The sequence below is a fragment of the Rosa rugosa genome, chromosome 2, assembly GCF_958449725.1.
Source record: "Rosa rugosa chromosome 2, drRosRugo1.1, whole genome shotgun sequence".
In the NCBI taxonomy this organism is placed as follows: Eukaryota; Viridiplantae; Streptophyta; class Magnoliopsida; order Rosales; family Rosaceae; genus Rosa; species Rosa rugosa.
Genome location: NC_084821.1, coordinates 1785668 through 1927682, shown reverse-complemented (window position 1 = coordinate 1927682; position 142015 = coordinate 1785668). Strand labels below are relative to the sequence as shown.

The window sequence follows — 142015 nt, the reverse complement described above, 5'->3', positions numbered from 1 at the left end:
CAGACGGCCGCTCCTTCTTCCTTGCTTGGCTTGGTTTCTCCTAGCCGGAGTAGGAAAATGTGTAAAATTGACTTTTTAGTGCATTTCCATTTTTCTCCATCATTTCTAGGTAATTATGGACCTAACACTCATTTCTTCTTCATCTACTCCAATGTACCTAAAAATAGAAATTCAGTTAAAAATCGATTCGGTTAAGGAATTAACTAAGCAAAATATGAGGAATTAACTACTAAAATATAACATTAAAATGCTCCTATCAAATTCCCCCACACTAAGCTTTAGCTAGTCCCTTAGCAAAATCAAAACAAAGACACAACTTAGACTCGATGAAAACTTAACGAAAGAAAAGACAAAGACGTTACGACATACATACCCTTCAACATTTAGCCTCATAAATCTCCTACTTTCATAGCACCAAGATTAGCACTCAACCAAGAATCAATATTTAGATATTCGAGAGTTAATTCAAACATATAATCCACATATACATAAGTAGGATTTGGTTGTAACAATGGTGATGGGATGGAGCTCAGCATGCTTCAAACAAGTATGATTCATATTCTCACAAGGTATATCCACTCTTTCTTCACTCAGATCAAGGCAATGCTTAAAAGCTTATAATCACTCAATTATATGTGAGAGAAAATATTTTGAGGCAATCAAATAGCTCACATATATAAGAAACGAAAAGCACTTTGTGAAATAAATTTTTTTTTTTTTTTTTCAAAAGATCTCATGGAAGATATCAACTACTTGCACGAATGGACCCAAGCCATAGGTTCAACTCTTATAACTCATCTCCACAGATCAAAGGCTGTCTCATCTTAAGGATCAAAAAGGTCTTATAAAGGGTTGTAATGGGGCCAAGGCTCAAGGTTTTAAGAAACAAAGGGTAAGGAATCACAAAAAGATCCTAAAGACCTAACAGAGCATTTACAGTTCACCTTATGTCTCCATATTAAGGGTCAGATTTCATTTTGTTGGGCCCAACCATCATTTTCAACTGCTTGCATCATTGTGAAAAAGAACAAAGGCCTCATATTATGATTTTGGGCCTTCAACATACACAAACAAAGGATCATGTCCAACACTTTTTTTTTTTTTCTTTTTTTTTTCTTTTCTTTTTGGACAAATCCACCCCCACACTTATTTCTCATCATCCCTTCACATAATACATCACAAAATTAAGCTCTACTAGGCCCTAAGGACATGGGTAGAGTCAAAACTATACTAAGGTTCACATGGTGAAGATTATGTGGGTGATGAAAGAAAGGCTTATACATGTAGGCTCAAAGGGGTTTATATAAGGGGTGTACAACTTGTGCACACAATTAGGAACACATGGCATTTTGGCATTGGTGATAATTCCTAAGGCGCTTTTATCCTTTCCAGAATCAGGGACATGTATTGATAAAAGTTTCAACAAGCACAAGAGTGAATTCTAGCATCCTCTAGTCCATTAAACTTAATCTATGGCAAGTAATCAATCAAATGAAAGAATAATGAGATCATCAAAACATCGCCAAGAAAATAAGAATATATTTTTCATTTATCACTCCAAGAAAAAGGGACATGGGCTCAAATATCTCACATGGGCTTTTGTGAATCAAAACTCATCTTAACATGCTCATATTCTGTACCAAGGTCACGAAATCCATATCCACTACTCATGCACATGTTTTTCATATATCTCAATTAACCAAAGAATACCATTTAAAATCATCTTGATATTGTGATCCTCTCTTAGCCATAATTTCAGAGATATAAGCTCATCCTGAACAGTTGAAAGGGCATCCTATGACTCAAACAAAAAAGACTCTAAAACCAACATTTTTTTTTTAAATAATAAAAAAAATAAAAATAAAAAATTTGAAAATAAAATAAAAGTGTAAACCCACCCCACACTTAGAATCTATATTGTCCTCAATGTAGGCAAAAAAAAATATGGTATATAGACCCTAAAAATGGGGGGTTACAAAAATAAGAGAAGGGTAAAATAAACAAACAAACAAAGACACAAGTACAATTCAACCTAAGCAAGTGAAGGGATAGAAATGTCAAACTCTCGTTGATGGCTCCTTCACAGCTTCGGTTGAAATGGGTTGTCTCCCATGCAGCGCTTAATATTTATAGTCCTTCAGCCTGGACTCTTATCTTCTCGTTCTTCACCACTGTCACCCCAAACTTCTTGGGTTTCTCTTGTGGGCTTGGCGCCATCTTCTTCATTATGGGCCACTTGGGCCTTCTTGTGGGCTTGGCGCCATCTTCTTCATTATGGGCCTTTTTGTGGGCTTTGGCATTTCTTCTTCTTTATGGGCCACTTGGGCCTTCTTGTGGGCTTGGCACCATCTTCTAACAGGATCCGGTGGACACACGCGGTTAGGCTTCTCATGTGGGCTTGATACCATCTTCTTCTTTATGGGCCACTTGGGCCTTCTTGTGGGCTTGGCACCATCTTCTAACAGGATCCGGTGGACACACGTGGTTGGGCTTCTCTTTTGGGCTTGGCGCCATTTTCTTCATTATGGGCCACTTGGGCCTTCTTGTGGGCTTGGCACCATCTTCTAACAAGATCCGGTGGACACACGTGGTTGGGCTTCTCTTGTGGGCTTGGCACCATCTAGGGTTTTTCTTGTGGGCTTGGCATCGTCTAGCTTGGTAGCTTCTCTGTTCAGCAATTCGGCCCCTGGGCCTCACCAAAGCTGTTTCAACAATCCGGCCCATCCACCAGAACTGTTTCAACAATCCGGCCCCTCGGATCCACCACAGCTGTGACTTTTCTTTTCCGTGATTTACGGCAGCTTTCGGCTATTGCTTGTCTGTCACAGCTCCTCGAGATCCGTTTGGTTCCCCCACGCGCTCCCCACGCGCCAATAATCCTTGCTTTTCCGTGTTTTAGGGCAACTTTAATTTGACGCGTAGTTTCAGATCTTCAGTCCTTCTCTCTCAGTCCTTCCCTCTCAGTCCTTCAGTCCTTCTCTCTCAGATCTTCAGATCTTCCCTCTCAGATCTTCAGTTCTTCCCTCAAATCTTCAGTTCTCGCCTTCTCTCAAATCTTCAGTTCTTCCCTCTCAGATCTTCAGTAATGGAACCACAAACCCAGCAACCAATCGAGGATGGAGGAAGCAACAAAGCAGCCGGGAGTAGTGCTAACATGCATTGCAGGCAGAGTAGTACCAGGTGGCTTCCTACTACAGATCAGATAAGAATCCTCAAGGAGATTTACGATGACAAGGGAGTTAAGTCTCCAACTGTAGTGTAGGTTCAGAGGATCACTCTCCAGTTGAAATGGTACGGACAGATCGAGAACAAGAACGTCTTTTATTGGTTCCAGAACCAAAGGGCTCGGGAGAAGCTGAAGAAGAAGAAGCTCACTTCGGATGTTCAAGTGCCCAAGCAAAGATCAGGGCTTGTTGGTGGATCCATTAATCTTAATTTTGGGTCAACTAGTTCTGCTGGTGTTGGTGCATCCAGCATGGAACAACGAGGAGAAGATCACCAGGAGATTAAAACCCTTCCATTGTTTCCCATGCACGGTGAGGACATCTTTGGCAACATGAAGATTACTTCCGAGGGAGGTAGCGGCTATGACGACTACTCCGGTGGCGGCTACAACGGTGGCTCTCGCATTTCCCTTGAGCTCAGCCTCAACTCAGGAGCTGCTGATTCAGCTTAGTGCAGTGTAGTTTAAATTTTTTTTTTTTTTTTTTTTGTAAATAGCTGAATTCAATAAGACTGAATGAATGTAGTTTTTTTTTTTTTTTCAATATATATGACTCAAAATGAAAGACAAAAATATAAATCCCTTCCCCCACACTTAAATATTGCATTGTCCCCTCAATGTAATCAATTAAAAGCATGCAATGAAACAAGTAAGCATAGATAGAAGGCATTTACGAAAACAAATCCTAAAATAAAAATAAAAGAGAAAAATTGAAAAATAAAAAGAAATAGGGAAAAAGAAAACGAATCTTATTATATTCTGAATTGGGTTGCCTCCCAAGCAGCGCTTGTATTTTTCGTCTTTCAGCCAGACGGTACCTACATTAAATAAAGTTAGTGACTATAATTAACAAAGAAATACAAAATATAAACAAGTAACTATGAATTACAAACTACAAGTATAATTAACAAGTATATATATTGTACAAAAGACACAAGTTAAGTACACAAGTGAGTATAAAACGTGAAAAGTATTTTTACAAGTATAAAGTGTGAAACAAAATAATTTACACGTATAGAGTATTCACAAGTATTTCTTTTGTTATAAACATTATTGATATCGAATCAAATTCCAAGCAGTAAATCAAGTGAACGTGCGGCCCAAGTATAGTCGCCTAGACACAAAGTCCCTCTTACATCCTTTGGGCAACCTTACTGAAATGGCCAGGTAGGGGAGGGCGAACACGAGAGGAAAAATCCATTTTGGCATGAGCTACTCCCACATAGTGGTTTAGGCCCATTTGCAAGCACTTCTGGATTTAAAAACCCGTCATGAACGTTGTCCCCTTCCTAGACACCATCCCACATAGGCTATACTTACTAAGATGAAAAAGGTCCTAAATGTGAAGATAGTTCAACGAATGTTAATAAAGGCCGCCCTCAACCTTAAAGGACCTGAACTAGGTACCATTAAGGGGTTTAGGCCAATATTAATAAATGCGACTTCACCTATTCCTCTCAATTTACAACCTACAATTAAATTTCGTGTTCAATAATATAAATAATGTCCTAGTTAATTTAAACTAAGTTTCAAACAATTTTTAAAAAACAAATATATACAATAAATGACACAATTTAACAAGTGATTTTTCAATCCCCGGCAACGGCGCCAAAAATTGACAGCGCTCAAAGTAAGCACGCAATTTAACCCTGTAAAATGTCATCGTTAGTATATAGTAAATAGGGATCGTTCAAGCCGGGGATTGAGGGTACACCTGTAATTGCATAAACAAATAAAGAATTATGTATAAATATAAAGTATTATTTACAAAGATAAAACAAAGAACAGGAATATAAAAGTAAATACAAATAAATATTGCACAAACACAAAATCTAAATAAAAACTAATTCTAACACAAAACTAACTAGAAAAACACACATGAACTGAAACTAACATCCTAAAAACTAAACAAAGTTCACAAATTCTTTTAAGGTATTTTCAGACTATATTTGAAATATTTACAAGTACGAAAAGCTAAAAACACAAATTTATATACAAGAACACATATCATGAAATCAAAGAAAGGTTTTGGGGAGTTTTGGAATGAAAATTTTAGAAAACAAAAATAGAACAAAAAGTTGAAGATGAATGGAATCATGAACAGAAACTTTTGGTAACAATTCATCCACCATAATTCAAGATCAATTTGTTACATGCATCCTTAATCCTTTACTAATGCCATGAAAAGTTATCAACCAAGAAACAAAGTTAAAAGCAAACAATGTCTCTTATTTTACTTCCCTTTACACAATTGATCAAGCAAAGCACCTAACCAATATATTTTGAAAACAGGTTTCACACAATCAAAGCAATCATGCAAACTCAAGTTTCAAATCATTAAGTTCATGTGAAAGTTTGGTTAATAATTATGCAAATCCAAGTACACAAAGCATGTCAATTCAATGCATAATCAATCTGATTTCGACTTATGTCCTAAGCCTTTACTACTTATTTGAATTAGGATTACAAAGCATAAACCTAATTACTAGCTCCAATTACAATAAACAGGTTCATCTTCCTCATCATCCTTCACCTTGAGCCATGTTCTTCATCTGTTCTCCAATCTGTTGGAGGAATGCCTCAATCCTCTCCTTGCCAGACTCGGCCGAATTAATCCCCGGCTCTCTGCGCTGCCTCGGAGGCCCTATCCTTAGTTGTCTCCTTGCTCTCCCATGCCTTGTCGATCTTTTGTAACTCCTGCCTTCTCTTGGGCCTTGTGTGTAGTTGCTTGGGTTGCACCCTTTGTTTTCTCTTTGGCTATTTGAGCTGCCTGGTAGGTCTTGTCCTTTGCTGCTTGAGCCTTCTCCCCTAGTGACTTGGTTCGCCTTTTCCTAATGGAATCAGGAAAAACATCACATGTAAAGTTGGTAAAAGTTCCAATTTTTTCAATTGGGCAAATTGGTTGGTAAAAGACTAGTTCAAAAAACATTTTGGATATCCCTCAAATATTAGTAAGGTTAAATTACACAAATTTTGAAAGAAATTTTAATGGTTTATTCGGAAAAATTTAGTACCATTGGTGTTTCTATGTGAGAATATGGAACAGGAACTAAGTATGAGGCAAGGTAGAGAGAGAGAGACACAAGCATGTATAGTGGTTCACCTTGCCCTTGAGGCAAGGCTACGTCCACTTAGAGATTCCACTAGTAGTGAGGCCAAGTAGCCTTTGTAGTGATACAAGTATAGGGATCATGGATCCATCCCTTTCCAAGAAAGGGAGGACTTCCCTTTATAGCTAAATGAAGTCCCATTCTATTCTATATTTCCGATGTGGGACATAATACACATATTTACTTCTCTTGAAGCCTCTTGAAGATCAAGGGAGGGTGACCTCCCTACGAGGTACCGGCCGACCTCCACCATAGTGAGGTAACTCGGGTGTCGGACTACCGGATGCATGTTGTAGGCGGGACTGACCATGTCGCGAGGCCCACCTATGAGGTCGTTGCTTATGCTTGGCGGTATGTGGTATAAGTGATATCAACAAGTCCCCCAAGTCCCCAAGTAAGAGGCGCTTCTTGGTTGGGGAGTTTAAATATGATGTCGCCAAGTATGAGTGATGACCTCGTTGAATGCCATACCCATACTAGTCCCCGAACTCCGTAAGCAAGAAGGGACTCTTTGGGTCTTGTAAAGTTTTCCATGGTAGGTGGGTGGTACGAGGGCCCATCATTGAGCTAGTACCTGCAAATAAGATAAGAGGGTACAAAGAGCATATTGATTGCGCTAGGGCAATCTAAGGGACATTGGAGTCAAATGCATCGAGGTGCATGAATGTTTATATGAGATGCATGTTACATATTGTGAGTATGCACGCATTATGTAGTGTTGACATACGACATATAAGTCTACAATGTATGTGGTTGTGAAAGTATAACGAAGTGCATATGATGCATAGATGTGTGATGAACGCGATGCCGCGTACATAATGATATGTATATGTTGTATTCATATAATGCACATGTTAGGATCGGGAGTGTGGTTACTCGCCGAGTCCCCCAAGTTATGTAGTTAGTAAAATCTAAGTTTGGACTTGAGTTCGCTCGTGTTGAGCGGGTGATAGGTTGTGTGAGTGTTGTCCTATAGTCTTATTAATGGGATGTAAAAGGAATTTAATTGTTGCGATCAACAATAGGCAAAAAATTTCAATATTTCCATTAATAGACCATAGCACGAAAAGTATGAGCGTGAAGCTCAATGATAGTCCCGGTCGGGTACTACCTCCACTTGTGATAAGTGGTATGAATAAGTCCCCCAAGTGTAGAGAACGTTGAGGAGGTGAGATGACTCAAAAGCAAGGGACTGGACCTTGGCTTACCCCCTGGTGGTACCTCGCTCGGGGCGAGGACTTTAATGCAATGGACTGGACCTTGGCTTAATGTAAGGGAGCTACCCTTTAGTGATCCCGGTGGGATACCTCGCTCGAGTAGAGGATTTATGAGGGCTTAAGCCTCCTTGACCCGGAGGGGTCGAATGAGGGTTTGAGCTTCGTGTACCCGGTGGAGTAGATAGGCTTAGAGCCATAGCAACCTGTGGGGTGAATGAGGGCTTGAGCCTCGTGTACCCGGTGGGGTAGAATGAGAGCCTGTGGGTCTCCTTAACCCAATGGGGTTGAATGAGGGTTTGTAGGCCTCCTTTATCCGGTGGCGTGGCCCCGGGTAGAATGAGGGCTTGTACCTCGTGACCCAGTGGAGTCATGTGAGGGCATGAGCCTCCTAACCCCGTTGGGGTACCTCGCTCAGGACGAGGATTTATGAGATGCATGTTGCATTTATTTAGTGTCACATGTATATATGTAGCAATTTTAATTGGTTGGCAATTAAATTAGTGCATGATATAAGTATGTAGGCATAATAGATATGCTACTAAAATTACCACATTTTGTAGGCCTGCTTAGATAAGTGATTAACGAAGCATGCAAAGCATGGCATTGGCTCCACTTGAAAGAAAGTAAGATAACGACTTATCTGGAGCTGATAGGACGACGTTTTAATAATGTGAAAAGAATTGAGGTATCCGATCGCGAGACTTTATTTGAAGTGCACCAATCAACCATCGAGGCATCCGTTCCATTGTGAGGAAGTTCCCAATAGGGATAATCGAACCTCAAGACAAAGTAAACGATTAGCATATAAGTTTGTTAATAAGTAACATCAATAGTTTACTTTGTAGCTTATGAGGCAGGTGAGGCAATGCACTTATAAGATGTGTTTGTATGGATAAAGTGCCTTGAAAACTAGAAGTGTATGAGGCAATTTGATTATATAGTACCAATGAATAAACATAGAGTACTCATAGATGCTAGTAACCGTGCATGGCAATTTGATGGACTACATGTATGTAGCTGAGACTTCATTGAATCATGTAATTATGCACAAATGTATGTTTGAACATTTCTCAAAGAATTGGGAGCATATGATGCCTCTGATCATATAATTTTCGAATGAAATTTGAGAGGCATGAGTGGTGGGTTCATGTACTAGCATGTTAATTGGCAATGGAAGACCATTTGGATTGTAATTAAAATGTGTGAGGCCAAGAATGAAAATTAGGCTAATATGTGATCTCGTTCTAATGAAGAGCGACAACTAAGAAGCTGAGGATACAATTGTGACTGAAAATCATGCTCAATAAAAATGAAAATGGAGTATACAATTGTGATCATGGCATGGCAAGGCGCATAATGCGTACTGATCACATAAATTGCATGGCAATAGAGATCATGCAATAGTAGTCGATCATGGGTAGACATGGCATGTAATTATCAACAAATTTAATATGGAATTGAAGAAGTAAAATGTAGATATAGCAAATGTGCTATATTGATGTGCACTAGATGTGCTCTGCCAATAGCTTGTATCATATTTAATTGTATAATGGTAAGATGTACACTTGACATCTATGAACTGTGCTAGAGTCTAAGTTGGACAAGTATGCCTGTTGAACACAATAGCAATTATGAGCCAAGGTATACTCTTGCAACACGTATAGGCATAGGAATATATAGCTCATAGTTTTATGATATATGTTGTAGCTTTGAAAATAACGAAATTGATCACAGTGATGACCACCAATAAAGAATACATGTCTATGTATAATTGTGCATGCTAGTATGCGTTGTGTAGTACATATGCTTCATGCTTGGTGCGCTGTCAAATGCATCATGTATTTGAGTTTGTTAGTGGCCTAGCGAATCATGTTTATACACCTGAGGCAGATGATGCTATAAGTGACCAAGTGGTGTAGTGAGTTCAATAGGCTTTCTTGTGCACTTTGTTATGCATCGGCATAATAGAAGCCACCGAGATGGGCAAATCATGGTTGGCATTTCAATTGAATTAGGCATATGTATAGACAACTTATCTGTGAATGTAGGATGGGTGTCTAATTGCAGCAATGTTGTCGGGTGCCCATAGTAAATTGCACCAGTTGAGGCAGAGATAATTGCCTCAAATATATCTCGTCGATGACCAAAACACAAAGCAGCAATGACAGAGATGGAAAGAAGCTGGAGGAGGACATCAGATTACTAGTGATTCTACTGCTGTTACTGATCTGGAAGTTGAGCTTCACCAAAATTGGAGATATTTGCTCTTTTGGCTTTGGTGCAGCTACTGGAGTTAAACCAGCTGGGTGTCCACACCAGATGTGCCATGGGTGCCCAGAGCACCACCTATTATTTTTTTATTATTTCACCCTAGAGATCACGTTCTCCCACCCTCTCGCTCAAGCTGTTGAGTGATGAAGAAGTGTCGGTGAGAGGCACCGAGATGTCGGAAGAAGCTGAGCCGATGGAAGGGAGAAACTCCCGGTGATCAAAAAGGTGCCAGCGGTACCCAGTGAGCCTGTAGGTGTCCGTGGACTCGAAACTGGGTTATGTAGAGGTCTGTTGGGATAAGGTGCTCGCAAGTGAGCCAAAGAGGATTGCCAGAGATGCTTTTCTCAGGGACTCGGCCGGAAGGTCTGTATGTAACTCATCCGGGAAGATCGGTGGGTACCGGAAGGTTGACCCGGCTACAAAAACTTAGACAGGACCAGCGGGTGCCGGAAAGTCATTGTGGATTTAGACCCGGAAGAAGGCTGCGTACATATGCTGGTTCCCGGACGCAGACAAATTGCTCAATGTCAGACTGATCCCCGTGTCCAACTAGACTTGTCTCACATGCCGGGTGAAATCGCGTCAACGGGTCTGGCCCGAACTCAATCACCGGGGTAGATGCTTCGTCATAGATGGGAGGTGGTGAACTCGAGTGTCTGGACTAAGAGGCAGGCATTGAGCGAGTCATTTGACTGAAATCGATCCGAACGGGATGGTTGATGGGTCCCTTTGTGTGGTGGCATTGTGAGGCGACAACAGGTTGCCTAGTAGTGGTTGTAGTGTGCCGGAAAGATCACCAGTGTACCCAAAGAAGATTTTGAGAGTTTTGGGTGCTTGACTCCCTATGATTACATGTACGGGAGCGAGATGATGTTGAGCTAGTGGGCCTGGGTGTGACCGAGTTGTGTTCCCGGAGGATTTTACTCAACGGGCCTGGGTTGATTGCTGATGGTGCTTGGCAAGGGTGCGAGTGCATGCATGATCTTGATGGCTTGGCTTGTATGATTAAGGGTACGGGGTTCTGTGCGTACCCGCTGATTCTTGAGTCCTGCATACCCGTTGACTCGTGAGACTCCCGGAGAATAGTGGAGCATGGGAGTGGATGGTGCGGGGTGTGCACGTACGTACCCGCTGACTCGTAGTACCCGGCCGTTGACTCATAGTACTCGCTGGCTCCTCGAAGGCTTGGGTGAGGTTGAGGGTGAGGGGTGTCCTTCATGTACCCATGTACCCGGTGGCTCGTGGTACCCGTACATGACTCTTGCTCAAGGTCGGAGGTTCATACCCATACTTAGGGGCCCTCCTTCTAGCGCCAATGTTTCTGTGTGAGAATACGGAACGAGAACTAAGTATGAGGCAAGGTAGAGAGAGAGAGAGACACAAGCATGTATAGTGGTTCACCTTGCCCTTGAGGCAAAGCTACGTTTCCACTAGTAGTGAGGCCAAGTAGCCTTTATAGTGATACAAGTATAGGGATCATAGATTCATCCCTTTCCAGGAAGGGAATGACTTCCCTTTATAGCTAAAGGAAGTCTCATTCTATTCTATATTTTCGATGTGGGACATAATATACATATTTACTTTTCTTGAAGCCTCTTGAAGATCATGGGAGGGTGACCTCCCTACGAGGTACCGGCCGACCTCCACCATAGCGAGGTAGCTCGGGTGTCGGACTACCGGATGCATGTCGTAGGCGGGACTAATAATCATGTCGCAGGGCCCACCTATGAGGTCGTTGCTTATGCTTGACGGTATGTGGTATAAGTGATATCAACAATTGGCTAAGCCACAAAACTGTTGATGCATTCTAGATGGACCTCAGTTTAGCCCCTGGCTTCACCAGCTCTGTTTGTGCCTTTGTGGGATGCCATTTTTGCTTCCGAGTGATAGATCGATCTGTAAGTTCTGAACTTCTGAGTGATAGCTTTAACTTCTGTGTGTGTTTTTCTTCTTGTTTGCTTTGAGCCTTTGTTATGATGGGACGGAAATCATACACGCTTAAAGACAAGAAACACCATCAAATAATAAAACGAAATAAAGAGAAGCACTATACGTAATCCCCCCTCACTTTCTTGTGCTAGCTTGCTGCTCAATATATAGCTTCTTCTGCATGTTCAAGTAATTGTGGAGACAAGATAAAGTACGCAATACACTTTTTTTTTTTTTTTTTTTTTTTTTTTTTTTTTTTTTTTTTTTTTTTTTTAAGAAGGGGTTTGGAACCCAGCCTAACTGGGAGGCTCAGCCCCACGCCCGGATTAAATTATTGAAAAAGAGAAAAATTACAAAAGGGAAAGGGGGACTAGACCAAAACCTTTCCCATAAAAAGAAAACAAAAGAGAAAAATCCAACCAAATCAACGATAATGGAGGACTCCTAAGGCATCATTACGAAGCTTAGAAAAAATCTCCATTGGAGGCGTAGGGAGCCAGCAAATCTTATTTGCCGTATTCACAAACCAGATCTTGTTTGCATTGCTGAGCCAAAGGTAAAGTACGCAATACACACAACGAACAAGACATTGTATTAGTTTATTCTGGCGTATAGACCACGAGAATCTCGTCGCATCTTCACAATATGGTAATTCTAAAGCCTATATAGGAGGAAACTGTTTCTCCCTTTTCCTTCCTTCCTTCCTTTCCTTTCCTTTATCCAAAAGCATAGGCTACGTTACACAAGCACTGCCGCATGCATCGTCAGGGCTTAGCACAACTCAACAATTTGGGGTCAAAACTAATCACAATTAACTATTAAATCAAATTTTCATCCAATTAAATTGTGAAGCTAAAGAAAAGCAAAGACCCTTTCTAGTCTTGTGCAGTCAAGTCTTCGCCACAGAGTACGTACCAAATTGCATATTAATAACAAATGAAGAGTCTGGTCAATAATTAGTAGCAAACCCTGAAGGCCTGAATAAAAAAGTCAATTAGAAGCTAGATAGGCTGCTTCATGAAGCAGCCTTTACTGTTTCTCCTTCAGTCCTTCTCTATATATAACAAAGGCCCGGCCGGCTAGTAATTCCTACGTACGTACTTCATCATCATTATCTCTTTCTTCTTCTTAAAACGAATAATTGCTTCCAAACCTTCTCGATCATCAAACTACTTTCTCTCGGAAGGAAAAATGGCGCTAGAGTCGATTTCACTGATGGATAGCTTAATGAAGGTGGGGATGTTTGTGGTTGTTCAAGCTTTGGTTTATGTAATCCTTTCCAGTTCATCCAATCTCTTCTCTGAGAACAAACTCAGGTCGTTCAAACAACAGCTTTAAACTTGCTCGTTCTGCTAGCATCAACCGAATTCTCGCCGCCATCTCTGACTTACCCACTGGATCTACTACTACCGATCAGGACTCACCATTGTGATCCACAACCGCGAAGGGTTTGATCGAGTACCATATATATATATATATATATATATATATATATATATATCATCTCCCTCATTCTGCTGTATATGATTAATGTAATGATGTGCCTCATTCTTTCATTGTTTAAATCTCTAAGTTGTATTTAAGTATAGGGTCCTTGACCAAAAGCACCAAAATGAGCCAAAATTATCTCACTTACCCTACTAACAGATTTTTATTCCCACTAACTCAATTTAAAATGAAATGCCAATTTTAGCCCAATCTAATTAATAAACTACAGCACTGCCACTCTCTCATCTCTCTCTCCTCCCAGCACGACACTAGCCTACTGTGGCTCTCTCTCTCCTCCCAGCACGACGTCGGCCTGCCGTGCCTCTCTCTCTCTCTCTCTCTCTCTCTCTCTATCTCCTCCCAGCACGACGCCGGTACTACTGCGCCTCTCTCTCTCTCAAATCACATTCGACTTCCGCCGGCGAGTGGCGACATCGACCTCTGACCTCCTGGCGATAACGCAGCTGGCGACATCAATCTCTCCATAGCGCCAACACCATCAAGGACCTTTGATCTCGTATGGACGCTGACGTCACTCTCGCTCTTAAGAAGGCCAAAGTCTGGATCGCTCCAACGCCGCGAACCGGATCCTGCTGGGTTGCAGACCGGGATCGTCGTCTAACCGGACCAGGATCTCCATCGTCAACGACCTCCTCATTTCCACCGGTAAGATTTCATTAATGTCCTCAAAATTCCGGCAATGGCAGATTCTTCATTTCAAATTTGCATTCTTGACTGAGATTGATTCGATGATTGCAGGGCAGAGTGAAACATTTCTGTAGAAGGCTAAAATACTCCACTATGATTACTTTGCTTAGGACTCATGAATCAAATTGTCGACTGATTTTGTTCAAATTGATTGCAGAGCCCTTCGAGAGCTCTGGCTGATTTTGTTCAGATTTGAACAATTTGTCGACTGATTTTTTTTTTTTTCCTTTTTTTGTAAACTGTGGGCATAACTTCAAGAAAGAAAGGGAAAAAAAAAGTTGTATTGGGGGGCAATAGACGTTTTGAATTGATGTAATCTCCTCGTTTTTTTCCTTTAATCTAAGTTTTATTTGTCTAATTTTAAGAAGATTAATTCTCATTCCGGTGACCGAAAGTTCTATTGGAGGGCAATAGACGTCTATTGGGGCAATAAACCTTTTCGGCGACCTATGAAATCTCTAACGACCTCTTTGGGGATCTTCGGCGAGGTTTTCAAAAAAATCCGGTGGGCGGCGGCCAGTGATCGGAATCTTGCTAAAGTTTGCCGGAATCCGGCGGCCGGTGACTTGCTCTGGCGAAGTCTCCTATGGTTTCTCTCTCTTCCATTCTCTCTCTCTCTCTCTCTCTCTCTCTCTCTCTCTAAGTAATAAAGGGATGAGGGTAAAATGATATTATAAATAAATAAATAAAATAAAAACCTTAATGGGGTATTAGGGTAATATTAAAAAACCTCCTTAGAGTGTTTTAAGGAGGTTTTGGGTAAGAGAGAATTAAAAAAACTTAATGGGGTAAGTAGAAAAAAATCCCTAGAAATGGGGTAAATGGACAAAAATCCTTAAATATATTCAGTGTAATATTGATAGTAATAAAGGGAAATGAAAGAAAATGTCACTTTAGAGAGTGAAATGATAAAAAGGTCACCTAGTTTCCCACTTGATAAAAAGGTCCATTGTAAATTGTTAGTAATATTAATTTAGTCCTTATGAATAATAAGTTGATGTTAAAAAAGGTCAGTTTTTAATTTTTTTGATTCCGATTCTACCCTTAGAGCCTAATATATGTTTTTGATTCCCATTACAGTAGAGCCCGATCGCCCAGAAATTTGAAACCCTAAATGCAACAAGATGACCATGGAGCGAAAGAGGACTAGGAACTGGGACGACCTCCACAACGAAGAAGACGATGATCGCTTCTTCGAGTCTGGGGAGAGAATCTCCTCCGCCGTGCCTATCGACCTGGAAGCCTCGTCCTCCGACAATGAGAATTTCGACGACAGTCATTTGTCCTTTGCCTTCTTCCACGCCCGAACTCGAGCCCAATCGGGAACCGGGGGAGTCGAATTCGCCATTGCCGGCAATGCCTATACAGTCGAGATCAGAAGGAGAGATCGAAGCTTTCTCAGCCGATAAAACGAAGGAAAGAAGAGTTAATCGGCACAATCTCGAAACAACGGCTGACGAGAACGTCGTCGACTATCGCTGCGCCTAGCTCTATAATGTGTTCGTCCTCAACATCTCGTCACTCCTTGTTCAGGTTTTGCTCTGAAATTCACTTTAAGCATTTTTTCAATTGAATTTTTTTTTTTGCTCGATCGTATCAATTTAAGTGTTTGGATACAGAAACAGAAGCAATCTGATAAAGAATATGGCCGGAGGTTGCATGAATTTCAGGCCGAATTAGCTTCCTCCAATGAGCTCCAGCAAAAACTCCAAAGAGAGGTTCGTTGAATTAGGCATAGATTTTTGTGCAGATAAGGTGTTTGATGAGATGCTTGTGAGAAATAGTAGTGACTGTGATTGTAGATTGAATCTGTGAGTTTCGAAAGGAACAAGAAAATGTATCTCAATAGTGACCAGAAGGTGTTTGTGTTTATGCCTGACTGAAATTTTTTGTGTAGGATTCACAAGGAGGAAATGGAGAAATGGCAGGATGAGATCAGAGAGTTGTGCGCGATTGATGCTTCGAATGAGGAGGCTAGTGCTGTGCTGCATGATGCTACATATTTGCTTCAGAATCCTCATGTTGATTCTTGAAGGTAACAACTATATTTGCTAGTCATGTGTTCATTTTACTGCATATGTAACATACTTCTGCAAATTGAGACTCCCAACGTTGATTATGTTATGTATGGCTGGTGCAATAGGTCCATGGATATAGTTTAGCTTGGTCTGATAGCTGGTTTACCTTTATTCCCAAAGGAAAGTCGTTAGGATTGTTAACAATGAACTAATTTCATTTGAGCAGAACACTTTGGTCTTTTGTTCTCAATTTATACTGATAGCAAATCTGAGCTGAATCCTTTTGCCAGATACGCCAGATGTTTCATCTGATATGTCTCAGGAGAGGTCAAGTGATTCTGCATCTACTTGTAGCCTAGTTGAACCTGGTAGTGCTTCTAAAAGAGTGGATGGTGCTAATTCAAATTCAACAAGTACATAATCTATCATGGCTGTGTACATTTATTCAAGACATATAGTGGTTTACTAGATTCTTTCATACCTAGGACCTGAACAGGTCTATAGCGTCTTTTTTGTGGTAATAAGGATCATAATATTTGGTGATAAACAACAACAATAACATTTACAAAAAAAGGTAGTAATATATTATCAGGGGTACATTTGGAGAGACATAAGCATTTCTCTGGCATTGAATTCCCAAACCAATTTAAATTTTAGGTACTGACTGCCAGACTGACAAATCATGTCTATATTTCCATCAATGAACTGTTGGGTTCTCTTATATGCAGGAGGAAGCTTTCCATGTATGCTTCTGTTACAAATATTATACCAAACCTGGATGATCAGTCAAGAATCTTGGGCTGTATCCTACTGTTGCAACATCTTACTTAGTAGTTATCACATGCATATAATATTTGTATTCAATAAATCATTCATTCGTTTATTCACTTTTCTACTGTGCAATAATTCTTAGTAAATCTAATGGGTTTTTAGTATTCCAATGAACTTGTTCTCCTTAAGCCATAAATTACAGATGTTGTGGATAGAGATACGAAAGTGGTACAAAACTTTGAATTTGATGCAGAGAAGATGACTGCCTATGAAACATGTAATAGCATTTGGAAGATGATAACTTCATTAGATATTTCACATTTCCCCCTGAGATAGCTTTGTATAGTGTCATGCAATATTGTTTTTTTTTTTTATTCGTCTGTGTTTCTGGAGAAGTAATCTGTTGACAGTTTGTAATTTAGAATTGTAACATACACGTTTAAAGCTGATTATTGAGAATCTTGTTGGTGCCATTTTAAAGCGGATTATTGGGAATCTTGTTGGTGCCATTTTGTAGTTGTTTTGGAACTATTGTTACTTATGTATATGTTATACAATTTTGATATATTGGAGGACACAAGAAATTGTGTTAGTTAGTCGACTCAGTTTAACTTCTAACTTGCACGTCAGGAATTGACAGTGACATGGCCAGTGACTTGAGATTAACAATGACTTTGCCAGTGACTTGAGGTTAATTCTGAATTGGTTGGAGATTGACAGTGACATGTTCATGACTGTAACATGACCAGTAACTTAGCCAGTGACTTGAGGTTAACAATAACTTGACCAGTGACCTCATTAACTATGGACTTGGCCTAGCCAATGACTATACTGGCTAGGGATTGACAGTGACCTGACCAATGACCTCATTAACTAGGGACTTGATGTGGCTAGTGACTTGGCTTGGAATTGATAGTGACATGGTCAGACCAAGTCAGGAATAGATAGTGACATGACTGTGACATGGCCAGTGACTTGAGGTTAACAATAACTTTGTCAGTGACTTGAGGTTAATTGTGACTTGGCCAGGGATTGACAGTGACATGTTCATTCTGTGACATGGTCGGTGACATAGCCATGGAATTGACAGTGACATAGTCATGGACGTGTATAACAATGACATGGTAAGTGACATACAACTTAGCTAGTGATATGGTCAGTTACATGTCAGTTACATAAAAAGGATTGTCAGTGACATGATCAGTTACATGGTCAGTTACATGTTACATGTTTAGTTACATGGTCAGTGACATGATCAGTTACATGTTACATGTTCAGTTACATGGTCAGTTACATGATCAGTTACATGGTTAGTTACATGATCAGTTACATAAGTAGGCTATATCACAATTTGGCTAGTGACATGGTCAGTGACTTTATCGGTGACTTGAGGTTAACATGCAATAACTTAGCCAGTGACATAGCTCGTGGCATGGCCAGTAACTTGTTCAAGAATTGACAGTGACTTGGTCAGGGATTGATAGTGACATGATCGGTGACATGTATAATAATGACATGGTAAGTGACATGCAACTTGACTAGTGACATGCAATCTGACTTGACCAGTGACATTTGTATAACATTGACTTGGCAAGTGACTTGTGATTGACAGTGACTTGGCCAAGTTGAATATTAATATTTTTTTATTATAAATTTCAACAAAACAATAAATGATAAGAACTCATCAATTTCCATTAAAAAAAATTCCAATTTCCAATGAAAAATTATGCTGAATCACAAAAGGTCCTAAATAAGCTCAAAACCATATAGACCCCAATCAAAATCAAATCAACTTGTTTCTTTTCCACCTTCCTCGGAATGCAAACGCAGAGCCCAAAAGTGATTTGGCAGGCATGAATGGGAGAGCATGATCCTTGATTATATCATTGGGGTCTATGTATATCGTGTTGTTCTTGTTTGCTACCAACTCTTTTGCCCTCCTTGCTAGATCCATTGCGCTCACAATTAAACTCCTCTACTGCTTAAACTGCAATCAAATCATCCCACATTTTTAGAAAGAAAGTGACCTAAAGCACAATAAGAAAAAAACTCATTTGCGCATCAAAACCATGTTATCTTTCGTCCAATACTCAAAGAAAAATATATCAAATGTTCTACATACTTGAGCTAAGTACATATCACCCCACATTTCCTTTGTTTTTGTAATGTCAGATTTCTAGGGCTATAAAAATCTGTAGCATCCTACATGAAGCCATGACGGAAAGAAAATTGCCATAATCAGACAATAGCAATTCAAGTACTCAACCATCTCTAATCATTACGTCAACCAAGTAACTTTTACTTTATAGGACATATCCTAATCTATTTGGCTTCATAATGTAGCAGTAAGTATATCAAAACTAATTCTTATCGACAAAAGAATTATCATAAACTAGTTGTATGATGTTCTAATGAGAAGCAAATACCCCAAAATAAATTAAAGGAATAGTGTAGCTACATCCTAGACTTCTACAAGACTACAAGTACCTAACTATAGCTCTTTCTGAATTGGGTTTATTCTTTTCTTCTTTTCCTTAAATAATGTTTCAGCATCTTGGCACCCATGAATGCAATAAGCAGATAAACTTACCAAAAAACCGGGTGAAAATGCAAGTGAAGAAGTTCAAGTTGCGAGAGATATTGTAAGCCATGGAAGCTGGAAGAGGTTTCATGATAGTATCATAGCTAAAAACTCACTGAAGGAACTGCAAATCAAGATGTTATAAGTCAAATACAAAAAAAATCATACGAATCATGGATACTAAATGCCACTAATAATAAACACAGAGGGGAATAAAGTTGTAAAAGTCAGTAATCTTAAGCATAACTGAGCAGCTGTTAGATAGTCAATTTAACTTGAAGTCACCATCTTTTGAATTACAATAACACTTCCAAAACAGTAACAGAAGAGGTTTATCAAAAAATAATACCTGGTAGTCATATCTGGCAGATTTTATATATATGAACCTCACAGCGAATGCAACTATCTGATGAACACCTCGAAAGGCTTTCAGATGTCCATTAACACGAACATACATTTCATCTCGATAGCAAAGTAGATTAGAATTGACCCATAAGAACCTCATATATAATGTCTTTGGTGTTACATAACATCTATAAAAGTGCTCATAATTTCAATAGAAATTGAAACTTGACTGTATTTCCTCCATTTCTTGTGAGTCAAAATTCTCATTGACCCTATTAAACAAAGAATACACATGGAGTTCAACTGATTTTGCAGAAAAGCAGGAAGGATATATATTCTCAAAATTGAAAACATGCTTTTAGCTTCTATCAGTAAAGTGTGCATCACATTGTGCACTAAATATCTAAACAAACTCTTCAAAAGCTCTAGTATACTCGTAAACTGTATCACATTTTGAATTTGGATAAAATTATAGACAATCAAACACAAATCTAAGCCAAAACGAATCAATTGTAATTCGGTAAACATAAACACTATGATTCAAGCATTGAATAATCTACAATTATGCATTTTCGAGGCAGCGATACCAGTAACACTGAATATAAACAGTAACAAACGATAAGATCTAGAAAAAAATTGAAGATCATGGAGGCATACAGAGAAGAGATGGATCAAAAAAGTGAGAACGCCAATCAGGATGAGGATGAAGAAGGAAAGGACATTACCGAAAGCATTCCTCAAGGTTGTACCGCTGGAGGTCTCGGAGGCCTCCATTGACGACCAGAACGAGCTTCCGAGCTCTTCACACCAAAGACGGCGGAGTAGACGCAGTAGGCGTGCTCCTTGAAGGTGCGGACGAAGGCTGGGCTGTCGACGGTCCAGAGCTTCACGGTGTCGTCCCACGAGCCGGTGAGGAACGAGTCGTGGTGCGTGGGGTTGTCTGCACCGTTTGGAGGGAATCGAATCCCTCCCGTCCCATTCAATCAAACTACGAAATGCTGAGGAGAGGTCTTGGAGGCTCCGGCGTCGGCCTTAGACTCGAAGTGGTGCTCCTGGTCGGACATGGCTGGCTCCAATCTCACAGAGAGAGATATTTTTGTAAGGGTCAAGAGTCCCAAATCTAAAGGGTTCAGACGGGCTTGGGTAACGGGAGGGGGAGAGAGAGAGAGAGAGAGCTGTCGGTGGCAGTTTTTGTAATTAAGTTTAACTCTAGTGGTAGGTTGTAAAAAGGTGACCTTAATTATTATGGGGACATTTGTGCATGTTACCTGTATTATAATAAGGTACTTCAAAATGACCTCTTTTATCATTGGCCCTAGTAATAAAGCTACATACGCAAATCATATTAGTGTTTTTAGTTCGACGAACCATCTTTTTATATTTTATAATTAAAACAAACAAACACTCATTAATTACATGACCAGTATATATTGTAACAACTTGATGACCAGATCATCATGAAAACGAAGTCCAAACAAATCTAAATTAGCTGGGTGCTTTTGGCAATAAAATATAACTAAAGCCTGAAATCAAAATTCTAAAATATAGCCCTGTAGAGAGTTAACTAATTTACAAAAAAAAAAAAAAAAAAAAAAAAAAAAAGAAGAAGAAGAAGTAAGATAAACTTTAGTATATACATGCAAATGCAGTACTTATGCTCGTGCTCATAGCCATGAAAGTACCATCAAATATAAGTATAAACCAACTTAATAGTAGTTTTCGACCAGGAATGTTTTGTTTTTAGTAGCAGTACGTTGAGTTTAATCCCAAAGTACGCTCATAGCTAGCTATTTGGGTAATTCTTCAACCAGTGATAGTCTACGAAGTGGTGTTGGCCACAATGGGAGCACCAATCGAAAGAGATGATAGTCTTCGCATGTTGTACCAAGATGCTCGGTGCTAGCTACTTTTGACCACTTTCTTGTACAAATCTTATACATGAAATGGTACGCGTTGTACCCAGAATGGTCGCCGCGGCGCATGAAATAGGCAGTACGCACTTTTAGATAAATGGACAAAATACTGTTTACTCTCGACGTTTCAGTCCCTGACATTTCAATTTCACCTAAAAAGTCCCAGAACTTTCCAATTTCACCAAATTAGTCCTTGCCGTCAATTTTCCGTTAAAAAGTCTGTTATCTTGCTGACGTGACACTATTTCAACAGTAAAATGACTATTTTACCCTTACTGACCCAAAAAATATATATATATATTTTTACTTTTACTCTCTTTTCTCTTTTTTTCTTTTTAACTCTTTTTTCTCTTTTTTTTTTAATTTGTTCTTTTTTTTTAACTCTCTTTTCTCTTTTTTTATTTATTTTTTCTCTCTCTCTTTTTTTTTAACCCTCTTTTCTCTTTTTTTTTTAATTTGTTCTCTTTTTTTTTCCTACTCTTTTTTCTTTAACTCTTTTTTCTCTTTTTTTTTTTCAAACTCTTTTCCTCTTTTTTTTATTTGTTCTCTCTCTTTTGTTTTTTTTTTTTTTTATTTCTTTCTCTTTTCTGTTTACCTCTTCTTCCTCTTCCTCCTCTCTGCTCTTTGGCCTTCTTTTCCTCCTCCCTGATCGCAGCTCCAGTTTTCGGCGAGCATCACCACTCAAATATCTTATCCTCTTCGAATCTCTATTGGCTCATCATCTCAGCAAACCAACACCAAAGAAACATTATTGACGTCGAGAGAAAGCTTCTGATATAGCTCCGACACCACGAAGGGGCCGGAATCTGAAGGGAAGAGAACCCGACCATTCCGGCTTCCAGGCGTGGCCGAAAACTGGAGCTGCGATCAGGGAGGAGGAAAATAAGGCCGAAGAGCAGAGAGGAGGAAGAGGAAGAAGAGGTAAACAGAAAAGAGAAAGAAATATATATATATATATATATATATATATATATATATATAAAAAAAAGAGAACAAATAAAAAAAAGAGGGAAAAAGTAAAAAAAAAAAAAAAGAGTAGGAAAAAAAAAAGAGAACAAATTGAAAAAAATAAAAAAAAGAGGGTTAAAAAAAAAGAGTTTAAAAAAGAAAAAGAAAAGAGGGTTAAAAAAAAGAGTAAAAAAAAAAAGAGAACAAATTAAAAAAATAGAGAAAAAAGAGTAATTTTTTTTTTTGGGTCAGTAAGGGTAAAATAGTCATTTTACTGTAGAAATAGTGTCACGTCAGCAAGATAACAGACTTTTTAACGGAAAATTGACGACAAGGACTAATTTGGTGAAATTAGAAAGTTCAGGGACTTTTTAGGTGAAATTGAAACGTTAGGGACTGAAACGTCGAGACCCTATAAGTATAGGGAGTAAACAGTATTTTGTCCTAGATAAAATCTATCCTCATCAATCGGATTCAAACCTAGAGGAACATAACCATATCTAGCAACTTCACTGGCTACTGGATAAACACTCACTTTTTTCATATAGAATTTGTCAGCTGATCCAAGATCATCATCACCTGTTAACTCCCAAACAACAAGATCATAGGCCCATCTATTGTAGGCCCACATTTGCAGACGCCCTCGGCACACACATATACATAGTTCGTCTAAAAGCTTATCAACTGCATCAAATATATTAAATTGGTAATAACGATCATCGCCAACAGTCGCATCACAATTAGGGCTACCACTACTAGCACTGCCATTGCCGATCAAAAACGGATCCAGCCTAAGAAGCCCGGTCTCGAAACGCCGCTGATATGTAAAATATGTCCAATACAACATTCCATTGTAAGCAACGCTAGTAGCAGGTCCAAAATGAATGCTTCGTGGGGATGATACAATTGACTCTCTCCATTCACCAGTCTCAAAAGAGAATACCTCAACAATGAATTTGGAAAAATGACTGCTAAGAGATTTAGATAAATCGTGAGGAAGAATTCTCACAACCTTGCACCTGTAGTCCTTTTTAATATTAACAGTACTACTGGTACCACTAGTACTATTTTCCTCCTCATAGTAGCGATCACAGATAAATCCGACTGGTACTTTCGTGAGACGTCCACTGGTGGGAGGAAGAGCAATCCATTGCCTTGTGCATGGATTGCAAATGTAGAAATCACGTTGGTCATGTGGACTTTGGCGGCAGCACAAAACTAAATCATTAGATGTTCCTACTACATATGGCTTTTTTTTCAAACCATGGAAACTCATGAGTCTTTTGAACAGCGGAGCTAGCAGATTGCATGACGACTGTGTTGTTCTAGGAGTGGGGAATTCCTCCCCTTTTCTGTCTACCAGAGAACGTGCTATTGGGGTTTGCTTATGAAATCTCTGAAGATGTAGAAAGCGGCCAATCAAATACGGATCTGAGACGAGATTGAGCCAATGCTTAGAAACACATTTGCATCGGAAAACGAATTCCTTGCTAGCTAGGAAGCCGACATAGGATTTCAGCCAAAATGGAGTCAGGGAGATCATCAATGCTGACAAGATTTGTGGATTTTGATATTTTTGATTGAGTAGGAGGAGTACTATTGGATGGTGCTACGTCTGATGATCTCTTTTCCCATCCGCCCATGATCATGGCTTAATTGGGTGGTAGTTCTGCATTGATGATAGCCAAAAAGATTGGGATACGTACGTTATTGAACCATGAAGGTGATCGAGAAGAACTGTTTGGAAATTAAAGGCAGAGTGTGTCATTGTAATTATGTAATTCATATAGAAAAGCATGTAGTGTTGAACTTAAAAGTCAAGAATGTGTGGGGAGAATTGGGGGCTTCATCGATTATATAGTCAATAACTTAAGATGAAATTCAAGGCAGAGTTTGTGATCGGAAGAGAGCTCACAACTTGAAAGCGGTATAGAATAGGAGAAACAGCAAAAATGGGCTAAATAAACGAGCAAGAACAATACCTGGAGTTGATCTCGATTCAGAGTGATGGTTGGAGGCTAGGGTTTAGAGTTGAGTTCGGTTTATATTCTCCCCAGCGGCTTCGCGAAGAGTGGATTTGTCATGGGCTTTTATTATACCTTTCAGCCGAAAACCTATCCAATTTCACCATTTAATGAATTTATTGTACGTCACTAACTTTTTTATTATGTACCTTGATATTTTCCTAGATTTTCTTATATGTGTACTTCCATACTCATGTCATGTATGGTTGGATCGGTCCATTTTGCAATTAGGGAACAATTGTATTTTTTGGTCGTGTATTCCATTTCCCCAACCTCCAATCTACTTAATTACCTCAAATAGTCATATATGATTGAAAGCTTAGCAATACAAGTCCAAAGTCCATAACAAATGTAGAACCGGCTTTCTGAGTTGGGTACCTACTTCCAAAGTCGACATCAAATATACAAAAGTAGATGGATGAGTATTACACCCGATAGTTGGATAACAAATCAAGCTAATGTAATGAAACAGATGTACACATATCATAAACTATACATAATTCATCAGTGCTGGAATCTAGAATAAGGTTAGAAGCACCATAAAAGGCCATTTGGGCAAATTATTCCCGGAGAAGATACTAGCCTGAGAGGAAATCATACAATAACAATAAAACTGAACAGACACAAAGGAGATCATCATCATATTAGGGAGATGGTCTCCGGCTTTATGTATATTTCTCCAAAAATCTGACGTTGCCGGAAGTTTGGGGAAGCTGATTAGATGAGCAGCAAGAACCTCAAAGAATTGTACAAGCAGCAATTCCATCATCATTGATCTGATCGTTGGAGATCGATTGAGTGGTGTAGTTTTATCGTGGCTTGAAATATAGTTAGGGTTTGGGACCTTATATATTCATGCATATACATTGACGCAGCTGAATATTCTATATATTTGAACATTCAACAAAATTTCCTTATTCATCAAATTTTTTTATTTTTTTTTGAAGAATTAAATTTTTCTTGTTATTCAATGGATCTGATTCTTATACTAAATTAGTAAATTATACGAATCCAACTTCCTAGTCTTAAAAAAAAAAAAGGGAAAATTACTGGTCCCCTCTTTAACTTTTGGTGCGTCGACAGTTCAGTCACTGTTATTCCAATTTTAACAGATAACTCCCCAAACATTCAAATTTCACACAATTTGATCCAAAATTACCATTTTACCCCTCACTTATTTTTTTTTTGTTTTTGTTTTATTCTTCTCTCTCTCTCTCTTTTATACATATGTATATATATGTGTGTGTGTGTGTATGTATATATATTTTTTATTCTTCTCTCTCTCTTTATATATACATGTATGTGTGTGTGTGTGTGAGTATATATGTATGTATGTATGTATGTATGTATATGTGTGTGTATATTTTTATTCTTCTCTCTCTTTTTATATATATTTATATGTATATATGTGTGTGTGTACATATACATATGCAGATATATACATACACATATGCATATACACATTAGATATATATGTATACATACATATACATATATATATATATATACATATATATCTACATATACATATATATATATATATATATATATATATATGTATGTATATGTATATGTATATGTAGATATATAAATATATGTATAATTTTATACATATGTGTGTGTATATATATAATGTATATGTGTGTGTGTGTGTGTATATATATATATATATGTATATATATATATATATATGTATATGTATGTATGTATATGTATATATGTGTGTGTGTGTGAAAAAAGGAAGTGAGGGGTAAAATGGTAATTTTGGATCAAATTGTGTGAAATTTGAATGTTTGGGGAGTTATCTGTTAAAATTGGAATAACAGGGACTGAACTGTCGATGCACCAAAAGTTAAAGGGGGGACCAGTAATTTCCCCAAAAAAAAAAAAAAATCTTGTCAAATTTTTTTTAACTCATGTCGTGCTTACGTAAAAAGAAAACTAAACTCTAAAATACAAAACAATTGTGCATAGATACATATAAATCATACACATACAATGAAGAATTCAGAGAGTTATTCTGAAACTAAACTTTTGCTCTTCCTTTTATAAAAACGAACGAGTGTAAATGTGTAATTATGCTTTCACCTAGTGTTCTATTCATCAAGCAATCAAAATGATAAAGAATGAGAACAAAGGCGGAAACCCAAATCTTCCTCGGATTCGGGCCAGCTTGCATGACCAAATGTCATTTTCAAAACCCAATTCATGATCACATAAGCTCAAGATCACATGAATCCCATGGAAGAACAGATTTGTCTCTTCCAAGAGAGGAACAATCAGACGAGCTGCATAGGATCCAATATATTTCGACTTTGATTTTTCCAAAACAAGAACCAATCATAATTAGGGACAGAGCATGCCGCCAAAGTCCCATGGACTCCACACCCCCTCCCACTCGGTTTTGAACACCACTTTTTCAACTTCTGCGACCAGAAAAAGCACTTTTCAAGTTTTAACGGCCAGATTGCCAGGGAACTGTGTTGAGCCTCATTTGGTCTTTTTTGGAACACAAAAATATTCAAAACGTTGCGTGCGGGAAATGTCACCCTTCCCAATGACTCGAAGTCTATCTCACAAGACCAAAGAAAGAAAGATCCAAAAAGCTAAGTACTGTTGAAGAGGACAACGCACACCCCATTTATTATTCAATTCGAAAATGGGCTTAGGTGTGTAAGAGGAACATAGACACTTGTAGTTGTGAGACTTGTTCGTTTTATAATCACTATGCGAGTGTTGATCAAATCCCACGAACCCAAAAAATCCATGTCCCATTTCTGACACTTTGACTCTTGGGAAGTTGAAGACTTTGTCATGCCCATATCAATCTAGGACACGCACAATCCGGGCCAGCTTTCACGGAAGTGCTTGTCTTTATTTATCTGGAGAAAAAAAGAACAAAAATTGATGCAATTATTGGAAGCTGTGGTGGATTAAAGTCGATTGTTCAAGCATTTTGACCCAAAATCTCATCTGGGCATTTCAGATTTTGCTCATTTGGGGCTGTTTGTTTCTGGGTGAAGTGTTTTGGTTCAAAATCTCATCTGGGTATTTGAGTTTTTGGTAAGATTTTCTATCTGTTGTTATTTATTTGTGTTTTTGGTTTCTGTTTTGTGGTTTGATTGAGAGTGTGATTGGGTTTGGATAAGTACTTGAATTGAGATTTGAAAGCTTAGAGCTTTTGATTTCTTTCACTGATTCTATTTTGTGAGTGTATAAGTATGCACTGTTCAGCTTCAGTTTCTTGCAATCTGCTTTAAGATGTGAAACTCAGAAGCCAATCCACTTTTGCTATATTTTAACTTTGAAACAGCTAATACTGTTTGTGATTATTGTGAAGTTCTTTAATTTTGAAATGCCGCCTTCAGGTGAATCATGTGGAGAACATTGTCAAGTTAAATGCTTTTGTAGGCTTCACAGCTGAGAAAATAAAGGCAATTACCTTTTACTTTCTCTACAAACTTTGTTAATTTCCAATAGGCATGAGAGAATGTTCTTCAACTTTCCTTCACAAGCAAATTAGGTATTTTTGTCTTATTTTGAGACCCAGTGTTACAGAAGAAACAAAGATAATCGCTAAATATAGTATGCTTGTTTCCTTTGCCAGTTTAGGGCTATTTTAAGATGGGATTTTGGGATCTAAGATCCCCTTTTAAACCCAAATTCCAAATCCCAGTTCACACTCATACAAATGCACGATGAGATAAACACTTTCACTTGTGTAAAGTGGACTTAGATGCAATTAGATGGCTTTCTTGAAGCTCTAGATTGGCATATTTACGGTATGCCTTTTGGTTGACAGATACCTTGCTTTTCTTAACATCAACTATGCACATTAGTTTTGTTAAAAGAAAAGTTGCACAGAACACTAAGTCTCTGATGGTGTGTGGCAGGGATATTGGCATTTGAGGAAAGCAAAACAAGTGGAGAAACGATTATGATATTGATCCCAATTTGAAGAGCCAAACATTGACATTTCAGGAAGAAACAATGTCTCCTGGAGGCCGTTTCTGCGAGGATGTGGCTGACACTCATATTACATTGGCCGATTCTGATGCAGCAACTTCGTTTGCTGATCTAAGGACTTCCCCCTTTAGAAAAGCTCTTCCTGGTTTAAATGGAAATGCAGGCATGCCATCAAACAAGAATGTGCATGACCTACTCGAGTGCCCCGTTTGCATGAATTTAATGTGTCCTCCAATTCACCAGGTACTTTTGATCAACGGTAAAAGCTACACTGTTAGGGAGAATTTTTCGTTTATGAACATTAATCTACGATTGACGGTAATAGGTTTTGAACTATCTGGTAGTTTAACAAACTTGCACAACCTAATATGAAGTACACCAGTAATTTTAGACATTCTACTTTCACAAAAAGTTTGCTCATTGTCTAATTTAATGTCTTAGCAAAATCGATGGGTCTGCTTGGTCTCTATTGCTACCTGGAGAGCCTCAATTGCATTTTTCCATCATATGCATTGGCAATGCTTGATCTTTAGATTGCATTACATGCACATAAGTTTTCATATGCATTGATAGACTTGAAAACGGAATACTAGATCTTATCCAAAAATAAAAAACAGAAGACTAGATTTCTTAAGAAAATCTCTTGTGAAGCCTGATTTGTGAAATACCATCAGATATCATTTTCCTATATTAAAGCTATGTGCATGAATGTAAGGACATACCATTCTATCCTTTATTTACTCCAGGTATGTTAGATGTATGTCTTACTTTCAATTGCTACTGGGAGAGCCTCTAATGCATTTTTCCATCATATGCATTGACATTGTTTGATCATCAGATTGCGGTACATGCATATAGGTGTGTTCATGTAGATAACTTGATTCTAGAGAGATCTAATTGAAGTCTATATTGTAGTGTCCAAATGGCCATACTTTATGCTCGAGCTGTAAGACTAGAGTGCAGAACTGTTGCCCCACTTGTCGTAATGAGCTTGGAAATATAAGGTGCTTGGCACTGGAGAAAGTAGCAGAGTCCCTGGATCTTCCTTGTAGATATCAAATTTATGGTTGCCCTGATATATTCCCTTACTACAGCAAGCTAAAGCATGAGAAAGTCTGTAAATATCGTCCTTACAACTGCCCTTATGCTGGAGCTGAATGTTCTGTTACTGGAGATATCCTATTCCTTATGATGCATCTTAAAAATGATCACAAGGTTGACATGCATGATGGATCTACTTTCAACCATAGATATGTTAAGTCCAATCCCCAAGAAGTTGAAAATGCTACGTGGATGTTAACCGTAAGTCTCTCTCTCTTTTGCACACACAATTTTTTATTTATGGTGTATGCAACCTTGTACAGAAGATAACTTCTTTTAGGAACTAAGCAGTACAATTCTGTTACTACTTACTAGTCAAAGTGCCTTTGTTGATCTCAGGATGAAATTTTTGTTCATATTCAAGTATTGAGAGTAAAGGCTGTTCCTTAATAGAAAGTATCAAAAATCTTACTGTGATATCTTCATTTATATTTCTACTCTTTCTTGATCCATAAAAGGACAAAATGCTGAATGCTGATATTCATGTTTGAGCCGCAATGACTTTTTTAATTGATGATAAGAAGTGAGAAGAGATGCAAAATAATGCAGTCTTATATCTTGAATTGATGATAAATCTGTTTTTGGATCGGTTGTCTATAGCTCGTTTCCATTTGCTCCTCGCAGCAAATGTTCTTGTATCTTTCAGAATGTTGACACTGGTAGCTGTGGAATAATAATTTCTACTGATATGTTGGCCTTGAATTTTCCCACACATGAATATATTATGTGCTTGTTTGGATTATTTGAATTTCAAAAAATAATTGGTCTTTTCTTAGTTGGTTCAGTTCTACCTGTATCAATCTATTTTAACCTCGTGATTTTTAAATGTAGTGCAGATCTTTAACTGTTTTGGTCGTCAGTTCTGTTTGCATTTTGAGGCATTCCACATTGGAACAGCACCTGTATACATGGCCTTCCTTAGATTCATGGGTGATGACGATGAGGCCAAGCAATTCACTTACAGTCTCGAAGTTGGTGGCGGTGGCAGAAAGCTGACTTGGCAAGGAATTCCGAGGAGTATTCGCGATAGCCACCGAAAGGTTCGTGACAGTCAAGATGGACTGATCATTCAGAGGAACTTGGCACTCTTCTTCTCAGGTGGTAGTAGGCAGGAGCTGAAGCTGAAAGTGGCGGGCCGTATATGGAAAGAACACTGAGATGTATAATTAAAACTAAAACTTGTTCAAAGATATTGTAACCTTTTGGCTGTGAAAAATAAAAAGATGGGAAGGAAATTCAGGCCTCTGTGTAAAAGGATCCATCTGTTGCTTGGTGCGATGGTTAGGTATTCCAACAGCTAATCTGTTGAAAAGTAGTTCTAACAGTTGAAAAACCCAAAGCATGTCGCCTGATTTGGTTACCAGGAACTGGCAGTTTATTCTATTAAAACCATTTATCAAACTGTCTGATGTGTTTAACTGAACCCAAGCCTGAGCTGAACCATAGAGAATAGAATTTGATAAGAACTGAGAAGGTTGGAGTTTTGTTCACCTACTCAATTAATTTAATATTTTGTTTTTGTGCTTAATTCAGTTCTGCTCAACTGTGTTGAGCACAATAGAAAATTAATTAATTAGGTGAATAAAACTGAAGAAGGCTGTTTCCATTAAGCAAATTGATAAAGGCATGAGTTGTGTTCACCACTTCACCTCACCTACTCAATTAATTTCATAATTCATACTCTGTTGTGCTTAACTGCGAAATTTTGAACCGGTGGTAGTTGAGCACAACTGAGTAGAAAATCAATTTTCATAATTCATACTCTGTTGTGCTTAACTGCGAAATTTTGAATCGGTGGTAGTTGAGCACAACTGAGTAGAAAATCAATTAAACAGGTGAACAGAACTGAAGAAGACAGTTTCCACTAAGCAAAGTTCTGAAAATCAAAAGTAATGGTTCCCTAATCCATTAGTTAAGTTCAAGTTTACCCTTGGATCAAGCAACATTAGGAAAGAACCATACTTTTAGTCAAGGATCTAATTAACAAAAAGAAGCTTTAGAAAATAGATAGTTCAATACGGCGTCGTTTCCTTAGAAGACCCTGTCATCTCCCCTCTGCTAAAACCCTAAACCCCTTTCTCTGCGTTTCTGATTGAATCCCAATGATGATAGCTCGAACTCACTCTCTCACAAAACTAAAGCCCCTCATCTCCATCTCCCTCATTTCCCAATCCCTCACACCCAAACCCCCATCTTCACATCCCACTCCAATCCCTAAACCCCAATTCCAAAACCCCTCAACAAAGTCTCAACCTTTCGTCTTCTCCAACCCCTTCTCGTCTTCCCAGCCTCTCCCTCTCAGCCGCGAAGGAAATTACGATGAAGCCGCCACCGCCCCAAACCTCATCGTCTGCCCCGGTTGTGGGGTCCACATGCAGGACTCCGACCCCAAAAACCCTGGCTTCTTCCTAAAACCCTCCAAAAAGGACCCCAGGACTTACAAATTGGGTCCCCATCTCGAGCCGGTTGCTCTGGAATGTGAATTCAACGGAGCCCTGAAGAGGGGTTTCGTGATCGAGCCCGAAAACTTGGATGATTCAGGTCCCAATTTGGGTGAATTGGGATCAGAATCGAAGCCCGAAAAGCCGGTGGTGTGTGCCAGGTGCCATTCTCTGAGGCATTATGGGAGAGTGAAGGATACAGCTGTGGAGAATCTGCTGCCGGATTTCGATTTCTATCACACGGTTGGGAGGAAGCTGGCATTGGCCTCAGGGACTAGATCGGTGGTGCTGATGGTGGTGGACGCGGCGGATTTCGATGGCTCGTTTCCGAAAAAGGTGGCTAAGTTGGTGTCAGACACCATTGATGAGCATTCCACAGCTTGGAAACAGGGGAGGTCGGGAAATGTGCCAAGAGTGGTGCTTGTTGTGACCAAGATTGATCTTCTGCCGAGCTCGTTGGGGCCCACTAGGTTGGAGCATTGGGTTAGGAGTAGGGCCCGGGAGGGCGGGGCGGATAAGATTACGAGTGTGCATTTGGTGAGTGCAGTGAGGGATTGGGGGTTGAAGAATCTGGTGGATGATGTGTCTAGCTTGGCAGGGCCGAGAGGGAATGTGTGGGCAATAGGGGCACAGAATGCAGGGAAGAGTACTTTGATCAACGCAATAGGGAGGCATGGTGGAGGGAAGATTACTCACTTGACAGAAGCGCCAGTTCCGGGAACTACATTGGGAATTGTGAGAGTGGAAGGTGTGCTTCCTGGTAAGACCAAGCTGTTTGATACACCGGGGCTTTTGCATCCTCATCAGATTACAACTAGGTTGACTAGAGAGGAGCAAAGTCTTGTTAACATTAGCAAGGAGTTGAAACCGAGGACCTACAGGATCAAGGTCAGCTATTTTTTATCTTGAACTATCTAATGGACAGTGTATTGTACTGTTGTTGAGTAATGACGTTTTTGATCTCTACTTTGTTGTTTTGATACATTGCTCGATCAACAATTATAAAAGTGAAGCACTACATGTTGATTTTTTGTATAACCCAAACAAATGGCTGTAACTTTCTGGAGGAATGGTGAAAGTGGCCTCTAAGGGCAGAAGTTGAGGCTTTTATGAGTTTATGGTCACGTTACTAACTAAGAGTTGTGGCACCCCAATCATAATATCGGTTGTGGCAAAGGTTGTTAGCAAGTGTTGCATGACATCCTATAGTATTCTCAGACCACTTTTCCACTGGATCATCTTCAAGGCGGAGATGCTTTGATTTGGTTCTGCTTTATTGGTTCTGTGTGGTTATTTGAAGAATATTGCGTGCATCAGATTTTTCATTTGGAAAATATTTGGGAAAACTGGTTTTCTTTGATTAGTATTCACTGATTCACAATCAGATACCTATATTTACAATGTTGTTACTGTTTTTGTTTTCATCTTGAACTCCAACTAGTGCATAACTACTGTGGAATGGAATTTAGATGCCTGATTGTAAGGTAAAAGAGAAATTCATCAATATGATCAAGGATTACCAAATGTAGGAAGTGCACTACTATGAGTCTGTGTTTCAGTTTCCTATCTTAGTTGTTTACTTTAGATTCTCACTTGAGTTATTACTTTAACCAAGATGTAGATTTTGCGAATTAGGCCTGTTGTATACATCTTTGTGAACTCATAGTAGCGCCTTTCCTAACATGACTAAGGTTATGTTTCAGTTTTCTATATTAGTCGTTTACTTTAGATTCTTCACTTGAGTAATTACTTTAATCAAGTATGTGGATTGGTGAATTAGGCCTATTGTATATATAGTTGTGAACTTATAGTAATGTGCCTTTCCTAACATGACTAAGGTTATGTTTCAGTTTTCTATATTAGTCATTTACTTAAGATTCTTCACTTGAGTAATTACTTTAATCAAGAATGTGGATTGGTGAATTAGGCCTGTTGTATATATAGTTGTGAACTTATAGTAATGTGCCTTTCCTAACATAACTAAGTTTGTAGCCAGGGCTGGAGCCAGCATAGGACGAGGGATTGCATTGGCCAACCCTCAAATCTCATTTTACGAATTTAATTCTAATATATCTCCTAAGAAATACTGATTTACTCCTCTTTAGAAAGAAAAAGATCCTATTTGCACGAAAGAGTTTTAAAGTCTCATATGATCTAATAATTAAGAATGGAGTTTGCAGATTTGTTGAATATGTGTTTAGTTTAGTTTTATTCAATAACAAGCTTTGAAAATTCAAGTTGAGGCTACTGAAAATTTGGAAAGTTGGCCCTCCCAGCTATGAGTTCCATGTCCCGCCCCTGGTTGTGGCACCCCAATCATATATACATATCAGGATTAAAGAGCACAATCTTTGTCATATTTTAGAAGTAAATCTAGAAAGCTTCAATTACCGAACTGTCTTGCTTGTTTAAACTAAAGCATCCCAACTTCATTTGTATCCTGTACAAATGAATAATCTCAAGTTCAGAATCATCTGAACCAGCTCAGCCATTTGATAAGAGTGCCGATGTCTATTTTTGGATGGAATCCAGTGATTGATTTTCATAGGTTCTTTTACTTATCTATCTTGTAAGTTATTGTGTGTTCTTATTTGAAAGCTGATTACTTGATGGTCTTGGAAGTTTATTTACTCTGTTAGTAAACGTTGTTCGCTCATTTTGGAATATGTTCTAATGCATAGATCATCATGGAGTCCAGGATCACTGTGTTGCAAACTTAGACAGCTTCATGTGACTTATAGAATGTGTGTCATTTATCATAAGTCCTGGTTTATATTAATTTGTACTTTGGTTGTTGCAGGATGGTTATTCAGTTCATATTGCTGGGCTTATGAGGCTGGATATAGAAGAATCATCTGTAGATTCTGTTTATGTTACAGCATGGGCATCTCCTTATCTTCCATTACACATGGGGAAAACGGAAAATGCATCCGAAATGGTAGAGAAACATTTTGGCCGTCAGTTACAGGTATGATTAGCAGTAGTTAATAAGTGATTGTTGTGCAATCCAAGATCTAGTCTGATAATCATTAATCTTGTTCATCTTCAAGATGTCACTGTTAGAGGCTTTCAACTCAAACACTAATAAGCAACTAACATATAAACTGTAGCTTCTACAAGCCCCTCTGTGTTGGAAGTAACGGCAGGCTGTTTAATGATTTGATTAACAATAACTTTTCCAAGAAACAGTATTTCTGGATTTAGATGTCATTTAATAATTTTCTCAATATCAAGAGAGTAGGCATGTGTCTTGTTAATACAAATTTTTTGATCCTCCATAACTTACTTTAATATTGTACCTAGTTATGATGCTTGTGACCCTGTCGTTTAGGTACGAGGCTAAATGAAAGATATGACTATCATATGTTCATGTAAATTTTCAGGACAATGTATCATAAAATTGTATGTATAGTTTTTGTGCCAAAATGAACTGGTTCTTGTTTCAGCCACCAATCGGAGAGAATAGAGTTAAGGAGCTTGGACAGTGGGTGAAAAAGGAGTTTCACATCAGTGGAAACAGCTGGGATTCAAGTTCGGTGGACATTGCTGCTGCAGGTCTTGGCTGGTTTGCTGTTGGACTTAAAGGAGAGGCAGTTTTGAGTGTTTGGACTTATGATGGAATCGATGTTGTTCTTCGCAATTCATTGCTTCCTAATAGATCATACAATTTTGAAGTATCTGGTTTTACAGTCTCTAAAATTGTTTCTAAGGCTGACAAAGCTTCAAATAAGTCACAGCGTCAGGGTGAGAAGAAGAAGAAGAAGAAACAAACTGACCACCAAAAGGATTCTGTCACCTGCTGATATCATATTAAGAACTGTCGCAGGCTGAACTTCCTTTTAGGACTGGAAGTGCTACTGGGGAAAGGATATGTAAAGTGTTTTAACTATTGTTGATCAGTGACGCTACACGTGAGTGAGGAATGCTAGCAAATAACATAACTTTTACATCCTATTCAAATTGGGACGATTTTCTCCAGATACAATATCAAGAACAGCTTCATTGCATTGCTACTGAAAGACGGCTTGCAAAAGGATGAAACCTATGGCTTATTGAGCTAAGTACGCCAGCCGGGTTTCTCATGCCCTCACCATGGGTTTCTATGGCTTGCATTACTGTGTATTATTTTTACCCATGTAAATTATAACTTGAAGGTGTCAAGAGTCAAGACTAGCAATTTCCAGTTGAGGTGTTCTCTTTTGGGACCTGGGATATTGCAGACCTTGTAAAATCTGGGATCGAAATTCTGAGCCTTGGTTTTCTCTTGCATTTTTTTTATTAGGGATTTGACCATTTACCCTAATTCAAGGGACTTTTTTCCCTACACCACTCACTTATTTTTTTTTTACCACTTACCCATACAAACTCTAATCCAATTAATTTTATTTTTATTTTTTTTATTTTCAGATTATTTTGCCCTCACCCCTTTGTTATAAGACTTCGCTGGAGTCCGGCTGCCGAACTTCTCTGAAAACCTCATCTAATATCTCCAAATAGGTTGTCGGAGATCTCATAGGTCACCAGAGAGGTTTATTGCAAAACAAAGTTTATCAAACCATGCCAAAAGTCCCCAAAGAGGTTGTCGGAAATGTTTATTACTCCCATCTCTCCAAAAACCCACAAACATAAACTTTTATTGCCACCAATAAACATTTATTGTGGGGCAATAAATGTTTATTAGGGGGAAGGGGAACTAATCTGCTTTAAATTAGGCAAATAAAACTTTGATTGAGGAAGAAGATGAGAAGATTATGTCAATTTAAAATCTTTTATTGGGGGGCAATAATTGTTTTATTACATGATAATAAAATATTTTTTTTGTTTTGTTCTTTCTTTCTCGGTCTTCTGCCCACAATTTACCAAAAAAAAATTGATTTGGGCCCACAATCAGCAAACCCACCGTCATCTTGCTTCTGCTGCCCACCAAACCTAGGCCTGGGCGTCCGGACCCGAAGGACCGATTACCCGACCCAAATAGCCCGATTCGGTTCGGTTTGTGAATGAAAATTTTCAGTTCGGTTCAAAGACCGACCCGATTATAAACTCTCGGTTCGATCTCAGGCTTAAGATTTTTAGGGTTCGGTCTACCCGAACCGACCAGATTTACAAGTAATATGTCATATGTCAGTATACTATTGGATGATTATATATATAGTATATTAAAAAAAAAAAAAAGTAAAAACCTCACTAAAACAGTCAGCCCTAGTCTTCTCCATTTCACGATCGAAACCATATCAGCCTCTCCTCTTTCACTCTTTCTCGAAACCCAGTTCTCTGTTTCTCGAAACCATATCAAGTTATCAACCTAAACCCATATCAGCCTCTCTCTTTCACTCTTTCTCGAAACCCAGTTCTTTGTTTCTCGAAACCATTTCAGTGATTTCACGATCGAAACCATATCAACCTAAACCCAGTTCTTGCTTATTCTGCATTTCTGTGTTCCCAAAACCAAAACCCAGTTCATTTCATCCCAAATTTAATGGCATCAACACAAAATGCATCCCAAAGTTTAAGCTCCGAATCCGATTCCGATTCCGATTCCATTCATTCCAATTCAAATTCAAAAGCAATCGTTCCAAGACCAACACCAACTCCAACCGATGCTTTGAGGGTTCAGACAATTCCCAAAACATTCAAGGCCCAGAAGAAAAAGCGAGCTGTTGGGGGAAAGAGAAAGCGAGCTGCAGATGCAGAGGAAGAGGAAGGAGAAAAGTCTGAAAAACCAGCTGGAAGATCCTGGGTGTGGGAGCACTTCAAGAAGATCGACAAGCCTGTATTCGAGGTGTAAATGTGTGAACAACAGCTGAATATCTCAATGGTGTCATTGATTTTGAGTTGATGTGTTAAATTGTTAATGGCTTAATGTGTTATACTGTTAATGTCATTGTGGTTCTGGACTGGTTTTTATATGTGCTAATATGTGTGTTATTTGCAATGCTCATCACTTGAAGTCATTGATTTGGTTAATGTCATGTGATTTGATTTTTATATGTCATTTTTGTTTGTTAAATGCAGCTTGAATTCTTGAAACTTAAAGCATTTGGAGCAGTTGCAGCAGCTGGAGTTGGTGATGAAAGCATGTGGAGCAGCTGGACCCAGCTGCAGTAGCCTCCATTAGTCTATTTGTTCAACTTCCTGATTTGATTTTTAATTTTTTAATCTTTCATTGTCAAAATTTGGTGTTCTGGACTGTTGTAGACAATAAAACAATGATGATTTGATGCTCTCGACACTGGACTTGTGGTTTGGGAATTTGCATTAGCCATTATTTCATTACTGCAGTGCAGTTTGCAGTAATGAAATTTATTTTTATGTATTTGTGACTTTGTGTAAATAATTGTGTTCATTAGCTCTTCACTTGATTGGCTTGATTAAGTTGATTCACAGTATTTGAGCTTTTGTCAATTTGTCTTTAATTTCAGTTCATGTGAATATTCTATAATTGTATTTGAATTGATAACAGATCAATGTTTCAGAGTAGAGGTGGCAAAAGGGCCAGCCCGGCCCGACCCGACCCATTTTAAGCGGGCCTAGTCGTGCTTCGTGCCGTGCTTGGGCCGGCCCATTTATTATCGTGCCGGCCCATTTACTTAAACATTAAGCCCGGTCCGGCCCATGGCCAGAGCCCATATCGTGCCGGGCCAATAAACTGGCCGTGCTCGTGCCTACCCACTATAAAGCACGATTTTAAAATCTTAATTTGAATAAATAAAAAATAATTTTATTTAATTATTTAGAAATTCAAATAAATTAAGTTCTACAATGTTTTTCTCAATCTTAGCTTTTTAAGATTAGTTTTCTAATAATTTTTTATATTCCACTACAAGAAAGAAATAAAAAAATAACTCAAAATATATTGCTTTTAGTATATTATTGTGAGATTAATCTTTATTAATATAATGAAGATTTAGTATCATATTATTATTTCCTTCATTCTATAGTTGTATTATTATGAGATTAGTCTTTATTAATAAACATATATTTAATATTTAGAAAAAAATACTTTATGTCAAAACAAGGATATAATGTTTTATTTCACTATTTTGATAACATAAAAAAAATAGCATTGGTGGAATTGTCATGAGATTTTAAATAAAAAAGTCTAATATTCAAATCTCATCATTGTGGTTTTTTAATATTTAAAAAAAAAATGAAATTTTGTGTTTGTAACTGGCCGGCCCACAATATGTCGTGCTCGGGCCCATTACGGGCTCGGGCCAGGCGGGGCCAATGGGCTAATATTCCTAGGCCCAACCCGACCCGTTATTATAACATGCTCGGGTCGTGCCGGGCCACTAACGGGCTTGGGCCGTGCCCGGCCGCTTTTAAGCGTGCCAGGCCCGTGCCGTGCTCGTGCTTAGCGGCCCGTTTGCCACCTCTATTTCAGAGTTTAACTTTTCAACTTTGTTGTAAACTTGTAATGTGCTTTGATGAGTGATTATTGTACTATAATGCTTGAAATGCCCCCATGGATGCTGCAGGTACCAAAAAATGCAGCAACACAGTTCCAGGACTATGCATGTGCATGCAAATTAGGCAATCCAGGTTCTGGAAAAAGGTTTGAGTTTTGGGACCGAAAACCCGAAAACCCGACACTTTACTTATCGGGTCGGGCTTCTCTCGGTTACCACATTTCAAATAGACCGATCCGGCCCGGACCGATTACTTCGGGCTCGGTCTCGATTCTAGCAAAATTCGGGCCCGACCCGACCCGAGCCCAGGCCTAACCAAACCCACGTCTTCTTTGTCAAACTCCTTAGCAAGGCCATAGCAAGAGACAACGCAAGTTTAGATGACAGTGTTCTCTTGCCTGGTGAAGGGCTTAACCTGAAACTGAAATTAGGCCAAGAACTCGATCCAGGACTTGACGAAGAAGAACCCGAGCAGTTTGGTAGCAACATTCAAGGAAGGGATGTAATCTTGGATTCGGCCCTTCCGGTATGAATCAATAAACTTCTTCAGATCGGTGTCGAGGTACTTGAAGACGAGGTAGAGTACCGGCTTCCCGTCCTTCTTGTTGTCCACGTGTTCGACGCAGAGGAGGAGGACCACGTAGAGCGACTGTCGCCGTAGCCTGCCGGAGAAACTCCCTCATTGATGACAACCACGCCGTTTCGACGCTGATCGGGGGTGAATTGCTCGATGATTTTCTAGGCGTCTTCGCGATCGAGCTTGGGGATGGAGGGGTCGGTGTCCAAAACTACGCCGTTCTCCTAGCGGTGGCCTCGAGGCTCTATTGCATCCAAGGTTCTAAAAAACGCTAGGCGCTAGTCGGGCGGTGACCCAGGGACTAGCGCCTAGGCGGGGACTAGGCGGTTTTTTTTTTTTTTTTTTTTTAATTTTAAATTATTTTTATGACATATAATAATATAAATAACAAGATTTAAAGTCTAAAAATTAATTATAAATATAAAAATAGTCAAAATATAGAATAAATTAGGGTTTACGACCGCCTAGGCCCCGCCTAGAACCGCCTAGTCCCCGCCTAGCCCGCCTAGTAGCCCAACGCCTAAGGGAAACGCCTAGGCCAAAATCGGAGCGGTTCCTTGCCGCCTAGCGCCTAGGCGGCCGCCTAGGCCGTTTTTTAGAACATTGATTGCATCTGGAGGAAGCAGCCGGTGGCTGCGCCGACGATGATGGAGTTCCAGGAGTCGGCGCCTGGAGAGAGAGAGAGAGAGAGAGAGAGAGAGAGAGAGAGAGAGAGAGAGAGAGAGAGAGAGAGAGAGAGTGGCATGTAATTTATTAATTAGGTTGAGGGCAGAATAGTTATTAGGCTAGTGAGAATAAAAATCTGGTAAGTGAGATAATTTTGACTCATTTTAGTGCTTTAAGTCAAGACTTTTTTTTTTTTTTTGACAAATTCTTCTTGCATTGTTCAAGTATCATATGAGGGCCCAAGGTGCGGAAAGCAAATCTCTGATTTTACAGAATTGTTTGTCTTATTCTTCCTATGATACTTAGCCAGTACGATCAATTATGTGCAAGTTGTTGTTTGCTCTGTACATATGGTACTTGCTTTGGTAGCCCAACTTTCTCTACATGACAAGAATAACTACGTGAGCACACGGTGGACACAAAGCTGTAGGTAAATATGTCAATATGTCATAAAGCCGAAGTTGAATTTGTCCCCTGCCTAAAAGGTGAAAGTCGTGACCTACTAAAGACTAAATTATATTCAATCATAAATGGCTATTTGTTTCTATCAATGAAAAATAACTCGAGTTTGATTTGTCATTGCTTTGACTTGGAACATGCATCTAAATGCCGTATAAAGCATGGCTTAAATGAAAACTAAGTTAGGCCAGCATGAGGCTTTTTTTTCTTAAATAAAGGTTCATTGCATTAGATAACTAATTAAAAAATCTGAGTCTAACATACATTTAAAGACAGAAAAATGGTTAGGTAACGACCAAGCTTCTATCTAAGTAATGTAAACTCATTACAAGTCAATTTGAGTCCGCTTTGTAAAGCAAATCCATAAACAAAGAATAACTCTGTGTCTTCTGAGGAAAAATCATATTCTAGCTCTCTTTCCGCTAGACACGCAATTGTGCATGGTACGAAAAGAAAGCTACTTCCCAGCAAACAAATAGGAGTCAATTCTTTATCCATAAGCCGCTTTCTCCAGTCCAACTCAAGATAATTACCAATTCCGTAGAATTATGATCTGAATAACGACTGACACTTTAGAGACCATAAAGCCCAACATTGCCCATGGAGGTTAAACTCTCAGGTCAGGCCAGCGTTGAGCACTAAGTTGACACCCTCCAACCTGGCCCAATTCAGAAAGGAACCCGACCTACTCCAATGGGCCCATAGGATATTAAGCCTATAAGACCTAGGCCCAAACCCAGACAAACTGACTAGCAGGAGTGATTTCTTGTCCTTACTGCCAACCGACAACCACTGCTGTCATCACCTCCGGTGGCCGGCCCCTCCGACCAAACATGAGCGCTGTGGCCCGAGATCAGCCCAACTAGCCAAGCCTGCAACAGACCCCGGAAAAACAATCCCCTGCCAAGAACGGCCAGAAACCGATATAAACCCCAAGTTGTTGCACGTCGCAAGTCTATCCTTCTTTCTCCCGACGTCACTAGCAAAACACGAAGACACCACTTCCCCTTCGATCTCCAGCCAACAGACACAATCGGCTGTGAATGGTCACGACCCGCGACGAGAATCCTTGCGGGCACTAGAACCTGCAATCGGGACTCGGCCGCCGCACTCTGCTAACCCCTAGGGTTCTCGCTATCCACCTATTTTGTGCGCCCTAAGGCTTTGTTTGGTCTTCACAAGAAAATTAGTTTCTTAGATTTTCTTAAGGGTATGGAAAAATAAATTTCTCACTACTTTTCCTATCAATGTTTGAGAACACATGGAAAATAATCAGAAGATGTATTTTACTTTTATTTCCAATGTTGATTTGTACATGAATAGAAAAGTAAGTAAACACCAATTTTGGATATAGAATCATTATTATCAAAACATAAACAATTCAAAATCTCAAAAGTTTCTTGGATAAAATTGGTAATAATACCTTTCAAAATAGTCTTTAGACTAGGCAATTAATGTGCAATTAGTGTAAGGAAAGTATAAGGAAAAATGAATCTCGTGTAGGAGGATTCACTTTCGCTCATATTTTTCCTTCATGCAGGAAAATTGTTCATTTCCTTGGATTTGATAATTAAACACAGGAAAAGATAAAGTTCATTCTCAAAAAAAAAGAAGAAAAAGATAAAGTTTTCCTTCTCAAGTTTTTCATTCGCAAATTAAATAAGGCCTAAATGTTTGACCTCTCTGCCCTCCGCAATTGAATCAATAATGAATATGAAGTCAACACAAACAGTTAACATAAAAGTATTACTCTGCATATTTTGATAAGACGAGCATATGAGAGTAATTGCCTTTCTTTTTGTTTTTTGTTGTTGATACGCTTGGATGAGTACAACAATGTGATTTCATATATTTTTAAAATTTTATTCTAAATAATTGCATGAGTCTCATCTAACCTCAAAATTTGTCTTAGATGTGCGTAGTCCAGTTCTATCGATCGCTTTTCTTTGGTAGATACTCTAGTTTCATTGTTTTAATAGATTTTGGAAGTATGTATAATGTACATAAGACAAATACTAATGTATATATCACATGATGCCGTGCATATATATCGCATGATGCTTCTTTCCTCTATATTTTTGAAAGTCAGAAGGTGAGGTTTGCATTCTTACAATATGCAACAAGGCAGAATCTCATTATAAAAATGGTAGTCATTAATTAAGACTCTAAGAGCAGTTGGACATGCAACATTTACACCATTAGTGAGTTGGGAGACAGTCTCTTAGTTACTAAACTCTTGTCATTAATTTATAATTAAACCATGACTACTTCTTCTTGGAATTTAGTTACTTAACGCCACACAAAAGTTGTTGTACCAACAAGAGGTATGGAACAAACCAACTATCCTTGTCCTCATTGCATTGATGATTCTTGATTTTTTTTTAAGACGGATGATTATTGATTTTTTTACTCCTAGTTGGAATAATAAGCTAGTAAAGGTAGCGTACAAAGTTTATGAAGAAATGATGTATATACAATCGTAAGCTATAATGATTTATTTAACATGGTGCTAGAACACATTGCTAAAAGTGAATATGTCATTTGTGTAAACGGTTATAATTTATCTAATCTAGGATCATAACTCAATTGATGATTATTGATTTTTTTTTTTTTTACTACCGGTTGGAATAATAAGCTGGTAAAGCAGTGTACAAAGTTTATGAAGAAATGAAGATTATATTGCCAACTTCTATTAGATTCTTACTTAACAAACGTAAGCTAGAAATAATTTATCTAACACAGTGAATATATATATCATCCGTGTAAACTGTTATCTCTCATTCATCTAACGTAATATCAAAACTCAATTACAAGAAGTAAGTGTATTATTTGTTCGTTCCATAAGAATGCTTACATATTTAATATTGGGGGGTAAATTTGCACACCCCATATTACAAACCACACACCCTTCTATTATTTTAATAATATTTTATCTAACATCTCTTTTCACTTCCTAAAATGCCCTTGAGTCAGATTGCCTTTTTTTTTTTTGGTCTTTTCTCTTTCTGCAATTCAGTCAGACTTTCACACCTTCACTGTCACCATTATCCAAATCAGCTACAAAATCGGTGTTAGTCTCGACACTTCCAACCTCCACACTCCCCCCTTTCCCTACCTTCTTACTTCCCTTTGCAGCACTCTTTTCTAAATCAAAACCGTTTGAATCGACATCCTCCATGCTATCATCCAAAATAACTATGCATTCAGACCCCAATTTGTCAAAATCAATGGGAGCCGAGCCACCCTCATTCTTATTCTTCTGCTTCTTTTTCTCATTGAACTCCTTGTAAACTCTCTCCTGCCCCTTCCTTGTTCTACTAGCTATAGTCAAACATCTTAACCACAAAGATTCAACCTTTCCTACCAAAAACACAAAACCATCACAAAATTAAGCACTTTGACTTCAAACTCTTACACGATCATGCAATACACAACCACAACAAATAAACCTTTTCTAGCCCCCCCCCCCAAAAAAAAAAACCAAAAAAGCTTCTCACTTCAAGATCATGCAATGCCCTTGAAGACGTCTAATCGTCTATGCTTTGCTACTGAAAATTGAATACCCAGAAGCAGAAATTAAGAGAAACAGAAATCAATTGAGTACCCATAAGCCCATAAATCAATTGAAGAGTGAAAAACGGTTTACCATCGTCACACTGTTAGTCCATCATGGCGTCACCGTCGAAGAGAGAAAAGGCGATCGCCCAGAGCCCAGCAACCGCCTAGGCGGCCAATTTTCACCCCCGCTCCTAGATAGATCGAGTAGGCCATAATCGGAAAGGCTTGGAGCCGCGTAGTGCCTACGCCGATTTTTAGAACCTTATTATGACTTGGTTTGGACAGACGAAAGGTTGGGGAACCAGAAAGTTTCAATGGAGAAGAGAGTGTCGTTATTTGGAGGAGAAAGAGAGAAAAATAAGAAGAAAGGTTTTGTCGTGGTTTGGGAGAGAGAGGGAGACTGGGGGAGAGAGAGAGAGAGAAGAAGAAGACCAAAAAAAAAAAAAAAGAAGGAATCTGACTCAAGGGCATTTTAGGAAGTGAAAAGAGATGTTAGATAAAATATTATTAAAAAATAGAAGGGTGTGTGGTTTGTAATATGGGGTGTGCAAATTTCACCCCCTTAATATTTTGTGGATATTTGTATTTCTCCATCTCTTGCTATAAACACAATGATAAAAGTCAAGAGAAAATGAAACAATGATAAAAATGGAGAGAAAATAAATAAAGTTGAAAAGTAAACTAAGAGCAAGTTCTATGACATCTCTTAGGATTCTTCTCCTCGCACTTCTTATCTCTTGCCTCTCACTTTCATATATATCAGTCAAACAGAACAAAGGCAAAGAGGAAGTTTGAGAATTTCTAATGTATTAATCTTCTCCAAAGACGGAGTACATATACAAAATATACACAATCCTAATAGGAAACTAATTACACCATGATATTCTCCCCCTTAACTACATAATATTCTCCTTAACTATACAATCCTAATTATACTACAGTTCCTACAATTATGGAGAGTGACTCACGCCAACACTCCCTCTCAAGTTGGAGCATACAGATCACGGATGCCCAACTTGTCAAGTGAGTCATAAAACGCCTTGTTAGAGACTGCCTTTGTAAGAATGTTCGCCAGCTGCTCCTCAGTAGGTACGAAGGGAAAAGAGATGATTTTTGATCCAGCTTCTCTTTGATGAAGTGTCTATCAACCTCCACATGTTTTGTGTGATCATGTTGGACAGGATTATGAGCAATTTCAACTGCAACTTTGTTATCACAGAACAAGGGCATGGCTTTCTATAGCTTGAACCCCAAATCCCTCAACAAGTGCCTTAACCACAACATCTCACAAACTCCACGAGTCATTCCTCTATATTCTGCTTCAGCACTAGAACGGGCCACCACCTTCTGCTTCTTACTCTTCCAAGTAACTAAATTCCCACCTAAAAACATAAAGTATCTGGAAGTGGACTGTCAATCAGTTATACAACCTGCCCAGTCTGCATCTGTATACCCCAAAATATCCAAATGCCTATGCTTAGAAAACACCAACCCCCTTCTAGGAGCAGACTTCAAGTACCTCAAGATTCGAACTAGAGCTTCCATATGAGCCTTACTAGGATTATGCATGAACTGACTCACAACACTAAATGCATAAGCTAAGTCTTGTCACACAGACAAATAAATTAATCTTCCAACTAACCTCTGATATCTTGCCTTATTCGTGGGTACTTGATCTGGATACTTAGCTAACCGATGGTTCTGCTCAATGGGTGTGTCAGCTGGTTGGCAATCGAGCATACCCGTCTTTGCTAATAAGTTAAGGACATACTTTCTCTGGCTCAACATAATACAATCTTTTCCTCTAGCAACTTCAATTCCCAAGAAATATTTTAAAATCCCCTGGTCTTTCATTTCAAATTCTGCTGACAATGCACTCTGCAACTTCTTAATCTCCTCAAGATCATTACCTGTCACCACCATGTCATCCATATAAATAATTAAAGCTGTAACTTTACCCTTCTGATGCTTAAGGAATAGGGTATGATCTAAATTGCTCTGCCTGTACCCAATCATCCTCATGAATGTCTTGAATCGACCAAACCAAGCTCTTAGAGATTGTTTGAGGCCATATAGGGACTTCTTTAAACGACACACCACCTTGACTCTAGTGGAAGTACCATATCCCGGAGGCAAGTCCATGTATACTTCTTCATTCAAATCACCATGCAAGAAGGCATTTTTAACATCAAATTGTTGCAGATGCTAATCAAGATTAGCTGCTAGAGTCAGAAGTACCCAGATTGTATTGATCTTTGCTATTGGTGCAAAAGTTTCATCATAGTCCACACCATACTTCTGGGTATAACCCTTCGCTACTAGCCTTGCCTTATATCTGTCCACCGAACCATCTGAATTGTGCTTCACTGTATACACCCATCGACACCCAACTGTTCTCTTTCCAGGAGGTAGTGATACTAACTCCCACATTTGATTTTTCTCAAGTGCATCCATCTCCACAGCTATTGCTTTTGCCCACTTCTCGTCCTTCATTGCATCATGTACTTTACTAGGAAGTGACACAGAAGATAATTGATTCACAAAGACTACATATGATTTAGACAACCTATGAGTAGACACATAATTAGCTACAGGATATTTGGTCTTAGCACACAACCTTGGTACATATTTCTTGGCAGGCTGGCCACGATTGGACCGTTCTGGTAAGACTCGTGTTTGAACATGTGTAGAATCAGTTAAAGGAGTAACACTATTAGACAAAGGTGGATTATGGGACAAAGGCAAACTACTACGTACCTCAGATGAAGATTGAACAGGGGAGACCACTGATGGAGAGGAAGAGACTGAATGATTAGTAGCTTCTTCTTGAAGGGTAGACGATTCGGCAATTGTCTTTTTTGTTTCGGAATTCAAAATGCTATATTCGGCAATTGAATGGTGAAGGGTAGACTATTTAGCAATTGTCTTTTCTGTTTTGGAACTCAAAATTCTCTGTTCGGCAGTTGCATGGCGAAGGGTAGACGATTCAGCAATTGCCTTTTCTGTTTCGGAACTCGCAATGCCCTGTTCGGTAATTACCTTTTCTGTTTCTACAGGAGTGTCGTTGGTTTCTGGGCCACTGAACATTTCCTCTTCACTAAACGATTGATCGTTTGAGATAAAGCGATCGATTGTTGGCCTTGTTTGGTATTGTCCTTCATAAAAAACACCCTGCTCCCCCTAACTATGAGTCGTAGAAGGTGGAAAATAGCATGTATCCTCACTGAATGTCACATCCATGGTGACATAAAATCATTGAGAAGGAGGATGATAACATTTGTATCCTTTCTGCTGAGTCCCATACCCGACAAAGACACACTTGAGAGCCCTTGCATCTAACTTGGAACGTTGGTTCTTATAAAGATGGACATAGGCTACACAACCAAAGACACGAGCAGGAATGATATTAAGAGATGGGATAGAGACATAACTAGACAATACCTCAAATGGAATACGACCTTGAAGAGAGGAAGATGGGAGACGATTAATAAGATGGGAGGCACACAACACTGCCTCTCCCCAAAGGTATTTAGGCATATTGGCACTAAGGAGAAGGGTGTGACCCATGTCTAACAAATGACAATTATTCCTCTCAGAGACTGGTATTTGTGGGCAAGTGGTTTGGTGAACAATTCCATGAGATTGGAAGTAATCACGAAATGAATGATTAACAAACCCCCCCCCCCCCCAATTATCAGACCGAAATATCTTAATACAAGCATCATATTGGGTACGGACAAGATTCTGAAAAGCTGTAAAGGCAGAGAAGACTTCATCTTTTGACTTAAATAAAACAACCCAAGTCAATCTTGTGAAATCATCAATGAATAAAATAAAATAACGCATTCTAGAAAGGGTTGAATGTTTGGAAGGGCCCCATAAATCCGAATGAATCAATTCAAATGGCATTGTACTAGAATGAAAACTGGAAGGATAGCTAGACCTATGACTCTTAGCTACAGCACAAGTCTCATAATGCAAGCTAGACTCCTTTATTCCCAAAAACAGAGAGGGCATGGACTTCTTCATAACTCTAAAGGATGGATGGCCGAAACGGTGATGCCACAACCACAACTCATTCAACCGATTAGAACTCAATGTCAAGGCAACAGGGTTTTGCAGACTTGGCGGTGCTTGTGTCTGTCATGCATACATGCAATCCAAGTGAAATAGTCTCTCCCTCAGGTCTCCCTTGCCAATTATCACCCGAGTGCACAGATCCTGAAAGATGACATACATAGGATAAAAGGTTACAGAACATTTGTTTTGTGTATTCAACTGAGACACAGATAAGAGATGATGAGACAAAGATGGTACAAAGAGAACATTATGAAGAGTAATGGAAGGTGTAACTTGGACAGACCCAATTCCTAAGACTGGAAAAGACTCACCATTGGCATTAGAGATATGTGTTATGGATGAGTATGACAACTTAACAAAGAAAGACTTATCATAGGTCATATGATCAGATGCACCTGAATCAATTATCCATGTATTACTACCAGTAAAGCCAGAAACATTTAAAGCAACACATATTTTACCTCGATTCTCCTGAGCTATTAAAACATTACCCATAGTTTGATCTTGGTCATCCACCCCATAGAAATCAGGTTCTTGCACCTGCACCAGTTGGATTGCCGCCTTACTTTTCTGACCAATGTTATTCCCTTTCCAACCAGAATTATTAGAGTTGAGTCTTAGCAACTTGGGGCATTGACTCTTGTAGTGGCCAATAGTTGCAATTCACCTAACTGTTGAATGAAACTGGTCCCCTATTATAATTCTGACTTGGTTGATACCTTTGATTGTTGATGTTTTGAAAAATCACAACATCATGAGGGGCGGAAGGAGAGCCCTCGTTTCCTCCATTGAACAGCGAACTAAGGGGCAAATCTGCCATTCTTCTTCTTCTTCAAACAGTAACACAAATCACAAACTTTGACACAGCTAAGAAAGGAGAGGCTAATGGCAAGGTGTTGCAAACTTCAGGGTTTTAGAGCAAAAGGAACAGAGGACGAATACAAAGGACAAACTCTTAAAGAGTATAAAGACAAATTTACAGTGGAAACAAACGAACAGAGTCTAGATGGATCTCTGCTCTGATACCAAGTCAAACAGAATAAAGGCAAAGAGGAATTTGGGAATTTCTGATGTATTGATCTTCTCCAAAGACGGAGTATATATACAAAGTATACACAATGCTAATAGAAAACTAATTACACCGTGATATTCTCCCCCTTAACTACATAATATTTTCCTTAACTATACAATCCTAATTATACTACAATTCCTACAATTATGGAGAGTGACTCACGCCAACAATATCCTCAATTATTAGCTCATGATTCCATATCTCTCTGACTCTTACCTCTCACTCACGATTTCTGCACCAAGGGATACTTTCGCTCACGCGCGCTCCCAATCTAACCGTGATCCACCTGCACCATGGTCCATAATAAAATTTCCGCTCATATTTTCTAAAATATTACCTCATGATTCCATATCTCTTACCTCTCATGGCTCCATGTTCTCTCTACAAATTATAGAAAAGGAGAAAATGGAAAATGGAGTACAACAATAAATGAGTACCGACAAGTATAGAAAGGCCCTCTTCACGTGTCGTTTCCTTGTGTTTTCTCTTCGGACAGAGCAGAGAAGATGGTGGGCTATATTTGGTGCCTAATTTAGTTTACAGTTGCAACACCTCTGTCCTCAAGATTTGCTACTTCTTAGAGACACAGGTTTTGGAGTTCGTCTTGTGTCAAACACATTTCTTGTTGTTGGGTGGTCTGAAATGGAGGACAAGTCGGATTCGGGTGTGAAGGCGTCGCTGTTGGGAAGCGGTGGACGTAGTCGGCGACTGAGTCGGAGAAACTCGTACACCACCCTCGTAAACGACTTCATTTCGAGGCTGCCACAGAAAGTCCGAGCTGGTGTTGACCCCGAGTCGCCGGAAGTGATCGACTGCTCACGTGCCTCCGGATTAAGCGAAGGTTGGTCGGTTTTATGAAGGGTTTATAAATCTGTGATGGATATATTGGCTTTGTTGTTTGTTTTATGAAAGGGGTTGTGCTTAGTTAATGTGGAAGAGAATGTTTGTGATTATGTGATAATGTTATGGCCTCTGTTTCCTACCCTCTTTCTTTTTTTTTTTTTTTTTTTTTTTTTTTTTTTTTTTAAAAAAAAAGGTCCAGAGACAAGTGGTTTGTGTGTATGTGGAAGAGATATGTTTGTTTGATGAAGAATTTGTGTTTGTTTGATTTTATGAGGAACCAAAGAAAAGGGGTGTGGTTAGTGTGAATGTAGAAGAGAAATGTGCTTGTTATTTTGTGACGAAAGTTTTTGGCTTTCTTGGATCAAGCGGAAGGTTTAGTTTTTGGTGTTTGTGGTTTCGTGTGTGGTATGCTTAGATGGTGATTATGTTGTTTCATAAGATTGGGAAAATGTGGAAGAATGTTTGTGATTCTGTGGTAAAGTTTTTGCCTTTGTTTTGTTTTTTGAGCAACGAACAAAAGGTGTGTTTTGTGCTTAGTGTTTGTGGATGAGAAATGCTTTGGATTTGTGAAAAAGTAGTGGCCTTTCTTTCATTTTATAAAGGTCATTTGTGGTTTAATTTGGTTTCTGATAAAGACGAGCATATGAGACTAATTGCCTTTCTTTTTATTTTTTTGTTGTTGATACACTTGGATGAGTACGACAATGTGATTTCATATATTTGCAAAAATTTATACTAAATAATTCTTGCTTAACAAATGTAAGTTATAATGATTTATCTAACATAGTGAAGATATCATCCTTGTAAATTGTTATAATTTTATCTAATGTAATATCAGAACTCAACTGCAAGAAATAAATGCATCATCCGTTCGTTACGTTAAAATATTTGCATATTTGATATTTTGTGTATATTTGTATTTCTCCATCTCTACTTCTCCAGGCATAAACACTATGGCAAAAATCAAGAGAAAATGAATGGAGAGAAAACAAATAAAGTTGGAAAGTAAACCAAGAGCAAGTTGTATATCATCTCTTAGGATCTTCCCTCACAATTCTTATCTCCTACCTCTCACTTTCACATATATCCTCAATTATTAGCTCACGATTCCATATCTCTTCCCTCTCACTTCCATGAATTTTCTCAAATATTACCTCATCATTCCATATCTCTTACCTCTCATGACTCCATGTTCTGTCTACAAATTATAGAATAGGAAAAGAAAATGGAAAATGGAGTACAACAATAAATGAGTACCGACAACTTGACAAGTATAGAAAGGTCCTCTTCACATGTCGTTTCCTTCTGTTTTCTCATCCGGACAGAGCAGAGAAGATGGTGGGCTGTATTTGGTGCCTAATTTAGTTTACAGTTGCAATACTTCCATCCTCAAGATTTGCTACTTCTTAAGAGACAGATTTTTTGAGTTCGTGGTGTGTCAAACACAATTCTTGTTGTTGGGTGGTTTGAAATGGAGAACAAGTCGGAATCGGGTCTGAAGGCGTCGCTGTTGGGAAGCGGTGGACGTAGTCGGCGACTGAGTCGGAGAAACTCGTACAGCACCCTCGTAAACGACTTCATTTCGAGGCTGCCACCGAAAGTCCGAGCTGGTGTTGACCCCGAGTCGCCGGAAGTGATTGACTGCTCACGTGCCTCGGGATTAAGCGAAGGTTGGTCGGTTTTATAAAGGTGTTTAGGAATCTGTGATGGAGACAATTGCTTTGCTGTTTGTTTTATGAAAAGGGTTGTCCTTGGTTAATGTGGAAGAGAATGTTTGTGTTTATGCGATTCAGTTTTGGCCTCTGTTTCCTGCCTTTTTTTATTTTGTTTTATTTTTTTAATTTTTTTTATGGGAGGTCCGGAGAAAAGGGTTGTGGTTTGTGTGAATGTGGAAGAGAAGTGATTGTTTGATAAAGGTTTTGTGTTTGTTGGGTTTTATGAGGAACCAAAGAAAGGGGTGTGGTTAGTGTGAATGTGGAAGAGAGATGTGCTTGTGATTTTGTGATTGAAGTTTTTGGCTTTCTTGGATCAAACGGAAGGTTTAGTTTTTGGTGTTTGTGGTTTCGTGTGGTGTGCTTAGATGGTGATTTTGTTATTTGATAAGATTGGGAAAGTGTGGAAGAAGAATGTTTGTGATTCTGTGGTAAAGTTTTTGCCTTTGTTTTGTTTTCTGAGGAACGAACAAAAGGTGTGTTTTGTGCCTAGTGTTTGTGGAAGAGAAATGCTTATGAAGGTCATTCGTGGTTTGGTTTCTGGTGGAATTGGATGATTATCTTATTTCTCTACAACCAAACATAGTAAAAAATAATCTCAGTTTCCTCTCCTTTCAGTTGAGTCAATTAACATCTCCTTGACATTTGAGTTATTTCATCCGTTGAGTCACTTCTTCAACTTGGGTGCTGTCTATGATTAGAGCCCAGAATATTCGAAGGTTTTGACAAGATGAACAAGACTATAGGGATGGCTATGTCCCTGAAACATCTGTACTTTTGGATGTAAAATGTCTTTCGGGGCCTCAAATTTGTATGTAGAAGCTTTTAGGGAAGTGGGAATTGTTTCGCCATTGTCATTTGTGATCCTGTCATTCTTTAGTGTGTTCTTTCATTTTCTGAGGAACCAAATAGAAGGTTTGGTATATGGTGTTAAATTGATTATCCTGGTCTTTTGTTTATTTCTCTTTCTTGGTTTTCTCTGCAACCAAACGGATGTGCAACTAAGTAGCTTTAGAATCGCCATTTGGGCCTCTCTGTGTTTATTTGGCTTCTATTTAATTGCAGGAGAGAAGGAATACTATGAAAAACAATTTGCAACCCTTAAATCCTTTGAGGAAGTTGACACTGTATTCGCCACTGAGGGCATTGATGAGGAAAATCTTGCAGAACAAGCACAACATGAAAGAGCAATGAAGATTTCCAACTATGCAAATATAATTCTGTTGGCACTTAAGGTAATTTGTCACTTCAATTGGCTTCAACAGCAAATATGTTTTAGAACACTCTTTGAGTTAGAAAGTAGTTAAATAGTATGTGTTCTTACATTGTTATAAGATTTTTGGAATGTGCAGATTTATGCTACTGTAAAAAGTGGGTCCATAGCCATTGCTGCTTCAACACTAGATTCTTTACTAGATCTCATGGCGGGTGGCATACTCTGGTTCACTCACCTGGCAATGAAGAACGTTAATATCTACCACTATCCTATTGGAAAATTGAGGGTGCAGCCTGTTGGCATAATCATCTTTGCTGCTGTCATGGCCACACTTGGTATGTCATTGTAGTTTTTCTTGTCCTTAGTATGATACCAAATTGGTAATAGTCTCTGCTGCTTTTCGCTCTTGTCATAATATATTGTGAACTTCTTTGCCAGATAAATTTATCTTGTTTAGCTTCTATTTTTTATTTTGCGATGGATAGGTTCTGCTTTATTTGTTGATTAATAAGAATGGTTAAGGAAACCCAACTTCTGCTTTATATAACATTTTTTTACCATGGTTGTTGTCCAAGTCAGCAAGCAATTGCAACATCAAAGATCATGAATAGTGGGATTAGTGGCCAATCTAGCTCAAACCGGAAATTTTAAAAGGAGTGGGATTAGTGGCCAATCTAGGTCAGACCGGAAATTTTATAAGGAGTTACTGTTATATTCTCCTCTTGCAGAAATATTTTAGGATATTCCTGAAGTGATTTTTAAAGACTAGAGGAGTAATGAACGTTGAACATTCATGTTATATATCTTGGTGCCAGAGAACAAGGCAAATAAAGATTCATTTCCCCTGCTCACTGATACTTTACTCTGCACATAAAAGTAGAGATTTTGAGTGAACATTCTTGCCATTTATTTCCAGTGTGCATGATGTATATCTCAAAATAACAGACTGTAGAATAGAGACACAATGATGAGGATATGCAATTAGTCTTTCAGAAAATGTCATGCTGTTGCATTTCTTTTTCTTTTCCTATTTTCATTTTCTACCATTGTCGAAGGTTAAGTTTCAAATATGATTAAGCCCGACTATGTTTCATACATGATACATCAACGACGACCAACTTTACTTTTCTATGCTTCCACTCCTTACAGGGTTTCAGGTATTGATCCAGGCCGTAGAACAATTAATTACAGCTGATCCCACTGAAAGTCTGACCTCAGATCAATTGGCGTGGTTGTATGGAATCATGTTGTTTGCTACTGTGGTAAAACTTGCACTGTGGCTCTATTGCAGAACCTCAGGAAATAAGATTGTCCGTGCCTTTGCAGAGGTTACTGCTTCTTCTTTATTGTTATCTGTTTCAACAGATTGGATTATGTTATATTTTTACAAGTTGTATGACATCTTTCAATGCCAATGACCAGGATCACTATTTTGATGTGGTAACTAATGTAGTGGGATTAGTTGCTGCTGTACTTGCTGATAAGTATTACTGGTGGATTGATCCTACTGGTGCTATTATCCTTGCTCTGTATACGATCATAAATTGGTCCAAAACTGTCATGGAAAATGCAGGTACTTTTTCTAGCTTCTCTTCGCTGCATTTTAATCTTAGGAAGACTTCCAGATTATGAATTGGAAAATCTTCATATTTTTTAGAGTGCACATACTGTTAGTGTTGTATCTTATTTAAACGGCTTCAAAAGATGTTCCTTGTATTTCTACTTCAACTAGTCTAACCGTGGTCTGAAACATGCAGTTTCGCTGGTGGGACAGTCAGCCCCTCCTGAATTCCTACAAATGTTGACATATGTTGTCATAAGGCACCCTGAAGTGAAGCGTGTTGACACAGTTCGTGCTTACACATTTGGTGTTCTTTATTTTGTGGAGGTTAGTCATAATAGAGATGATTTCAACAGTACAATATCGTGTGACATTATGGAATCAAATCCTTTCTTCTGTGTTCTATCTCAAAAAATGCAATTGTTTTGAAAATAATTGCTTTGTTGAAACAGGTTGACATTGAACTCCCAGAAGAATTACCCTTGAAAGAAGCACATGCCATTGGAGAGTCCCTCCAGATAAATCTTGAAAAGCTTCCAGAAGTTGAGAGAGCATTTGTTCATCTTGACTTTGAATGCGACCACAAACCAGAGCACAATGTACTCATCAAGCTTCCAAGCAGTCAACCCTGATTCGACAATATCTCTCAATTTCCAAGTGAGTCAGGTTCTCAGGTTACTTGTTGGAGTAGGTTTGTATTGCAGATGTATGCATTAGTCTATTTTCATTTTTGTCGGTTAACAAGGAAAGAAACTGGCACTGATCAAGTGCCCTATATATGTTGTCTTTTAGAAATTTCTGTGGCCTGGTTTTAGTGTGATAAGCGAGAGGGGATAAAGATCAGTTCATACGACATATTGTACGAAGAAGGTTTTGGGACTTGGCCCTAATAAGACAGAATCCTTTGGCAGTTATTTGACTTATTTCTTCTTAACTACATTCATCATGCCCCTATTAAGAGCCAATCTGCAAGTATTATACAAAGAAAAGAAAAAAGAAAAACTGTAAAGACCGCATTCTAAGCCTAGAACAATACATCCACCGTGCATCAAAGTACTAATCTCCAGTTCCAACAGAAAAATTTCAGGAACTATTACCATTGACACCATCAAAATTAGCTTACAAAGTTTGCAAGCCGGAAGCCCTGCTATTGCAACACCATAGTAGTGGAAATTACAGCTAGCTATACATATCTTTGCCTTAACCATTCTAAATTAATTATCAACACTGTATTGTGAAGCGTGAACAAAAATGAGACCCGGTCTCATTTGCCGAAAAAATGAACTCTTCTGTGGAGGATTAGTCGCTGGTGTTGTTGGATGACTCTGTTAAGGTTTTGGCACCAGTCGACCACTGTACATCTTCTAAAGTAGCTGCTTTGCATCAGGCCTCCTGAGAAGACCTTTGTTGTTTGGTACACCAGTCCCTAAACATACAGGACATACAAGTTCCCCCCGACCTGCCCATGAGAACAAGCAATCACTCATCAAAACACGATGAGTATTCATAATAGTGGAATTAAAAAATAAACATTCAATGTTGATATGGGAGGAAGAAGCAGAGGCTCGGGCTCCTAATTCACAGCTATCTGCTATGGTTTATGATGGCTCTTATTCTCTTTACGAAATATAGATATCTGCTTTGATCAGTATCAGCACAAGATTGCTCCTACGTCTAAGATCGAACGTATTGTATAGATAATTAGATATAAGTTCAGGCAGGTTGTATCTCGATATGTGGCTCTATTTCCAATACTGAAAAAGCTCAAGGCATCCTATAACCCTGCTACAAGTCGCCATTTTAGCATTGATAACATTTCCCCAAAGATGTCATTCACTTAGTTATCTTTGGATTGACAAAGTGATAAGTTGTGCTATTTCGCGAGTTTAGATGTATATGTCTTTACACAATGAGTCACACTGGAGTTCGATCACCTCATTTACAACGTCGTTGATTCGAAGGCTGAATGATTTTATTTACTATTTCTGCGTTTCTAATGCCACATTTCTTATTAGTTTTGCTTGATTTCTATAAAATCATGGATATTAGTTATGCACATGTTCACCTGGTCCATAACTAAGTAAGTTATGCTCAACCATCTTTGGATGTAAATCTAATGGTGAAAAAATTATTTTTAAGTTGGGTTGTTTTGTTTTTTACCGTTAGATTTACATCAAATGGTGATTAGATATAGTTTATTTGGTCAATTACTAACAAGGAGAACACCGTTGTCTTGATTATCATCAATTTTATGTTGGAAATCGGAATTAGACCCAAGACGATTCCAAATAGAAAAACTTCAGTCATTTCAATTTGTTCAAGCAGACACGATAAATTATATCAAAAAAATTCAACCAATGAACTGTATGAGATTCGGTTCTACGGTACATTCAATTTATCGATATATCAAGTAGACTGATTCAAATTCAGAAGATGGTAAACCAGTATGAAACTACTCTATTTCTTTATCGAACTAATCTACCAACTAACTTTTATCTCTGTATCGAATTAAATCTACTTAAATGTAACATAAATATTTCCTTCCGATAGTCGAGCACTTTCTAAACGATGTCGTTTGCCAAATGTCTATAAAATCATGTCCAACTCTCCTTCTAAAAACAGTGAAACCCCAAACGTTGGGTTGTGAAGTGGGAATTGCAAATGGCGGAGCACATACCTGAAGATGTGATAGCGAAAATCTTCCAGTGGTTGCCTATCAAATCCTTAATCCGCTTCACATCCATTTCGAAGCGTTGGCGCTTCATCATACTCCGCGACCCTCACTTCGCCACATCCCAGTTCCAAATCGCTTCCGGCAACAACAAAAGTGTCTGTTTCCTGAGCTACTCTGATTCTAACTTCTTCGAATCGCTGAACTTGCAAACGACGACGTCGGCTTTGAGAAATCTTCGCTGCCCATTCAAGCAACCAGACAGTATGGTTTTCATACACTCCTCATGCCGTGGTCTGATGTTTGCAACTTTTGTAGGGCAGGGAATGGTAGCGAGGTATATATGGAACCCATCAACTGGGTTCTTCAAAAAACTACCTGATCCAGGTGTTAAAAATGAGTACCAAGTCTTCTCTGGTTTTGGGTATATCTCGGCCACCGACGACTACAAGATTCTCATAGCCAACTCTAACCTTGAGGAGGGAGAGGAAGCCAAGATCCACATCTTCTCGTCGAAATCCAACTCTTGGAAAAGGATTCAAGATTCCCAATATTCCGCCTCGTCAACGACAATCATGGGCACTCTTTTAAATGAGGCACTTCATTGGCTGGAGATGTTTGATGACGTTATAGTTGCTTTTGATTTAGCAGATGAGGAGTTCCGGACAATGCCGCTGCCTGTTGTTGAGGATCACTATGCTGGTGACTATTTCAGACATCTAAGGGTTCTTGGAGGTTGCCTGTGTGTGTTTGGTCAGGCTGATACTAATGCTGGCTCTATGGATATGTGGGTCATGAGGGAATATGATGCGGGTAACTCCTGGACTAAGCTGTTTAACTTAAAGTTTTCCAATCAGCCTGAGGGGATTATTTCTGTCAAGCCAATCTGGGTTATGGAAACTAGTACATTTCTGGAGATAAATTCTAACTCTGAAACGAGGGTGAAGTTAGTAAGGAGTTATTATAATGAAGAGGAGATCGAAGAGATTCATATGGATAGACGGTCAATGATTGGATATGAAGAGAGTCTACTTTGGCTTGAGTAAATGATTACTCTCTGCATCCAAATTCAGGTTAGTTGCTCCTCATTTTCACTCTGTTTAATATATGTTGAATGTACTATTTACTTGACTTTAAATATGAGTAAAATGTTACAAGTCCTTCAACATTTCCTTGTAGTTAGAAAGGTGTACTAAGAAATGGCTTCTCTACATGCTTGATGTTATACCACAATATAGAAGAAAATTTTTACCTTTTCTTCTTCTTCTTCTTCTTCTTCTTCTTCTTTTTTTGGTAGGGATTTTAGAGTGTACACATGCAAGAGGAACTGTGAGGACCAGATGAAGTAGATCCAGTTCTGAGGATCCTGGAGGACCTTGCTCCAAGTCACCAGCTCCCCTGAGCTATTGTTTATTAGAGGCTATGTATGCATCTCTGTTAATATGTTGTTAATGTGTGAAAATGATATGCTAAGATAATGTTTCAGTTGTGTTCTGTGATCCTATCACTAAAGGGAATAATTTTTCGATATAAATTAAATTAAATGATATCAAGTTTGTTGGTTTTGAATACGAAACTCGGTTGTTGATTAAGCTAGGATGTGCTGTAAGCATTTGGATTAATTAGGCCTGATTCCCCCTTCCGCTCTTTATTATTGGTTTTAGGAAATGAGGAGGTAAACTACAATACACTCTCCGAATCAGTGTCAAAGAGATGTATAGGAAGACAAATACACATCGTTTCACCATTTCGTAGAGGTGGAAGATGAAATTTTGGAGGCAATGTCATAGGGAAACAGAGCCCGGCAAAAAATGATTGATGTTCTTACGGATGCTTATCCATCAATCTATAGAAAACAGAATTAACAATGGACTAGCATCTACGAATTGAGACCCGAAATAGTGTTATCAAATTCGAGTTCCAATCGATGCAGCATCCACAACATTAGATAACCTGTCTTTACAGGGTTCGGGCTGATAACTTGATAATAATGATCAATAATGTGCCTGCCCAACGCCCTGAACCTAGCTCGAAACTGTAAGGAAGAGCTCAAGGGTTTTGTTCATCTGAATCTCAACCAAACATTAGTCTGTACATGGTTGAGAACTTTGCTTTTATTCAGCGAAAAGTATAATGATAGCACCATAAACCTGACTGGGAAGACTATAAATAAAGACAACATTATAAGCCTAGAACAATACACACACCATGCATCACTGTACCAAAAGCATTAACGCCACTATGGGTGTGACCTCCGGGAACACCACCATGCAGACTGTTGCCTGAGCTCAGATTCAAGCTAACGTCGCCCTTAACGTGCCGTCACGCACCGCGTCATGGTGACCTTGCTGAAGCATCAGAAGCTACTGACTGATCCTCATCAGTCCTACATCATAAATCAAATGGAAAGCACTATCCCTTCCACCTATAAAAGATTAACTTCTCTCTCCTTATTAATAACGCATTAAATACTTGTCTGACGTTACTTTGTCAATACAAATACATTGACTGACTTAAGCATCAGAGTAGCAAAGACCACCAGCTGCAGTCTCCCTCCTGACCCAGTGTATTTCACTTTATAGGTGACGCTAGCGCTCTTCTCCATATTATCTGAGATTTCGGACCCACGTCCGTGTTAACAAGGTCTGGCCTCTGTCAGGGATTCTTGAGCATTAACATCCATCACTTGAGATTAGATGAGCTTCATCATGATAAGAATCTGCAAAAGTGAAGAGTTAGAAGGTTATCGAAGGACTAGCCTAAGGCCAGCCAAACACTCTCTGACACCCAAATCAGTAGAGTGTTTGAACAATGATTGGAGATTGGGGAAGAATAAATGGTGTATATGCATTTGACACAAGAATGAAGTTCACATGTTAATAGAGAAAGAGAGAGAAGAGATTATGCACTTTGGCATAGTGTTGGGAGAGAAGAGAGGGTTGAAGTTGTTCTTTTCTACTTATGAAGGATTGGTATTTATAGGAGAAGAGTGGTTGAGATGGAAAGGGAAAGCATGGGCACTTCCCTAAAATCAAGGTATCAGCCCCTAGCTACCTTCTGCTTAGTGACACTCCAAGGGATGGATTTGACAGGGTTAGTGACAGGTGTCACCACTATGCGGTCTCTTACCCTCATGTCACTGTTGGGACATGCCCATGGACCGTACTTGTCATCAGAGCATGACACCTAGCCTAGGAGGTTAGAGTTGGCCTTTGATTTCCGCTAACTATGTCTCCTTGCACTGACTTTGTCTAAGAGTGAGCTTGATAGTCGAGGCTTTAGCCTTGGAGCTGTGGCCATGATCCTCAGAGGTCGAGGCTTCTAAGCTTGAGGGTCGAACTCTTGGTCTTAGGGGTTGAGGTTCTTGATTTCTTTGGATTATGCTTTTCTAGTAGTGAGGTCATGATATGCTTTTGCCTTGCTATCCAAGATGGTAAGTCAATCACATGGAAACCATCCAAGACATAAGAGTGTTTGGACCCAAAATGAGCATTTTGGCCTGACAAGGCACGTCTTGGAGAAATTGAGCCAATATCAGTGGCTCAAGCTATATATTGTCGACAAGTTCGAAATATATATTTAGAGGCTAAATAAAGCCTACTATGAAAGCATGGAAGCATGGAAGCATGAAAAGTTAACTTTAGCACATTTTCCTACTTCGGCTAGGAGAAACCGAGCTAAACAAGGAAGGAGGGGCGGCAGACTAACCAAATGAAATCTAAATGAGCTAAAACTTTCCAGATTAATTCTAGAAAGCCCAAGGATCATTTCTTATGAAGAGTGCCAGAGCTAGTTTTGAGTGGAATGCCTTCAAACAATCAGTCCAATTTTCTACAGAAGCAAAACTGGAAAACTGGACCTGTAAGAGGTCCAGCAGCATTTCCAGCCCAACCGCATGGAATAAAGCTCTGAAAATTTGTCAGGATGATCTACACTCATAGTGGAACATTTTTTATGAAGAAGTCGAAGGCTCATTCTGAAGGCTTGTTGGAGAAATAATTGAAGGAATAAAGGGGCAGAAACTGACCTAAAACCAGCTCAATATTCACATGTTCATGTTTCCTACCCACATGAAGAAAGCTAGATGCTTTTCTTTTTTTCCTTGGATATATTTTTCTACAAAAATCTCTTTAATAGATCATCATCACTTCTATGTTTTTGCACCTTCATGCCTTGCTTTCATTTCATCATTTCTCTATCTTTTCCATATTTTACAAATCACTTTCATACTCCACTTTCATTATTTTTCTTCCACTCATCATTTCACTCTTCTTTTTCTTCCCTATATAAACACATTCTCTTCTCATTCTAAGAAACCCATTCACATTCAACAACAACATCTCTAAGATGATCTAAGTTCTCTCTAGAGCAAACCTCTCTAAGAGCAACTCCTCTCCTTCTCTTTCTCTTACCGGTGATCACACTCCTAGTCCTAGTCTTCTCAGAAGCCGACTTTCAGTGCCACCAAACCCTCTGTCAACGTGCTTCGGTCCTAGTCTCCTCGGGAGCCGACGGTAGTGCCGCGACCACAACGGTTACAGAACCAGCCAAGCAAGGGTAACGCCCTAGCAACCCAGCCAAGCTAAAGTCACGCTTTAGCAAGATCTCAATACTTCCCGGTGATTTCGCTCTGCTCAATCTGCAATATTGAGTATCGATTGTGTGAACAAGAAGAAACTACAGCAAAGTCCTTACCACAAGGCACAAAGAATCCCGCGACGAGGTTGGTGCTCTCCTCGTCTACAATCGCTTGAAAGAAGTCAGGTCAAGGGACACCCCCGACGACCGCACCCGAACGGTGCTGGCACGCCCGCGCAAGAAAAGAGACTGTTGACCAGCTGCAACAAAATTGGAGCCAAACAAAGAGGTGGAGGTCCAAGTTAAAGACTTGGAATAAATGGTTAGGCATCTCACTGGTCACGGTTATTTATGTCTAAGTATTCCTTTTCTTTTTGGACAAAAGGTTTAAGTGAGTTGAAAGATTAGAGTCCTTCGTGGACTCTTTGACATTACAACGCGTCCTATGTGGAATGGGTTGAAAAGTCAAAAGTATTTGTCGAACCAAATTATGACATCAAAAAGTAGCAACAAGGGTCTGTTTTGTAGACCTCCAAGATATTGCAGTGTTTCCCATGGTGAATATATAACTAGTTTGGGAAAGATCTTTATCTAGCATCAGCAAAACTCACTACAACATCATTTGGTCTTTGGTGGAGGGAGGTAGCACACCGACCGACAGTGCTAATGCCGACACTTTACTTTCTCTCTATAGGGATAGAATAAGCTTATATAAACGGTACCCTTTAAATATCGAAAGACAATTTTTACTCTAATCCAATGGTGTCGCGTTGACGAATAACTATATCTAGCTAACAAGTTTACCGCGAATGAGATATATGTTTTTGTGCATTATGTGAAGTACAATCATGCTCCAATTGCACTTAGATATGACATTTCAACCTCTAACACAACTTCGTCATCATCGGTAGGACGAAATGGATTCTCAAGACTACAAACAAACGACCATGAGAATGCAAACAGGCTGGGCTTTATCTTCATTAAAGAACCCAAGTATCTTTCTGATACGTGACCGTATCTAATTGAACTCCTTACTATATTTAAGTCATTTATTTTAAATTTTACTTTCCTCAATTTTAGTTTTAACAATTAGGAGGCCCAAGGAGTTGACTTTTTGTAGAATGACAATTTAAAGAACTTTTCTTCTTGAGAATTCTAGAGGACGTTAAATCGAATATGTGGATTTGTGGCACGCCCAGGAAGAAGTTCATATATGAAAGTTATGGTCAGAAAAAGAAAGTTATTATTCTAAGAACAGGCGTATCTCTTTCTCAAGATCTTTCATCTCGAATTCGGATTTGAGTTGTTTTGTGGTTTCCTCTAATTTTTCTGGAGTTCGAATTAGGTTCATGTCATCGACATATACCGTAACAATGGCAAACCCTGAATTTGTTTTCTTAATGAAAGCACATAAGCATAATTCATTGTTAATATATCCATTTCCGATCAAGTAATCACTTAGATAGTTATACCATCTGTCCGGATTGTTTTAATCTATATAGTGAGCGTCTCAATCTAATTGGAAACACGCTTCGTAGTCCAGAGATACCCTTAAAGATATTTTGTGACAACATCCATAAGGTGCATGTTTAGTTTTTCAACTAACAAAATAGTGGAATGTTCAGCTCCCTCCAATAGTCGACCCACGCGGCACTTTCAGAAAGGATGTCGTTTGCTCTTTGTATATAAGATCATGTCAAACCCTCCCCCCCTCCAAGTGAAACCCTAAACCTCGGCTTGTGAAGTGGGAATTGCAAATGGCGGAGCACATACCTGAAGATGTTATAGTAAAAATCTTCCAGAGGTTGCCCATCAAATCCTTAATCCGCTTCACCTCCCTTTCGAAGCGCTGGCGCTTCATCATACTCCGCGACCGTCAGTTCGCCACATCCCAGTACCAAATCGCTTCCGACAACAACAAAAGTGTATGTTTCCGTACCTGCTTTGATTTTGATTGTGAATTCTTCAAATCGCTGAACTTGCAAACGACGACGTCGGCTTTGACAAATCTTCGCTGCCCATTCAAGCAACCTAACTGTGTGGTTTTCTTATACTCATCATGCCGTGGTTTGGTATTTGCATCTTTTAATTCAATAGCGAGGTATATATGGAACCCATCAACTGGGTTCTTCAAAAAACTACCTGATCCAGGTGTTCAAACAGAGTTCCAAGTCTTCACTGGTTTTGGGTATATCTCAGCCACCGACGAGTACAAGATTCTCATAGCCACCTCTAAACGTGGGAAGAAGGGAGAGGGAGCCAAGATCCGCATCTTCTCGTCGAAATCCAACTCTTGGAAAAGGATTCAAGATTCCCAGTATTTCGTCTTGTCAACGACATTTGACGGGACTCTTTTAAATGAGGCACTTCATTGGCTGCGCAGATCTGATGTCGTTATAGTTGCTTTTGATTTAGCAGATGAGGAGTTCCGGACAATGCCGCTACCGGTTGTTGAGGATCACTATGCTGGTGGCTATTTCAGACATCTAGGGGACTTTGGAGGTTGCCTGTGTGTGTTTGGTCAGGCTGATACTAATGCTGGCTCTATGGATTTGTGGGTCATGAGGGAATATGATGCGGGTAACTCCTGGACTAAGCTGTTTAACTTAAAGTTTTCCGATCAGCCTGAGCAGATAAATTTTGTCAAGCCAATCTGGGTTATGGAAACTAGTACATTTATGGAGGTACGTACTAATTCTGAGAGGGATCCGAAGTGGGTAAGGAGTTATCATAAGGAAGAGAAGATCGAAGAGATTCATATGAAAGAGAACATATTCAAAGATATTCGTACGGAAAGAGAGTCAGTGATTGGATATGAAGAGAGTCTACTTTGGCTTGAGTAAATGATTACTCTCTGCATCCAATGTCAGGTTAGTACATTTCTACCCATACTTTCTTCGTTCAATGGATTTGTTTCAGTTCTCATTGCTACTCATGATAATATAAGTTGAATGTACTATTTATTTTTGTATGCTTGAGTTTGTGACTTTAAATATGGGTAAAGAGTTGCAAGTCCTTCAACATTTCCTTGTATTAGAAAGGTGTACTAAGAAATGGCTTCTCTACATGCTTGATGTTATACCACAACATCAGATATGAACCCATTTTGAAATCGATGCAAGATGGTTGGACAGCATAAAGGAAGTTGAAGCATCTCTTTTCATAAGTATCAGCAGAAGATCACATGTTATACTATTGCTGTTAAGGTTTACAAACTAAGAGTTCAGGCAGGTTGACCACTGTTTGCAATATTGAAGATGTTCGATCTCTTCATTTTTTTTCCCTCTTGATTTGTATTTTTCCTTCTGTTTTCATAGAGCTTTAGAATACATCACAGTACACTCACATGATATGATCTCATATCATATACCAGTCATCTTCTATTATGGTGCAACACCAACAGAAGATGGAAAAAATGATAAAGAGATTGAAAATTAGAGCAGTCTTTCTTCCATTAAATTTGTTGGATTCTTCTAGCTAGTTTTTGATAGTTCGATGGACTTTAAATGCTTCCTAATATCATTTGACTCAACTGCAATTGCTTCCCAACAAATTTTGTGTGATTAATGGATTCTCTTCGATTTTTGTTACTTATTGTTTGATCCCTATTATCCCACTGAAAAATGAATTGAAAGAAGTAAAATTAGATATGCCCCTATAACTAAATCATGCAAAATTAGTTGAATTACTGTATCATCTTTTGCATTGAAGTGAACTGAGTTAAGTTTCAAAAATGTGTATCGTGTTTAAGGCCTCTATTTGGGATGTTATCAAGATGACATGGGCATTTGTATTATGTCACTTCGGTTCTGGTGTTGAATATTTGTGTCTGTCAACAGTCAAAAAACCCAATGCCAGCTGTCCATGGTCTCCGAAATTCATAAAATTTGGAAATGAGCATAATACTGTGCATCTTCATTTTGCTGTTTTTCACTCTAGATGCGTGCATGAATGGATCTTACATCATAATGTGAAAAGGTGTTGTTGCGTAATACGTGTGAGCATTTTAATTGCTTAATTCAATCACTTATATAATAAGGCAAAAAGATGTTTTCCTTGTAACTCTTACTATTTGCCTTCTGATGTTTGAATAGTTGTTTTAACTTGTTATTCGTTAAATGAAGTTATATGTTATTTAAAATTTTGTTCTTTTGTATTGTATGTCACTTCAGCTGCTCCTAGAATTGAAGGGAGCTTATGAGTTCATTTTGAGATTTTCTTGGTTTGACAGGTCAGTGAATCTGTTCTGAAAATGTCTTTTTTCCTTTTCTTCTTTTTTCTTTTGTAGGGTTTTATGGTTTACACATGCAAGAGCAAGTGCGTGAGGACCAGATGAAGTGGATCCAGTTCTGAGGATCCTGGAGGACCTTACTCTAAGTCTCGAAGTCACCATTTCCCCTGGTCTATTATTTATTAGAGGCTATGTATGCATCTCTGTTAATATGTTGTTAATGTATGAAAATGTTGTTAATGTGTGAAAATGATATGCTAAGATAATGTTTCAGTTGTGTTGTTCTGTGATCCTATCAATAAAGGGAATAATTTTTTATGGTCTTATTAAATTAAATGACATCAAGTTTGTTGGTTTTGAATGCAAAACTCGGTTGTCGATTAAGCTAGGATGTGCTATAAGGACTTGGATTAATTAGGACTCACTCCCCATTTCGCGCATTGTTATTTGTTTTAGGAAGCGGGGAGGGAAACTACGATACTCTCAGAATCAGTGGTTTTTAGCAAGTTGAAATGACTATCTGTGGTGAATTGAATGTCAGGTGGAAGATGAAATTTTGGAGGGCAATGTCATAGGGAAACAGAGCCCGGCAAAGAATGATTGATTTTCTAACGGATGTGTATCCATGCATCTATAGAAAACAGAATTAACAAAGGACTAGCATCTACGAATTGAGATCCGAAATAGTCTTATCAAATTCGAGTTCCAGTTAATGCAGCATCCACAACATCAAATAACTTGTCTTCACTGGGTTCGGGCTGATAAGAATGATCAATTGTATTAGAAAGGTGTACTAAGAATGGGTGTGTATATGGGGAACCAGATGCTCGACATCGATCCCAAAAGACATACAATAATCATTGAAATTTTTCGATAGACTCTCCAGCATTGTCAAGACGTATTTACGTAATAGAATGATCCTGGTGGTGAGCCTGCGTCTGAATAATTTGTGCTAAGAGTTTAGCATATGCAACATTACGAATGGACAATACCGCGATATATGGCTAGCGTGTCGACGCATCAACAAACACCATAAAATATCTAAATGGTCCGCAAGATAGTTGTCCACAAATATCCCATTGGATTGTATGTCAAAATTGGATAAGTTCTTTAGTATCATTTGCTTAGGGTGGTCTTGGTTCAAATTTTCCTAAGAAACAGGCTTTGCAAAACGAGCGATGAGCCTTAAATGCAACCAAGGAGGATTTTGGTTGGATTAGGATGGCATTATTGGCATTGGAAGCATAATGGGAGGTAATGGCGCATTTGGTGGCGTCAAAAATGAAGTTGGGCCTCATGGGGTTGCGGCAGCGCCCGCGGTGAGTTGACAGCAAAGTGATAAGTTGTGTTGTTTCATGAGTTTAGATGCATATGTCTCTATTCAATGAGTCACATTGGAGTTCAATCATCTCATTTTGAACGTCGTTAATTCGAAAGCCGAATGATTTTCTTTACTATTTCTGTGCTTCTAATGCCATATTTCTTACTAGTTTCGCTTGATTTCTATAAAACCATGGATCTTAGTCATCAAACATGTTCACCTGGTAGATAACTGACTAAGTTATGTTGAACCACTTTTGGATGTAAATCCAACGGTTGAAAACAAAACAACACAACTTAAAAATAATTCTTGTTGGATTTACATCTAAAGGTGATTGAACATAGTTTCTTTGGTCAATTACTGACCAGGTTAACACCATTGTCTTGTTTGTCATCAATTTTATGTTAAAATGGGAATTAGACCCAAGACAATTCTAAATAGAAAACTTCAATCCATTCAATTTATTCAAGTAGATACGATAAATTATATCAAAAGAATTTAACTGTTGAGTTGTATGAGATTCAGCTCTTCGGTACATCAATTTATCTTAATATCAACTATGAGACTACTCTATCTTTATATTAAACCAGTCTAACTATCAACTAACTCTGTATCAAACTAAATCTACTCAAATCTACTTGATGTAATATAAATATTTCCCTCCAATAGTCGAGCACGTCGGCACTTTCCGAAAGGATGTCGTTTGCCATTTGTATATAGGGTCTTTATTAGCATTATGATCAAAACTTTCTTGCACCGGATAGAATGACACCAAACTTTTAAAAGTAATCAAAGAGGTACCTAGACTTATAAAAATTGATCAACTTCATACCTCCGTCTATTTTCCGTCACATCTCCATTAAAACTAAGGGTATGACATTTCATTCAATTTTAAGTTGGAAATGACAATATTGTATCTATAACCCAAGTCGTTGTTTTTTTTTTCTTTTTCTTTTTTTTTTTGAAGGGGCTTTTTTCTTATTTATGTAAAAGCAGTTGGATCAGTGGCTATTAAGCAATGAAATTGTATGAAAATACTATGGTCCTGCCACTGACCTCTTCCTTCGCCACAGCCGCTGATGGGCTTCCTCCGCCGCACCGCAAATGGCACCACAAAATTGTAATTCGAATTCAAAAACTTTGTAGAATTGGAATCTGAAACTAAATATAGAGACGCACATATGCAAAATCAAACTCAGAAATATTTCTTCTTCTATAGAATTAAAATCTTCCATTCAATCAATTCCACCATCTTAGAAACAATTAAAGTTGAGATGTTTATCAATAGTGATACTTCATAACTACAACTTAGTCCAGTAAACAAGCAATATCCCAGATACTTGTAAAAGTAAGAAAATTTTGAAGAAAGACCTAGCACTTTCGCTCTGCTAGGGTTATCGTGGACGGCCGTCGACAACAAATTCTATGGGGAGTTCATCAGGCTTCGGCCTCCTCATTCTCTTGGGGGCACTTGTTGTTCCCAAGCTTTTCAATGCTCTGCTGCTCCTAAGCGACGGCGGACGTTCAAGTGTGGTGGGTTCGTTGGTGCATGAGAATCCGGGGTTTGGTAGGACGGAAAGAGTTGGGGATGATGATTGCTGGGAAGGGTGGGACTCAGGTAGGCTGGATCTGTTGTCGCTTATCCATGGCGGTTTCAAGTGTTTGGATTCATCTTGGGGTGACAAGGGTGTTTCACGGCCGCTGAGGGCGGAAGTGTCGGGTCCGACGGGGTTGGGTATTACCCTACTTCTACCGCCGGGGATCGTTCCAGGGGATTTGGAACGGGTTTTGGCGAATCTGGGGTGCATGGGGCTGACCTTGTGTGGTGATGGCGGTGTCCTCTAGAACATAGAGGGTGGCGAAGTGGTGACTGGACTCGGGATCGGCGACGGAAGAGGTTCTGGCGGCAGTGGCGGCTACTCTGGCGTTTGTGAGGTTGCTGGTGTTGCTAGGGTTTCTCCAAGTCGGGCTGGAGATTGGGTCTTCCTGCTCTGGGCTGCAATTGTTTGTTGGGCTCCTTGCCTTAAGCTACCCGAGTTTGGGTTTCAAAGGGGTGGAGGTGGCTGTGGGCTGGCATGTGACGGTCGGACAGGTTGGGCTGTGGACCTTTTTGGCTGGAATGGGGCTCCAGGGCCCATAGTACTATTTAAATTTTGTTTGGGTCGCAAAAACCAGTGCCTTAGTTGTTTCCCTTTTATGTCTGCTTCGAGGTTTCTTGGTTTTTGTTAGAATAATGGTGCGTGGACTTCCTAAAAGGTGGGTGTACTCGGGATTTCTGGGATTTTATTCTTCTAGAATAGGGTTCATGAGGTTCTAAGGAACGATTGCTTTCTGTCGACCCCATAGGGGTGTTTCGTTTTTGTACTGCTTGCTGAATCTAATGAAAGGGCTGACCTATTACTTCAAAAAAAGGTTGAGATGTTTATCAATTTCTAAAGAAATAGGGAGGGAGGGTAGACGATAAAAGAACATAATCAACAAAGTAAAATAAAAAATAATCTTTTTGTGAAAATACTACTATAACCTCACAAAACACCTCATATGCAGTGTATATGATCAATTTTGGGAAAAATTCACCAACGGTGTCTGGACACTTAGGGGACTTTCAGAATGATACCTGAACTTACAAAGTTATCAATGTGATACCTGGACTCATTTTTTCGTATCAACATCGTACCTATGACCAATTTCCGTAACGGCTCCGTGACGGAAATTGGCCGTAGGTATCACATTGATACGAAAAAATGAGTCCAGGTATCACATTGATAACTTTGTAAGTTCAGGTATCATTCTGAAAGTCCCTAAGTGTCCAGACACCGTTGGTGAACTTTTCCCAATTTTGCACGTGCGATGCACGTGAGTCACTTAATGAAGACAAAATGACCGATTTACCCTCAAATTCTTTCTTTTCTTTTCTTTTCTTTTTTTTATTCTTCTTTCTTTCTTTCTTTCTTTCTTTCTTTCTTTCTTTCTTTCTTCTTCTTCTTTTTTGGTTTCTTCTTCCCCTGATTTGAATCATCAAGATTCAAATCATCTTGCTCGTCCGATTCCCACCGCCGATCGCCGATCAAACACCGCCGTTGCGTCTCAATCCACCTTCATGCACCACAGATGTTTCTGGTTCCCCCAACTTCAAATCCTATATCAAATTGAAATTGTGCATTGAGGCTTCACCGCTCACTCCGAGTTCATCCCCGCCGCCACCGCCAATGACTTGACCACCACCACTCTCGTTCTCTCCTCCGACCCCCTTTTATACACCATTGATCAGAAACACAGACCCCGCCAGCCCTCCACTCTCAAATCACAGCTCCAATCCCACCCCTCCATCCTCTCCTTCGTTCCTGACATGCAACACCACCTCCACACCATCCTCACCTGCAATTTCATCGGTTTAGCCGACAACTTCGGCCTCTAGCCCAACTTCGATCAGAGGCAATTTTAGGCAGACAAAGATTAACAACTTCGGCCTCCACACCATCCTCACCTGCAAAAAATTCAAGCTGTTCTTATTCACCAGCTTCGCCACTCCGCTTCTACCCACCATTGTGCCTCGCCGATTAGTAGACAAAGAACTCGGAGCCTCCACCATTGAGAAATTGAGGCTCACGTTCTGCGTGTCCTGCGCGGCGGATATCGGCATCGTCGGAGAAAATGTTGTATGAACATAAATTTAGTTTGGGTTCCGCGGTGGCAGCTAGTCGAGCTCGTTGATTTCGGCCTTGGCTTTCTTGATTAGCCAATCGACGACCTTGCTAGGCTGGTCGTATCCAAGCCAGTCCTGCATGTCGTAGAATTGAATGGCGGTGTGGGCGACGAGCCTGATGATGCGGTCCCTGGGGCCTTTGGTGGTGCAAACCTTGCTGTGGCGGTCCTTCCGACCGGTGGTCCTTAGAATGTGGCCTTGAGCCTCCACGATTTCGCTAGCGGTGGAGGAAGAAGCAGTCCTTATCCCCAAACCCAATCGAGAAGCAGCGGAGGACGACGTTGTTGTGCGGTGGTGGAGGTTGTTGTGGTCAAGTCATTGGCGACGGCGGCGGGGATAAACTCGGAGTGAGCGGTGAAGCCTCAATGCATAATTTCAATTTTCTATAGGATTTGAAGTGGGGGGAACCAGAAACATTTGTGGTGCATGAAGGTGGATTCAGACGCAGCGGCGGTGTTTGATCGGCGATCGGCGGTGGGAATCGGACGAGCAAGATGATTTGAATCTTGATGATTCAAATAAGGGGAAGAAGAAACCAGAAAAGAAGAAGAAGAAAGAAAGAAAGAAAGAAAGAAAGAAAGAAAGAAAGAAAGAAAGAAGAATAAAGAAAAAAAGAAAAGAAAAGAAAGAAAGAATTTGAGGGTAAATCGGTCATTTTGTCTTCATTAAGTGACTCACGTGCATCGCACGTGCAAAATTGGGAAAAGTTCACCAACGGTGTCTGGACACTTAGGGACTTTCAGAATGATACCTGAACTTACAAAGTTATCAATGTGATACCTGGACTCATTTTTTCGTATCAATGTGATACCTACGGCCAAGTTATATTGAGTATCGACTTGTGAACAAGAAGAAACTTCAGCAAAGTCCTCACCACGAGGCACAAAGAATCCCACGACAAGGTTGGTGCTCTCCTCGTCTACAATCGCTTGATAGAAGTCAGGTCAAGGGACACCCCCGACGACCACACCAGAACGGTGCTGGCACGCCCGCGCAGAAAAGAGACTGTTGACCAGCTCAAGGAAAACTGGAGCCAAACATAACTGTTTAGTTGTATGAGATTCAGCTCTACGGTACATCAATTTATCTTAATATCAACTATGAGACTACTCTATCTTTATATTAAACCAGTCTAACTATCAACTAACTCTGTATCAAACTAAATCTACTCAAATCTACTTGATGTAATATAAATATTTCCCTCCAATAGTCGAGCACGTCGGCACTTTCCGAAAGGATGTCGTTTGCCATTTGTATTAGCATTATGAACAAAACTTTCTTTCACCGGACAAAATGACCCGAAACTAAATATAGAGACGCACATATGCAAAATCAAACTCAGAAATATTTCTTCTTCTATAGAATTAAAATCTTCCATTCAATCAATTCCACCATCTTAGAAATAATTAAGGTTGAGATGTTTATTAATTTCTAAAGAAATCGGGAGGGGGGTAGACGATAAAAGAATATAATCAACAAAGTAAAATAAAAAATAATATTTTTGTGAAAATACTACTATAACCTCACAAAACACCTCATATGCATTGTATATGATCAATTTTAATAGAGAAGTGACGAAACATAAGACGAGGTACCAAGTTAATGAATTTTATAAACTTAGATATGATTTTGACCACTTTTTAAAACATTTAGACGTCGTTGGTCGTTGTTGATGAAAACTCCTGTATAGCATCATGTCCAAACTCTCCCTCTGAAACAGTGGAACCCCAAACCTTGGCTTGTGAAGTGGGAATTGCAAATGGCGGAGCACATACCTGAAGATGTGATAGTAAAAATCTTCCAGAGGTTGCCTATCAAATCCTTAATCCGCTTCACCTCCCTTTCGCAGCGCTGGCGCTTCATCATACTCCGCGACCCTCACTTCGCCACATCCCAGTTCCAAATCGCTTCCGGCAACAACAAAAGTGTCTGTTTCCTGAGCTACTCTGATTCTAACTTCTTCGAATCGCTGAACTTGCAAACGCCGTCGTCTTTTAGAAATCTTACCTGCCCATTCAAGCAACCAGACAGTATGGTTTTCATACACTCCTCATGCCGTGGTCTGATGTTTGCAAATTTTTGTGGGCAGGGAATAGTAGCGAGGTATATATGGAACCCATCAACTGGGTTCTTCAAAAAACTACCTGATCCAGGTGTTAAAGATGAGTTTCTAGTCTTCTCTGGTTTTGGGTATATCTCGGCCACCGACGACTACAAGATTCTCATAGCCAACTCTAAACGTGAGAAGGGAGAGAAACCCAGGATCCGCATCTTCTCGTCGAAATCCAACTCTTGGAAAAGGATTCAAGATTCCCAATATTCCGCCTCGTCAACGACAATCATGGGCACTCTTTTAAATGAGGCACTTCATTGGCTGGAGATGTTTGATGACGTTATAGTTGCTTTTGATTTAGCAGATGAGGAGTTCCGGACAATGCCACTGCCTGTTGTTGAGGATCACTATGCTGGTGACTATTTCAGACATCTAGGGGTTCTTGGAGGTTCCCTGTGTGTGTTTGGTCAGGCCGATACTAATGCTGGCTCTATGGATATGTGGGTCATGAGGGAATATGATGCGGGTAACTCCTGGACTAAGCTGTTTAACTTAAAGTTTTCCAATCAGCCTGAGGGGATTATTTCTGTCAACCCAATCTGGGTTATGGAAACTGGTACATTTCTGGAGATACATTCTAACTCTGAAACGAGGGTGAAGTTGGTAAGGAGTTATTATAATGAAGAGAAGATCGAAGAGATTCATATGGATAGACAGTCAATGATTGGATATGAAGAGAGTCTACTTTGGCTTGAGTAAATGATTACTCTCTGCATCCAAATTCAGGTTAGTTGCTCCTCATTTTCACTCTGCTTAATATATGTTGAATGTACTATTTACTTTTGTAAGTTTGAGTTTGTGACTTTAAATATGGGTAAAAAGTTACAAGTCCTTCAACATTTCATTGTATTAGAAAGATGTGCTAAGAAATGGCTTCTCTACATGCTTGATGTTATACCACAATATAGATAATAAGTATTAAACTTTGCCTATATAATTTTTTGTACATTTCATGACTGCATCCAGAGAGAATCTTTATGGGATTCATTTGAAGACCTGGTTCATGTGAGTGTCGGTTAGCCTAAGTAGATATATGGTACAACGAGGACCATATGAACCCATTTTGAAATTGATGCAAGATGGTTAGACAGCATAAAGGAAGTTGAAGCATCTCTTTTCATAAGTATCAGCAGAAGATCACATGTTATACTGTTGCAGTTAAGGTTTACAAGCCAAAGAGTTCAGGCAGGTTGACCACTGAAGAGGTTTGATCTCTTCGTTTTCCATGTACCTTCTTCTTCTTTTTTCCTCTTGATTTGTATTTTTCCTTCGGTGTTCATAGAGCTTTAGAGTACAGCACAGTACACACATGATATGATCTCATATCATATACCAGTCATCTTCTATTATGGCTTCTATTATGGTGCAACACCAACAGAAGATGGAAAAAATGATAAAGAGATTGAAAATTAGAACAGTCTTTCTTCCTTTAGATTTGTTGGATTCTTCTAGTTTTTGATAGTTCTATGGACTTAAAATGGTTCCTAATATCATTTGACTCCACTGCAATTGCTTCCCAACAAATTTTGTGTGATTAATTTATTCTCTTCGATTTTTGTTACTCATTGTTTGATCCCTATTATTCCACTGAAAAATGAATTGAAAGAAGTAAACTTATATATGCCCCTGGAACTAAATCATGCAAAATTAGTTGAATTACTGTATCATCTTTTGCATTGAAATGGACTGTTTTAAGTTTTGAAAATGTGTATCATGTTTAAATCCTCTCTTTGGGATGTTATCAGGAAGCCATGGGCATGTGTATTATGTCACTTCAGTTCTGGTGTTGAATATTTGTGTCTGTCAACACTCAAAAAACCCAATGCCAACTGTCCATGGTCTCCGAAATTCTTAAAATTAGGAAATGAGCACAATACTGTGCATCTTAATTTTGCTGTTTTTCACTCTAGATGCGTGCATGAATGGATCTTATATCATAATGTGAAAAGGTGTTGTTGCGTAATACGTGTGAGCATTTTAATTGCTTAATTCAATCACTTATTATGTAAGGCAAAAAGATGTTTTCCTTGTAAATCTTACTATTTGCCTTCGGATGTTTGAATAGTTGTTTTAACTTGTTATTCGTTAAATGAAGTTATACGTTATTTAAAATTTTGTTCTTTTGTATTCTGTCTCACTTCAGCTGCTCCTAGAATAGAAGGGAGCTTATGAATTTTCAGATCTGTTCTGAAAATGACTTTTTTCCTTTTCTTCTTTTTTCTTTTGTAGGGATTTTATGGTTTACACATGCACGAGCAAGTGTGTGAGGACCAGATGAAGTGGATCCAGTTCTGAGGATCCTGGAGCACCTTGCTCGACGTCACCATTTCCCCTGGGCTATTGTTTATTAGAGGCTATGTATGCATCTCTGTTAATATGTTGTTAATGTATGAAATTGATATGCTTAAGATAATGTTCAGTTGTGTTGTTCTGTGATCCTATCAATAAAGGGGATAATTTTTTATAGTCTTATTAAATTAAATGACATCAAATTTGTTGGTTTTGAGTACGAAACTCGGTTTTCGATTAAGCTAGGATGTGCTTAAGGACTTGGATTAATTAGGACTCATTCCCCATTTCGCTCGTTGTTATTGGTTTTAGGAAGCGGGGAGGGAAACTACAAAACTCTCAGAATCAGTGGTTTTTAGCAAGTTGGAATGACTATCTATGGTGAATTTTTTTTTTTTTTCAATGAAGATTATTAAGATTAAAAGAAAAGAAAGGAACAAAGGGAGGAGGGGACATAAAACCAAACCTCCTCCAAAGAAAACAGCCTAAAGCCAAAAACTCCTCCAAAGAAAACCAAAGGAAGAGAAAACAAATGCTAAGTACAAGAAAAAGCGTAACTAACGAACACGAAAATTAGGCAACCCCAAGGAGTCTTTCCGACAATGAGAACGAATAAGATCTGGGGCTATGTCCCACCAGGTTAAACCCGTAGAAGAAAGACCCATGTTAGCAAGAGCATCTGCAGCTTGGTTTCCCTCACGATAGATGTGTGAACAGCGAAATTGCATCTGAGAGATACGATGCAAACAATTATGCCACTCAATTCTTAGCTGCCAAGGTACCAAGTGAGGAGAATGAAGGTATGAAAGGATAAGAGCCGAGTCCACTTCTAACCAAATAAATTTCCAGTCCCGGACCCGAGCTAGCTCAATAGCCTTGATGACAGCCATAATCTCCGCTGCCACAGAACTTGGAATAAGAAGATTAGAGCAAAAAGCACCCATAATACCACCTCTGAAATCTCTAAAGATGCCACCATAGCCCGCATGCCCAGAAGAGCTACGCCAAGCACCATCAGTATTAATCTTTACCCAACCAAGAAGTGGAGGATGCCAATTAACCTCGACAATACGTGGAGTCCTACGGGGCTTGCATGGGACAGGGAACTGCTTCAAAATAGTAATATCTCGAACAGAATTGTACATGCAACCAGAACCAATTCTATTGGATGAGCTAACTTGCCCTTTAATTAATCTCCAGGCATTACTCTTGTTGGCCTGCACACCATCAAACTTAGCCCGGTTTCGAAAATGCCAAATGCACCATAACAAAGCCACAAAAGCGGTGAGCCATAGCTCACGTAGTTGAGGACTGCGACTATGATCCAAGCCCCGTTGTAGCCTCTCCATAAGGGAACCCTGAACCATGCCGAGCTCAAACACATGCACTAAGCGTTGCCATAATGATGATGCAAAAGAGCAAGAGAGGAAAATATGCTCCAGAGACTCCACTTGAATGTGACAGAGATAACACCGAGGTGCTAGAGAGACCCCTCTCTTTTGAAGGAAGTCATCCGATAATATACGACCACTTAACACCTTCCAAACTAGTAAAGACATACGAGGAGGAATAAACTTTGTCCAAATTAATTTTCCCCAATTAGCAACAGCATATCGGGGCCTTAGAAAATCATAAGCTTCACGTGCGGAAAGCGTACCTGAATGAGAAGGCATCCAGATGCATTGGTCCACTGCTTGATCATTAATTGAGAGTGGAACATGTTGATGAATGAAATTACACAAACCTGGGAGGTGTAATTGAAGTAAAGATGGGAAGGTCCACTCTCCATTAGAAATATAGTCTGCAACTAAAGTGCCAAGTTGATTCATTGCACCACCATGCAAACCAAACAATTCATTTAATGGGCGGCCCACAAAGTTATCCCTCCAGAAAAAGATTTCTTCCCCATTTCCAATTAACCATCTGCCATTTTCCTTAATGAGTGGCCAAAAACGTTTCACCCCAGGCCAGATAGAAGATAGAGCATACGATTTCCTCAATACTCCCGCACGAAAAAAGCGAGCTCGAAGTAAAGAGCAACCATCTGACGCCGAAAAATGTCAGAGATGTATAGGAAGACAGATACCCATGGTTTCATCATTTCATGGAGGCGGAAGATGAAACTTTGGAGGGCAATGTCATAGGGAAACAGAGCCCGGCAAAGAATAATTGGTTTTCTGACGGATGTGTATCCATCAATCTATAGAAAACAGAATTAACAAAGGACTAGCGTCCACGAATTGAGATCCGAAATAGTCTTATCAAATTAGAGTTCCAGTTAATGCAACATTCACAACATTAATGACACGTTTACTTATTTAGAATGAAAAATAATCATGAATCAGAAACAACTAGAATAAAAGAAGAAATGAATCGGTATTGATTCCGGAGGAGTTGATTCCTAAACATATCTCTCCCATTCGTAATCAAATTCCTGAGTATTCAGGAATCGATTCCTTATAAATAGATGAGACCAACATTCATTCCAATTCCATCATGTGTTAGTAAATGCAAAATTTCTTTACCCCGTAATCATTCCCTCTCATTCCAAGTTAGTAAACGTGCCCTAAATAACTTGTTTTCACAGGGTTCGAGCTTATAAGAATGATCAATTGTATTAGAAAGGTGTACTAAAAATGGGTGTGTTTATGGTGGCTTTTGCGAGACCATTTTGGGTGTGTAAATGAGGAACCGGATGCTTGACATCGATCCCAATGGACATGCAATAATCATCAAAAAAATGTTTATGTAAACTCTCCAGCATTGTCAAGACTTATTTACTTAATAGAATGATCCGGGTGGTGAGCCCGTAACTAAATAATTTGTGCTAAGAGTTTAGCATATCAGCATTACAGGTGGACAATACTGTGATATTTGGTCAGCGTGTCAACGCGTCAACCAACACCATAAAATATCTACATGGTCCACAAGATGGTTGAATAGGTCCACAAATATCCCCTTGGATTCTATGTCAAAATTGGATAAGTTCTTTAGTATCATTTGCGTAGGACGGTCTCGGTCCTAATTTTCCTAAGAAACAGGCTTTGCAGAACGAGCGATGGGCTTTAAAAACAACCAATGAGGATTTTGGTTGGATTAGGATGCCATTATTGGAGTTAGAAGCATAATGGGAGGTAATTGTGCATTTGGTGGCGTCAAAAATGAAGCTGGGCCATGGATGGTGATAGTACCAGCGTTGAGTTGACAAAGTGATAAGTTGTGTTGTTTCGTGAGTTTAGATGCATATGTCTCTACTCATTGAGTCACACTGGAGTTCAATCATCTCATTTTGAAAGTCGTTAATTCGAAGGCCGAATGATTTTCTTTACTATTTATGTGCTTCTAATGCCATATTTCTTACTAGTTTGCTTGATTTCTATAAAACCATGGATCCTAGTCATCGAACATGTTCACCTGGTAGATAACTGACTAAGTTATGCTGAACCACCTTTGGATATAAATCCAACATTTGAAAACAAAAAATCACAACTTAAAAAAAATTCTTATTGGATTTACATACAAAGGTGATTGAACATAGTTTCTTTGGTCAATTACTGACCAGGTTAACACCATTGTCTTGATTATCATCAATTTTATGTTAAAATGGGAATTAGACCCAAGACAACTCTAAATAAAAAACTTCAATCCTTTCAATCTATTCAAGTAGATACGATAAATTTTAGTTTACTACCTGATGTTTGACCTCGACATCATGTTAGTCCTTACTCTTTCAATTTCATCAGCAACACCCCCGTACTCTCATTTCCATTACTCATGCCCAAAATTTTCTCAGACATCCAAATTAGACGTTAAGTGCTGAGCTGGCACTGACAAATTGGTGCAGTGGGCCCACATGAAAGGGCAAATTGGACAATTCACATATTTTGCCTCCCCCGAAAACTCATAATGCAGCTAAAATCACATTCTTGCAATCCAAAAATACATTCTTTCAATTCAAACACATTGAATTACATTCACATAACCTACTAATACCAATACAATGAAACAACAACAAGTCATAAGGGTCCCTAAGAGATCGAGACCTCTGAAGGATAACCAAGTCCCTCATAAGTGTCCTATCGGCCAATATGGGGTTGTGCTTGTGCATACGGTTCTTCAAGTGAATGCAATTTGTCAAATGAATGTGGTTGCATAGATGATCACTAATGTCACCATTTGCATCCTTGAGAATCCTATCTCGTATAGGCGGAACAGCCGTGACCATGATCAGACCGTCCACTACAATTTGCAATCAATTAAGCACCTTCCATCAAGAAGATAACACTCAACTTCAAATCAATTGACACCATTTCCAATTATAATAGCACACTAGTAGTTTTGCAAAGTCCCTCAAAAAGCATAATTTCTCACTCAATAAGGCTGGTTACTTTGGCCCTCTAGAATGCATAGAAGGACGAAAGTGAAAGGGGTCTTGTAGAAATCGGGGAAATGAGTAGTGGAATCTGGGTCTGGTTGGGCGTTTGAGGATCGTGGTGAAGGTAATGGTAAAAAAAATCTAGAAACTGATTTGGGTGGAAGGTTTTATGTTTTTTGTTCGACTTGTTGTTGTTACCTTCTCTGTGAAGAGTTAAAGAGTGGGAGTGAGGATCTTTACTATGGCTTCTGCTCTAAATAGATCATTGCTCGATTCAGATTTCAGAGAGAGTTTAGGTGAGTTTGGGTTTAGAAAAAGAATTAGGTTAATCGAAGTTGTCAGGGGGGAGGCGTCTGATGGGAACATCATTAGGTTCATAATAGGAATTTTGTCCTTCATGTGGGCCCACTCAATCAGTTAGTTGCTGTCAGGTCATCACTTGACGTCTAATTTGGACGTTTCGACAAATTTTGGACATGGTTGATTAAAATTGAGAGCACATGGGTGTTGATGATGAAATTGAAAGGGAATGGACTAAGATGATGTTGAGTGCAAAGTACATGTGGTAAACTGAAATTTGTCCTAAATTATATCAAAAGAATTTAATTGTTGAGCTGTATGAGATTTAACTCTACGGTACATCAATTTATCAATATATCAAGTAGACTGATTCAGAAGGTGGTAAACTAGTATGAGACTACTATCTTTATATTAAACTAGTCTAACTATCAACTAACTCTGTATCAAACTAAATCTACTCAGATCTACTTGATGTAATATAAATATTTCCTTCCAATAGTCGAGCACGTCGGCACTTTACGAAAGGATGTCGTTTGCCATTTGTATATGGTACTTATCACCACTAGGGTCAAAACTTTTTTGCACCGGACAGAATGACACCCAACTTTAAAAGTAATCAAAGAGGTACCTAAACTTATAAAAATTGATCAACTTCATACCTCCGTCTATTTTCCGTCACATCTCCATTAAAACTAAGGGTATATATAATCTTTCATTCAATTTTAAGTTGGAAATGACAACATTGCATCTAGAACCCAAGCTTCTTTTTTTTTCTTCTTCTTCTTCTTTTTTTGAAGGGGCTTTTTTCTTGTTTATGTAGAAGCAATTGGATCAATGGCTATTGAGCAATGAAATTGCATAAGAATACAATGGTCCCGTTACCGACCTCTTCCTTCGCCACAACCGCTGATGGGCTTCCTCCGCCGCGCCGCAGATGGCACCACTAAATTGTAATTCGAATTCGAAAACTTTGTAGAACTGGAATCCGAAACTACATACAGAGATGCACAAATGCAAAATCAAACTCAGAAATTGAAGTGATTTGTGGTTAGAGGGGCCATCAATCATCTATAACCCAATTTTCTTCTTCTATATAATTAAAATCTTCCGTTCAGTTTCAATTCCACCATCTTAGAAACAATTAAGGTCGGGATGTTTCTCACTTTCTAAAGAAACAAAGGAAAAGGGAGAGAGAGATGTAGACGATAGAAGAATATAATCAACAAAGTAAAATAAAAAATAACTAAAAAATAATTTTTTTGTGAAAATACTACTATAACCTCACAAAACACCTCATATGCACCGTGCATGATCAATTTTAATAGAGAAGTGACGGAAAATAAAATGACATGTCAAGTTGATTTATTTTTAAAAGTTTATGTATCATTTTGATTACTTTTAAAAATTAGGTATCATTCTGTCAGGTATAAAAAAAAGTTTAGAAGGTGATGAAAACTAGGGCTGCGCTGAAAATACCAAAAAACCGAAGAACTGAGTGAACGAACCGAACCGAACCGAACCCGATTTGGCCGGTTCGGTTCGGTTTCGTCTCTTATTTCTACTTTTTAGTTTCGATTCGGTTCTGATATATCAAGGTGAGAGCGGATCCTCTCCTGAGCTCTGTTTTTACCTGAGCTTCCTGAACTTTCATTTCGATTAGGACACATGTCTATACTGAAATCCTATGGCCTACAACAAACTTGGCTTTTCTTTATACCCTCTCTCTCTCTCTCTCTCTCTCTCCCCTGTACTTGTCTTCTCTCACACTGCAATTCTCTCTCGTTCTCAGTTTTTCTTCTCCTCTATTCTCTCTCTGTGTCCCAGTTTTGCTTCTCTTCATTTCTTTTGCACCAATTTAGATAACCACAAATTGGGTAACTACAAATTGGATAATTATATCAAATTAATGAAACATTCTTCCTTTCTTTTGCTTACTGGATGGAACAAGGATCTATACTTCTATGGATCTAAGTGATCAAGAACACTAGAACAGAGCCACGCGAGCAGTAGAAGCTCTCAGTTCAAAATCCGGAGCTCCGATTCGCAACCCACCCGAGGACCACCGAGGCCAATGAGAGAGAACAACACCACAATCCACACTTCCACTACCCGAGCTCGAGCGTCAACGTTGTCGCCGGAAAGCTTTACTTGGCAGCGGTTAAACGAGAGGGCATCAACTATGGTGTTCAAAATGCTCAGAAATTGCATTTATTTATGGAAGCTTAAAGAACCTGTCCATGACTATCAATTGTATCATGTCCAGTCTTGGATTTAAACGAAATGCAGCAGTATAGGAAGGAGAGAGAAAGAGGTAAAGAGAATCTCATCTAATTGTGCAAGCTTCCCAAGACAGTATAAGACTATAAGAGATAAAGATGAAACAAAAAGAGAGCATACTCGATCAAAGAAATATACTTTATCTCATCTAAAAGGCCAGTTCTTCAAATCCATAAAACCCAAGGTTTTAAGTTTCTCCGAAACTGCCGAAATTTCCGTAAATTTGAAGTACCGAAACGAAATTCACCTGCTATATCATTTCCGTAAGAAGTTTCCCGAAATTTACCGAAATTTTCGGTACATTTCCGCGAAATTCTAAATTTCCGAAATATCTACACACAGAAAATATATTTAAAAATTCAAACCGAAATTTTGTCCGAAATTTCTCTGAAATTTCTGTTAAATTCGTATTTCACAGTTTTCGACTTTTCGTTGACAAAATATGAAATTTTAATTTTTTTTTTTTTTTTTTCAATCCTCCTTCATAACACAGAAGCTCTCTTTCTATCATCCACCATATAATTAATTAATTATTAATTAACAAGGTATGTTGAAGGCTTTACTGTTCTTTTTACTAGTATTTTCTTAGTGCGTGGGAGGATGGAGGAAATATCTTGGTTTCTATGGCTTTTTGACCACCATGACCATAATGATGTCTTTTAACTTTTTCGTAGGCTTGGAGTTCAGTTTTCTCACAACAAAGTTTGAATGAGGCCATAGTACCTCTTTGCTTTTATCTGCTACCAAAGCACTCATGCTCCAAGTCTCCAACCACATCATGATTCTATTTGCAATCATAGCTGGATACACCCAAAAACCCATCAAGTCATGTTTGTTCACACTTCACACAGTACTTCACAATAATTCTAAATCTACCTATATGGCTATATCTATCACTCTCTCGTCTCTCCTATAACTTCTGATCACTAAATTCACAGAGCAAGCCATAAACAAAGTAGAGAAAGCAAAGACTGTGAAGAATTGGAAGAGATGCAAGCTGGAGCGGAGAAAAAGAGTTGAAGACTCAATACAATAACAAGCTTGGTTGATTTTAAGCTCTACAAGGTATGTTGAAATTTATATATATTGTTGGTTGCATGATTTATATATACGAAAAGGTAATTATATTTTAAATTGTTCCTTTGTTATGAGATTTATTATTTATGAAAATGTCTAGTAATCATGTTTTTGTAATTTATGAAACTATTTAGTATCACTCAGTACTTCAGTAGATAAAATATTGTAGTCAGCACTCAGTAGATAATTTAATGGATGTAGGAAGTTAGAAACAATCAAAGATCTTAATCTTATTTAGTGCCTACCTATATTCCATACATAAATTGTCAAGATGTGTTCTTCAATTAGTTTCAATAGGTAACTACAATATGAATACAAATTAACATAATAATTTTAAACGTAATGAGAACACTTTAGTATAAATAATTTATTCATAAATTTTAGTTTGTTTTTTGTAGTTGTCTAGTTTTTTACATAATGGCAAGTTCTGACCCTGTGGGGAGCAAAAAAGACCCAACTTGGAATTATGCTTTTCCATATCAAGGCCAAACTAAAGGTACAGTATGCAAGTTTTGTAATACGGTCATAAAGAGTGGTGGTATCACTCGATTTAAGTTCCACTTGACTGGATTAGATCCTGCCAAGAATACACGAGTTTGTGATAAGGTGCCACCAGAAGTTCAAAAATTAGTAAAAGAATGGATGAGGAGAAAATGTACTGCAAAATATCAAAAGGATTCAATAATCCGTGATACTCGAGAAGAATTTCGATCAGGGTTATCACAACAATTGAACTCTGAAGATGAAGATGAAGGTTTTGTAGGTCAGCATGATGTAGATCCCCGTGATTATAAAGCTGCTATGAGAGCATCAAGACAATCAGAATGGGAAAGGGAGCAAGGTATAAGTAGAGGTGTTTCAGGGCCTGGCGGGACAAGTCGAAGCCAACCAAAATTTGATAGATCAAAAAGTGTACGACAAGAGCATGGAGACCAACCTCAAGCTTCATTCCCACAGTCACTCTATAAATCCAATGCTGCAAAACAAAAGAGCATCATTGACTCCATGTCAATGGGAAGCCTCAAGGAGAAGCTTGGTCGATTATGTGGGAAGTTTTTCATATATACCAATGTCCCTGCGTACAAAGCGGAATCTCATGAGTACAAAAACATGATAATTGGAGCACAAGAGTGTCCAAATGTTCCTCCGCCAAGTTCGTTTCAGATAATGAACAAATATTTGCCCATGGAACATAAGGAAATAACTGAATATATAAATAGCCAAAGAAAAATGTGGAAAACATATGGCTGCACCATAATGGCTGATGGGTGGTCCGGTCCAACAAGAATGCAAGTTATCAACTTCATGGTTTACTGTAAGGGTAAGACTGTGTTTTTGAAGTCTGTCAATGCATCAAGTGATATAAGGGAGCACAAATACCTTGCCAAGCTATTTAAAGATGTCATTGATGAAGTGGGGAAGGAGAATGTGGTTCAAATATGTACCGATAATGACTCAGCATTTGTGAAGGCTGGTAAAACATTATCAGAACGTTATAACTTCTATTGGACTCCATGTGCTGCACACTGCATCGACTTAATGTTTGAAGATATTGGTAAAAAGAAAAAGGTAAGTGATGTGATTACTATTGCTAGACTCGTGACTGTATATGTAAGACCTCGGAAATTTGTTATTAATTCCTAAATGTTTCCTGGGATTAATAAAGTGTTCATTCGTACGATTTCGTGGTTCGAGGGTGGAGTGGAATTATTTTCGGACGAATAATTATTCGAAGTTCACGTTTTAGGGGGTTCACAAAGGTTGACTTTTTATACGTTTAGATTCTGTGAGAACTTCCTTCATGAAAGTTGTAGAGCGCGTCGATACGAGTTCGTGGACATGCGGAACGCGGAAATCGGAGTTCTTATGAAGAAGTTATGGTCGTCGGAAAAACTTTCCATTTTGGTATATATGGGATTTTTCCGAAAAATATCAGAAAATCTGAAGTTTCCATTTTGGGAAACTTTTTCTCTCTCTTCGGTCCCGACCCCGTTTCGCCCTCTTCCCTTCGCCGGCCGATTTCTTCACCGTCCGGCCACCAATCGGCGCGATTCCAAAGGGAATCCTGCTCTCCTCAGTCCCCTCTACACGTCTGTACGTGGTGGTTATTCGTCATGGGAAGCACCGTACACGGCGGTACAAGGCCGAGAAGTGGAGCTGCCGACGTTGAAATCGCCTCCGTGGGTTCTTCCTCCTCCGGCCACTATAGCTCGAGTTCTTTGAGGTATTTTCTTGCCCAGAGGACGTAGATGCTTCCCTCCAAGCGGCTTGCAACGATTCAAAGTGTGGAGGTCGAATTTTGAAGATTGGGATTCTAGGGTTCATCGGTTTTCAAAACTTGCGAGGTAAATTCCGGCCAAATGGCTTTGATTCAGACTTTGTGCTAGTTATGAATGTTTCAATTGGAGTTGAGATGAAGAACTTTGATGTTGGAAGCTTTGTCAAATTTTGACTTTGGTTTGGTGGCGGTGCCGCCACTGTGGTGGTGGTTTCCGGCGGCTTCCGGCCACCTCTGGGGCAGTTTCTGCTCCTCAGTGCGATCTACTCGTCGATACGAGCATTTCGATATATAGTTTGTAATTTTTGGAAATCGTATGAGCATGTTATGAATTTTCCAAGTTTTAGGGTTTTCGGTTCGATCGGTTTTCGATCCGTGAGGATTCGGCCGTCCAATTGACTTGTAGTTTTGTTATATTGATCGTATAAGTATTCCGGAGGCCTCTGGTGGTCTCGGATGAAGTTTCGCCTCGATTGGCATTATTTTTGGGGATTTTAGTTCAACGGGGGTTTGAACTTTAATCGTTTTCGATCCGTATACTAAGTTGTGATGCATTTACTTAGGTAATTGATGGAGTGTGTTCTGTACTTTATCTCGGCTGTAAGAGAAGACGCAGCGGGATTTAGAGGTGAGTAAATCTCACGGTGTTTCGGTTGATAAAGTAGTTAATTTGTAAAACTATAGTTGGTATTAGTAGCATTCCTGAGCGGGTGACTACGTATATATATATATATATATATATATATATATATTTACGTGGAATATATATATATATTGGTGCAGTTAGGTAATGTGGTGGAATTAACATGGTTTTGTGAGTTCGATGTTGCTATTGTTGTGATTTAATTTTCTAAGGGAAATGAATGAAGTTTGGTTGATTTGGAATGGAAACAATTTTGTTTCGATGTTTCGTATTCGAGAGTTTTACTTGTTTAATTGTGCTGATGGTTTAAGGGGTGAAAACAATATTTCGGAATTGATTTCTATATTGTTTTGAAATGGGAGTTGAGCTTTGAAAACAATATTTGTTGCAGTCAATTATATTGTTTTGGAAAGTGTTGAGGTGGTGTAACATTTTGAGTCTTGCGTGACTTTTTATATGTTTTGGTCTTTGTACCGAGGGTCACAGTAGTGACCGAGGGTGGTTATCGGAATCATGCCCTTGGCCGGGGTATGGTTACGACTCAGTTAGAGCTCTAGTCTGTCCGCCATTGTATGTCATGATGGGTAACAAGCAGGTTACTTGCAACTCATGAGTACGTGTTTTTAAAAGAGAATTTGGGATGTATTCTTCTTTTAAATTGTCCAAGGAGGGACTTGAATTTCATATTTAAAATGGGGAGTTGAATTTAATATGATTTTGTCACTTTAGTGATGTATGTTACCCTTAAGAGGTAAGGATGTCGAGTTTTGAAAACGAGTCATTGTGGGATTCGTTTATTTGGAGTTGAAGGGTGATTTCTTGGTTTTGTCAGAAGTTGTTTGATTTCTTTATTTATTTTCCTTTTTCATTCCATTATTGATTTTTAAGTAATCTCCTGAACTAAATTTTATGCAGGGATTACTATGATTTTATTGGTTGTTTTAATGTAATTCCCTGAACTAAATTGTATGCAGGGATTACTATGATTTTTATTATTTGTGTTAATGTGATCTCCTGAACTAAATTTATATGCAGGGATTACTATGAATTCTTTTGTTTGTTTTCATGTGATCTCCTGAACTAAGTTTTTATGCAGGGATTACTGATTTTGCTTAATTCTTATTGTGGGTACAGTTGTGGGTTGTGATCTGTAGTGATTGATAAATGAGTTGGGATGGCATGATTTTGGCAACCGCGTTATGTTGAGGGAAATGAGTATGATTTCCAGGTTGTGCCGTTGAGGCAAAGGAATAGTGATCTAATAGTTTGTGGGGACGTAAAATGTTAAAATATTGGGAGTTATTTGTATAGTTGGAGATTTTGGGAAGTGAGATAAAATGAATTGTGAGACAGAGCATGTGGGTTTTAGTTGGGTTGAAATTATTGAGCATGATATTGATTTATTTGAACTTGATGCTTTTGTTGTGATAATTGCATATTGATTTTGTTAGACTAAGATGGTGAAAGCATGTATTTTGTGGAATTAAATATTGTTGCTTTAATTATCTCACGAGTTGAGAAATTATAAGCATGAGTGACGTGAGTCACTTTATTTGAGTTTACTCATACGGGCTGAAAAGCTTATCGGGTTTGTTGTTTACATTCCCGGTGCACTATTCTATGGTGTAGGGGTTTTTGTGCAGGTTAGAATATCGGGTGATCGTTATCGAAGCTGAGGTGGACTTTCCGTCACGTGGGTGTAGAAGGGCGCTCATACTTGTAGTCTTCCGCTGTGTAGTGAGTTGGTGAGAGTGGTTACAGATTGAATTGATATTCAGTTTAATTTGTAAACTATCTGTAATGTAATATGTGACTCTAAAGAACGAGTCGGTATTGACATTGTGAGTTCAGTTTGTTTGTTGCTTAGTTTATTTGAAATTTTTTTTCTATGTTTGTTCTCGCGTTTCGGATTTGAATTTTCTTTATTCAAAATTCGGGGCGTGACAGTATATATCTACAATCACGGATGGGTGCTTGCTCTTATGAGAAAAATATGTAATGGTGATTTGATTCGACCGGGACCAACTCGGTTTGCCACTAATTACATTTCTCTGCAAAGCCTTTTCCAAAAGAAGGCTGGACTTAAACAATTGTTTACTTGTGATGACTGGGTTACTAGCAAATATAGTCGAAGCAAGGAGGGAAGACGTATAGAGGAACTCGTTCTTGAAAACATGTTTTGGGACAATGTGCAAGCAGTGATTTCTATTTACGAGCCATTATACGGTGTTCTTCGAATAGTTGACACAGAGGTTAACCCGACAATGCCAATGCTGTATGAGAAGCCTCAAGGAGAAGCTTGGTCGATTACGGGGTTTTGGTATTACGTCCCCCCCGTTGTATTTTTCTAATTATTAGTGAAAAAGGCGTGATGGCCAAGCCTCCCACTGGGTTCCAGCCATAAAAAAAAAAGTAAATCACATTTACATTATCAATATACAGAACATTTATAATTACATATAGAATTATAGATAGTGTTTAGCAACTTACTATAGTTTTAGTTAATTACTCGTCGTCTCGTCCATATTAAATATCACAATTCTATTATTTATGTATAATTTTAGAGAGTTTACATTGTAAATAGAGGGGGTAAAGCTATGGTATGTTAACATTTCTCATACATCAACTATTTTTACCACTTTAAGGACTCATGTTACCACTTTGAGGACTAATATTACTATTTTGAGGACTCATATGGTAAACTAAGAAAATTTACCACTTTAAGGACTCATGTTACCACTTTGAGGACTAATATTACTATTTTGAGGACTCATGTGGTAACTAAGAAAATTTACCACTTTAAGGACTCATGTTACCACTTTGAGGACTAATATTACTATTTTGAGGATTCAAATTACCACTTTTAAGGCAATTGTATGCATGTCATACGTTAACATTTTGTAGAATTTTCCTATTATAGGTTAGTTTAGTCTATGTAAAAGTTTCATTCAAAAATATCATTTTATACATGCAATTCATGTGATTTCTTTATTTTTAACCGAAATTTCCACCGAAATCGAAACTTTCTCCGAAATTTCCTTAAATTTGAAGTACCGAAATCGAAACCGAAACCGAAATTTGAAACCTTGATAAAACCCAATTCAACCCTCTTGAATTGATGCAATTCTTCACTAGATCTCAAACAGACAGACACGAACTCAGAAAATGATTCTAATTCTTGAAGATCAGAGATCAAAGAGCTAGACCCAGAAAGAGAGATTGATCCTATTCATTGACTGAAGCAATCAAGCAGATCGACAATTTCAATCCCTCTCTCGAAGTAGAAGAAGAATGGGAGACGGAAAAAAGAGAAGGATAAACTAACATGGTACACCATTGGATCATTAAACCCACGTGTCATTATCTGGAGAAAAGCTCAGGTAAAAAATGAGCTCACTCCCTCGGTTTCACCCGAACCGAGAGGCTGCAATGTATAATTCTTAGGTGGGGGTTTCCCCACCACGTGTCTTTACGGCCCACCAATCAGAAGAGAGGAAATTTTTCATCTTTTCCAAAATTGCCCCTGCTCCCTGAATTGAAATACCAAAAACACCCCCCTGCTGGAGGGTGATTGGCCCGCCCCACCACGTGTCCGTGCGGGTGCCCTACGCAAGATTCTCTCACTTGCCTATACACCTTTTCTCTAATAAAAGACAAACCCTACCCTACAACCTCCCATTGCCACCCCCACACTTTCTCTTTCTTTGTTCTCCTTTTCTTTTTAATTATAATTTATACTATCTTTTTACTCCCATTTGTCTCTGTCTCTGTCCCTGTCCCTGTCCCTGTCCCTATCGCTTTCTTTGTTCTCTTTTTCTTTTTAATTATACTTTATAGTTTATACTCATGGCTCTTCCCACTTAGCCGCAACCATTCTTCTTCGTCTCTTCTCTTCCTCCTCCTCCTCCTTCACTTCTTCATCGTAGCAGTTATTCCAGTCTTACAGAGGTTGTGCTCTTCCTCCTTCTTCTTCACGTTTTCATCATAGCAGTAGCAGACTAGCAGCTATTCCAGTCTCAGTCAGAGAGGTTGTACCAAGCTACCAAAGGCATAGTGTCATCACTTTGAACCCATCTTTTCTTCTTCCTCTTCTTCTTCGTTACTGGTATCGAGATTTCTCCATGAATTTGTGTTCTAGACGTGTGTTTTAAAGCCAGCATATCATATTTCTCCATTGAACGAAATATAACAAGATTTTCAGATCGGGATTCAAGCATAAATAGAACCGCGAAGCAGACCCGATTCCTGTCGGTTCGGGTTTTGCTCGGTTTCAGAGTTTAGAAATCATCAAACCGACCCGAATTTTGTTCAGACGGTTCGGTCTCATTTTTTTTTCTTTCCAAACAAAAACTCTCCCTCCCTCTGAAACAGTGAAACGTAGGGTTGTGAAGTGGGGAATTGTAAATGGCGGAGCACATACCTGAAGATGTGTTGAAAAAAATCTTCCAGAGGTTGCCTATCAAATCCTTAATCCGCTTCAGCTCCCTTTCGAAGCGCTGGCGCTTCATCATACTCCGCGACCGTCAGTTCGCCACATCCCAGTACCAAATCGCTTCCGGCAACAACAAAAGTGTCTGTCTCCACATCGGCTTTAAGTCTGACTCCTTCCAATCGCTGAACTTGCAAACAACGACGTCGGCTTTGAGAAATCTTCGCTACCCATTCAGGCAACCTCACGTTTACTTACTCTCATCATGCCGTGGTTTGGTGTTTGCAAGTTTCAAAGCGTGGGGATTACAAGCTTATATGTGGAACCCATCAACTGGGTTCTTCAAAAAACTTCCTCATCCAGATGCTGACGTCATGTCCTCAAACATAACTGGTTTTGGGTATATCTCGGCCACCGACGACTACAAGATTCTCATGGGTTCTTCAAAAAAATTCTGTATCTCGGCCAGGTACGGGGAGGTACAGAAGGCCAAGATCTGGATCTTCTCGTCGAAATCCAACTCTTGGAAGAGGATTCAAGACTGTCAATCGCCCGTCTGTCCAAAGACAACCGAGGGGAGTCTTTTAAACGAGGCATTTCATTGGCTGGAGACGTCTTGTGTCGTTGCTTTTGATTTAGCAGATGACAAGTTCCGGAAAGTGCCGCTGCCTGTTGACTTTGCTGCTGACTATTTCAGACGTCTAGGGGACTTTGGAGGTTGTCTGTGTGTGTTTGGTCTGGCTGATACTACTGCTGGCTCTTTGGATTTGTGGGTCATGAGGGAATATGATGTGGGTAACTCATGGACTAAGCTGTTTAACATAAAGTATACCAATCAGCCTGAGCGGATATATTATGTCAACCCAATCTTTGTTATGGAAACTAGTACATTCCTGGTGATAAATTCCGACTCTCTAACGGGGGTGAAGTTGGTAAGGAGTTATCATAACGAAGACAAGATCGAAGACATTCATTATAATGAGGATATATTCTCAATGATTGGATATGAAGAGAGCCTACTTTGGCTTGAGTAAATGATTACTCTCTGCATCCAAATTCAGGTTAGTTGCTCCTCATTTTCACTCTGCTTACACTTCTACCTATACTTACTTCGTTCAGTGGATTTGTTTCAGTTCGCATTGCTACTCATGATAATATATGTTGAATGTACTATTTACTTTTGTAAGTTTGAGTAAAATGTTACAAGTCCTTCAACATTTCATTGTATTAGAAAGATGTACTAAGAAATGGCTTTTCTAAATGCTTGATGTTATACCACAACATAGATAATAAGTAATTCAACTTTGCCTATATAATTTGATGTACATTTCATGACTGCATCCGGAGAGAGTCTTGTTTTCCTGTATAATTGATCTAGTTTAAAGCATCTCTTTTGATAATTATCATGTTTAAGCCCTCTCTTAGGGATGTTATCAAGATGACATGGGCATGTGTATTATGTCACTTCAGTTCTGGTGTTGAATATGTGTCCGTCAACACTCAAAAAACCCAATGCCAACTGTGTCCATGGTCTCCGAAATTCTTAAAATTAGGAAATGAGCATAATACTGTGCATCTTCATTTTGCTGTTTTTCACTCTAGATGTGTGCGTGAATGGATCTTATATCGTAATGTGAAAAGGTGTTGTTTCATAATACGTGTGAGCACTTTAATTCACTTATATAATAAGGCAAAAAGATGTTTTCTTTGTAAGTCCTCTTACGGTCCTACTATTTGCCTTCTGATGTTTGAATAGTTGTTTTAAGTTAACTGTTGTTTGAAAAAAATTATGTTTTAAAAAAAAAAAAAAAAAGTTCTATATCACTTCAGCTGCTCCTCGAATAGAAGGCAGCTTATGAGTTCATTTTCAGATTTTCTTGGTTTGACAGGTCAGTGAATCTGTTCTGAAATGTCTTTTTTCCTTTTCTTCTTTTTATTTTTATTTTTTTTTATGTAGGGATTTTAGGGTGTACACATACAAGAGCAAGTGCGAGGACCAGATGAAGTGGATCCAGTTCTGAGGATCCTGGAGGACCTTGCTCCAAGTCACCAGTTCCCCTGAGCTATTGTTTATTAGAGGCTATATATGCATCTGTGTTAATTTGTTGTTAATGTATGAAAGTGATATGCTAAGATAATGTTTCAGTTGTGTTGTTCTGAATTCTGAGGGTATATAAAATCATCGTGTTATTAAATTAAATGATATCAAGTTTGTTGGTTTTGAATACGAAATCGGTTTTCGATTAAGCTAGGATGTGCTGTAAGCATTTGGACTAATTAGGACTCATTTCACCTTTCGCTCTTTGTTATTGGTTTTAGGAAGCGGGAGGGAAACCACAATACTCTCAGAATCAGTGGTTTTTAGCAAGCTGGAATGACTATCTGTGGTGAATTGAATGTCAAAGAGATGTATAGGAAGACAAATACACTTGGTTTCACCATTTCATAGAGGTGGAAGATGAAATTTTGGAGGGCAATGTCATAGGGAAACAGAGCCCGGCAAAGAATGATTTTCTGACAGATGCTTATCCATCAATCTAGAAAAAGGATTAACAAAGGACTAGCATCTACGAATTGAGATCCGAAATAGTGTTGTCAAATTCGAGTTCCAATTGATGCAGCATCCACAACATTAGCCGACTTGTCTTCACAGGGTCTAGGCTGATAAGAATGATCAATAATGCGCCTACCCAACGCCCTGAACCTAGCTCGAAACTGTTAGGAAGAGCTCAAGGGTTTTATGCATCTGCATCTCAACCAGACATTAGTCTGTTCATGGTTGAGAACTTTGCTTTTATTCAGCGAAAAGTATAATGGTAGCACCAAAAATCTGACTGGGAAGACTAGAAATGAAGAAAAAAAAAAAAAAAAATAGAGACCACATTCTAAGCCTAGAACAATACACACACCATGCATCACAGTACCACTCTCCAGCTTCAATAGAAAGATTTCAGCAAGTATTACCCACTGAAACCGGCAAAATAAGCTTACAAAGTTTGCAAGGGGAAGCCCTGGTATTACAACACAATAGTAGTGAAAATTACAGCTAGCTATACATATCTTTGCCTTAACCATTCTAAAATGATTAATTAACACTACTGTGAAGTGTGAACTAAAAACTAACGGTCACATTCCCGAAAAAATGAACTCTTCTGTGGAGGATCACTCGCCACTGCTGTAGGATGACTCTGTTAAGAGTTTGGCACTAGCCGACCATTGTACATCTTCTCAAGTAGCTGCTTTGCATCAGGCCTCCTGAGAAGACCTTTGTTGTTTGGTACACCAGTCCCTAAACATACAGGACATACAAGTTTCCCCCGACCTGCCCACGAGAACGAGCAATCACATTAAAGAAATGAGTATCCATTGCAGTAGGAAAAAATATAAACACAACAGAATGTTGATGTGGGAGGAAGAAGCAACGGCTCCATAATCACAACTATCTGCTATGGTTTATGATGGCTCTTATACTTTTTACTCAACTATTTCTGAGAATAAGTTTTGAACTTTTGATTACCACAAATGCCACAGATACTGTAATACTGTATAGATGTTTTCTTTCAAGGAAATATGACACAAAAACAGAAATATGAGTATCAATGAGAACTGCATACCGTAACAATTTGGACATTCTGTAAACTCATACACATCTTTAGCTCGTTTTCTGTTGAGAGCTTTCCATTTTCCAGTACCACCACACATATCACCTAAATGAAAAGCAAATGAACATCTCGTTGATGAAGAAATACCACATGTAACGTTACATCTAAACTGCAAGGACAAGGAAACCCAAATAATGTATGTATTCCAATCAATGAATATATGTTCAGATATTTTCATCATATAATAGCTAACAGGAGAAGAAGAAGCACTATGTTTCGCCTCTGACAAGCCAAAGCATGAATTTGAGGCATAATCTAAGTTTGTTGGTAATTAGTTTCTGTTTTTCTATGTTGGTAATCTATAATAGCTTTAGATTATGCTTAAAGACTACCACTAAAGGGAAACAGGAACCTATTTACCAACAAAGAAAAGAGGAGCTCATATATGAAGTGATTATGAACAAAGAAAATCTCAATTTTTTTTTTCTAGCTGAACCTCTGAACCAATATAATCTATGCACACATGAAATTCGGCTAAATATATAATGCCCGAGGAGGACGTGAATGAACAGTTTACCCGCCTACACGAATATTGGGGATATAAATATGATATATGAGAAGGAATTATAGGGAAAAATCAAATATAATGAAATGGAGATCATTTCCAACCATTGATAACGAAAGGCAACAGTTATACTTACAGAGCACAGCTCCACTTCCCCCACAATTCCTGCACCCAGGTGGTCTGTCTTTTCCATCCAGTGCAACTGCCTTTGGAGAGTTGCTTATCAAAGCAGCAGTTGAACATAGACATGTGAGACACAATCGTCGAGAGATTGAGACCTGAGATCCCTATTATCAAAGCAGATCCATGGTAACTTTTACGGTATGTAATTGAAAGCCATTAACACCAATTGCACACTTCAAACTAACATTACAATACAAATAAATTAGGTTGAAAGTGCCATACAGAAGCTGAAGTTTCAAAAGAGAGCAAATGTTATATTCCACCAAAAACCAAAAGAGGAGCTAGTCTCTGTCCAGCTAAAAACCGTTTCTAACTCAAACAATATCAAAAGATATCCAACCAAAGTTGACGCCCGTTTACAACACAGCGGACAGTAGTCTTGTCTTGAACAAAATACTAATCCTTTGACTTCAGAAACAGATAGAATAAACTCTTCAAAAAGCCGTAAAAGAACTAGATATTAAGTAAAGCAATGAGTGTCATCAAGAACATGAATGATGTGTTAGCAGGGCGAGTTAGGACTTATCAAACAACAAGCATCAGGTTACATGAAAGCAACAAGCATTAAGCCAACACATATCCCTTCTCTCATGCCGTGTTTTGTGGGAAACTATTGTAATCGCTTATAATCAAGAAGATACTTCAATAGAAAAGGATCAATACCTTTGATGGTTTAGCTGAATGCTCCGAATCCCCTGGACTGCCACTCTCGTTCTCAAGATTGGATCTTACATGAAACCCAACTGACTTTGCGTTGACTGCATACAAATGATAGTTAGAGCCATTGCCTTTCCACCAACTAATAGTCATGTGTTGCATAACCTCGTGAAGTTAAGAGCCAAATGTTTAATGGCTACAGTTGAAAAAGCATATTTGAATCAAATCATTTGCCTCGTTGGGTTGTTGAGGCTTAAGCTTAACTCGTTTTAATTGTACGCGAAACACTGAAACACGGGCATGATTTCCCAAATTTGCAGTGCCCCAAAAAGAGAAACAAATCCTATGAAAAACCTCTTCATCTGGCAACTAGATACAAATAGTGGCAGTAATCCCCCTGATTTCGACATAGGCAAAAACATAAAAACAGAACAAAGAAACCTATCACCCAAGAAAAGTAGTTGAATTTAGAGCAAGTCAGGCTTCGTTTCTTCTTTCTTCCATTACTAAACTTATAAACCACATGCCCATAAAGCACTATTGCCAGTTGCGAACTAGCCCCCTACGTCTCTACATATGCTACTCTATTCATACTTTTATATATACATGCAACTGAAGAAACAGAAAACCAGATGAGAGTATCTGAAAGGAAATGACTGGTTTTAGTTTCAGAGAGAGCACTCACAGTGGCCTGGTGAGGATTTAGGCAGGCGTTGCGGTATGGCTGAGAGATGAGAAGAAGAAGAGGAAGCCATCTTCTCTCTTTCAATCTCTCTGTTACCTGCAAGTGATGTTTGTTATGTACACAGTGAAACGTACTACGTGGACATTGATTTGGAGGGAGAAAAGCTTCTGGTTTTGGATACCATATCTCTCAATAATCCACTGCTATCTTTTCCATTGGTCCCTGGATATTCTCTCTCTTTCAAATTAGACCCAAGAATCTTTTAGGTTTATACCCACACCCATCCAATTATGAGATTTGCCTTATTATTGTTTAAAAAAAAAAAAAAAAAAAACGAGTGCACCTTTATTTCTGCAGACTAAAATATAAGATAACCCAAGAAATTCAAGGCTGCTTAAATCCGTCCCCTAATTGTGAGATTTGCATTGCATATATGAACTCAAGATTATACAAGCACAGAGCATGTGCATTAGTTCCGGCCATCAAGATTGAAGCCGAATCCAATGTGATGAGGCAGTACCCGATCTCTACCCTGTAGATCATTGGTAATTTGGGAAATCTGAGAGGATGAGTTTGAGTTTGGGGCACCATGGTGTATTTTGCGTTGTGTATTTCTCTAATTTATACGAGTAGTTGTGCTCTAAACCTAGTGAGAACGCAAATGCCTTGCAACAGATCAGTGACAGGATAGGCATTATTAGCATTATTACATCTTTGCATAACCATGAGAAGATAAAAAATGAGGAAAAGGCACTAAAAGCATAGTTGACTGTAGTCTATAATTACTGGGGAGCATAGTTGACTGTAGTCTAATTACTGGGGAGTAAGATCTCAAATTAAAAAAGGCCACTAATACGGCTTACACTTATGGTACAACAGAGTCACTGCTCCTGCAGCAAACTCCTCTCCTACAACAAATTTTCTTACAGACAATATTGACCCCGGGGACCAAAAAGAAATGACATTGACGTCATTTCCGACTTACAAACTCCATGCAATTGATCGGAGTTAAGATACGGTACGTCCATAGCACAAACAAGCAAGATACAGATTCTTTGCCCATTTTTCCTGTGCATAAGACCAAAATTAAGTCAGTAAGAGATCAATGACATATCAGTCGTAAAAAATTAATCAGTATCAAAGTCGTGCACTTCAAGCTGAAACTGCATTATCAGATTCGCAAAATTTATACCTTGACATGTGTGCTAGGAAATTGTGATGTACGCAGGGTCTCCTGTGTTTCATCACCAGGTTTGCGCTTGGGAACACTCAAGATAAGAGCCGCTTGATCCCAGGTTGCAGCTGTAGATGTTATCCGGAAACCATTATCCCAACGCCTGTGGATGCCTTCACTTGGATAGAGAAAATCAAGCTCCACAACCTAAGATAAGCAATAATGACAAATGAGACAGGACACAACTCAAAGCGTATACAGCCAACTGTAGTTAAAAAATTAAAAAGTAGCACATCTCTTTGCCACAGTGTCAGATGGGAAGATGTAAGATTACTTTTAATCATTTCTGGTCAAACTCAACCTAGCATGACCATGATAAATCTCTCCAGACTGGTACCTTAAAAACGTCCTTTTTCTTTATTAGAGGTTACCCTATGTTTATTTATTAAGCTGAATTCACCAAGTAAGAAAAAACTTCAGAAAGATGCTTTTTCCCCACTCCCAACATGAGATTCAAAGGATTTGGCCAAAACTTCATCAGTAAAGCTGAAGCTTTTTACGAGCCAACAATTCAGTAGCACACATTACTTGTCCCCGCTCTGTGATTGTGATAAATTTAAACACTAATATTCCTATTAGGAGAACATCAGACATCAAGTATAAGATGAGGAAAGCCACCTGATCACTGAAGCCAGCATTCCGAGACATTACAACACCCCACCGGCTCCCAGCAGTTGCCATTGAAGTTACATGAAAACCTTCCCTCCACTTTTTGTTTATCCACTTGAAGGGGAAAGAATCGCTCACTTTGTAAGACTGTTGAGTATACTGGGTTCCTGCACAATTAGGGTCAGACTGGTCAGACTTCCATTATCTAGTGGCTGAGAATGAATTGAACTGATGTGGATGCCGAACTAGTAAGTAGTCATGCAGTCTACAAAGGAAATCTTGCTTGACAATATACATGTCCACACAGTTCATGACGTACTCATTAGATAGATTGATACCACAAACTAGTCACGGAAGTGAACATACCTTTGGACATCACCACAAGGGAACTCCCATTGTTAGCACCAGCAATAGAACTAATGTAATAATTCTTTTCCCATTGTTCCATGATCCATTCCTGTGTAATTGGAATAACAAGTCTGACTCAGATCTTTTGCAAAAAAGAACAAGTGTGACAATTGCTTAAAGAGTACAGTATCTTGTACAAGTATAGACATGCAAAGAGATCCACCTTGTGCAAGAAGAAGGGAGAAAGCTCATAAACTTGGTTTGAAAAACCCGTTCCAGCATCCATAATAAGTGCCCAGAGATTAGAACACGAAGACACGCAACTTATAAGCAGGCCATCTGCAATTCCTCTCTCCACATGTTGTGCCAACCTTGCATCAGCGACGTTGTAATGATACCTAATAATAAAGTAGAAAAACGCAAGGAACAAATATAATCAGGGAGTCAGGAACAAATATGTCTTTTCCAACTCTTGACGAAAAACTGTCCAATGTAAAATGAAATTTTACCTTTGTTTCATTGGCATCCGAGCATTGTAAATTGAAATCCATTGTGTAGCAGGTACTCCTAGCCGAACCTTCTTCCTTGGCTGCCCATCATCATCTTCCTCAATATTCAATCTACCCCGTTTCTGGCCAACCTGGCTAATAATCTACAAGCATTTGTTATAAACAAGATTAGGAGCCCATAAACATCCAACAACAGGGCGCAGAGCCGTTAAGGGACCAGGTGGGCCCCAAGCCCCAAATTTTCCAACAAAATTATTAGGTACTTAATGTATTACGTATTAGTTATGAAAATTATAAAGTTTCTACCATAAAAAGCTATAAGCTATACCTGAATAGAAAATACGAAACCACCATCAATTATCATTAATTACATATATTACTGCAATATATTCAAAGGCAATTACCACTGAATTACCTTTGACCATTCTTACAATAACATTTCCTCAATTTTTCTATCCATTGAAGTTTTTATTTTATTTCTGGTCAGTGTATATTGATATAACTTATCTTTTCTTAGGTTTATGATCGATAAATTCAAAATGGTTTCCAGTCAATATTCTTTACTTTGTATATCACCAAGAATCATTTATGTAGTCAATCTTCATTTCATCTATTGAAAAGTCTAAAAGTGTGATATGTAATCTAAACAGTGTAATAGATATAACTTTTATCAATGTGCATTTTTTTCTCATAGGGCCCAGCTCATATGAAATCCTGGCTCCGGCCCTGTCCAAAAAGAACTCTCTAACGTACTGCATCAAAATTACCTTCTGAGCACCATCAATTTTTAATGGCCTTACAGCAGGATTTGTTCCTATCAATCCCTCAAACAGTGATATTAATTTGGAATAGTTAGGCTCTTCATCAAATTTCATGTTCACAACGATCTCAAGAAATTGCCTTAGAGCTGCGGGGCAGAAACAGCACAGCATTTCAGGTGATGTCGCCATCTTCTTTTTACAAACTAGGAAAGATTTGTTATCACCCTGAAACAGGAGCAAGTACAGTTCAGATAACTTGCTAACAAATTAAAAAGAGAAAACCAGACTCAAATTCTAGAATATTGTATACCTGATACCCCTGCCATGGCAACCTTCCTCGATGGAGAAAAATAAGTGTATAAGCAAGTGATTCGAGGTCATCTCGTCTACTAGCAGTTCTTCCCAAGTGAGCATGAACACTAGCATATCGAACAGTTCCTCTGGAGGTGAGACAAAAAAAACCAGACTTACAGGTAAGGATATAAGATTTCCATTGCAATCCATAAACCAGGAAAGGCAGATATTAACTCACCTAAACATATCAGGACGTTGATCATATTCAACATGAAGCCCACTTGAGCTATCTTTCCACTTTGTTGCTGCAAGATTGAGTGGTAATAGAATCCATGAGATATGAAACTAATATAACTAGACAAAAGAGGGTAAAAAGAAACTAGCTCACCTAAACCAAGGTCAACAAGATACAATTTCTTCTCTTGAGCGGTAGATGGCTGACCAAGCAGAAAGTTCTCTGGCTTTACATCTCCATGCACATACCTGATATTAAACAAACCATGTTTAAATCCCTTTTAAGTGAAGGAAAAAAAAAAAGTACAAGGTTGCAAAGATCTTATATTGTTTAATAGGCAAATTAAAGTGCTGAAATGATCTGAGACTATATTGACATACCCTCTAGAGTGCATCTTCTCCAGAATCGATAAAGACTCGACAGCTATACAGGCTACCATTTCTGCAGACATCCTGAGTTCATTCAAAAATAACCATGAAGTTTGTAAGTAAAAGTGGTTTCATGAAGTACATGAGCACAATAATAAGGAAACATACACATGTACAATTGCTGAAACCAAAAAAAAAATTACACCACCCTCCTACACTAAGACGAACACAAAGATAAGTCAAACTATCTGCATATTGAACTGCAGATAAATTGCAGAAAAAGAAATATCACATACAAAAACAACAAATAAGAATGTGCTTAGGCAGAAAAGTAAACACTAGCCAAATGTATATGTGTATCCTATATAATCTAGAAGGCACTACAAATTCCCATTAATGATAAAAGTGGAAGATTAATCCAAAAACCCATGCCTTGAAGCAGGTTCTAGAGCTTTGCCACCAGAAAAGCCTCACCATGCAAGCCCCAGAAAATTTAAAACAAGGTTTTCAGCTCAACCTTCAATTGCAGTTTAAGTCAAGATATCTTAACAGCAAAATGAATAGACAAAGATAGTGACAAAAGGATGTTCAGGAATTTCATAAATACTCACGCTTGCCCTGAAGTGTTCCATACATCCCATAAACTGGGTCCTAGCATGTCCATAACCTGCAAACATAGAAATCAAATGCTCAACATAAGAAAGTTCGAACAGTACAGTAACTGAAAATAGATACAGAGATAAGACATTTCTTTTAAAAGCAGAAGATAGGATAGTTGATCATACCATTACATAATAGTCCCCTTGCTTTCCTTTATAATGTACTCTGGGAACTCCATGACTACCACCAAGAGTGCTGTGAAACAATAAGTAGTAATTAATATTTTGAACAAATATGTAACTGCATATTGGTACATAAACGAAACGGTCTGAAGAAAAACAATGGAAAGACTAAAGATCTAAAGGAAAGAAAAACACCCACTTGTAAACTTGCCACTCATATGGAGGACCATAGCTGCAGCCTTTACTATTTCTGTGCTCGAATTTCAGTGCTACCTGATAAATACAAAACTCCGAATCAAGAACACTTATTTACAAAGGAAATGAGATAATCAAACAACTTTTTTGCAATATGAGAAAGTCCAAACTTACCTCGATAGCACCAGGACCACTTGTTCGGTCAACTCCACCGGTAACGCGACGACCAACGAACACCTGACCAAAGCCACCTTTGCCAAGCTTCCTTTCCACCTTATATTGCGGCGATCCTCCTACTTGAACCTTCAAAAGTTGAACCCAGTGCATATATCAGTTAAGTAATCATTAGAAGCTGAAAGATAATCTCTTTCGCTTTATTATGATAAATTAAACATCAATTCCAGTAACCCAAAGCATTCTATAAGTACCTATTGCATTCAAAACCTGTATCCATAGATAAATAATACAGCAAATCCATAAATTAAACAAAATAAATGCTTCATGCATCAATATAAGAATTAAACAAATAAGAGAACAACACAATTCATCAGAACCAGCATCGACCCAACCCAACTGAAATAATCACAAAATAAAGGAGCAAATTTTCGGATACCTTTTCAGGAAAGGGCGCCGTACTGCCCTCTTCTTCTTGCCCAGCAGCCTTGTTAGCACTCAAGCCACCACTATCGTCAGCCATCACAGCTTTGTTCTCTTCTTCTTCTTCTTCCTCCTCCTCCTCCTCCTCCTCTTCTTCTTCTTCTACTTCTTCTTCTTCGTCCCTTTCACCCTCCGAATCGGAGTCTTCCTTCTCCGAAATCACAATCACGCGGTCCTTCTCCTTCTCCTTCTCCTTCTCCGGCTCCGGCAGCACCTCCTCCTCCTTCAGCTTTTTCACAGCCAACCTCGTCCTCGGCCTGACCACAGCCTCAGCTACCTGCCTCGCGACCGTGGCACGCGTCCTTCGAGACGGAGGCGGCGGCGGCGGGGGGTCCGACGGCTTGTGAGCTACCCTAGCACGACCTCGGCGGACACCTTTTCGAAGCTCCGGCATTGCTCAAACCCATAAAATGAATTTTCACGGTGCTTCAACGACTCGATCATTATATTTACAGCCGCGAAGCTTTGAGAGTCATGAACATGGCTGAAATCGAACGGAATCGGTCGAATCGGAGGTCAATTGAGCCAGATTGGGGGTCGATGGGAGGGAATTAGGGTTTGTTTGGTGGAAGATTGGAAATTTGGGGGTTAGGGTTTGGTGGGGGGAGAGAGAGAGAGAGAGAGAGAGAGAAGGATAGATAGGCGCGGAGTCCAACTGTGAGACGATGCGGGAAAACAGAGAAGAAATGAGAGAAAAGGAGGAAGGGTTTGGTTTTCGGGTGTGGACCGTGTGGTGTGATGGGACGAGTGGCCTATTCGTCAATCAAATTTTGGTCAACATTTTTATTTTTTTATTTTGTTTGTTTTGGTGATATTTTGAACTTTCATCGGATATTTTCAAAGGAAAATCTGCCGGAAATGACGAGCAGGAGCCAGGAGAAGGACGGACGGCGCCATCAGAAAATGAGAAGCGCTACCGGCTCTCAAAGGTGGCGCTCAGAGGTGGAGAAAATCCTAGAGAGCGGGAGGAGCCTTCTCTCTTTGAAACGCGTGAGTTTTCAAATGTTTGAGTTTAAATAGAATTTGGAGGCGTTTTGTTTGTTCTTGTGTATGGTAGTCGATTTAATTGTCACATTCGTTAGATCTCAGAGAAGAATTACGGTTTCGTGCTTGTAATCTGTAAGACGATCTAATCATTAAATGTATCAGATTCTCCAAATATGAATTCAAACATCATTAATCGACATAACCAACATTTTTCAAGAAGTATTCAGTTTACGTTAGTCAATTTAATTGTTGCATTCGTTAGATTTCATAAAAGAATCACGGTTTTGTATTTGTATTATGTAAGATGATGTAATCATTAAATGTATCAGATTCTCTGAATGATTTCAAACATCATTAGTCGACATAATTAATCTTTTTCAAAAAGTATTCAGTTTACGTTACATGGTAATTCGAAGAAGATATTATGTTATAAACACGCTAAAATCGTGTTAAAAACATGTCAACTCTTTTATTGAGAAGTTACGCAAATTGGCATGAAAGCATGTTAAACCAGTGAATATAACTATGGGCGCAACACGATTATGCTCAACTTGAACCTACTTAACTTGTGTTGTGCTAGTCAATTTAATTATAGCATTCGTTAGATCTCAAAGAAGAATCACGGTTTCGTGTCTGTATTCCATATGACAATCTAATCATTATATGTATCAAATTCTCTAACTATAAATTCAAACATCATTGGTTGACATAATTAACCTTTGATAAATTCTATCCACACATCCATAGACACTAAATACACACCACAATTTTTCTATATTGCCTTATTCCTCTGGTGGGATTGATGATCTCGTTAGGTTGACCATTTAGGAGAATAGAATACTGCACTGATGTGACATTCTGCATGATTAGCTCAACCCATCTTTCTGCAAAACCAAGTTTAAAGAAGCATTGCCCTAACAAAGCCCCATTCCAACCTGTCATAGACCTTGGAAATGTCCAGTTTCAAGGAGAAAAAACCTTCTTCTTGCCTTCTCAAATTGTGCATGAAGTGCGCAACTTCAGTAGCCACAAGAGTGTTATCCGAAATTAATCTTCTCGGAACATCTGCACTTTGCAGGGGAGAAATAATGGATGGCAAAAGTTTTTTGAGTCGATTGGCTACCACCTTAGAATCAATTCTGTAAATAACATTGCATAATGCTATAGGTAAAAAATGACTAGCTTCCTTTGGCTCCTTTACTTTAGGGAATAAGCAGAGATGAGTGAGATTAGAGCCAGCATAACTCTCTCCTGTCTCAAGAAAATGTTTGACTGCAATACACAAATCAGTGCCAACAATGGTCCAAAATTTCTGAAAGAAAAAGGGGGACATACCATCAGGGCCCGGACTCTTAGAAGGGTGCATATGAAAGAGTGCAGCCTTAATCTCATCATCGGAATAAGGAAGCATGAGATCGTGGTTCATATACGCAGTTACTCTCGGTTCCACCACGTTGAGGATATCGTGCAAAGCCTCATTTGAAATGCCTAGCCTTTTGATGTGTAGATGCCTTCAAAATATTGAAGAATGATATCATGAATCTCTACAGGGTTAGTAGACCAAATGCCCTCACTGCTGTTAACTCCCGTGATTCGATTCTTTTGTTTGTGGTTTGAGGCTCTTCTGTGAAAGAAAGCAGAATTTCTATCACCCTCTTTCAACCACAGAGCTTTAGATCTTTGCCTCCAATACGTTTCCTACTGTGCAAGTAAAGTGCTAAGTCTAGCATGTAAAGCTTTCTGTTCCTCATATTGATCAGAGGAGAAGGGCTGCCTCATTAAGTCATGGAGCTTCTCTTGGATCACTCTCATTTCCCCTTTTTGAGCATCAAACACATGTTTATGCCAATGCATTAGCTCCTGACCAGTTACCCCAATCTTCATACCAACCTGTAACATGCCATTACCTGTTAGAGGTCGTGACCATCCTTTTTTAATCACATTGATGCAATCTGAGTGTGCATGCCGCATTTCTTCAAATCAAAAACGTTTTGGGGCGCGCCATACAATTCTTCTTTCAGCGCAGACTTCCACCAATAGAGGTGCATGATCTGATTCAATGGGAGGTAGGGTTAAAACCCTAGAGCAGAGACATAAGTCTCACCATTGTGGGGAAGCAAAACTCCTGTCTAATCTCTCCTTTGTAAACTTGTTTGACCAAGTATAACGACTGCCAACATAACCCATATCATGAAGATCACAATCAGCCATTGGTTGTCTGAAGAGTTGCATTGGTGCCATAGCCTTAGGGACTCCACCCGACTTCTCATCATTACTTATAATTTCATTAAAATCCTTAGCCATGATCCAAGGGAGCAAGCAAGGCTGAGCAGCTAGAGTTTTGATAAGGTTCCAGGTGCGGTGGCGCTGGTTACGATGTGCAAAACCATAGATCCCAGTGAATCTCCAGATTTCTTGAGTGCCAAGTTTTCCGATCTCGGCATCTATATAGTGAGGATCATATGTTTGTAACCTAACTGGAGTATTTGCCTTCCAGAAGAGGGTCACACCTTGAGATTCATCCTCGTAAGGGTAGCTAATAGCCTAATACACCCCACAAAACCAAGATCTATTCTGAGGGATTCCAGTAAACTTGGTTGCGCAAGGGTTTCAGAGAGGAAAATCAGGCTAGGGTTTCTCGCCTGTACCATATTCACCAGAGCCCTTTGAGTTTCATGATTGACAATTCCACGACAGTTCCATAGTAGGATGTTGGTTTGCAGCATGTTGCTTAGATCAAGGGCTGCGCACGGCAGCGTTTACGGTGGCTAGGGTTTGGCTTCACCGCTTAGCTAGACTACCTCCAAAAAAAATTTGATTAGAAGAGAAATATAGTTGGAATATATTTAATGGGTTTTAACTTTGATATAAACCCATAGTTGTCAACTTTTCAGAGATAACTAGAGCTTGATTTGCATATATATATATATATATATATATATATATATATATATATATATATATATATTTTAGTTCAAATGAATTCCATTGATAGAACGGCCAGAACGGCACATACAAACGGTCCATATGGACACCTGGTACCATTCACTGTTACAAATCTTGCTCAATTATTCAAAGAGCTTGCCAAAACTAAACCTAAACTAGGCTTACAAAAAATACTTTTGACTTGAGCCTCCCTTTGCCAATGCAAGCAATTGTGGTGCGCCAGAAGGATCAAATATTTAGTGTAAAAACATAGCATAGTTTAGAGAGCAAGCTAAAAGACCAACTTACAGATTACTCAATCTCTTTCCCCTTACCCTTACCCGAAGGGCTAGAGGAACATGGTGAGGTGAGACTCAATGGAGGAGCAGAATCAGCAGATTCCCTGTCATTCTTGGTCTTTGGTGGATTTTTATTTCGGGCTCTAAGAGGACGCCCCCACAGCTCCTCGACGACCAATCCATCACCCATTCCGGCTGCAATTAGTTGTGCCGTATTGGAAGAGGGGTGGATCTCCTTCATGAAGGGGGGTCGTGGTTGAAGATTTGTCGACCACACAGGATCTTGGTTTGCCGGCAAGTGACGGCTTGAGGCCGAGAGAACACGGCTTGGCTTCGGCGTCGAGCGCCATAGATGCAGCCCTTGGCCATGGCGGCTAGGGTTTGGAAGGAAAAGGGATGGGTGGCAGAGAGCCATTCTTCACGAATAATTGACAGTTAATAATTAGTGTTGACCATAGTAACAATTGAAATTATGCAACGTTAGAGCTTGATTTGCATATGAGCAAATTGATTGCAGTTTTAATTTTTTTTTGATTGCAGTTTTAATTTTTTTTTCTTTCATTAAATTAGGCTTAGAAAAATTTTATCCACATATCCCCAAATACTTAATACACACCTCAAATTTTGTAATTTTGAAATAAGATTTTATGGGAAATAAATTTACTAAAAAAGGCATATGTATTAGAAAAGAAAACATAGTTGGAATAAATTTAATAACTTGCAATTGACTGAAAAAAAAAAGTTCAATGAATATAACTAGGGGCGCAACATGATTATGCTCCATTATCGCATTCGTTAGATTTCAAAGAAAAATCATAGTTTCGTGTTTATATTCTGTAACACGAACTAATCATTAAATGTATCAGATTCTCCTGATATACAAACGTCATTGAGTAGTGCTAGAGACCCCAAAAAATTATACCAAATATGAATCCCAAATGACGTGGCAGTTGCCACATAATCTCTTTTAACTTAGTAACCTCCCATGTGTAAATAAAAATTAATTTATTTGAGGAACTAATATACTTTTTGAATTAAAATCCTAATATTAGCAAAACAGAAGAGGAAATAAACTCTACACACAAACAATCAAATTCCAACAATCCCAGTACTGATAACACCGATTCTTAAAATCACAAGTTATTGTCATCAATTTTTTGATGCAACTCCTCAATTTGGATTCCATTTAATAGAAAGTGATAGCACCAAAAATTTCACTTGATCTAATTCAAGGAATCATCGAAGCTTTTTAATATTTTGACTGGCAACACACTACTAGAATTTTCCTCATATACATCGGCCAGAAACCGATGTAAAAAAAAATTTGTACACATGTGTTAGTGGGTGATGTAAAAGATCGCAAAAAAATAGACATCGGTTAAAAACCGATGTCCCATATAATAATAAACATCGGATTATGTTCTAGAATCGATGTTAAACTGCTATTATGATCACAAATTGGTGTTTTTAGATATTGTTAAACCTTCATATTTATGCATTTAATGCTTAACGAAATATAGATCCAACAGCACTAGTATTCATTTTAACATCGTTACTCATTCTAGAAACGATGTGTTATATTCTCTTACACATCGGTGTTTTTGAAGTTTATCTGCTGTTTATAAGCTTTACGGGTACTTGCCATATATCACACTATTTAAGATTGAATCTACATTCTTTTGTATTACATGACCGATGTTCATTATTCTATTAAACATCGTTTCCTTTTATGAAGTGATGTCTATTTTTCTATTAAACATCAGTTTTTGAGGTTGGCACCGATGTTCATACTTATACTAGACATCGTTTTTCATTTAATAAATCGATGTCCATTGATTTGTTTTACATCGTTTCTTACACAATGTCGATGTCTATTGCGTTGTTTTACATCGTTTCTTACTTAATAAGTCGATGTTCATTGGGTTGTGTTACATCGTTTCTTACTTAATATTTTGTTAACCACTGGCTAATGGGACATCAATTTTTTGTTTTAGAACTGATGTATTAGTTCTTATATGACTTCATTTTTATAGTTATAAACTGACTTGTAATTATTGCTAGGAAATCTAATGAGAATACATATCGTAAGTAAATAAATTTTGATTAATATTGATGCTCAAAGTACATAACAACATCCCAAGTATTTCTATGCATAACATGTCGAAATAAAACAAAAATTTAAGTCTAAATGGTACATAATACTAGAAACATAAACGAAAGCAAGGCTCGCCATACTTATATCCCATTTGTTCTTCTGTTTTCACCTGCAAATAAAATGAAATGAACAATTAGCTATAACAAGAAAAACATAAGGAAAGAAAGGAAAGGAAAAGGGAAAAACAAAAAGACATTGAGCTTACAAGACATTCCTATCCTAGCATCCATAACACAATCTGTTGGTTAACTTAACTATACCTTTCTGGGATATTTAAGTCCTCAATTATGATTAATCGAGTCAAAGGTCAACAATGCTGAACAAGTTACTATAAAAAAACTAGGCACAGACAGATGGCATGAATATATTTGCTGTAATACTGTGACCAAACTAGAAAAAATATATAAATAGATAAAAGTATGATAAAGCCTAAAGCTAAAACAGACATACCAATTGGAATCCGTCAAAACATAAAGCATGAAAAGTTCTGTTCGAGCACGAGTCATTGCAACATATAATAGGCGTCTTTCCTCCTACAATTTAAATGAGACAGATTACTTGAGGAGAGCGCTATAAAATCATATATATATATATATATATATATATATATATGAAAGAAATGTTGAGCTTACTACATACCTCAATGGACATCCCACTCTCTTTTGCACTACCATTGAATTCATGCAACAAGGGTATCTCACATTCATTTACCCATAATCGCAATTCAGCTCGGGTAATAATTTCCCTGCTATAAATTGAGCAATCAGAACAATGTCTGAACCATTATCTGATTTGTTTCCTTCCTAACTACGGCCTGACTAAACAACAAAAGAAAAAAAAATACAAACATATAAGATGATTCACCACAACATGGACTCCAATTTAGCCACCTTCATAAAATAAAATTAAAGAATAAGAGAGGCAGTGACTATTGAGTGAAGGATTTTAAAATGCAATCTTCCCATATCAAATGATGCTATATATTATATGTATAATAAGAGAGAGATAGAGAACTGATCAGGGTAAATAGTTCACTCAACCAGACAAGAATTAGGACCATGAAGGCCAATAGTTGATCATACTCGAACAGAAAAAACAATATGCCAATCATAATCTGCAGAACCCAAGATCATGTTATTTGAAAGTGAAGCATATGTCAAAAACGAGCATTAAGTGTACACACAGACACACACATATTCTATTATGGTAAAGGCAAACCAAAAGGATGTATACTCACCGGGACAAAGACAAGTGATTCAATTACATGCACAAAAATCAACTGAAATGTTGGAAGCTGATGACGAGCATGGTGTTGAAGCTGCACTGGAATAATTTGACAAATGTAAGCACCAAATTATAGAGGCAGGATAGGAGAATGAATAACACAAATACTTATGCGGTCTTCTCACTTCATAGTCAAGGATATACTCATCATTCCAGGAAAACAGTTTATTAATATTGTTTTGGATCAACCGGACAAAAAAAAAATTCATAGTTCCACAAGGAACTTATACTACTACTGAATAGTGAAAATATATGTAAGTCAATAATGCATTGTTTCATGCGCTTAAGACAGAAGAAGATACTTAGTGGAAATAGCACAATACAATAAAACAAACCTGTGAACTTCAGCATCCGAGTCTGCGTCTCTCTCAAAGTAAATGACACAGACATAGTGGTTGTAAAGAACACAAATAGAGACATCATAAGAACGCCACACTTTGTCACCATCATAAGAAAACAACAAACAGATAAATAATTAATAAAGAAACAAGCATATGGACACCACGTATAGTCCCACCCCTATGGCTTACAGAATGCCTCTGAAAATGAGAATAATAGACAAGAGGAAAGAGGGGAAATAATGTTTGCCAAAATAATTTTTCAATCACAAAAATGCATTGACCATGAAGATGCAGGGCAACTGTATTGACCCTAACAAAATTAAAAGCAAGTACTCATTTGACCATGGCCACTACACCAGAAGATAAAAATACAATTACTCCATACACAATGGCAACATTAAAACACATGATGCAATCACTCCACACCAAATACCCCAGCTGAGGGAACCACATTCACCGTAGCAGCAGACACTTCTATCCAATCTCAACACCACTAGAAAATGAAGGAAAATGTTACCAATACCCTCAACTGCCTCTTTCTTTCAAGTGGCCAAAGTCAAACAGAAGGGCTTTGCTGTTGACCTCACAAGTATAACTCTCCTGTGAGCAACAGCCCCAAGCAAAAACTTGTACCTTAGGAGGCACTTTAGCCTACCATATGGTAAAAAAGGAACTCAAAAAAGTGCACTCAATAAAAGGAGGGCTGAAGGAGAGAGAGTTCATTTTAAGATCACTCAGCTTTGTACAGTAATTAAAGTTCCACATTGAAAGCGGAGAGCTGACCAGCATACTAGCTATGGAAGTATTTATTCAATAGGCAGAAGAAACTAGATATGATGAGTACAATTTGGGAGCTTTAACTATTTTTGAACTAACAATGCAAGTAAAATCATATTATCAAACGCTAACCATATATGAACTTTGTGACATGTACAAGAAAGCTCAGTTTACCTCTCGGCTTGCACGGGTACCAACATACACTACAACATTCAGATCAGGAAGCCATTTCCTAAATTCTTTTGCCCAATTTGACAAAGTAGATAATGGTACAACAACGAGAAATGGCCCATGGATCTGTTGAACATTCTGCAGCACCAAAAAAAAGGGATGTTGTTCAAAAGCAGTGAATCATTACAGACACATATAAACTATATCCAGGTGTCAAGAAAATCCTCAACTTAAATCAATAAACAGAAACTACTATCATTTTACCGAATGCAACAACATTTTACAGATTGAAGAAAACTCATGTACAAACTGATAAAACTACTGCCAATTTGACACTCAAAAGCAACATAAGTCAGTTACACATCAGTATTCAAGCTACAATTATTTACAAAAGCTTATGCCCTTTATATATAAGAAAACATACAAATCAGCTACTTGATATCCATGAGAGTAAAAGATAAGTTAAGAAACCCAACTTAAACCATGCCTACAAAATATGAAGCAGCAAATAGATCAGAACAAACCAAGAGAATTAAAACCCAGATGTCAACATTCAAATTCAAAAGGAATACCATTCGATGATCAGCTCAAAGGTTCAAATTCACCAACCTGATTAAAACCCAGCAAATTTCAGAAACCTAACAATGGAGAAATTGAAAATTCGAAGCTAGAGGAGAAAAAGTGAGTCTTTTCAAAAGACTAGTTGTGAGCTTACCCATTTTATCATGTGATTGTATTGGGCTCCCAGTCTTCTTCAGGGAACGTAGGAATCCCCAAATCTCCACCCATCTATAATTAAAACCCTAAAATTGAAAACTCCCAAAATTCTCAGGACCCAAACAGAAAACAAAGAATTCAGTCGCAGTGACTCACCATTAACGTGATTAATTCAGACTGAAACCTGTTGTAGAGGGTGCTTTGCCAGGTTGAAATCTTCTGAGATCCTAGAAAGCTTGAGAGAGAGATAGAGAGAGAGAGCTTGTGGGTGGAGGCGATAGCGCCGACGAGGGGTTGGAGGTGGTTAAGGAAAGAGAGACAGTAGTGGGAGTGAGCGGAGAGGAAGGCGATGGTGGCCGTAGAAATTAAGAGGGCGGGAGAGGAAGGAGGAGATCGAGGGCTAGAGTTTCGGGCAAGAGCGAGAGAGAAAACGATGAAAGTGAGTGAGATAAAAGTAGGAAAAATAATAAAGTGTGGGGGGAATGAAATTTTTGTTCCCCGCGTACCCGAAAGTTTTTAACTTAGTCTTTCCGCGTTTTTGTAAATTTTTGAATCAAAATGTAGACATCGGTCAACAGTAATAAACGATGTCAATTATATGCATATAAATCGGAATTTGAGGAATCGATGTTAATGACATTTTTTTACATCGCGTGAATTCCTCACCGATGTAATTGTCGTGATGTCTAAGAGCAAAATTCTAGTAGTGACATACACAATTGTAAAGGAGATAACTCCATTTCAAGTGAAGATCCTTGATCAAAACACTGTTTGTATAATCTTAAGAAACAGTTATCGGAGTTGGTCGGTTGCTAGCACGTTGGGGGATTTGGCAAGAAGCTTCGTGGTCGTTAGGGTTTTGAAAGCAACTTAGATATTAATATATATTATTCCATTTCTTTTAAAAATTTCCAATTATAATCTAATTATTGGGGCTTCAAGAAGATGGGACCTGAGTTAAAACCATATGATCATAATTGGTGTGGTTGAGGTTCTTGAGGGTCTTAACACAAAAAGGAAGGACGTACGTGGATTGAAAATACTAGTTTGATTGCGGAGGTTTTGCCCAAATTGGAGAAAATAACCCTAAAGTTTTCGCTCTCTAGCTAAAAAATGGGATGCAATGGAGGAAGTTTTGGTTGCAGCTACTGTTTAATAACTAAACACTTTTTTTTTCTCTTAAGAAAAATATAATTTTACAAAAACATATACCATGTGGAAATTATAGGGTGATGATATGGCAAGTGCCATGTCATTTGGGATCTTATTTTGGTATAAATTTTTGGGATCTCTAGCATTTTTCAACGTCATTGGTCGACATATTTAACCTTTTTACAAATAATTTCAGTTTACATTACATGGTGGTTCGAAAAAGTTATTACGTTTTTTTTTTCTTTTTCTTTTTAAAAAAGAGGATCAAATGGTTTCACTCCTGCCCCATGGTGACTCGAACCCATGACTTCGTACATAGGTAGTGGGTGCTCGAAAAAGTTATTACGTTATAAACATGTTAAAATCGTGTTAAAAACATATCAACTCTATTATTGAGAAGCAAGGTTCTAAAAATCGCTAGGCATTAGTCGTACGGTAGCTAGGGGACTAGCGCCCAGGCGCCTAGACGCCGCCTAGGCGGTTTTAAAATACAATTTTAATTTTAATTTTAATTTCAGTTTTAATTTTATGTTGAACATACAATTATGTATTTTGTTTTTTATTTTCTATTTTTTATAGGGGAAATGATCATTTACCCAATTTCAGCATGAACATTGCCCACTTGCACAACGAAAAGTTTAAAAACCCCATTTACCCAAAACACTCTAAGGGATTATTTCCCTATTACCCAATTAATTATTTTTTTATTCTTTTTATTTATTTTTGGGACTTTTTTGCCTTCTCCTTCTTTTTCACTTAGAGAGAGAAGTTGTTGGATACCTTGTCGGACTCCGGTGACTAGTGGCCGGCCGCGGACTCCGGTGACTGGAATCCGGCGACTGGTGACCGGAATTTGGCTACCGGTGACAGGAATCCGGCGACCAGTGACCGGAATCCGGCGATCGGTCCCTAATAATACCCAGTAACTATATTATTGCCTCCCAGTAATCATATTATTGCCCCCCAATAATCATATTATTGCCTCATAATAATCACATTATTGCCTCATAATAATCACATTATTGCCGTCCAGTGAATTGTATGAACTCCCAAAACCAAAATGAATACACCACAGGCACAATTGATCAATTTATAATCATATTATTGTCTCCCAATAATCATATTATTGCTTCCCAATAATTATATTATTGCCTCATAATAATCACATTATTGCCCCAATAATCATATTATTACCCTCCAATAATCATATTATTGCCCTCAAATGAACCCAAATGAATACATTACAGATACAAAAAAAATTAAAAAAACAAAAAAAAAACCCAGTATACCAAAAAAAAAAAAATCTCTAGGCACCCAGGAATTGATCTGGGCACCCACCGGACTGTGAGGCAGATGCAGGAGCCGTCGGGGTGGTTTTTAGGGTGACGGACTAGAGTTGACCGGGAGGGGTGCGTTTGGTAACTGTGCGGCCGACGAAGACGATGATCTCATTGACGCTGGACCTCTGGAAGTAGCCGAAGTGGGAGGTATCGAAGGCGTTGGCCAACATGACCGGGTCGGATCCTTCCGGTTTGCACTTGATGACCAGCAAGGCCGTGATCTTCGTCGCAGCGAAGGTGGTATACCGGTTTGTGACTCAGAGACGATGATTCGTGTTCCGGCAATTCAGGACCTCGACTCATTCATGGAGAGCTTCGAGGAAGAGATTTCCGGCGATGGAGGACGAGCTCTGATCCATGATCCTAGATCGCTCGACGGCGACTGAGCCAGCAAGCCGCCGATCGGAGATGGAGGTGGTCTCGGTTCATGGGGGTAAGAGTGATCCTAGAGCTCGACGGCGACTGAGCCAGCAAGCCGCCGATTGGAGATGGAGGTGGACTCGGTTCATGGGGGTAAGAGGGAAGGGAGAGAGAGAGAGAGAGATGATGATGATGATTGTAATTTAATAATTAAAATAAGGTCAAAACTGTCAATAGATGTTAGATTGGGTAAATGGGGTTAAAAAACTCTTGGTGGAGTAAGTGGGCAATGTTGTTGTTAAAATTGGGTAAGTGGTCACGACCCCTTTTTTATAACCTCCCGACCCAAAACTACCTTTATTACTCTCCTTCTCTCCACAAAAATTCTTTCACGTCTCCACCTCTATCTCTCTTACATAATCACTAGCCCAAAAAGATTGACCAAGCAAAAACCAATTGAACTTTTCTCCAAGAAAAAAAACAAAAATTGCAATAAATTGCACAAATGAGTCCAATACACATAGGGGTTGTTGTGCTTTCAAGTCTTTTAAGCATACGGGTCCCTAGGAAAAAGTTCACTCCTCTTCCTCAGTTTCTCTTCCTGTTTCTTCTTCAACCTCTGCACCACCGAATTTGAGTACAACTATACAAGTGACAAGAATTCCTTTCAAAAACTAGTCTACCCTTTATTAATTTGGGTATTAGCGGCAACGACGCTGTACACTATTTAAAATTTTCTCAGTTCTTCCTCTCCTCAGTTTCAATTTTACACTACAGCAAACCGCCTAGACAAGCCGCCTAACGCCTAACGCCTAAACCCAACCGCCCAAGTGTCTAGTTGCCCGCTACGCGGCCGCCCAAACCCAACCTTGCCTGTTGGTAGCGCTGCCCGGGTTTTGTTAGGTTCCGATCGGGATTGGTGACAAGGAGGGCAGCAAGGGTGGCAACTTTTGGTATCATGCTATTAGAGGAAGATCGTTGGACGATGAGCAAATAACCTGCAACCTCTCTGGGTTGGACATGTTGTGCGACACTGCAGGGGGCGGTGACCCAAATGGCACCGGTGAATGGGTTGAGGATGGGGTGCCTAATTTTCTAGGTGCTCATGGTAGATGGCATGGGCCTGAGCCTTCTCTTAGGGATGGGACTCAAATAGAGCGAGGGTTTGGTCGCTAGGATTTAACTCAAACAAGAATATTTTGGGATTTAACTCTAATCAGCGTCTGCGGGATTCGAGCCCGGGTGTGGGGGTACCATACCTGGAGGCTCTTACCAACTGGACCACATGTGGTGGTTTATTATGCTCAACTTGAACATACTTATTTTTATCGTGGTAGTCAATTTAATTGTCGCATTCATTAGATGTAAAAAAATAATAATCATGGACGTGTCAAGTTTACAGATATTGAGTTTGTCTATGATCCTGTGAAAGAAATTTGGCAAAAAAAGTAACCTCCATAAGATTTAGACAGTGTGTTTTTCTCCGTCACTATAAAGGTTGAGTCCAGTCAAATACCACTTGTATTTACTGAGATTGTGTGACCAAATGAAAATAATTGTCCAAATGTTTAGTAAGTTTATCAAGATTCAGCAATATGCATGGTAAGAATTGGGCAACATCCAAACAAGCTAAAAATATATATTTTAGCTACTACTTAAGCCAAGGAACAACATATAGCAAGATTTGAGCTAGATAAGATGCAAGATCCAAACGAGGAAGAAAACTAAGAATGAAGTAATCTAGGTCCAGTAAGACCTCTAGACTCCTCATCAGCACCAGCTAAAGTATATATTCATGATCTTGATTATGACAAAACTGATCCAAGAAGTGCCCAAGTCATTGATCAGCAACAAAAATTCATTAACAGTAGACGAGTTGTATGCTGAAAGCTAGACCAGTCACCATGCCGATCATAAGCATTTGCTTTCAGCAAACACACTAGAAAGATAGGAGTCCTCCCACTTTCCATTGATGATATGATAGAGCTGAGTCAACTTCAACCAAGAGGTAGAATATATACTAAAGCTCAAAGCCAACTTGACACCAAATTAACTTAAGCCAAAGCTAACTTATACCAACCACAACCCAAAGAGTTCCTGCAAGTACTTATAATTCACACTATCATTGTCACTTTTAAGTTTGAATAACACCTCCAACTGCAACTCCAACATTGCTGAGTTTAGCTCTATCCACATTCAGCTTCACTATACCAATAGGAGGATCCCAGTGTTATCAATCATAGACTTGCTGGCTTCCACCTAACTCAAGCTCCCAATGAAGTTCAAACTACAAGCTCTATCGAACAAAGAAGTATACGAGATCGAGCATCGAGTGAACATGCAGCTGCTCGATGACGTGTACGAGAGGTTTCTCGATAAGGTTTTGGAGTACCTTAATAGTCGGGCAATAGTTGCTGAGGCACATGTGGTACAAAGTCAACAGAACCAGTCGGGCGAGGTGAGGTCACGCTCCTAAGACTCAGGGGGTGAGGTAAGGCAGCAGCCTCTGGAGTGAGAGGGACAGTCCCCCAGAGTTCGAAGGGAGACGAGGCAGTCCCCCGAAGTTCCAATAGAGGGAGGGGTGCCTGCCCTGGCCCGAGTTGAGAGGCAGTCCCTCGATATTCAAGTGGAGGAAGTTGCCCATGATATCGAGCAAGGCGCTCGGGACATTGTAGTGCAGCAAGCTCCGTCCCTGGAAGTAGAGATCTCCGTGGAGGAGTTGTTTGAGGAAGTTGAGTGGCGTCAGAGTGATACCAGTGCTAGGGTTCGCCAGGTGGAGGACGTGATTTTGGAGCAACTAGAGGGTGTTTATGGCACCGATACTGAGGGTCCGGGTCACGAGAGGTTATCGTTGTTGATAGCGGGGAGGCCGAGGTAACTAGCCAAGTTGCTAATGCCGTAGTGGTGGTGGCCGAGGCTGGCGACGTTCAACGGGGCGCTGGGGAAGGTGGAGGTGGTGAGAATGTCCATATGACTGAGGTGGTGGCTTCCGTTCAGCCAGGTGAAGGAGATGAGACCCGAGGCACTGATACCTGCGCACGTACTGACGGTGCTGGGCTAAGGAAGAAGAGTGCCTCGTAGCTTCGTCTCAGGAGTCCACCCGTGGGGGTGAGTATCGATACTCGTGGGGGAAAGAGGTCCCGAGTCGATGAGGTGGCGCGCTCTCGCTCTGCGAGTGAGGGTTCCAGGCATTCGCGAGATGAGGTTGCTGGAGGTCTGTCGCGGACTCTTGGCGAGATCGGTATTATTGATGGTGCGATTGTGCATATGTTTGCGGATCTGCGCAACTGTCATTGCGACCGAGGTCGTATTAATGTGGACGATCCTCGCCAAGGATATCGGGACGCCCATGAGAGACTCATGAGGGTGAGTGCTGTGTTTTTATTACTCGCTCTCTCTCTTTGTTCTCTGTTTTCTACTATTTGTGGCCCTGTGCTCGTCCTCCCTAGTGTAGGGCCCATAGGGCTTCCAGAAGCTTCTAATGTGGGTGGGATGAATGTGCCAGCAAGGCCGGTACTAGGATTTGTGGTTAGAACGGCCCTGGGTGTGTTGACGCCGCCGATGGTAGGTATTGGGGTCTCCTGTTGGCGGCAATGACTAAAATATCAAGTTTCGAGGAAATATCGATGGTCCCAAATACGGAAATTTTGACGGAAATATCGAGGATATATCGATTTCGATAAATAATCAAGAAAAATGATGGAAATTTGAAGAAAAATATGGAAATTTTAAGTGAAACTTTTGGATATATTTGTTTTATCAATTGTCTACTACATATGAAAAGAAGACCTTGAATAAACATTGTTATATAGTGATTTGTAATAATTTAAGATGAAACGGTAAATGCTGAATCGCTGACAACTCTGAAATTTTTTTAAAACATCTATTTTTTTTTTTTTATGGCTGGAAACCCAATGGAAGACTAGACCATCACGCCTTATATACATTTTAGAGTGAAGTAGTAGTAGGAGAAAGAAGTGAAGAAAAAAACGTGTAGTTTCCTTTGGTGCAAGGAATTAATGAAATTTTGAACTATTTATATGATTAAAATTTGAAATGTTGGTGTAAATTTTTTTTAAACATTTAGTAAAATTTATTCAATATGTAATTGATTATTCAAAGTTAGTTATTGATTGAACATGTACTTAAGTTTCAGATTCGTAGCCAAAATGAAATAAATATTACAATGTTGCAACTGTAACACACATGTGTGTGCAGCTTAGTTGGCTAAGATATTCAAGTGGCAAATTTGTGACCGAGGTTCGAACATTGCCACCTTGGTGACTTTGTGGTTTTTTGATTGAATTTTAGGCCAACTAAAAGTCAGCACGTGGTGGGACAGCGAAGGGACATACAAAAAGGCTGTTATAGTTGAAATTTTCGGGAAACATCTCAGATTTCGCCAAAATATCGGGAAAATCTCGATATTTCCCGAAATTTCGGGAAATTCCGCAAATTTCGCCCGAAACTTAGTTGGTATCTCAAGATAATTTCGGACCCTCCAAAAAACAAAATTTTCGGCGATATTTCGCCGATATTTTCGATTTTTTGGTCCTTGGTTGGCGGGCCCTATCGAGTGCTTTGTTATTCCCGACTCGTCGTACGTTGGAGTGCGTCGCGAAGAATGCGGTTCTGATTGGCCATGTTTTTTGCCTTCCTACGGGCTACCGCAATTGTCGTGCGCTCGATTTCTGCTTGTGCACACAATTCCATGAGATCACGCATTGCAATCTTGAGTGCGGTGGCGGCGTCGGTGGTCATGACCGTGTGTGTCTCGTTGTTTGGGCTGAGGAATTCGAGTGTGCGCTGAACCTCGCAGGTCGCTCCTTCGCAGGGCTGATCGTCGTAGTCTGTATCGGGGGTGCTTGTAGCCATTGGTAGAGTGTGTTGTCCTACCAGCAAGGGTCCGAAGGGACTCCTTCTAGCGCTAAATGGTCCAGCTGAATCACTAGATGTCTTGTTTTGTCACTATTGCTACCGATCTTGTTTATCCATAAAACAAACAAAAGTCAGAGGAAAGACTGGGTGTGCCGGCCTTCGACGCTCCGATGGCTAAGTCAGTATCGTTATAAGATAAAGATAATGGAAAGCGATAATAAAAAGTTACCTCTTTTGGGTGTTGGATATGATCCTTGTATAATGGATTTGGGGGAGTATGGTTTCATTTCATTTGGTGTGGGATGATTTGGGTCCCGATACCGCCCCCGAGAGGTATCGGAACCACCTTATGGGAGTTCCCTTGATACCCTTTGGCAGGTAGATAAGCCTTGTGCTTCCAGTACTTGTGCCTGGGAGGTATATGTATACCAACACATGTAGGAATCTTTTCTTCCATAACATTTCTTTGCCCACTTCCGTAGTTGCTATGAACTTTGCCTCTTTTGTGGAAAAAGCAACAAACATCGGTAACTTTAATTTCTATGAGACAGCTCCCCCTGAAAATGTAATCAGGTATCTTGATGTTGAATTTCTCGAGTCAATATCTCTCGCCATATATGCACTTGTATAGCCAACCAGTTCAGGTATACCACTTCCAAGGCATAATCTCATCTTGGAAGTATTTTTAAGAATCCACTTCACACCATTTTGATGCTTTTTGTTGAAATTGGACAGAACTCTGCTAACAACGCCAACTGCGTATGTTATGTCTGGTCTTGCGCACACCATCGCATACGTTAGACTCTTGACAGCTAAGGTATATGCTAGACTCTTGCGCACACCATCACCTTGCCTTGATCTGGTGCTTTTTATTCCTGAGTGCTCCTTTACCTTTCAGTAACTCCACCAGATCACAAGTCTGGCTCTCATGCAAGGATTTCCTTTCTTGTATGGCTTCCAACCACTCTCCCATGTGGTCATCTGTCAGAGCTTCTTCATAAGACTTTGGTTCTCCTCCATCCGTGAGAGTAACGAACTCATGTAAAGGGTATCTCCTTCGGGATCTGCGTTCCTTGGTTGATCTTCTAACTTGAGACTCAACCGCTTCTCTTCAAGGGGTCCCTGCCTCTTTCTGATCATCAGTTTTAGGCAGCTTAGCATGAGATAACATTGTTCTGATTCTTTCAACAATAGTTCTGTTCATCCTCTCGGCCACTCCGTTGTGCTGAGGAGTCTTTAGAACATATCGTTCATGCCCAATTTTGTTACTTTTGCAGTAGTGTCTGAACGCCCCCATGTACTCTCCCTTGTTGTCGGTGCAAATGCATTTCAGGGTCTTGCCGATCTCCCGTTCAACTCTGGCATGAAATTGCTTAAATACTTCGAGCACTTGATCTGTAGTTCTCAGTGCATAAACCCATACCTTCCTTGAATGATCATCTATGAAGGTGACGAAGTATCTTGCACCTCCGAGAGTACTAGTGGTCATGGGACCACACACATTAGAATATACAACATCCAACACATTGGATTCCTGGGTGCAGGGAAATGATGGAATGAAGCTCTGTTTTGCTTTTCCAGCCAAGCAATGCATGCATGATTTTAGATGCATATCTTTAACATTGATCCCGGTCAATACCTCTCTCTTGGTTGGAATAGCAAGTTCCTTTTCACTAATGTGATTGAGCCACCTTTGCCATACCTCGATCGATGAAACTTCTCCGTGTGTAATTGCATACTCACTACAGACTTTTGCATATGTCTTGTAGAGAGTGTTCTCCTTCCCTCGGGCTAGAACTTCTGGACCATTACTGAGCTTCCACTTTCCATCACCAAAGATATTTGTGCAGCCTTCATCATCAAGTAGTTATGTGGAGATCAAGTTGAGACGCATGTCTGGAACATGTCTCACATCTTTGAGAACCAGGCAGCGGCCTATGTTGGTTTTAAGGGAAATATCTCCCCTTCCCATGATCTTGGACAGCTTATCATTTCCCATCCTGACATTACCGAAATCCCCAATATTGTAGGATGTAAAGAACTCCCTCTGTGAGGTCACATGAAACGATGCGTTGGAATCGACGATCCAACATGTATCTTAAAATGTCAAATTAACATGACCCTCTCCACAAATGATGATTACCTCGTCTCCATATAAGGTAGTAATGGCTGTTTCTCTGGCACCACCTTTCTCGGCCTGTTCTCTCTTGAGCCTTCTGCAATCCCTCTTCATGTGGCCTTTTTCACCACAGTGAAAACATTCGATGTCCTTCAGGCTAAACTTGCCCCTTGACCGGTCTTTTCCTTTGCCTTGATTGTGGAATTTTCTACTGCTTCCACTGTTATTGGTGACGAGGGCTTCTGACTCGGTCGATATTTCTTGCTCCTTCCTCCTTGCTTCTTCGTTGAACATGCTATTTTTTACAGTGCTCAGTGTGAGAACGCCTTGAGGAGCTGAGTTGCTTAATGACACCACCAACGTGTCCCTGCTGTCTGGCAACAAGCTTAGTAACAACAGTGCTTGCAACTCATCGTCAAGCACCATCTTCATATTCGTCAATTGATTCACCATGCCTTGGAAGTCGCTCAAGTGTTCCGAAACACTTCGACCATCCCTGTACTTCGTGTTCACCAACCACCAAATGAACGAGGCCTTGTTTTGTGCGGTCTTTCGCTCATACATGGACTCCAACTTTGTCCACATTAAGTAGACATATGTTTCTTGTGCCACATGACGAAAAACACTTTCATCAACCCATTGACGAATTCCTGCAACAGCTTTTCTGTTCAGGATGCTCCATTCCATGCCAGACTTGCCTGCTGGCTTCTCTCCACCATTTTGAAGAGGCTCGAACATATCCTTGCAGTAAAGGATGTCTTCCATTCTGGGCTTCCAAATGGAGTAATTTGACGAAGTCAACTTAACCGGTGTTGCTGACGACGACAACGACTCTGCCATCTTGATCACCATGAGATGTCACGGACAATGAGCGCGGGGCTCTAATACCACTTGTTGGGAAAGAAGGGCCACCTTAATACAAGGCCAATGGATAATTGGTTATCCCAAGATCTAAATTTTCCCACCCCTCGTGTGATTTGCGGAAATAGCAACAAACAAAAGAAGACACAATATTTAACGAGGTTCGGCAAATGTGCTTACGTTCTCGGGGCAGCAATACTTCTGTCTTCCACTATGTAAAATAATGGGATTACAAGAAACAATCTCACTTTAGTGACTATATACTTCATTGTTACACTCTATCTTTCAAGAGGAATTTTCTTCTCACCAATCAAGACTTTTTTTTTTCTCAATCTCTGAAGTGAGGAACTCTCTCACCAAGTGCATGTAGCAAGTGTCTCTGCTCACAAATGATGGACTCCCCAGACTCCCGGACTTCATCAAATTCTCAAATGCTTGAATGAGTGTGTGGAAACCTTGATCTCGAACTTAGACAAGTTCGGATCCCTTGATCTTGAACTTAGAAAGCTCGGATCCCTTGATCTTGAGCTTAGAATAACTCAGATGATTTTGTTCTTGTATCTGATGCCTTTATATAGGCATTGCTCTTCATGGTAGGTTGTAGGTGTGAAGAAAGGTAAAGCAAACCATTTCTTACGTTCTATGTTTGCATGCTACATTAATTGCACGTTTCCTTCATCATTTCATCACAAAGACTCCAACCGGCAACCACCATCTATTACTATTTGTTTCTCATCTTCAACAAAAACTGCTCCGTCCTATAGCTCTACCATGTAGGCATAGCTTTCTTCAATTAATGGATCACCAAAGCAATAGTTTCTCATGCTTTCATAATGTGCAATTCACCACACGGTTTCTCACCTCCAATTACTGACCCATCAGTAGATATAATAAAATGATTGACATGGTTATTAGTGGGAATATATTCATAAAGGTATGGCCGAGTCTGAGTTACTTCCCAAAAAGCAGGATCTTAACCTGCAGAGAAGTAATTAAACAGAAAACAGGGAAGTTAAGAACTTAGGAGATGAATTATGTTTTCAAAATCGAACTTCAACTTTGATACATTCTGGAAGTGTTTTATTAAATGTTACAATACTCTGCCTGAAACAGATTCCACAAATGGGAAGAAAAACCATTTAAATAAGGGGAGTGAAATTTGCACCCCCAATATTACAATCTGCACCCCCTTCTTAATTTTTTAATATTTTCTGATGCCCTCTTATATTTGTTTCCCATATTACCCTTCTTCTTCAACCATTTTCTTCAGTCTCTCTCTCTCTCTCTCGTTGTCATCGAATCCCAAATCCCCAACTGCTGCATTCAGTGCCCGGAAGCCTCCTCCACGACTGACCCATCATCAAGGATGGCAAGCTCTACCTCATCTCAGCTCACGAACAGCTCTTGAAAAGCCGACCGGGGCTTTAGCTCTCTCTGTCTCCCAAAACCACAGAACTCGCCGAGTCGACTCGGACCCCAAAACCGGCCTCCGACTCGGTCCTCCCGAAGCCATGCAAGTGCTCTCCAACACTCGCAGGCTCTCCAGAGTCCTCAAATCTCCAATCTTCATCTTCTCCGAACGACTCCTCGCTCCCGACGCGCCCCTCGCCGAAGCTCCACGCGCTCGTCTCCAATGGCGGAAGCTCCTCACCACTCTCTCTCCCCAACCCTCTGGTAATCTCACCATTGCTGCTCAGATTCTTAGGTTTTCTTCTGGTGTCTCTATTTTGCAAGTGTAATTTATCAAAGTTGCAATCTCAGAAATTGTTTTATAGTGCAAATTACACACTAGGCTAAGAAATTGAGGCTTTGTTTGATGTTCTGAGGTTTCTGGAAATTGAGAATTGAATAGTTGTTATGAACTTACTGATTCTATACGATTCGAATGAGCCATTTCGTAACAATAGGATGCTGAATTTTGTAGGCATTACTCGAGGTTGTTGTCTTTCGCCGACGGAGCAACACTCGATGATGATTTCGCTTACAGAACGAAAAGAAAACCACTCGATTGACTCCACCCGGGTCCGTCGATTACAGTCCGGCCGTTCCTCTCTCGGCGAGTTCGTCGCCGTCGCTTCTTACGGCTCTCGTCCCTGGGACGGCGAGTTTCACCGTTTTGATGGTATTGAAAATGATTTGGGATTCGATGACAACGAGAGAGAGAGAGAGACTGAAGAAAAATGGTTGGAGAAGAAGGGTAATATGGGAAACAAATATAAGAGAGCATCAGAAAATATTAAAAAATTAAGAAGGGGGTGCAGATTGTAATATTGGGGGTGCAAATTTCACTCCCCTTAAATAATTACTTCTTTTATTCATACCAGTCTTCAAAATTTTATATATGCGGGAGGTTGTTCCTTTAGTTTAATTCACGTATGAAAATCTCTATATGAGAACCCTAATACGGATCATGTGAATCTAGTATCCGCCTTTCTGCTAAACATGATGTATTGAACTCATAATTCATTAGACACTTTTTATGAGTGTCAACTAAGTATCGTAAGTAAATTGCTCCCGGTTGTTCAATCATTTGATAACCAGAGTCATTCTTTGATAAATGATCACTATGAGTCAGACTCAATAGAATTTGATCAATCCTTTTTTCTGTCGTTAAGGTGGAGAACTGAATCAAGAATTCTCTTTCTTTATCACCAATCGAATCACTGTTCGAGACCCACGATTCTATTTTATCATCAATCCAATCACCGTTCACGTTTTTTTCTTCTTTTTCTTATCAATGAATAGATCTCTTTACTTGTATGACTTAGATGTCTCGTATTTCTCGAAAAAGTGATTCGATTGATGAGATTTGGTATGATACTTATGAAATCGATTATATCGATGAGATTTATATTCAAATATTTCTTCTTAGAACGTATTGATTTGACCCCATAAGCAGGACCACCACCCCATAGCATGTTGCCGCCGGACGTTTCACGATATATATAGTAGTGGGGGACTATGGGACAAAAAATAAATCTACTTGGTTTCAGACTTGGTGCAACCCAAAGTTATCATTCTCTTTGGTTTGCACAACCAAAAAATTATTCCGATGATCTACAAGAAGATTAAAAAATACGAGATTGTATCAAAAATTATGTACAAAAAAATCTGCTATCTAGCAATCAAGTAAGATCAATACTTCACATAGTAGTGTATATACTCTGGTTCATTCACATACTATGATCTAAGTATTCCTTTTTTTTTCCTTTTTCTTTTACACAAGCATCATGTAGTCCCGCCTTTGCTTAGCTAATGAACAACATCTCTTTGGGCTGGAAAAATATCCATTCTAGTTATTTCATGAATGAACTGGGATGTGAGGCCTAATGAGATTTGGAAATCTCAGAATATGCTCTTTGCTCATTTATCCCCCAGTTGCAAACTATCATCTACCCACCACAGAAAACATTTCAGGCATGATGGATTCAGATAAATTATACATTGTCAAGTTGCCTAACGTGTCCCATTCAGGTGAATGACCAGCTTTACTTGAATCGGACTGTACATTTTTGGTACTTTGGTAAATCTAGATTTATTACCATGAGATAATTTCAAGTTTCAAGCATGTGAAGCATCCCACTGGCTCCCCACCTAAAGTTTCTTGACACTGACACTTCTATGCAATACCATATTAATATATCGCTTCAGCATTCAGTAGGGTTAAATTCATGAATCTTCTGGTATCTCAGTCCATGTAGGAGAAGGGTTACATTCCAACTAGGTTGATAGTAATTCTCTTTGTTATTAAATGGATAATGGGACAAAAGTTACAACACTAGACTACTAGAGTCTCAATTATTTATCCTACTGACTAAGTGACTAGTAACATATGCTAAGTCCAGAAACATAAATACAAACTGAATTAAGGACATATATATGGATATGTATGGCCTTTATTACTTGTATGTCTTTTCATACACACTCACTCCACACAAGCTTCACTCTCTGAGTCTCTCTCTCTACACCTAACCACTTCCTCATGGCTTCAGCTCCCAGATCAAGCTCTTGGCTTTTCAACCTCACAGAGAACTGGCTCCTAATTGCTACTACAACACTCATCTGTGTATTTGCAGGTTATGTTGTTTACGATGCTGTAATGGCCACACTGTGTCCGAGCTGCTGCATCGTTTGCTGGTGATTTCGCCTTTGCTTTTAGTGATTGTGATTCATTGGCTCCACAGGCAGCCAGGTCACCATTGGGATTCCAGGGTCTGAGCCTGGAGCTATCCACAGAGCTGGGGGATCACCTTGGGGTGTGGCCTTTGTTCTAGTACTGCTTTTCTTTCTCATATCTTATCAGCCTTCTTTCCTTGGCCTTCTTTTCTAGCTCAATGTCTCTCTCTGTTCAGAAGGCAAATATGAATAACATATTGTTGGCTTCTATCTGATAAGCTGAGATATTATGTAATTCCTATTACCATGCTTGTTATATAGTCAGTAATAAATCTTTCAAAGAGTATGCTGAGTATGTTTTACTTTATAAATAGCAGGAGCTTACCATGCATAGTTACCTTACTTACCTAAGAGCTATTTTGTCAAATTTAGCTTCAGCTTGATACTTCTTCAGCTAGCGAAACTAGACAACAGTAGTGGAACACCTCTAAAATTTCAATACTCCAGAATACTATAGAACTTTGGAAAACATAGAACCTTTATTTAGAGATTCATCAAGTGTAGGCTCTATCTTTCATTGCTGCGTTCAGTCAGCAATCTGCACAGAGTTTGTTACAATTTCTGGTGACCTTTAATGGGTTGGGTCCTGACCATCCGTACTGCTCTGGTGGGCCTGCGTTAACTTGGTGCACTGCTTATGGCCAAAAGTCACGTACTGCTCTAATCATTCTCTGAATACAAAAACATCATTGGTGGACATAATTAACCTTTCTCAACAAGTATTTAGGGGGGTGTATTCAATTCAGATTTTAAAAGATTTTGTTTGAGTTTTTATAATCCATGGATTTACTTAATCCACGGATTGTTTAAATTCTATATGGACTCTGATTGATTTTAATTGATTGATTTACTAGTATTTGTTTAGATTTTACAAGTTCTTATGATGTTTTTGGTAGGTTATTTTTTTTTTCTTCTTTTTCTTTTTTTTTTTGAAAGGGAAAAAAAAAGTGTATGGATCCAACTATAATGCTAGATCAGTGACAAAAAAGTGTGTGTGTGTCTATATATATATATATATATAATCTACCATTCTTTATGTTGTGTATAATGATATATGAATAATAAGAGAAAACTAATCAACCAAAATGTTACACAAAAAATAAAGTAGTAAACTAATGACATAATTTATTTCATATCTAATTTACAAAAGAAACATGTGTGTATGTAACGGCCTATTCTGGTTTTAGATGAATATATGTATATATATCAGCACCCGGCTTCGGGTTTGATTCAAAAAAAAAGAAACATGTCTGTATGTATCATCTTAACAATACCATTGAAAGTGAGCTTAATTAGCTAGAAGGATTAAGGCTTCCAGAGCTATAGTGATAAAAATAAAAATAAATTATTAGATGAGAGCAGAGGCACAGGCAGAGGAGGATAGTGGGAAGATAGGTTTAAGACAAAATAGATGAGTGTCACCTATTGAGAGCTGCTTCTTGTTCTTGTTCTTCTTTTTCTTCTTCTTCTTTTTTTTTTCTTTTTTTGTTTGGTGAAGACCTTCTTCATTTTTTGAGTGAGAAAGAATCCATCAAAATCTCTTGGAAAATGGTTGGATTGTTTTTGAGTTTTGATAAGTATAAAAAGCACTATAAAATCCTTCAAAATCCAGCATTTAATGAAATCCTTAAAAATCCGTATACTTTTGAATATCTGCAGATTTGAATGGATAATTTTAAATCTTAATTGAATACATCAAGATTTTAAAGGATTGTTTAAAATCTCAATTGAATACCCATAGATTTTCAAAATACAAAAAAATCTTGTAGACTCTTAAATGAATACACCCCCCTTAGTTTACGTTATATGGTGATTTGAAAAAAAAAAAATTACGTTATAAACACGTTAAAATCGTGTTAAAAACATATCAACTCTATTATTGAGAATATGTTAGGCAAACAAACATGAAAACATGTTAAATGAGGATAATTATGGGCACAACACGATTATGCTCAACTTGAGCCTACTTATTAATTAATTAATTAATTAATTTTTTAGAGCAACGAAATCAGGTTCCATTCATAATATCAACGACCTCACTCGGTCAAGCTAGAGGAATTCGAAAATCCCTCATAATACATCTCAATGCACAAGCCAGTCTGCAAAACGCAGAGCAACAAAAAAAGAAAAGAAAAAGAAAACTGAAAAAGAAAATGCTAAACTAATAACCTCTACACCAAACCAACCCCAAATAAAAGCAACCAATATGACAAGCGTTGACGCCTAAGACCTTCATGGTGTACATCACTACTCATCAACCAGCAAAATGCAGCAATCAAGGGCAAGGAGCATGGAGCAAGGGCCGAGCAGACGCTCGCTTATTCAAAGCAATAAAATAGAAAATCTCCCTACCCCTCCTGGGGTAAGGGAACCTCCTCCAACTCCTTAGCAACAGGATCCACACTCACTTGCTTGGGCTTGTTTCGATGACCACGGGGACGGCTTTTCTTCTTTGGAGCCTTCCCAACAGTAGTAACAGGAACCTCCACCAAACCCTCCTAAAAAATTCCCTGCAGAGAAATGGGAGCCAAACAGAGTTGCTTCCCACCTTGGATCAGCTCAACGTCATGAGACTTGCGCACACCCAATGCAGTAGTTGGGTTCCAGCCCTCAGTAATGGGCCCAGAAGCCGGCCCAACTTCCTTCAATCCAGTCAAACCCAACCCAGGGGTCAACCCTAAATTGAATTTAGGGTCTCCCGCCGAAAAAGTCGGGGTCGCCTCTAGAACAGCCTCCATGCCGGCCTGCCTCACCTCCAGCTCCGCTTCCGGCAACACCAACCCATGCTGCACCTGCACCTTCCCAATCGGCACTGTCCCCACCGCAGTCGCTACCGTTGCCAACAAGCTCTCTACCGGTTCCGGACCAGACTGCGACACACCCACGGCCACGGCCACCAAACCCTTATCGCAAACCCCACCTCCATGGCCAAACAACCCGCACTACGGGCAGATGCCGTGACACTTTTCATACTGGAAATCCAAAAGAATCGAAACCTCAGGCGAAAAGCTATATAGACGCCGGGCCCAAATTCTCCGGCGCACATCGTGGATCACTCGGACCCTCTGAACCGGATCCTTGCGCTGCACCGCCATCATGTCAGCCCGAACAAAAACCCCCAGATCATTCCCGAGGAGGTTTAGGGCCCGCTCATTCCGCATAACCATTCGCAACCCCTTCACCGCTACCCAAACCTCCAGATGATGGAGAGACACCGCCGCCAACGAACTGATACCATCGTAATCCGCCAGCACCAACATCGAACTGCTGTAAAACCATGGTCCGCCATTAAGGACACGGTGCTTCACCTCCTCGTCCTTGAACTGGAAGACAAAAACTCCATCTTCCTCCTCCCGGATCAAGATCCGCTCCTTAAGCCCCCATATCCGAGAGACTGCCGCCGTGAGCGACGGGATCACAATGGGTTTCTTCGGAGAGAGAAAGTGGCCACACAGGTAAAAGAAGGGGTCCTGGATTGCTTCGCTGCCCCCAAGCAGGCTCACAGCCTCTTCCGCTCCTTCCAGCAACGACAGCCTAGACGACGGCGCCGCCATCGCACAAATATCTCGGTCAGTTTCTCAGCCAGAAAGAAACCCTAGCAGATAGAGAAAAAGCCGACCCCTAATTGAGCCTACTTATTTTTTGTTGTTGTAGTAGTCAATTTAATTGTTGCATTTGTTAGATCTCAAAGAAGAATCACGTTTCCATGTTTGTATTATGTAAGACGATTGAATCATTAAATGTATCAAATTCTTTGAATACGAATTCAAACATCATTGGTCGACATAATCAACATTTTTCAAAAAGTATTCAGTTTACGTTACATGGTGATTAGAATAAGATAATACGTTATAAACACGTTTAACTCGTGTTAAAAAAGCATCAGCTCTACTATTGAAAAGTTAGGCATATTGACATGAAAACCAAGGTTCTAAAAAATGTTAGGCGCTAGTCGGGCGGTGATCCGGGGACTAGCGGCTCCAGCGGCGGGGACTAGGCGGTTATTAATTTTTTAATTATTTTATGGCATAAAATTAATAAATAATGAATTATTAATCACCTAATAGTATGCATAATTTATCCTAAACCTTATTCGATTAATTGATAATGCATAACTTATTCTAAATCTTATCAGATTAACTAATAATGAACTTTAGTTGTCAACCACTACACCACTTCTTTCTCAAAGAAAAAAAGAACAAAAAAAAAAAAACCACCACACCGCTTAATAGTTCCTGTGGACACATCTTCTTCATCTATCTTCTTTCTCATCTCCTGCATCTTTCTTCTCTCATCTTCTCCATGACTGCATCTTTCCTCTCTCTCTCTCTCTCTCTCTCAAATTGGAGAGAGGGACTTCTGATTAAATCCGAGTCAAGAAGAGCGAGGTTGGATCAGATTGAGGAGAGAGAGATGACGATTTAGCGAGTGTGCTTCTGGGTTTGGAGAGAGAACATTCAGAGTTGAGTTTTGGGTTTTGAGAGAACATAGCAGACATGCGGTTAAGATTTGGGTTTCAGTTTTGACGAGAAAGAAAGGAAAAAACAGTGCCCAGCGTCCAAGCTTGACCGCCTACACCGCCTAGTGCCCGCCGAGCCCGACTAGGCGCCCGCTAAAGATCCGAGAGATTTCCTCAGTCGCCTAGCCCATAATCGGGGCAGAGAGGGTGCGCCCAGCGCCTAGACTCCTCCTAGGCGGCCGCCTTTTAGAACACTGATGAAAACATGTTAAACCAGTGAGCATAATAATGGGCACAACACAATTATGCTCAACTTGAACCTACTTATTTTGTGTTGGTAGTCAATTTAATTGTCGCATTCATTATATTTCAAAGAAAAGTCATGGTTTCATGTTTTTATTCTATAAGACGATCTAATCATTAGATGTATTAGATTCCATGAATACAAAAACATCATTGGTCGACATAAATTAAAAGGTATTTAGTTTACATTACATGGTGATTCAAAAAAATTATTACGTTATAAACACATTAAAATTGTGTTAAAAACATATCAACTCTATTATTGAGAAGTTAGGCAAACTGGCATGAAAGCATGTTAAACTAGTGAATAAAATTATCGGTGCAACACGATTATGCTCAACCTGAACCTACTTATTTAGTGTTGTGGTAGTCAATTTAATTGTCGCATTCATTAGATTTCAAAGAAAAATCACGGTTTCGTGTTTGTATTTTGACGGAGGTCCTCCTAGCCAATTTGTTCCAATGGTGGTTAGGGTTGTTTTGGGCCCTCAAGTTGTCTTGAGCCCTAGCGGTGGTGATGTTGGCCATGGAGGGATTGCGGGTTGTGGCAATGGCAACGATGCTGGTAAAGCCGGTGGTGTCGGCACTGTTGCTAACGGCCCACTCTTGTTTTATTTTTAGTATTTTTGTTTGGGTAAATTTCACAAACAGTACACCAAGTAAAGGCCACTAATAATTCTTATACATAAAGTTACAAACCAAACATTTCGGTACACGAAATCTGAAACTCGACCCACTATCAGTACACGACGTCAATTTTTGACACCAAAATGTCCATTATGCCCTCAGTTCTTTTTTTTTTTAATAAATTTTTTTTTCCCTTCGTTTTTATCTCTTTTTTTTTTCAGTTCTTTTATCTCTTTTTTTTTCTTCGTTTTTATCTCTTTTTAATAGAGGTCGATCCCTGCAGCAGATCGACCTCTATCCCAACAGCCGTGATCTTGCGCGCGCCCTCCTATCCGGCCTGACCTTGCGCGCGTCCTCCAGCCCCACCTTCGTTGTTCAGACTCGCCCAGCGCATCACCCATCCCCTTCCGGCCTCCTTCACATCCTTGCAGCAGCACCACAGCAACAGCGTGCACACGCCCAGCCTTCGATCCCGTCACCGATCACCTGCTGCTGCATCGCCCACACCTGTGACCAGACCTCCCTCCACTTGATCTGCCCTGCACGCCGGAGCACGCACGCAGCAGTCTCTGCCCAGAAGGAACAAGAACCAGAAGCACGAAGAGGACGTGAAGAAGAGAAAAAAAAAAAAAGGGCGGGTTGACCCGGTCCAGAAAAGAGGACTGACTCGGCCCAAAGAAAAGGTCCGGTGAAAAAAAAAAAAAAAAAAGGGAATCCCAGCCCGAAAAAAAAAGAGATAAAAACGAAGGAAAAAAAAATTATTAAAAAAAAAACTGAGGGCATAATGGACATTTTGGTGTCAAAAATTGACGTCGTGTACTGATAGTGGGTCGAGTTTCAGATTTCGTGTACCGAAATGTTTGGTTTGGAACTTTATGTATAAGAATTATTAGTGACCTTTACTTAGTGTACTGTTTGCGAAATTTTCCCTTTTTGTTTTTTGTTTTTTGTTTTTTCTTTTTGTTGTATTTTAATAACGAAACGTAGCTCGGTAGGGAGGGTTTAGGGTCCAATTGAGGTCTTTCCCTACCGTTTGAGCATGATGTGTTTGTCAGTACAGGGTTACATTTAGGTACTCATTTTATCGGGGCCACACACGTGACAGGTTCCTTTGTAACTTTGTTGGCCGGAGTAATGAAAAGTGTTCACGTTTCTTCTAAAAAAAAATAAAAATATCATTAGTCAACATAATTAACCTTTTTCAAAAAAATATTCAGTTTAATTTAATGCGACTTGGATAAAATGAGAAAACCTAGCGCTCTGTTAGGTCTTGGGAGCAACGCCTCTCTTAGGGCCGACATCTCTCGTATCTTCTCCTTGTTTAAGGGGATATTGTTAGGTTTCGACTTAGGGGGGGGGTGTATTGTATTTGGATTTGTGCAGAGTTTTTTTAAATGACAGACTTTTTGAAAAGTCCACAGACTCTTTAAAAAGTTGAAGATTGTTATTGATTTTCTAAAACCATTGATTTTAGCAACAGACTTTTATTGATTCATGAAAATTTATATACTTTATTATGAATGACTTCTACAGATTTCCTAGCATGTGTTGGAGAGGAAAGATCCCACATTGGAAAAGTGACAAATAAAATATAACTTATAAGTGGGTGGATCTTACCCAATTGTACCGAGGCCTTTTGTGATTAAAACCCAACACCTATCGGGTGGTTAAGTTGAGACAATATCGGTACAATGGTGGGCCACGGGCCACGCTTGTCGCTGTTTAACATGGTATCAGAGCGGGTCATTCTCCAATTGCGTTTCCACGTAGGCACGTATCATGAGCCCAAATTGGGGTTCCCTGTATTGCCATCGAAATTACCAAGTGTCCAATGTGGGCCTTGGATTGTATTGACCAAGTCTCTGATATGAGAAATTGGATTAATTAATTTCACGTGCAGACCTAGAGTTAGGTTGCACGTGAGGGGGCGTGTTGGAGAGGAAAGATCCCACATTGGAAAAGTGACAAATAAAATATAACTTATAAGTGGGTGGATCTTACCCAATTGTACCGAGGCCTTTTGTGATTAAAACCCAACACCTATCGGGTGGTTAAGTTGGGACAATATCGGTACAATGGTGGGCCACGGGCCACGTTTGTCGCTATTTAACAGCATGTACAAAATATAAAAACAAAAAACAAAACCAATGCAGCCCAAACACAAAACAAGATAATAACTCGTTGCCTCTTCAATATTCAAGTATCTTCTAATAGAAATTGACTCAAATGAATGATTATTACTCTGTCTAGCTAGTTTGTTCTCATTCCTAATCTCCCAATAACATAAAGATACAATATATATCACTTGCCGATTAACATATATCATAACAATTTTGGTATGGGTTTACAGTGGGGCTGTGGATCTCGGCAGGGAAGCTCCACATGTTTCTGGAGATTGGGCTCATTGCGGTGGTACAGGCTTAGATATTCACCTTCATGGGGATGTGATGCGTCTCGTCTATAGGTGGGAGGATTGGTGGCTAGGCCACTCAGGTTATGGATAAGGACATCAAGTGATCCAAATCCAGGGGCTTTTGAGGTTGGAAGTGAGGATTTGGTTAGTAGCTCTGGACAGGACATCGCCGATGCTAGGTCGGGCAAGAGGATCTGCAGCGTAGGGGTTGCAGGGGAGCATGGTCTAGTACCGTGTTGTCTGGGTTTTGTTGGGTTCCGATCGAGATTGGTGACAAGGAGGGCAGCAAGGGTGGTGACTTTTGATGTCCTGCTATTCGTGGAAGATCGCAGAATGATGAGCAAATGACCTGCAGCCTCTCTGAGTGGACATGATGTGCGACACCACAGGGGTTGAGGATGGGGTGCTCATGGTAGATGGGCCTGAGCCTTTTCTTGGGTATGGGCCTCAAACTGAGCTAGGGTTTGGGCGCTAGGATTTAACTCAAACAAGAATAGTTTGGAATTTAACGGGATTCAAGCCTGGGTGTGAGGGCACCTGGATGCTCTTACCAACTCGACCACATGTGATGGTTTGTTATGCTCAACTTGAACATACTTATTTTTGTCGTGGTAGTCAATTTAATTGTCGCATTCATTAGATGTAAAAAAATAAATAATCACGGACGTGTCAAGTTTGCAGATACTGAGTTTGTCTATGATCCTGTGAAAGAAATTTGGCAAAAACAGTAACCTCCATAAGATTTAGACGGTGTGTTTTTTTCCGTCACTATAAAGGTTGAGTCCAGTCAAATACTACTTGTGAACAAGCTAAAAAGATATATTTTAGCTACTACTTAAGCCAAGGAACAACATATAGCAAGATTTGAGCCAGATAAGATGCAAGATCCAAACGAGGAAGAAAACTAAGAACGAAGTAATCTAGGTCTAGCAAGACCTCTAGACTCCTCATCAACACCAGCTAAAGTATACACTCATGATCTTGATTATGACAAAACAGATCCAAGGAGTGCCCAAGTCATCGACCAGCAACGAAAATCCATTGACAGTAGACGAGTTGTATGCTGCAAGCTAGACCAGTCACCATGCCAGCCTTAAGCATTTGCTTTCAGCAAACACACCAGCAAGAGGATAGGAGTCCTCCCACTTTCCATTGATGATATGATAGAGCTGAGTCAACTTCAACCAAGAGGTAGAATATATACTGAAGCTCAAAGCCAACTTGACACCAAATTACCAGCCACAACAACTCAAAGAGTTCCTGCAACTCTGCAAGTACCCTATAATTCACACTATCACTGTCACTTTTAATGACACCTCCAGCTGCAACTCCAACATTGCTGAGTTTAGCTCTATCCACATTCAGCTTTACTATACCAATAGGAGAATCCCAGTGTTGCCAATCATAGACTTGTTGGCTTCCACCTAACTCAAGCTCCAATGAAGCACTTCAAACTACAAGCTCTAGGAGAAAACTAGGGAATTCAGAATTCTTCATCAAGTATTTACCTACATCTTTGTTCCAAAAGTAACCACCAAGTAGCTGTAAAAGCAGTACTAACAATCCACACTTCCACGAACGCTTAAGGTTAATCAATAACCAGCAGGAATCAAAATCAAGGAAAAAAGAGGCCAAAATATGATTGGGAGGAGGAACCAATCACTTTGCACTCATTAATCTTGCACTAGAAATTCGATGAAAGAAAGAGAGATTCATAGCACTTGTGGAAAATCAAATTACTTCAGAACTGCATCGAAAGCAATCTAGTATTGTTCATTTGGATGCACCAGCCTCCAGTCACAAATAGTTATATGGTTTGTAGCAAAAAATGTGTTTACACAAGATTCTAATAGAAACTCATGCCTCCATTGCAGCTTTCATCAACTTACACACACATATACTAGTTCAATGCCTTCTAAACAAACCCCAAATACAAATTAGGTTGCAGTAGAAATTGAAACTCTTGAACTATATTGAACATTCAACCAGTAAAAACAAGAGTCCAGTAAAAGTAAATAGCAATTTCACCCCATTTTGGTGTTAACCCTTCCTTGATGATCTGGGCACAGAGAAAACGGAGGCAATCTCAGCACAGCTTCCTCTGTCTCAATCGGGTCCGACCTCAAAATCTATCAAACACACAAAACCAATCCAGAAAGTCAAAACCAAACCCTAAAAATCACACCTTTACCATTAACACTAAGAAACAGAGAGAAAAGATTACTGGGTCTTGAAGCACAGGTTTGCTGTCATCTTTGGCCGGAACGAATTGAGGCTTGATGGGCTTCTTCTCTTTGTTGCTGGGCGCCGTTGAAACCCCGGACTCCGAAGCTTTCATTGTTTCTGATAATCCTAAACAGTGAAGATGAGGGTTTATATATAAAGGGTCTAATTCTTCTTCTTCTTCTTCAACACCAATACGACGTCGTTTGCTGAGCTGCAGGTCTGACGCGGCGGACACATTTAGCTTTGCCATGGTTTCCCGCCAAATTCAAGCCCTCATCCAACGGTCAAAATCAGCGGCTCATCTTCTCCAACTCCACTTTCTGGTCCTCAAAACGGGCCTTGATCACAACCCCAAGTTCGTCTCTGACTATATAAACACGGCGACCTCGATTTCAATCGGCTTTGCCAAACTAGTGTTTGGTTATGTACCAATGTCTCCTCCGCCGCTGTTTGCTTGGAATTCAATCATCAGGGCCTTTGCAAAGAGCCCAGCTCCGATTGAATCGGTCAACTTTTTCTTTGAGCTGCGTAGAATTGGGCTTAAACCCGACTACTTTACTTACCCTTTTGTTGTGAAAGCCTGTGGTCGATGTAAGATGGTTGGAGTTGGTGGGTGGGTGCATTGTTTGATTGTGAAAGGTGGTTTTGATTCGGATCGGTATATAGGGAATGCCCTTTTCAGAATGTATGCTGATTGCGGCGCGGTTGGGATTGCGAGGAAGGTGTTTGATGAAATGCCTGTGAGAGATGTGGTTTCTTGGAGCTCTTTGATCGCCGGATATGTTGCTTGGTATGAACATTTCAAACTTTTGTGGTTTTGTTTCATGTAGCTAGTTTCTGGTATGAGTACTAGTCATTATAATGATAGTTCATTATATATTTGTATACTTCTTGAGCAATTTTTGATGTGTTCTTGTTTGCATTACATTCAAGTTTAGGCATCTGATTGATACTGTTAAACTAACTATATACTCGATCTTTTATAACAAGCCCTATAGCAGAAATTAAGCTAACGCATAGTACATTGTTATGAATGTTGTTTTTTTGTGTTTGCAGCGACTACCCATTGGAAGCCTTAAGGGTGTTTCGAGAAATGAAGCTAGCCAATGAAAAACCAAATTCAGTCACTTTGGTAAGCTTGCTTTCTGCCTGTACCTGTGTACACAATATTAGCACAGGGAAGTCAATTCATTGCTACATTATCGTCCATCCCATAGAGATAGATGTTGCGTTGGGAACTGCTCTGATTGAGATGTATTCCAAGTGTGGGCATGTTGAGAAAGCCTTCCATATCTTCAATTCAATGAGTGAAAAGAATTTGCAGTCTTGGACTATTATGATTTGTGGTCTTGCCGATCATGGTCGTGGAAACGATGCCATCTTGTTGTTTGCTCGCATGGAACAAGCTGGATTGGTACCAGACAGCATGGCATTTTCTGCTATCTTGTCAGCCTGTAGCCACTTGGGCCTCCTTAATGAGGGTCGACAATTTTTCAATCAGATGGTGAGAACATATAATATTGAACCAACAATGGAACATTATGGATGCTTAGTAGATTTGCTTGGAAGAGCTGGTCTGATTGAAGAGGCTTATGAGGTTATCAAAAATATGCCAATGGAGCCTAATTCAGTTATACTGCGGAGTTTCTTGGGTGCCTGTAGGAACCACAATGTAGTTTTTCCTTTAGATGATAAGTTCAGGAAAGTCCTTAAATCGGAGTCTCACCTTGGAGCAAACTATGTACTTGCAGCTAATGTATCTTCTGTCTCTGGTTGTTGGAGTGATGCTGCTGATCTGCGACTATCCATGAAACAGAAGGGTGTGGTAAAGGTTCCTGGGTGCAGTTGGGTGGAGGTGGGTGGTAGTTCATCTGGAGATATTTTAAAAGAGACTGTAAGTTAGTTACGTTTTAAAGAGAAGGGATGAACAAGAAGACAGCCAAGATTGACAAATGAGTGTAGAAGAAAGCTGGATAGGGATTACTGTTCAAAAAGGTAACAAATTGTGAAACTGAGAGGGCATCTAAATTTGGCATTGGAAGGTCAGAAGTTCAACGAGTAAGCTGAAAGGATTTGGTGCTGTATCATTGCTTTTTTGAACGATGTATGGAAAGAGCCTGGAATATGTGAGCTTCAGGTTTGACATGTTAACTAATTTTTCACCAGATGCCCATGTAAATTTCAGTTAGGAGTACATATCTACGAGATCTTTTAGCAAATGATTAAGGACGCAGGGCCTGACGAGTGCAAGAAATGAGATTTGGAAATCCAGAAATTTGTTTCCTGTCTTCCAAGTAACCATAAATTTTGCTTCTAGTTGATTAAGCCCTCCAGATTCTAAACGCTCAATTACTGGCAAAGCTAGTTAGAAGTAATGGAAGGTCACACTAATCTTATTGCAAAAAATTACTGACTGATTCTTCATCAACAAGTGGCCTGTATGTCTCCTGGTCAGCATCATGGACAAGTATGTTTGTCGTGCCTCACTCACAGTGATATTTATTATAGCAGATGACTTGAGTTGAATAATGACTGTGTTTTCTTTGTATAGCAGTCCTAATGGCTCTCTGGAACTCGTTCCAGGAATTGTAGGCTATTTTGTACTACTATGAATACCCTGACAGCATCCAAGCTTCTGCAACATTTGCTGGTAATTTCTCCTTTGACTTTTGGTGATTCCAATTCAATGGGCTTTGTACTAGTATTTACCTTCTAATATCTTACCAACCTTCCTTGCATGGCCTTCTTTCTAGCTTAATAGATGTCTTTTATTCGATAATCGCTTCTCCTTAGACTTTTCATTTCCATTTGATGGCTGTCTTTTTTATGGAAATTGAAGTGGAGAGAATGGTAGATATACTAAAATGATTGCCTTGCTTATAAGTGAGAATATTCATAAAGGTATGGCCGAGTCTGTTTTACTTCCCAAAAAGCAGGATCTTAACCTGCAGAGAAGTAAACAGAAAACAGGGAAGTTAAGAACTTGGGAGATGAATTATGTTTTCAAAATCGAACTTCAACTTTGATACATTCTGGAGGTATTTTATCAAATGTTACAATATTCTGCCTGACACAGATTCCACAAATGGGAAGAAAACTCATTTAAATAATTACTTCTTTTATTAATACCAGTCTTCCAAATTTATTAATGTGGGAGATAGTTCCTTTAATTTAATTCACATATGAAAATCTCTTTATGAGAATCCTAATACGGATCATGTAGATCTAGTATTATGATGCTATCTAGTAATCAAGTAAGAACAATACTTTGCATATTAGAGTGTATACTCTGGTTCATTCACATACATATGATCTAAGTATTCTTATTATTTTCTTTTACAATATTTTTCCGCCATTTCTTAGCTTAAGAAGAACATCCCTTAAGGCTGAAAAAATATCCATTTTAGTTACATCATGAATGAACTGGGATGTGAGGCCTAATAAGATTTGGAAATCTCAGTAAATGCTTCTTGCTCATTTTCCCCCAGTTGCAAACTATCATCTATCCACCAGAGAAAACTTCTAGCTATCAATACATTTAGGAAGTTCACAGTACCTCTAGAGCACAAAGTTGCTAATTAGTTCATTTCAGGCATGATGGGTTCAGATAAATTATACATTGTCAAGTTGCCTAACGTGAGCATTCATTTATGGTGAATGACCAGCATTACATGAATCTGACTGTACATTTTTGGTACTTTGCTAAATCTAGATTTATTACCATGAGGTAATTTCAAGTTTCAAGCATGTGAAGCATCCCACTGGCTCCCCACCGAGAGTTTCTTGACACTGACACTATTATGCAATACCATATGAATATATCGCTTCAGCATTCAGGGAGGGTTAAATTCATGAGTCTTCTGGTGAGTATCTCAGTCCGAGAAGGGTTACGTTCCAACTTATTATTCTCTGTTATAAAATGGAGAATGGGACAAAAGTTACAACACTACAGTCTCAATAATTTATCCTGCTTACTAGTACCATATATGCCTAGTCCAGAAACATAAATACAAAAAAGGACATATATATGGCCTTTTATTACTTGTAAGTCTTTCCATACACACTCACTCCACACAAGCTTCACTCTCTGAGTCTCTCTCTCTCTCTCTCTCTACACTTAATTAACCACTTCCTCATGGCTTCAGCTTCCAGATCAAGTTCTTTGCTTTTCAATCTCACAGATAACTGGCTCCTAATTGCTACTACGACACTCATCTCTGTATTTGCAGGTTATGTTGTTTACGATGCTGTAATGGCCACTAT

General features: G+C 39.2%; 13 protein-coding genes and 1 long non-coding RNA gene across 28 annotated transcripts in view; 9 read left to right on the top strand and 5 right to left on the bottom strand.

The window, feature by feature from the left end:
* The first annotated feature begins 27215 nt into the window (after positions 1-27215).
* LOC133732568 (E3 ubiquitin-protein ligase SINAT2-like) lies at positions 27216-30858 on the top strand. Of its 3 annotated transcripts, XM_062160146.1 has the most exons (5): positions 27221-27609; positions 27915-27980; positions 28440-28755; positions 29428-29814; positions 30450-30858. In XM_062160146.1, the coding sequence occupies exons 3-5, from the start codon at positions 28537-28539 to the stop codon at positions 30768-30770; spliced, it is 927 nt and encodes a 308-aa protein (XP_062016130.1). In that variant the 5' UTR covers positions 27221-27609; positions 27915-27980; positions 28440-28536; the 3' UTR covers positions 30771-30858. The 3 variants fall into 3 exon arrangements, with proteins under 3 accessions (XP_062016131.1, XP_062016130.1, XP_062016129.1); XM_062160147.1 differs by lacking the exon at positions 27915-27980 and having other exon boundaries at positions 27216-27609; positions 30445-30858; XM_062160145.1 differs by lacking the exon at positions 27915-27980 and having other exon boundaries at positions 27222-27609.
* A 772-nt stretch (positions 30859-31630) lies between these two features.
* Positions 31631-36396, top strand: LOC133733270 (GTP-binding protein BRASSINAZOLE INSENSITIVE PALE GREEN 2, chloroplastic). Its single transcript, XM_062160913.1, has 3 exons — positions 31631-32942; positions 34855-35022; positions 35501-36396. The coding sequence occupies exons 1-3, from the start codon at positions 31716-31718 to the stop codon at positions 35855-35857; spliced, it is 1752 nt and encodes a 583-aa protein (XP_062016897.1). The 5' UTR covers positions 31631-31715; the 3' UTR covers positions 35858-36396.
* A 7601-nt stretch (positions 36397-43997) lies between these two features.
* LOC133728669 (uncharacterized) lies at positions 43998-45105 on the bottom strand. 3 transcript variants are annotated; one of them, XR_009855956.1, is made up of 2 exons: positions 44666-45105; positions 43998-44528 (listed from the first exon to the last, which is right to left on the bottom strand). XR_009855956.1 is itself a non-coding variant. In XM_062156094.1 (2 exons), exons 1-2 carry the CDS (start codon positions 44815-44817, stop codon positions 44185-44187), a joined length of 342 nt encoding a protein of 113 aa, XP_062012078.1. In that variant the 5' UTR covers positions 44818-45105; the 3' UTR covers positions 43998-44184. The 3 variants fall into 3 exon arrangements, 1 of the variants encoding a protein (XP_062012078.1); XR_009855955.1 differs by having other exon boundaries at positions 44815-45105; XM_062156094.1 differs by having other exon boundaries at positions 43998-44523; positions 44815-45105.
* A 5278-nt stretch (positions 45106-50383) lies between these two features.
* LOC133731630 (metal tolerance protein 4-like) lies at positions 50384-56120 on the top strand. 2 transcript variants are annotated; one of them, XM_062159007.1, is made up of 7 exons: positions 50384-50719; positions 53499-53668; positions 53786-53984; positions 54799-54977; positions 55072-55222; positions 55407-55537; positions 55663-56120. In XM_062159007.1, the coding sequence occupies exons 1-7, from the start codon at positions 50521-50523 to the stop codon at positions 55840-55842; spliced, it is 1209 nt and encodes a 402-aa protein (XP_062014991.1). In that variant the 5' UTR covers positions 50384-50520; the 3' UTR covers positions 55843-56120. The 2 variants fall into 2 exon arrangements, with proteins under 2 accessions (XP_062014991.1, XP_062014990.1); XM_062159006.1 differs by lacking the exon at positions 50384-50719 and adding an exon at positions 51716-52391.
* Positions 56121-57821: 1701 nt separating this feature from the next.
* On the top strand, positions 57822-66731 carry LOC133732796 (F-box protein CPR1-like). Of its 2 annotated transcripts, none has more exons than XM_062160383.1 (2): positions 57822-58954; positions 66632-66731. In XM_062160383.1, the coding sequence occupies exon 1, from the start codon at positions 57872-57874 to the stop codon at positions 58925-58927; it is 1056 nt and encodes a 351-aa protein (XP_062016367.1). In that variant the 5' UTR covers positions 57822-57871; the 3' UTR covers positions 58928-58954; positions 66632-66731. The 2 variants fall into 2 exon arrangements, with proteins under 2 accessions (XP_062016367.1, XP_062016366.1); XM_062160382.1 differs by lacking the exon at positions 66632-66731 and adding an exon at positions 59179-59446.
* On the top strand, positions 64086-67029 carry LOC133732795 (F-box protein CPR1-like). 2 transcript variants are annotated; one of them, XM_062160381.1, is made up of 2 exons: positions 64086-65329; positions 65553-66623. In XM_062160381.1, the coding sequence occupies exon 1, from the start codon at positions 64217-64219 to the stop codon at positions 65300-65302; it is 1086 nt and encodes a 361-aa protein (XP_062016365.1). In that variant the 5' UTR covers positions 64086-64216; the 3' UTR covers positions 65303-65329; positions 65553-66623. The 2 variants fall into 2 exon arrangements, with proteins under 2 accessions (XP_062016365.1, XP_062016364.1); XM_062160380.1 differs by lacking the exon at positions 65553-66623 and adding an exon at positions 66748-67029 and having other exon boundaries at positions 64087-65329.
* A 6349-nt stretch (positions 67030-73378) lies between these two features.
* On the top strand, positions 73379-76303 carry LOC133732680 (F-box protein CPR1-like). 3 transcript variants are annotated; one of them, XR_009857277.1, is made up of 3 exons: positions 73379-74556; positions 74797-75057; positions 76060-76303. XR_009857277.1 is itself a non-coding variant. In XM_062160256.1 (2 exons), exon 1 carries the CDS (start codon positions 73477-73479, stop codon positions 74527-74529), a length of 1053 nt encoding a protein of 350 aa, XP_062016240.1. In that variant the 5' UTR covers positions 73379-73476; the 3' UTR covers positions 74530-74556; positions 76060-76302. The 3 variants fall into 3 exon arrangements, 1 of the variants encoding a protein (XP_062016240.1); XR_009857276.1 differs by having other exon boundaries at positions 74797-75035; positions 76060-76302; XM_062160256.1 differs by lacking the exon at positions 74797-75057 and having other exon boundaries at positions 76060-76302.
* Positions 76304-83673: 7370 nt separating this feature from the next.
* On the top strand, positions 83674-88692 carry LOC133731650 (uncharacterized). Its single transcript, XM_062159040.1, has 2 exons — positions 83674-84136; positions 84547-88692. The coding sequence occupies exon 2, from the start codon at positions 84566-84568 to the stop codon at positions 85790-85792; it is 1227 nt and encodes a 408-aa protein (XP_062015024.1). The 5' UTR covers positions 83674-84136; positions 84547-84565; the 3' UTR covers positions 85793-88692.
* Positions 88693-90900: 2208 nt separating this feature from the next.
* Positions 90901-93723, top strand: LOC133731651 (F-box protein CPR1-like). Its single transcript, XM_062159041.1, has 2 exons — positions 90901-92559; positions 93456-93723. The coding sequence occupies exon 1, from the start codon at positions 91474-91476 to the stop codon at positions 92530-92532; it is 1059 nt and encodes a 352-aa protein (XP_062015025.1). The 5' UTR covers positions 90901-91473; the 3' UTR covers positions 92533-92559; positions 93456-93723.
* A 688-nt stretch (positions 93724-94411) lies between these two features.
* LOC133731652 (protein PHOTOSYSTEM I ASSEMBLY 2, chloroplastic) lies at positions 94412-97403 on the bottom strand. Of its 2 annotated transcripts, none has more exons than XM_062159043.1 (5): positions 97191-97403; positions 96512-96606; positions 95802-95943; positions 95113-95205; positions 94412-94820 (listed from the first exon to the last, which is right to left on the bottom strand). In XM_062159043.1, the coding sequence occupies exons 1-5, from the start codon at positions 97258-97260 to the stop codon at positions 94690-94692; spliced, it is 531 nt and encodes a 176-aa protein (XP_062015027.1). In that variant the 5' UTR covers positions 97261-97403; the 3' UTR covers positions 94412-94689. The 2 variants fall into 2 exon arrangements, with proteins under 2 accessions (XP_062015027.1, XP_062015026.1); XM_062159042.1 differs by having other exon boundaries at positions 95802-95952; positions 97191-97392.
* A 527-nt stretch (positions 97404-97930) lies between these two features.
* LOC133729081 (casein kinase 1-like protein HD16) lies at positions 97931-103829 on the bottom strand. The gene is made up of 16 exons (XM_062156553.1): positions 103139-103829; positions 102700-102828; positions 102530-102603; positions 102334-102403; positions 102160-102215; positions 101561-101632; positions 101334-101428; positions 101184-101250; positions 100962-101091; positions 100658-100876; positions 99891-100033; positions 99605-99779; positions 99400-99490; positions 99043-99200; positions 98383-98571; positions 97931-98258 (listed from the first exon to the last, which is right to left on the bottom strand). Exons 1-16 carry the CDS (start codon positions 103574-103576, stop codon positions 98199-98201), a joined length of 2166 nt encoding a protein of 721 aa, XP_062012537.1. The 5' UTR covers positions 103577-103829; the 3' UTR covers positions 97931-98198.
* Positions 103830-109475: 5646 nt separating this feature from the next.
* Positions 109476-113264, bottom strand: LOC133734281 (uncharacterized). The gene is made up of 8 exons (XR_009858199.1): positions 112995-113264; positions 112837-112910; positions 112694-112730; positions 111168-112259; positions 110786-110871; positions 110188-110662; positions 109999-110081; positions 109476-109657 (listed from the first exon to the last, which is right to left on the bottom strand). It is a non-coding gene; the product is annotated as an uncharacterized LOC133734281 (long non-coding RNA).
* Positions 113265-137247: 23983 nt separating this feature from the next.
* LOC133734047 (uncharacterized) lies at positions 137248-138025 on the bottom strand. The gene is made up of 2 exons (XM_062161708.1): positions 137751-138025; positions 137248-137655 (listed from the first exon to the last, which is right to left on the bottom strand). The coding sequence occupies exons 1-2, from the start codon at positions 138000-138002 to the stop codon at positions 137551-137553; spliced, it is 357 nt and encodes a 118-aa protein (XP_062017692.1). The 5' UTR covers positions 138003-138025; the 3' UTR covers positions 137248-137550.
* A 158-nt stretch (positions 138026-138183) lies between these two features.
* LOC133734046 (pentatricopeptide repeat-containing protein At4g21065-like) overlaps positions 138184-142015 on the top strand; it is a 5044-nt gene continuing 1212 nt past the window's right edge. Inside the window, exons 1-5 of one of the 5 annotated variants that reach the window (XM_062161704.1) lie at positions 138184-138542; positions 138809-140219; positions 140336-140402; positions 141465-141615; positions 141982-142015. The exon at positions 141982-142015 is cut by the window's right edge and continues 1210 nt beyond it. In XM_062161704.1, coding sequence (XP_062017688.1) covers positions 138184-138542; positions 138809-139655 — 1206 coding nt within the window. In that variant the 3' untranslated portion in view covers positions 139656-140219; positions 140336-140402; positions 141465-141615; positions 141982-142015. Of the gene's footprint in view, positions 138543-138808; positions 140220-140303; positions 140403-141464; positions 141616-141981 lie in introns of all 5 variants that reach the window. The other 4 variants (XM_062161703.1, XM_062161702.1, XM_062161707.1 and 1 more) reach the window with 4 other exon arrangements.

Bases quoted from the DNA above. Each gene is read 5' to 3' on its own strand.
- LOC133732568 (XM_062160146.1), top strand. From the start codon at position 28,537: ATGTCTCCTGGAGGCCGTTTCTGCGAGGATGTGGCTGACACTCATATT. The intron at 28,756-29,427 runs GTACTTTTGATC...TCTATATTGTAG, and splicing joins TGTGTCCTCCAATTCACCAG to TGTCCAAATGGCCATACTTT. The intron at 29,815-30,449 runs GTAAGTCTCTCT...AATGTAGTGCAG, and splicing joins ATGCTACGTGGATGTTAACC to ATCTTTAACTGTTTTGGTCG.
- LOC133734047 (XM_062161708.1), bottom strand. From the start codon at position 138,002: ATGGCAAAGCTAAATGTGTCCGCCGCGTCAGACCTGCAGCTCAGCAAA. The intron at 137,656-137,750 runs GTAATCTTTTCT...TGTGTTTGATAG, and splicing joins AACCTGTGCTTCAAGACCCA to ATTTTGAGGTCGGACCCGAT.
- LOC133732795 (XM_062160380.1), top strand. From the start codon at position 64,217: ATGGCGGAGCACATACCTGAAGATGTTATAGTAAAAATCTTCCAGAGG.
- LOC133732680 (XM_062160256.1), top strand. From the start codon at position 73,477: ATGGCGGAGCACATACCTGAAGATGTGATAGTAAAAATCTTCCAGAGG.
- LOC133733270 (XM_062160913.1), top strand. From the start codon at position 31,716: ATGATGATAGCTCGAACTCACTCTCTCACAAAACTAAAGCCCCTCATC. The intron at 32,943-34,854 runs GTCAGCTATTTT...TGGTTGTTGCAG, and splicing joins CGAGGACCTACAGGATCAAG to GATGGTTATTCAGTTCATAT. The intron at 35,023-35,500 runs GTATGATTAGCA...TTCTTGTTTCAG, and splicing joins ATTTTGGCCGTCAGTTACAG to CCACCAATCGGAGAGAATAG.
- LOC133729081 (XM_062156553.1), bottom strand. From the start codon at position 103,576: ATGCCGGAGCTTCGAAAAGGTGTCCGCCGAGGTCGTGCTAGGGTAGCT. The intron at 102,216-102,333 runs GTATGATCAACT...CTATGTTTGCAG, and splicing joins AAGGGGACTATTATGTAATG to GTTATGGACATGCTAGGACC. The intron at 101,251-101,333 runs GTGAGCTAGTTT...TCAATCTTGCAG, and splicing joins TCTTGTTGACCTTGGTTTAG to CAACAAAGTGGAAAGATAGC.
- LOC133732796 (XM_062160383.1), top strand. From the start codon at position 57,872: ATGGCGGAGCACATACCTGAAGATGTGATAGCGAAAATCTTCCAGTGG.
- LOC133731651 (XM_062159041.1), top strand. From the start codon at position 91,474: ATGGCGGAGCACATACCTGAAGATGTGTTGAAAAAAATCTTCCAGAGG.
- LOC133731650 (XM_062159040.1), top strand. From the start codon at position 84,566: ATGGCAAGTTCTGACCCTGTGGGGAGCAAAAAAGACCCAACTTGGAAT.
- LOC133731652 (XM_062159042.1), bottom strand. From the start codon at position 97,260: ATGGCTTCCTCTTCTTCTTCTCATCTCTCAGCCATACCGCAACGCCTG. The intron at 96,607-97,190 runs GTGAGTGCTCTC...ATTTGTATGCAG, and splicing joins TAAATCCTCACCAGGCCACT to TCAACGCAAAGTCAGTTGGG. The intron at 95,953-96,511 runs GTATTGATCCTT...CTTTGATAATAG, and splicing joins ATTCAGCTAAACCATCAAAG to GGATCTCAGGTCTCAATCTC.
- LOC133731630 (XM_062159007.1), top strand. From the start codon at position 50,521: ATGGAGGACAAGTCGGATTCGGGTGTGAAGGCGTCGCTGTTGGGAAGC. The intron at 50,720-53,498 runs GTTGGTCGGTTT...ATTTAATTGCAG, and splicing joins TGCCTCCGGATTAAGCGAAG to GAGAGAAGGAATACTATGAA. The intron at 55,538-55,662 runs GTTAGTCATAAT...TTGTTGAAACAG, and splicing joins GTGTTCTTTATTTTGTGGAG to GTTGACATTGAACTCCCAGA.